General features: G+C 37.4%; 1 protein-coding gene and 2 pseudogenes across 3 annotated transcripts; 2 read left to right on the top strand and 1 right to left on the bottom strand.

Moving 5' to 3' along the window:
- Positions 1–17,101: 17,101 nt before the first annotated feature.
- On the top strand, positions 17,102–120,119 carry USP32 (ubiquitin specific peptidase 32). 3 transcript variants are annotated; one of them, XM_016203539.2, is made up of 34 exons: positions 17,102–17,163; positions 43,203–43,330; positions 54,449–54,554; positions 58,854–58,972; positions 61,839–61,998; positions 68,778–68,909; positions 70,601–70,708; positions 72,180–72,295; positions 72,938–73,000; positions 75,520–75,603; positions 76,783–76,844; positions 80,638–80,740; positions 82,273–82,468; positions 83,902–84,053; positions 84,582–84,722; positions 86,743–86,860; positions 89,989–90,143; positions 91,248–91,329; positions 92,146–92,220; positions 94,139–94,277; positions 94,540–94,645; positions 96,013–96,186; positions 96,789–96,963; positions 97,429–97,580; positions 98,568–98,679; positions 99,962–100,173; positions 102,887–103,071; positions 107,135–107,221; positions 108,137–108,257; positions 112,773–112,964; positions 114,941–115,229; positions 116,342–116,778; positions 117,256–117,348; positions 117,835–120,119. In XM_016203539.2, exons 1-34 carry the CDS (start codon positions 17,106–17,108, stop codon positions 118,006–118,008), a joined length of 4,806 nt encoding a protein of 1,601 aa, XP_016059025.1. In that variant the 5' UTR covers positions 17,102–17,105; the 3' UTR covers positions 118,009–120,119. The 3 variants fall into 3 exon arrangements, with proteins under 3 accessions (XP_016059025.1, XP_016059018.1, XP_016059033.1); XM_016203532.2 differs by having other exon boundaries at positions 83,878–84,053; XM_016203547.2 differs by lacking the exons at positions 114,941–115,229; positions 116,342–116,778; positions 117,256–117,348; positions 117,835–120,119 and adding an exon at positions 113,733–113,826 and having other exon boundaries at positions 83,878–84,053.
- LOC148091287 (ATP synthase F(0) complex subunit f, mitochondrial pseudogene) lies at positions 45,022–45,265 on the bottom strand (annotated as a pseudogene).
- On the top strand, positions 73,978–75,504 carry LOC107529962 (non-selective voltage-gated ion channel VDAC3 pseudogene; annotated as a pseudogene).
- Positions 120,120–122,423: the final 2,304 nt, after the last annotated feature.

Raw genomic sequence — 122,423 nt, 5'->3', positions numbered from 1 at the left:
GCGCCCCCACCCCCGACCGGGACCAGCACCGGGGAAGCGCGCGGACGCGCGGGGGACCGGGCCGGTCAGAGCGCGCAGCGGGCGGGGAGGCCGCGCCCCTTCCCGCGAGGCCGTCAGGTGCTGTGGACTGGGAAGTGCTTTTCCCGCGTGTGCCGTTCGCGCCTCCTCGGTCACACCGCGGGCTCCCCGAGGGCGGGGACGGGCTTGTAACATTCCGGGTTCGGAACGAAGGCTGGGGGCGCCGAGCGCATGGAACCCGAGCCCCGGGGCTGGCGCCGCTCCGCCCTCCCGCCGGGGGAAGCTGCGGAGCCCGTCGCGTCGGGCGTCGGGGGGCGAGGTGGTGCCTTCAGGGGTGTGTAGGAAGCCCTCGCCACCGCGTCTTATCTCAGTTAACCCTCACGACAGCCCGCCCCGGGCCGGGCGCCAGCGGATCCCGTTCCGTGGAGAAGGAGCCCCGACGGGACTCGCCTCGAGTCGCAGCCGCCAAGCGGGCGGCGGTTCCGTCGGATTCGGGTCGCCCCGGCTCTTACCCCGGCGCCGCCCTGGGGGACCCGGGCGAGCGTTCACCTGGCCGCTGGCCTCAGGTCCTCGGGGCGCCCCCTCGAGGACGCGGCAACGGCCCCCCGCGCGTCCGTGGGCCCGGCGCCCACGGCAGGACCGTTGCGGCCCGTTTCCCGCCTTCACCCGCCGCGTCTCCCCTGGGGCGCTGAGCCCATCTCCCGGCCCCGCCCCTGGTCCTCGCGGTCCAGGGTCCCGTCCCCTCGCCCAGTTTGCCCCCTTTCTCCCGGGCCTTGGCGGGCACCGGGTGGGGCTGCCGCCGGCCGAGGGGCGGAAGCCGGGGCTCGGGTCCCGCCGCCCAGCCCCCCAGCCCCCCTGCCCCCCTCGCCGTCGGACCGCGCACCCCGCGCCTTGTAGGGAGGCGGTGGCTCTTGACATACTTGCAGGACAAGGGGGAGTCGTTCTCTGAGCAGGAATTCAGAATGACCTGGCAGCTACTGAGGATGATTACACCGGCAAGGGCGAGGAAGGGGCCCGCGCGCCCGCCCGGGAGCGGCGCTCGGAAACCTGCGTGGCCATGCACAGTGTAAGCGGGCGCTCCCTTTGGCCCCCTTCTCCGGGCCGGTCCCAAGAGGAGATGCCTGCAGGAGGGCCGGTACAGCGGTGACAATTTAGACACAACTGAAGCGTCGTCGCCGAGCGCTGCAGGCCCCGAGTGAGCGCCGTCCGCAGGGTCCTGGCCCCGGCAGCCCGCTCGGCTCCTGCCTGTGGCTTCCTGCATGGAGTCCACCCGTCTCATTCGGTCTCCCTCGATCCCCGCTGCCTTCTGTTTTCCCAGCATTAGTCTTTCCCAAAGAACCCCGCCGTCTCATGATGTGCCCAAAGTAGGGCAGCCGCAGCTTTGTCATGTTTGCCTCCAGCGGTGTTTCAGGCTGAGTTCGCTCCAGGCCCACCTGTCCGTCTTTCCGCCGGTCCAGGGGCGCGCGGAGCTCTCCTCCACCGCCCTGTTTCAAGTGAACCGGTGCTGTTCCTGTCGGCCTTCTTCCCTGTCCGGCGTTCACGTCTGTGCCTAGTAACTGGGAACACGATGTGTGGACAGCCTTAACCTAGGTCTCCAGTGACATATCTTTGCTCTTGGTGACCTTTCCTAACTCTTCCATTAATGCCATTCCGAGTCTTAGCCTTCTCTTGATTTCTTGGCTGCGGAATCCATTTGAATGAATGACTGAACCAAGGTAAACAAAATCTTTAACAAGTTCAGTGTCTCCTTTGTCTATGTTAAAGTTGTGTCTTTCTTCTGCAGTCATGAGTTTTTATTGGTGGTCACATGCAGTCCTGGTTTGGCACTTTTTTCTATCACTTTCATCAGAAGTCATTTCAAACCACCACGGCTACTTTCCTACAGTATGTTGGTGTCGTTTGCATATCTTAAGTCACTGATATTTCTTCCAGCAATTTGTAGTTTTTCACACGATATGTTTTGTGTACAGATTAAACAAATAGGGAGATAAAATGCGCCCTCGCTGGACGCCTTTGTCTATAGGAAACCACTGTGTCCCCATGCTCTGTCCTGACGGTGGCTTCCTGTCCACAGTACAGGTTTCCCATGAGGACAATCCAGTGCTGAGGCACCTCCGTTTCTTTCAGAACAACCTATAGCTCATCATGATCCACACAGCCAAAGCTTTACTGGAGTCTATAAAACAGACTGACCTCCTTCGGAAATTCTTTGGAGCACTTCAGTATCCAACCAATGTTTGCGAATTTTTTCCATTTTTTATTTTTATTTTTCAATTATGAACTACTTTCAATATTATTTTGTATTGGTTTCAGGTGTACAGCACAATGATTAGATAATCACGTGCCTTACAAAGCGTTCCCCGATATCTCCAGCACCCACCTGGCCCTACACGTAGTTATTACATTACTGACTGTGCTCCCGGTGCTGCACTCTACATCCCTGTGCTTTTTAATCCCTTCGCCTCTTTCCACTCAGTCCCACCAACCCCCCGTCTAGCCCCACCAGTCCACTCTGTGTGTCCACGAGTCTGTTTCAGTTTTGCTCATTCGTTTGTTTTGTTCTTTAGATTCCACATATAAGCGAAGTCATGTGGTGTTTCTTTCTCTGACTTACTGCACTGAGCGTGTTTGCAATTTGATCTCGAGTGCCTCTTTTTCTAAATCCAGCTTGAACTTCCAGCATTTCTTACTCCATGAAAGGTGGAAGCCTTTGTTGCATCACCTTGAGCATCACTTTACTTGTGTGGGAAATTAGAGCAAATAGTTACTACACTCCTTGGCACCTCCTTTCTTGAAGACTGGGGAGTATGTAGAACATTTCTGGTCTGTAGGCCATTGTTTTGTTTTCCGTATTTGTTGACTCATTCTTGTTAGGGTTGTGACAGATTCAGTCTCTGTGGCTTGAAATAATTCTATCGTTTTCCATCTACCCCTGGTAATTTATTGCTCCCCAATGCTTTCAGGGCAGCTCTCCCTTAGTTTTCTAGAATTACAGGTTCTTCCTCCGAGGAATCTTCTTCAAAGATATCTGTCATCTTTTTGTCTTTTCTGTGTAAATTTCCAGTGCACTGCTTCCACCTTCCCTTTATTTTCTCCTGATCAGATAATGTGCTTTCTCTTTGGTCATCCGGCATTCCCAGCTAGGGAATTTCCTTTTTATTTCTTGAATCTTCGGGTGGAGATCTCTTGTTTTTCTCTCTTTATTGCTCTCTTCCATCTCCTTACACTGACTATTGTAATAGTTCTCTATCTCTACATGATAGTGCTTGAAAATCTGTGTTCAGGATTCTAACTCTGTATCAATAGGAAAGGGAAAATAGATGGTGGTACCCATACTTAAAAACTCTACTCTATTAAATGTTAAAGTTAAAATTAATTAAAAAAATACTTTACTATTAAAATACTACTAGATATTAAAATGCTACTCTCTATATCTATATGATACTAATTAAAATTTTAAAAGTTTTACATCACTACTCCATATTTAATGACATGGAAAACAGAACCTAAAACAATATGTATAATATGATCCCATTTTTAAAGTATGTGTTTATATATGCACAGATGAAAGATGCACTAAAAAATATCTAATGTGATTTTTCACTTCATTAAAAAAAATAATGAATATGCTTTATATAGTCAGATAAAAAAGGAGAGCCGTATCTGTTTTTTTAAATTCTCACTGAGGACACCTTTTTAAAACTGATTTGATAGAGAGAGGAAGGGGGAGAAAGAGAGAAACAGAAACATCAATGTGAGAGCGAAACATTGATGAGTTGCCTCTCACACTTGATCGAACCTGCAACCCAGGTATGTGCCCTTGACAGGTTGTGCAAAAGGCTGACTGACACTCTAACCACTGAACCGTACCAGCCAGGGCTTCAGATTTAATTTAGTTTCCCAGGTTTTCTGATGCTGGAAGGGGGAAATCCTTACTAGGGACCAAGATTATCATACATCCTGGAAGAAATTTCTCCTATATAAGGCAATAACCATCTATTTTTTCAGTTTAAAAATGCAACTTTGTTGAGATAAATTTTGTATAATGTATATAAAATGAACCCATTTTAAGTGTAGAGTTCAGTGAGTTTTAACAAACACACCCGTGTAACCCAAATAGCTGCAATGAAGATACAGAATATTCCCATCACATCCCACAGCTCCCTGTGTCCTTTCCCAGCCAGTCGTCAGGCCCCCCCCCACCTCCCCCCAGCCTCAGGAACCATTTAGGCTGCTTTTCATCATCCTCAGGTGTCTTTTCTACAGTTTCATGTGAATGAATCATACAGGATATACTTTCCCCTGCAGACTTTTCTCAGCAGAACTTTTTTGAGATTCACCCATGTTGTTGCATCAATAGTTCGTTCCTTTTTATTTGAGTTGTATTCTGGTGTATGAATATACCGGTTTTGTTGGAGTTTTTGTTTTTTACACATGGCTGTAGAGTTGTTCCAACACTGTGTGTTGAAGAGACTCTTGCATCAATTATTCACCGCTGGGAAACAAATTGTTTTAAATTTCAATGGCTTAAGTCAATAAATGCTTAGGGTCTCACACAATTTCTGTGGGTCAAGAATCCAGCAGTGGCTTAGCGTGGTAACTGATTTAATGCTTCTGATGAAGTCGCAGTCAAGATGTCAGCTGGGACTGTAGTCATCTGGAGATTTGCCTGGGGCTGGAGGATCCACTTCCGAGGTGGCTCGCTGGCACGCCTGGCAACCTAGTGCTGATTGTTGCCAGGAGGCTTCAGTTTCTCACTACCTGACTTCTCCATAAGGCTTCTTGAGTCTTCTCACAACATGACATGTCAGATGTCTAGCCTACAGAACTGTGAGATAAATTTGTGTTGTTTTAAGGCACTAACTGTGGCAATTTATTACTGCCATAGGAAGCAAATGCACTAGGTCATAAAGGTATATGCCCTTTTCCTTGCTCTTTTTTAAAAAATTTCCTCTGATCGCTTTCCCTGGGGGAAGCCAGCTAACATGTTGAATTTTTAATTTCAGATACTGTATTTTTCACCGCTACAAGTTTTCTTTGGTTCTTATAGCTTCCATTTCTTTCCTCATTATGTTAGTATTTCCCTTTAAATACCCAAATATAGTTGTAATAGCTGTTTTATCATTCTTATCTGCTAATTCCATTCTCTCTGTTGTTTCTGTTGACTAATTTTTCTCTTGGTTATTTTTTCTTCCTGCTTCTTAGAATATATGGTAATTTTTTTATTGGATACTAGGATGTTATATTGTTGAGTGCCTAAATTTTTTAGTCTTCCCTTAAAGAATCTAGGCCCTTGTTTTAGCAGACAGTTACTTTCAGATTAGTTTGATGTTTTTGAAGGTCGTTATTAAGCTTTGTTAAAGCAGTTCTGTAGTATATTTTACTCTAGGGCTAGGCTAGACCTATTAGCAATGTTGGACTCCTGTGAGGTCTGTTTGACACGTATAAGAGCTCAATTAGTGCTAGCAATTATTATTAAATTGTTTAAGAGGTTTTTCCTTGATTATCTCATAAGTGATCTCTTTATGCATCTTTGGTATGGCTAATACTTATTTTTTAGGCGATAAGGGTTTCAGAATAATCAGTTTTGAATGAATAATACTGTATACATGGTGGCCATGAATAAATTTATTAAATGGCCAGCATGTACCTTTTAGAGGTACTAACAGTTCCTAAACTGGGACTTTTGCTAATGACTATTTTTTGTTTGGGGACTGTGACACTATGGCTAAAAAGACCCACCTTCTATTTAAGTGTTCTTTTCAAATTGGAAACCTGAGAAGGTTGTTTCTTGGCAGCCACTATTTTTAGAGTTTGTGTTCCGGGAGCACAAAGGTGGTGCTTCAAGGAAGCTAATCCCAGTCTCTTTTGTTACAAGGAGGCTGATGTGCATCCTTTTCTTACAATTTCTTTACAAGCCAAGCCACACTTACAGATGCCTTTAGTATGGCAGGTAACACAAGACCATTGAAAAGCTGAGGTTCAGCACAGCCAAATCTCCCCTCTCAAAGAAGGATCTTTTTCAGGCTTGCTCTTTAGGGAAATGAGATGTAGAGAAATGTGGGCTAAAGTGTGGGAGGCGATGGTGTCTTTTTGTAGACATCTGGGCAAAGGGAGAACTAAAGGGTTTCCAGTAACCTCCAAAAGTTAAGAGAAAGGTGATTAGGACTTGTCCCTGGAATGAAAAATATCGCTCAGGACCTATTCCGTATGCATCACATTTTGAAAAACTTTTTATTTGAAAATAATTTCAAGCTTGCAAAAATAAGAGTAATACAAAGAATACTTGCATTCTCTTCACTCAGATTCATCTATTGTTAACATTTTACTCTATTTGCTTTATTATTTGCATTCCCTGCTTCTCTCTCTCTCTCTCTCTCTCTATGTATATATATATCACATATATGTACACAATACATATATATGGATATATGACATATATGTATATCTCCTAGCCTCAGATATAACACAGTGCCATTTCTGCTGCATTCTGTTCATTAAAGCTGTCACAAACTCTGCTCAGGTTCAACGAGAGGGGAGATAGTTTCCAGAAGGGAGAGAGAGAGTGTAAATACTTTGTTTTTTCCTGAACCACTTAAAAGTACGTTTTATACATCAAGGTCCCTTACCCCTGAATAGCTCCAGTGTGTATTTATTAAGAATAGGTGCTCAAGTCAAGAGATACTTCATTGGAGAAAACACACCCAAGAAACCTAATCACACCTACTACACCTGATCTGGATGATGAGATCCTAGACTCCAAGCTTGAACCTGATGTCAGTGGGGATTTTAGAGAAAGGGGTGAATGTACAAGTGTACCTCATTTTGTTGCATTTCACTTTATTGAGTTTCACAGATGTTGCATTTTTTTTTTACAAATTGAAAACAAAACCCTCTACCAGTGAAAAGATTACAACTTGCTTAATTGTGATCCTCATTTTACTGTGATGATCTGGAACGGAACCTGCAATGTCTCCAAGGTATGCCTGTATATTACCTATGGGAGGAATGTAAATTATTGTGGCACAGAGGGCAGATTGTGGCACAGCAATATTTCTAGAGATTATTTTCCCTTCCCTTGAACTGGGAAGAACCTTTTGACTGCTTCAAGGTTTAGAATGTAGCAGTGACATTGTGTTACATCTAAGGCTAGGTCATAAAAAGCGATATATCTTGATTGACCTCTCCTTCTCGCCCTCTCTCAATCTCTCTCTCTCTCTCTTCTCCTCACCTTTGGAACCTGGCCACATGTTATAAGGAAGAAGGAAGTACATTACATGTGCAGTTGTTCCAGCTGACAGTTCCAGCTGAGGTCTCAGCCAACAACCAGCATCAACTGTCAGATATGTGGATGAGCAGCCTTCAGAGGATTCCTAGCTCCCAAGTGGTTGCAGCTCATACTAAATGGGGTAGAGTTTAGCTATCCCCACTGAACCTTGCCCAAACTGCAGATTCATGTGAAAAATAAATGTGATTGTTTTATGCTACTAGTCTTTTGGGGTAATTTCTTGTGCAGTAATAATAACCAGAATCACATATGGTAGCACAGGTACACTCACTTGTTGAGAAAAATATATGTTCTAGAGTGTAATTCCAATTCCTGTTCTAGCACTTCAGAAGGATAATAAAGTAAATTTAAGATCAATGAGGGATGGAATTTAGAGGCTGGAGAAAACCCATATATTAGTGTTTGTGGAATGCAAGATTGGGTGCAGTTAGTAATTGCACACAGTGACCTATTAACTAGAATTTAACTCAGTTCACCTTTGTTTTTGTTCTATAACCACAGAAACAAGATTTGGGTTAATTCAGCACCCTTTTTTGTAAGGGTTGCCTATGAGTCTAGTACACGGTCTAAGCTACTAATTAAGAGTTTGAGTTGGGAGAATTTGAACTCTTTTCCTATGAATTTTCTGGTGACAATCTTTCTGTCTATCGGCTACTCCTTTAGATTTTTGCATGAATTAATTTGGATGTCATTATTACTTACTAATTTACACAAAAGTATAGGCCTCAACAATCTCTTCTGGTTGACATTCAGGCTGAAGTTCATGCATAGGGAGAGATCTACTTTCAACCATTAATTATCATGCTTTGACTTAATTTATTGCATTAGATCAAATTTTAAGGGTACATACTGTCCCCAGAACCTCCTGTCAAGTATTGCTCACTGATAGCTCAAAGAGATCATAGCAAAATAAAATCTGATAAAACCAACTAAATTCTTAAAATCTACCTGAAAGCATTTGTCGAATGCTTATAATTTTTATCAAGTATTAAAAATGAGAACTATAACTTGCTAGTTAATGGATTTTGATTTTTTTCAGTTGTTTAGTAGCTAGCTTTGATTTTGTTGGTACAAAAGGCATTTCTGATGAGGCAAAGCTTCTTATCTGTTGAGTTCTACTTCATATCTCTGTGCCTTTATTCACACTTTTCTTTTTTCTTGGCATGTCCTCTCCCCTTCTTCACTTTCCTACCTACTGGCTTTACCTTCTCAGTTTTCTTGCTAGTTCCCTGATTCTGAACTTTTAATGTTGGAAGCCCCAGTCACCTTGGGAGTGAGTGATGTCCTAGGAAAGTGATTTTCAACCTTTTTCATCTCATGGCACACATAAACTAATTACTAAAATCCTGTGGCACACCAAAAATATATTACTTTTTTTCCAATCTGACAAAAAAAAAAAAAAAAAGGTATAATTTTGATTCGTTCACACCAGATGGCTATTGTGTTCGCTGTTGTCATTTTTTAATTTGACAATCTCAGGTAAAAGAGGTCAGTGCCCTGACGAAATAGTCAGGTGTTGCATGTTTTAAAAATTGTTGTGGTGCCCTAGCTGGTTTGTCTCAGTGGTTAAAGCATTGGCCTGCAGACTGAAGGGTCCTGGGTTTGATTCCAGCCAAGGGCATGTACCTCAGTTGCAGGCTCGATCCTCGGCCCTGGTTGGGGTGCATGTGGAGGCAACCAATGTGTTTCTCTCACACTGATGTTTCTCTCTCTCTTTCTCTCTCCCTACCACTCTCTCTGAAAAGCAATGGGAAAAATATCCTCAGGATACAGGATACTTTAAATACGATAAATCTCTAATGACTCCTCAATTTATATATTCAGCATAGACCTTTCTTTTTTTTTTTTTTTTTTTTTTTTTTTAGGATCAAGCCATTTTATTGAGGGCCTTCAGGGGAGGGTCAACTCTCTAGGAGGACAACGAGATCCGATGTCCTCACCCCAGCCCGGATCTCCCCCAGCTTCACAGCTGCTGAAAGCAGACCTTTCTAATTTTAGACAAATGTTTAATTCTCTTCAGCATCTCCTCTTGAATTTCTAATAGGCATCTCAAACATGACAGGTCCAAAGCTGAGCTCCTGATCTTGCCCCACAGACATCTTCCTATTGTCTTCCTCATCTCAGGGAATAGCAATTCTGTCCTTCTAGTTACTTCAGCTACCAACTTTGGATTCACCCTTGAATATTCTCAGACACCTCAATCCAATCAATCAATAAATACTTTTTGGCTCTTCCTTCAAAATATTATCTTGGACCCAACCTCTCATCCCTTTACTCTTACTGCCTGGAACTGCAGTGGCCTCCCAACTGGTCTCCCTGTGCTTACCCTTTTATTTCTTCTCTCACCCCAGTGACACAGCAAAGAGATCCTCTTAAAATGCATGACAAGTCTCTTCTCCATTCAAAAGCTTGCAATAGAGCGCTGGCCGGGTAGCTCGGTTAGAGCAATGTCCAGACACACCATGGTTGAGGGATAGATCTCTGGTCAGGGCACATGCAAGAAGCAACCAATGGATGTAGAAATAAGAGGAACAAGGTGATGCCCCCCCCTTTTCCCCCTCTCTCTCTAAAATCAATAAAGACAAAACAAAACCTGCAATAGCATACCATTTGCAAAGACTAAGAGCCAAAGTCTTTAGGGAAGATTTGCCTCTATCTACTTCCCTCATTGTTGCAGTCACACTGTTTTTGGACCTTGAATGCCAGGTTCTTGAGTCTCAATGTCATAGAAATAAGCACTGAACTCAGTACAAGATCAAGTAGATAGAGTTTATTGAAAAGAGCTTGTGCACAAGGAGCTGACCTTGTTGCCTCAGTGCCTAGGGCAATTTTCCCTTGGATATCCACAAGTTTTGCTCTGTCATCTCCTTCAGATTTTGTCTTAAATATCCCTTTTGCTCTTCTCTGATCATCTTATTTTTTATTTTTTTAAAAAATATATCTTTATTGATTTCAGAGAGAGGAAGGGAGAGGGAGAGAGAGATAAACATCAATGATAAAGAGTCATTGACTGGCTTCCCCCCCCGCCGTGCTCCTCACTGGGGATTGAGCCCACAACCCGGTTGGAGTCCAACCGTGATCTCCTGGATCCTAGGTCGACGCTCAACCGTGGCGGGGGTGATCATCGTATTTTAAAGTGCAACTTTCATCTCAGCACTTCCTGTCTCCCTTCTCTGAAACTCTTCTGCATTAGCACTTATTACTGACTTACCATTATTGTATTTAGTTTACTCTTTCTTTTCCTACTAAAATGTAAATTTCATGAGAAGGAGAATTTTCCTTTGTTCAATTCTGCATCTTCACTGCCTAGGATGGTAGGCACGCTGGCTTTGTTGGAGTGAATGGGTGGCTGATTTCTTATTCATCTCTCAAGGTTTCCATCCCCCAGGGTTTCCCCTCTCCCCCACCCCTTCGGTTTGGACTAACTACCCACTACCCATGGTTCCCATAACCGGCTATATTTGTTTTGATTATAGTACTTTCCAGAGGCTTTAAAAAATTTTCATTGTTGTGTTCCCTGGGGTGTAGCACAGTCCCTTACACACAGATAATGCTTAACAAATGTTAACATGAACTATTTCAGCCTTTATACCAAATGTTGGGGCAGTGAGAGGATACTAAATGGGTCTGAGGGACTTCTCCACTTCCTCTTTTGTTTTGTTTTTATGAATTTCCTTCCTCTTTCAAAGAAACCCAGATTTGCTTCCACCCCACCCCCACGCCCCGGAGGATCAGTAATTGAATATAATTGCCAAATAACTTTTCACCAAATGCTATTTTATAGCTTTAAAATCTCTTTGAAAGAAAATATAGGGGTTTTAAAAGATGTGCTGGATCAGCACCACCAAGCAAAAAGTTTTACCTAAACCTAGAATCACAATCACATACTTTACATCAAGCTTCAACCCCCTAACTCCTTTTAAGATTCTAATGATTTACCCCATCCTCATACCCCCCTATATATCCTGATCACTTTTCACTATACCACAATTAAATACCTATATGTAGGCACGCACATCTCTGTATCAGGATTTTTGGATTCTCACACTTTATTTTTTTAGAGCAGTTTTAGGTTTACAGCAAAATTGAGCAGAAGGTACAGAGATTTCCCGTATACCCCTTGTCCTCACACATACATAGTCTCCCCATTAAAATAATAGTTATTGATCAAAAGAAAGTCCAGAGTCAAGAGAGGGAGCACAATTAGACAAACAGCAGACTGGTAGTTCAGTAAAAGGTGGGAAATAGAACCATTGCATTAATAGCCAGGTGAGAAAAAATGCAGTCTGAGCTAAAAATAAACACAGGTTTGATCTGGTAAGAGAAAGTACATTTCAAGAGATAATAATAGAATTTAAGAACTGGAAACAGCCTGATTGAATTTGAACCTGTCATCTACTAGATGAAAAAAATCAAAGTCAAAAGTACACAGCTAAAGTTAGTGAAAGGTTAAGGTGGGTGGTGTGTGGGCAGACTAAATAGCTATCTTAGATGGTGAATAAAAAACCCTTGAATTTATTTAAGGAAAAGGGGCTGGGGGCCGGGGACATCCAAAGGGAAGGGCTACACAGCACTGAGTCAAAGGGTATTGGGTCCACGATGGCAGCAAAAATATATTTAGGGCAGTGAAACAAGGAAGGTGCATAGAAGGAGGAACAGGAGAGCCCAGGCGGGGCTGCTTGGGCTCACTGAGGAGTCAGAGAGAAGGGGGCCTTGGAGACAGGTTCAGGGGGTTAGCCTGGGATGGGCTGCTGCTGCCCTTTGCTCTCTTAGTTGCAAGTCTCATGGGGTCCTCTCCGAGGGAAGAAGGGGGAAGGAGATGGCGCTGGGGAGCACGCACTGGGGTCCTTTGTCCTGAGCTTATTCACCTCTTTTTTGCAGGTGGAAATCTTAGGAGAGGCTTCAGGGGAGGGTCTCAATAGAATATTCATCAGCTTTCCAGGTGTGCTCTTTCAGGGTTGTGGTCTCCACTGACTGGTGGGTGCCAGGGCAGGGGGTCATTAGGCAATATAGCTGTTCCTAAGGCAACCAAGACACCACTTTTCTGGTTTTGCTGCTTTTCTGGGCCTGGAGCTGAAATACAACGGAGCCCAGATGTTATCTTTATGGAGGAAACACACAGGTGGGATCTAAACCTCATGACCACCGATATGCTGGGGGAGGATAGGTTCCCCTGGGGACAAGGTTCTTGTTTTCCCAGTTTTGCCCCTTGCTCGGCATCCGGGGCTTTCTGCCCTGGTGAGTTCCTGTACCTGTCCCATTGTCCTTGCTCTGCTCACATCTCTCTAACAGCATTTCTCAAATATCTAAGAAAGCATATTGGAATGATAAGCAGGCTTTAGATTACTTGACAAAGAGATTTAGAACCTAACAACTGAAGTAAACTGTAGCCTATGTGTTCAGAACTGGATTTTGTATTCTGTGTTTTAATTACCAATTAGAATTCAATTAATGTACTTATCCTCAAAATTGTAGTTTCTTTTTCTGGAAAAGACTGGCTTAAGAGCACAACACAGTTGCCACATTAGAAGGAGTGTGGAGATTAGAGAACTAACAAGACAAAGAAGCTGCTAGTGGTATAGTCCATAAAACCTATTCCCTAACCTCTGTGAACCCTTAATCTGAAAGGGACATAAATATAACTTCATTGCAGTTGGGGTTGGAGAAGGCAATATAGAAATATTATAGAGAAAATATTTACGGGTTCAGTGGGTAGTGTAAGTTTTGTTTACCAAGCATGGATTATGGAAAGAGAAAAAAAGAACTTTTAAGGTAGGTGTAAATTCAAGGCTCTCGCTCTGAATGTTTTACTTCTTTCCCATCATTAGTTTTAACTTAGGTATCTAGTAAGTTGGAAGCTTTTAGGGGATGGGCCCTGTAGAAATTTTGCCAGTTTTAGGCACCTTTTCAAGAATGATAAACAGGAGAAACATCTTTAATTGCAGATTAGAGAATGACATCTTTTTAGTCATTTTTTTCAAATATTTTGTTCAGATTTAAAATGAATTTTATGTCTAGAAAAGCAGGGATTCAATTCTTTATTGGTAGGATTTGTAATAGGGCAAGGGGTAATGACAAAAATCAACAATTGTTAGCAAAGGTGAGGAGAAACTGGCTTTTTGATTAGTGTAAATTGATCCAACTTTTTAGTCTGGCAAATTGGCAATATCTATTAAAAGGTATACACACTGCAATATTACTTCTGGAAATTCCACCTACAGATCCACTTACATATGTAAAAAAGGATATATATACTAGGATGTTTACTGCAACATCATAATATTGAAATGCTTGAAATAATCTAGTGTTCATCAATAAGTGATTGGTTAATGATACATTAAATACACAAAGTTTGCATACTATATATCTATTAAAAAGAATAAGGTAGATCTACATGTTGACATGAAAAGGAACCTGAAATATAATATTGAGGGGAAAAAGAAACTGCATCATTAGTACGTACACTATGAAAAATGTGTGTGGAAAGAAAGGGAATATAGATGCACATTTTATATGCATGGAAAATACGATTGGTGTCATCAAAGAAAACTGAAAGGATATATACCTGTAGGGAATTGGGACTGGGTAAAGCAGAAAGGGTCATCTTTTACTTTATATACATATTTGTACTGATGGAAAGTTTCTTTTTACAATGACTATATTATTTTAATTAAAAATAGCTTAAAGAGCTTTAGAGTAAATAAAAATATATTACAAGTGATCACATTCTCATATTATGTCACTGTAAGGTAACCAGTCCATAATGCTGGAAAATAAATTCTCTTATCCTATAGTCACACTTCATACACTATTGGCCTCACTTTGTGGCAATCAAGTTATACATAAATCAGGTGTTATTCCACCCCTTCTTTATTGTATTGACCTCTCTGTCTATGACCTAAGCTTCTTTGGCAAGTAGTAAAACGACTCTGTCCTATTCCTGTGTCATTTCTCTGGGAGTACAAACAGTCTTTTCGGTTGCCCAACTGGAAGTAGAAATTACATACCAACCTATCATGCTTTAAATCTTTGTATGGGCAACTCTTTCACAGGCATGTAATTATAGTTAAAGCAGTGGTTCCCCAAGTACAACCTAATGCTTAAAGTCAGGTGGCTGGCCAACTCTTAAGTGGATTAGGTGAAAATAATGAAACTAAACAAACTAAATGATTACTAGAAGTCATTTCAGCAGGACAAATTAGATTTAATATTTTGTACATCATCAAATTTAAGTACTGCATCAATTTTAAGTTACAGAGGGATGTTTAATATTTAACTTGCCAGATACTGTGTAATATAAACCAACAGGCAGGTTTTAATCCCGGTTTACCATTTAAAATTCCCATCAGAGATAACTATCTGCTTCACTGCCTTCAGTAATAGGCTTACTTTAACTCAAAGGAGAAATAGCATTTCTTAGTTTTCTGTCTCAGCCCACAATTTTGAAAAGTGTTTAATCCATGGTGAACTCTATGAAAATTTGTATGGCCCTAGGGGAAACCAGGCCTGAAACCAAGGAGGAAAATTTTAAAAGTTCCTGAGTGAGTGTTAATACTGCTCTAAATTTTCATTATAAAGTTTCTACTTTATTCTTTCCTATTTTGTAATAACTATTTCACGAGACAGATTAACTTCAACTCTAGTCCCACCTTTCACGTGGGGCAAGAACTACAAAGAGAGGAAACAATTTGCTCCCAAATCTGCTGTAAATCAAGGGGCAAGATCTATCCTTTGTACCCAGCTCTAGTCTTTGTACAGAAAGGCCACCTTTAGGCACTGCTTGTTTAGGACAGTAGTTATGCCTACGTACGCCTTGAACTCCTGAGAGTCCTTTTCCCACAGCGGAGCCCTTAAGATTCACTTCCCATTAATTACCATAATGTAACAGCAGGCTGAAGATGACTGAGTTGTTTTGTCTGGAGACTTCTGTCTACACCAAACTAACGACCTGGAAATTAAAGGCTTTGAAGTACATTCCCAACCCCCTTATTCATGGCCTTATAGTAACGCAATTAACCTGAGGTCTTAACACCAACTGCCTCCCAGTGAACTGGAAAGGGCAGCGCCCTGACTCATGCCAGGCTGCTGAGCTGGTCTGCCAGGAAAGGTAAGTCGAGAAACAGTGTTACCCCCTTTCTCCAGCAGGGCATACTCTATTCCCTCTGCTTTAGGAACTAAACAACTTTTTGCTGGCTTTGAATGACCTATCTGGTACCTTGAGCCTAATCGAATCCAAACGGTTCTTTTTCAGAGTTGGTTCCTTATCCAGAAGCTTTATACTGTGACTTTCAGGGTGACCGCAAACGAAAGCAAACTGAGTATTGAGTTCCAGAGCGAGGAACGGGACAGGGAACAGTATCCCATTGCATATGTATACCCCATTTTATTTACTGCTCTGTCTGCTGGCCTTTGGGTTGCTTCCACCTTTTGACTATTGTGAATAAACGGTCTATAAACATGGGTGTCTGTCTCCCTGCTTTCAATTCTTTTGGTTATACGCTCAAGTGGATTTTCTGGATCACATGGTAAATCTGGGAAATTCTGACACATGGTACAAACGTGGAGGAACCTTGAGGACATTAAGTGAAATAAGCTAGCCACAAAAGAAGAAATAAACTAGAGCCGCAAAAGAACAAACTATGATTCCCCTCATGAGGTACTTAAAAATGGTTAAAATGGGAATTCTGCTATGTCCAGGGTGGGGGAAAAGCAGGTTTGCAGTTGTTTGTATGGAAAATAATACAAGAATAAATTGTTTTTCTGTACTCACAAGTGTAAACCTACTTTGCCCCACCCTGTATATTTTACAAATAAAAACTCACTTTAAAAGGGGAACTCTGTTATCTGTGGTAACCCTCCCGTTTCTGGTGGGCAGCAACTCTTGAGGAGAAGCGAGCTGCGCCTTTGGCAGGTTCGGAGCGGGACGGGGGCGAAGGGCACAGGTCCACTGAGGTGGGGTCGGGGCTACGCGGCAAAGGCACGCACTGTAAACTCTGTCACAAGGTTCACTTTCTTCAGGGCTCTCCCCACTAGGAGAAAGGAGTCTTTCGTCACAGGAAACCTCTGAGTCTCCTTTCCGTTCACAACTCCCTCCCAGTGAAAATTTCTCTGACGTGAGTTCCTAGCCTGCCCGCTCCCCTCTCTCAGGAACCGCCCTCCTCAGGCCCCGGCTTCCTAAGACTCCACATCTTTTCCAAGATGGGTCTCGGACCAGGCGACACCAACCGCTGTTCCCTCAGGCCCCGCCCGGCACCCGGACCCGTGGGCTGGAGGGTCGGCTTCGAGCGCCCCGGAAGTCACCACCCCCGGGCAGGCGGAGGTCCCGGCCTCTCGGCTTCGGATTGGCCGGAAGGTGGGGATGTTGCGTTACGCACGGGGTCCGGCCCCGCCCCTGCGCCCCTGCGCCCCTGCGAGCGGTTAGCGTGGGGCGGGAAGGAGTGTCTGGCCCTTGGCGGCCATTACCCGGAACAATCCCCGGCCTCGGTGGGGCTGGCGGGAGGGGGTTGGGGGGGAGGGAAGTGGGCGTGAGGAGGGAAGGGAAGGGAGGGGAGGAGAGACGAGAAGGGCGGAGTAGGAGGGAGGGGAAGGGGCGGGGTGCGAGCGGGTCACGTGATCCGGCATGGAGGCGGTGGCGGCAGCCGGGAGGAGCCGCCGGGGCAGAAGCCGCACTTGTTAGTGTGGGGGGAGGAGGGGTCCGGGGGACGCTGACACCGTCACCCAGGGACGCCGAGGAGAAGGCGGGGAGGGGGGGTGGGGGCGAGATCAGGCTCCGACCCCCGGCCGAGGGGATGAGGGGAGCATGGGCGCCAAGGAGTCACGGATCGGATTCCTCAGCTACGAGGAGGCGCTGAGGAGAGGTGAGGGGGGGAGGGGTCTGGGCTTGCTGCCGGGAAGGCCAGCGACGGGCTGCCCAGAGGGTGGGTGACCGGGCCAGGGGAGGGGAGGTTGAGGGCGTGGGGCGCCTGAGGCGGAAGGGTAAGGAGGCCAGCGATGGGGAATATGGGGAGAAGGGTCGGGTGGGAGCAGTGTTGGGGAATTGGGACTGTATGGAAGGGGGCGAAGGTTTCCCGGAGGGAGAGGTATCTGGCGCTTGCAGGGCAGTGCCCATGCTTTCCGGTGTCGTCGTTATCCTGGATGGGTCCAGGGAAGTCCTCCTCTCCCCCTTTTCTTGAGTGGCACCAGCTCTTGCAACCCCCTCATCTCTTACTGCCATTTTTCTCATCACTCCTTCATAGAAATTTCCAACAACATCCTAATCTCGTACCTAACAGCCTTGCCTGGAAGGGAGAGAGGAGGCGGCTGCGAAGCCCTCTTCTCTTTGCCGGTAGAAGCTCCTTCCAATTGTGGAGTCTCTCCCTTTTCCGAGGGCCTTTGCCGGTCTCTTGGGGGCTATCACCATCCACACCCTTTGAGCGGCTGACTTTGCTAAGAACGACCTGAAATTAAGTTGTGTTTGAGGTGAGATGAGACTGGACAGCTGGTGTAGCCACAAGACCTTGTCTTAGGTTTCATCTCCTCAGATGTTGGCCAGAGCCTTTTATTGCACTTGATCCACGGTGCTCACCCCCTCTCCTTGTAAAATGGCATTCGGAAATCCAGCATTCTGATATTGTGTTATAGCTCCCTGTAGAGACTGGCCTTGCTGCCAGCTCCAGCCTGCTGCTTATTGGCTCTGATGCACAGTATGTTAACAGCCCCAACCCCCTACCACTTACTTTGATACCGCTGTCCATCCATGATCGCTAAAGCACACGCTAACTGGAAGTGTCTATTGCACACTTTATGGCAGGAAGGTGACTCAGTTTTTCATGACTGGGATTTGTGTGTGTGTTTGTGTGTGTGTATCAGTCTATGTGCTTCTAATTCTTTGTGACATTTAATGGATTTTCTTGGTAAGAAGTGACAAACATTAAGCAGGTTAGGTGTTAGGCATTATTTTTAACTGGTTTCCAACTCAACCATCCATGGTCCAGGTGAGGGTTTTAATAGTTAAGGACATAAAGTGGAAATTAGATTTAAAGTCATTCAAAACGAGAATTTAGTAGTGAACTCTTGTTAATATGTAGGAAGAAAAGGGGTAAGTTCAGTGGGTCATCACCTGAACATAGAGTTTAGAGGTATTGTGGACTGACCAGAATTACAAAAATACCCTTTTTATGTCTTTTCCTGTGAAACAGTATAATGATTGTTGTATGGACAATCTCACTTGAACTTTTTTCCTTGCCTCAATATGAGAAATATTCCAAATTCTTGATGTGGTTCCAGCTCTAATAGGCTAGTCATTTCTGGGATGCTGTTGAGCCTGACAGGTCTGGCCTCAATTAGGCAATGGCTTACATGGCATGAAAGACGACATCAATCAGACTGATTTATAGCTTCAGGTTTTCAGAAGTGTTTAGTTTCTTAAGTTTGAAGGTGATGTAGCTGGCATTTAGGAATTCTAAAATTAAACTTTTATCTACTCTAGCCTGATTACTCTCATATCAAACTAAGATTGTACCTTTGTATATGAATGAAATTAATAGTTGGTGCATTTTAAACTGATTTGACTTAAATTTGTTACGAAGTGTATGCCTGTTGAATTTTAAAACGTGTTTGAAATAATAAAATATTTGTTCAGACCTTATTTAACTATTTGAATTTATATTTTATCAGTTTTGCTGCAGAGGAAACTTAAAGCAAAAAGAGAGAAGCAAGTTGATAAAATAACATTTCTAAATGTAAACCAGGAGCTGTTTTTTAAGTGGGTGATTCTTTTGAATGTGATACTGTTTACTCTAGCAAATGTCAGGCTTTAATTGGAATTTCTTTTAGTAAGGTTATAGAAAAAATTTATGAAGCTGTTGATAGAGCTAAAAATGGTTTGTGAACTTTTGAGGGGCACTTGAGTAATCTAAATAGGTACTAAAACCTCCATCCATTAGTCTTATCTGCTTGTTTATATTGTACATGGTGAATGGAGGGAGATGAGAAAGGTGGATTGGACACACAATGTGTGTTATATGAATCATTGTATAAGTAAAAAGCAAGCTTGATAAACTACTGAAATACCTATCCCCTTCGCTTTACTTGAAATTATTGAGCACTAAAATAATGCTTAGCCATAATTAGGTAGTATTAAAATAATAGTCAAGTATATATTACCTCATGCAAATTGGACGTGCAGGCAGTTTATCTTGCAGAATGGGGCCCTGGAAATGGAGTGTTATGTTAATGACAGATAACACTTACTGGACCTGAGTGAAATGGCAGTCTAGTCACTTCTTATTTACATTTCAGAAGCTCTAGAAATTAGGAAGATGGTTTTTGCCTACTATTTTGGCTAGACTGTATGTCAGTTATATAAACATTAATAGTTTTCTGAAAGTATACCTCAACATTTTTTTTAAGGGAGATGTCTTAGTGGTGGCTTTTATTGTTGACTTGTATCTGGTTTTCTTGAATATCTTGGATAGAACAAAAAGCTTCCCTTGAAGGCTTGACTTGTTTTAGATTGCATGTATTTTCTAAACTATACCTACTGCAATTAATGGGTACTGAGAATTTAACAGCTGTATTCTTTATTTCTAAGTTTGTATCTAAGTGTGTGGTTTGTGTATTCCTAAAAATTATTCTAAATGCTTAGAATATAGCATTAAAAAACAATGGAAGATGAATTGCAGTTTCAAAGTATTTCGTAACTCCAGGAAACCTTAAAATCTTCTCCAATTCTTTAATTCTTTCCCCCCTTTCCTCTCTCCTTTTATCATTCTGGAAACAGAATTATAACACTTTTTTCTTCTTCCAAGAATTGTTGAATTAAAATTATTCTTAGCTTTTGCCTGGCCAGCATGGCCCAGTGGTTGAGGGTGGACCTATGACTCAGAGGGTCATGGTTTGATTCCCGGTCAGGGCACATGCCTGGGTTGTGGGCTTGACCCCCAGAGGTGTGCAGGAGGCAGCCAATCAATGACTACCTCTCATCATTGATGTTTCTCTCTCTCCCTCACTCTTGCTCTCTCTGAAATCACTAAAAACATTAAAAAAAAATTATTCTTAGCTTTTAAATTGTGATAATAAAATACAGTGGATAAAATTTCTTCTAACCTCTTTCCTTAAGTAGAATTTGGCACTTATATTGGATTAAGTCGCTGGGTGATGAACTATAACATGTCAGAAAGTTATGTTGTGGATACACGTTTTTGAGTGTCCCTTTGCTCATTAATTACTCAAATTTTTACTGAGCACTGCCTATGATTTAGGCACTGAAGGAACAAAGATTATTCAGACCCCCTCTCACTGAAGTGTATATACCTCAAGATGTATTCAAGAGATGGGAAAAAAATTTCCCATGGGGGGTCAGGAGATGGGAAAAAAATTTTAGAGCTTCTTTTTAAAGTTCTATTTTGTGTATGTTTGATAATGTACATAATTTTTTTTGAATGACAAAGCCAGTTTATTGCTCTGGGTTAAACCAGTGGACAAAGAAATTGGTGGGGGTGGGGTTAGGTGGGTACAGAAAATTGGTGAACATTTCCTCAGGGCCACTGCTGAGTTCTTGGCACTCTGGGAAGCTGACCCATGCACTACACGTGTTCGTCACCTGCTCACAGGCCAGCCCCCCAAAGTTTGAGCTGCAACCCAGGGATCTGGGGAGCAGGGCTCCTTCTATCCAGGGTGCTGCTCATGGAGTCAGTCATCTGTAGAGGTCTGAGCGTGAAGGCAGGGGCTTTGTCCTTAGGAAGGTGTCATGGTGGAGGAGGAGGAAGAGGCTGCCTACTTCTTCATGGCAGGGCTTTCAGCAGTGCCAGCTTCTTGGGTAGGCTGGTGCTGGCTTTCATTACCACAGCACGTTCAGCCTTCTTCCAGATCCTGACCTTCAGGTCCTTCTCGAGCTTTTGCTGTTGCACAATGCGTACCTTCTTGGGGGCGATAACAGGACCTCGGTTTCTCCAGCCTGGTTCTGCTCCTAGGGCACCGCCACCGTTACCACCACCGCCGTCTTGCTCTTAGCGGTCCGCTCCCTGTGCCTGGAACTTGCACTGCCTCTGCGCCATGCTCGGACCTGCCTACAGAATGCTTTTTAAAAGTGGAATATATGTGTATCATTTATAAATGATTAACATTTAGTATATTAAGTTCGACAGTACTGTGGAAGTAAATGCTAGTGGAATGCAGTGTGTGGGGGGGTGTATTTGGTGGCCTGCAACTGTCCTAACACTACACATTTCATAGTATGTGTTCAAAAATTGTGTTAAAGAATTTACTTTTCCTAGTCACTTAAAGTTTGTTGTGTTTGCTAGTGGAATAATTAAACATATAATAGTTGAAGATTCTGGTACTTTTCATTTTGTCTATCCACCAACCCTAATATGATCTAAAACATTGACTCTCAAACAAGATTTTATTCCCCAAGTTTCATAGAATTAATATTAAAATTCCACTAGTATTATATCACCTATGATGTGATATTAGCTGGTTTAGCATAATATATCATTGTATGAATCAAAGTTGAATTCACAGTTGGTACCTTCTGGGATCCACTATTCTCTCTTATTAGAGCACTTATTTGCCTTCATCTGAATTTATTAAATTTACCAGTGAACTTTCTATCTTTAGTATGGAATTGTAAGTTTTGGTTCAGCCTTTGTAAGTATACCTAGGCAGCGGTTATTAAATGTAAAGGAGAAAAACAGGTCAGAGGTGGATAGTTTTGAATTAGTCTGCTTATAAGTAGTCACTTAAGTAGTTACAAAGGTGCTGGTCTTCATAATGTCCAGTTTGACACTCCATAATGAGTGTCAGTGGTAAAGAGGAGATAAATATATCAATGAACCCTGGGTTTGGGGGATGAGCAGAATGAGGTGATATCACTTGATGGTTAATGGCCTCCCCATTTACCAAACTGGACAACTGTTGTTTTTTTTCTTGTTTCTTGTTTGTCTTTGTGCTTGGTTAGTAAGACTTCACAGTGAAAACATTCAGGGTTACCTTCCAGAAAGATATGTGAGTAACCTAGAGTTGGGAATGTGGTGACCGTCCAGTAGCCAGGTGTTTTCTCAGGAGAAAGGGAAGATTTTTGGCACTTGGTTATATGATAGGTCACCGGAAAAATCAGGGTAGTTGTTATTATTTTTGCTGTCACTATAGAAAATCTGGTTTTGGAGCATGAGAGATTAATGCTGAGAGTTTGGATTAGAAGCTTTAATGTTAAACAGCTGCAGGAATGGTAGGATTTTATTTATGAATTCAGAGTTGGTGGTTTGATAGTGGTACTGAGAAGACTGAGATGGAACTGACAGTGCTTTCATACTGTATCCTGTAAGCATGACTTTTCAGGGCTTGTTTATATTTCTGCTTCTACCTTTTGGGCTTCATGATATTTGTGTTTAAATTGAGACCCTCTACCTCATTCTGCATGCCAATAAGTTCTTTCATCTAATAATAAAGTGCTCTTGGAGGTCAGAGGTGGATAGTTAACTACTGACATAAAAACCTGAAAAATTAACTTTTTGGTATTTACTGTTATAGTCAGAGACACCTATTAGAAGACCTAACCAGAGATGAAGGCCTTCATTTTTACATCCTTCTTTATTAGAGTTTTAATATTAATTAACATAAAGCTCTCTTTATTTTAGGGAAGTCCTAAGTTTATCACTATCTTATGAACAAAGTCCAAGAAAATTGATATTATGAAACCTTGCTATAACATGGTTCTTGGAGTCCTTGATATTGGACTACATTAAAAGCAAAAGAAGCCCTGGTCGAGTAGCTCAGTTTGTTATATAGCATTGTCCTGATATGCCAAGGTTGTGGGTTGGATCCCCGGTCAGGGCACATACAAGAATCAATCAATGAATGCATCAGTAAGTGGAACAACAAATCGATGTTTCTCTGTCTCCCTCTTTCTCTAAAAAATAAATAAATAAAAATTTTCAAAAAGGAAAAGCTATGCTAAAATGAGGTTTTACAGAGGAAATTTTCCAGCTTCTCTTTTGTTTCTATAAAGAAGTTATATTGTCTCAGCATCTTACCCCTTACAAGGTTTGCTATGGTTTCTTGCCCTTTCCTAGTGACTTGTGAGAGTCTAGAGAGATTCCATTATGAAAGGACCCTTTTATCAAGGTAGGTCTCCCCTAGTCTGTCCCATGACAGTAAATGGCACCATTATTCCAACCCAATCGCTAAAGCCAAAAATATAGAGATATCCTCACTTCTTTCATTGTCTGACCTATCCTTTTATCTCCAGTTTGAGTCTGTTACCTAGTCCTGTTTGGTATCCATTTCAAACTGTTAACTTCTTCTCATCTTCACTGCCACTACTCTGGTTCCAGCTGCCATCATCTTTTGCTAAGATAGAGTGCAGTGATTTCCTATTTTCACATAGTAGCCAGTGCAGTCTTAAAATCCAAATCAGATCCTGTCATTCCTTTTCTCTCAGCATGTTTTTTTCTCAGCGAGGAGAAGCTATTTACAAATATTCACATGTCTGGCCCATTCTTTAGACTTGAAGTCTCAGTTCTGATGGCCTCAGTGAGGCCTTCTTTTATCACCTTATATGACGTTGTCTTCTGTCACTATTGCACTACTCTGTATAGTTTATTTATAGCCTTTATCACATGCAGTTGATATTTATTGTCAGGCATGATGCTGAATCCCCATTGCCAGGATAGGTGCAGAGCTTGGTTTATTTAGAGTGCTCAGTAAATATTGGGTGGCTGGGTGAATGTATGAATGTATAAATGTATAAATGGTGGAGAGAAGATTTAGAGAATTTGCATAATGTTTGTAAGATTGGGGGGTAAAGAATGGACCGCTGACAGGGATTAAATATACTAAGCAATGTATTCATCTCAAAATTTCTATTAAAGGTTTTGAATGGTAGTTAAAAATGTAAGAGCCTTAAATGTAATATGTGATTTTTGTCTGTTTAGTTCAATTTAAAGTTGATACCTAATAATATAAATTCCTGAGTAGTCATGAGAAACTAGTATGACAGTAAGTATTGTGCTTATGAACACTTGAGAATGCCTTTTGGTAATATATAACATTTAATTAACTTTGCACATGAAATGATTTATTTTTATACAATGATCTTTATGTACATTTCATCCATGATGATAAGTATCATTCTGCCATATGTGAGGTTAGAGTTGCAAATTTATATGCTTAAAGTGTTATATAGAGTTACTTTGGAAGCTAAGAATAAAATTCACACATTCAAAATGCTGTCTTATTGGTTCTAAATAACTCAGGTGAATTTAAACTAAATTTTATGAATATCTTTAGTTTTTTTTGTTCTAAAATTCTTTTTCTCTTACACTCCATGGCTAATGTTTCCCCTTCCCTTATCAGTCTTTTAGTTTTAATTTTTATTACAGTGATATGTGGACATAATTTATAATCAAATGGTTATATGGGACTTGTTCTGAAAATAATAGTACTACTGTTATTCATTCTCCCTCACCAGTATTTCTCTACTCATTGACCAACACTTTTAGCACTTCAAATTTATTAATTTGGTCTTTACCTTTATATCTCAAAATAATACGCTTATAATATGCTACTTTTTTCCCCATTTAAGGGTATTTATTGGCTTCTTACTATAAAAGATGAGGATTTAGCCCTGTCCAGTGTGGCTCACGGTTAGAGTGTTGGCCCCCACACCAAAGGGTATCGGGTTCGATTTCAGGCCAGGGGCATGTAGCTGGATTGCAGGTTTCATCCTGGCTGAGATCAGGACGCATTCCGGAGGCAACCAATTGATGTGTCTTTCTCACATTGGTGTTTCTCTCTCTCCCCTTCTTCCCCCCATCCCTCCCTCCTTTCCACTCTCTAAAAATATTCTTGGGTGAGGATTAACAATTAACAACAAAAATTCTTACATCTCTACTATCTACTCTTTAGTTTCCAAGAGGCTTTCTGTTTTTACCAGTTATTCTGAAATTACTTTTTAATAATCCATATACTTGATCGCTGGTCATAGGAGTCTTAATTTAAGCCTCAGGGCAGGCTCATTGCATTGATCAGTTAGAGACTGGGGTAGGAGGAAGACATTGCAGTTTTCATGATCATTTACCACTAGACTAGAAAATTCCATATGGGTGTGGACATGTCTTTCTGATTACTGCTATATCCCTAGCACTTGTACAGTACCGGCCATATATTAGCTACCCAATATATATTTGTTTAATGAGTGGATTATATATCAAAGTAATCTTTTCTAAAACCTAGATTGAACTTTTAGAGGAAACTTGGTTCAGGATGTGTGTGTGTGCTCATGTATGCATGCCCTGTGGCTTAAAACTCATATTTTTGTATTTCTAAATACATCTTTTGCTTTTAAAAAATGGTTAATTGTATTAAACATCATTATTTCATTTTGGGTTCTGCTTTATTTTTATTTATTTCCAATTTTTATTGACTCCAGAGAGAGGAAGGAGAAGGGAGAGATAGAAACATCAATGATGAGAGAGTCATTGATTGGCTGCCTCCTGCATGCCCTCTGCTGGGGATTGAGCCCCCAACACTGAGCATGTGCCCTGACTGGGAATCGAACCTCCATCTCCTGGATCATAGGTCGATGCTCAACTGCTGAGCCACGCCGGCCAGGTTGGGCTTTGCTTTAAAGTTGGTTTTGGAATCTGTTAGTGAGCAGCTGTGTTGGGAAGGTGTGGTAGGTTTGTAAGAGTTGTTAGATTAATACATTTGGTTTAGAGATTTAGTTTATGCAAACCTCCATAAATGAAATCTTTCAGTGTGTGGAGTTTTATAGATCAGAAGTTATTCTTTGTCAGAGATGCTAACTTGAGGCTACCTCTTTCCAGCTGATTATGGAAGGACAAAAATTGTTTATTTAAAAACCACTTTGTACTGTTTGAAGCACAGATAGGTGTTCAGCATATGCCTGATCAAGAGAACCAGATGGTTATAGTCATTACTGTCTTTTTATGATTGTTATATGTTGCTTTTTAAAACCAATAGTTTTATCTTATTTAGTTTTAAGATATACTTTTTAATTTTAATTTCCATATCTTCTTCTCAATGTTTAAATAATATGCAGCTTGTATCTCAAACTCCCAATTTGCAGGTTTATGTTTTGCAACCATCACCAATATTCATTCCAGAATTTGTTCATCTTCCCACAAAGAAAATCTGTATTCATTATTTAATAACTCCATTCACCTTTCCCCTCATACATAGAGAAAAAGTTGTAGTAGTTGTGATAACTGATGCTCAGTGACCAGTTACGGATGTTGAAAGAAGTGATAATGGTTGGTCACTGATCATGATGTGCATCTTTTATTTCCATAGGGATTTGTGGACTGAAGAGCTAGCAATGAAGTTTGCACTTTATGCAATTTTTTATAGTTAATATAATGTGGTGACTGAAATTCGAAGTGTTTTGGGGGGACTTGTTAACTAAACTGTAGTAACTTGAAATTCATGCATATAGTAACCATGCAAAGCAAGAACTACCTTTATCTTAAAAAGAATTAACCTTAGTTTCTCTAATTGTTTGTGAAATACACATTTTGGTGAGGATTCAGTTTCTCAGGAAGGAGAGAATGTGTGGGTGGTTTGTAGAGGAAAGGATGCGGGACTTACCTTCATAACTTCAGTTTTTTTCTTACACGCCTTTAATATAGACGGTATATGATGCTCTTATTTTCTATGGGAAGATTTTTAGGATTAGATGTTTTTAATTTCTTACTCACCTTGTGCAATTGATTAACGAAGATATTCTTTTTTCACCAGAAAGATTTAATTACTTGGCTATTTATTTTAGATTATTCATAGTTAAAAAAAATTGTGAACAGCCTGAGTGTCTTATCAGTAGGAGATTGGTAAAATAAATTGTTATATCCATACAATGAATATCATACCTATTAAAACTGATACTGTTCAAGAATATTTAGGCCGTAGCCAGTTTGTCTTAGTGGTTAGAGCACTGGCCCTGGGACCAAATGGTCCTGGGTTTGATTTCGGTCAAGGGCACGTACCTCGGTTGCAGGCTCGATCCCCGGCCCTGGTTGGGGCACGTGCAGGAGGCAACCAATCAATATTTCTTCTTCCCTCCCTAAAGCAATGGAAAAAATAATCTTGGGTGAGGATTTTTTTTAAAAAGTGAAATAATATAATTTGTGATCAGATTTTTGTAAAAGTGATATACATGTAAAGGAAAGCAAACTTGAAGACTATATTGCAAAACATTAACAGGTTATCTCTGTGTTTTGAAGTTGTAGGTTATTTTTATTATCTCCTTATGTCTGTCTCAGAAACATTTTTTAAATTGTATTTTTAAAACTATTTTTCTCATTACAGAAAAAAAAGCATCATCATCATCATCTTTTAGTCCTCTTTATGCATCACTAATGTTTCTTTCCCATTTCCATGTAATAAGTTTCATTTCTTTTGTTATTCCAATGGGATTAAAGTCCCATTGTAAAATGTGTGTGATTTAAAAAAATTTTTTTTAAATGTTTTTATTGATTTCACAGAGGAAGGGAGAAGGAGAGAGAGATAGAAACATCAGTGATGAGAGAGTCATTGATTGGCTGCCTCCTGCACGCCCCCAACTGAGGATTGAACCCGAAACCCAGGCATGTGCCCTGACCGGGAATCGAACCCCGATCACCTGGATCGTAGGTCGATGCTCAACCGCTGAGCCATGCCCGGCCAGGCTGAATGATTTTTTTTTTAATGTTTTAATTGATTTTAGTGAGAGAAGGAGGGAGTGGGGGGGAGAGAGAGAGGATCGGCTGCTTCCTGCAGGCCCCTGAAACCTGCGCCTGTGCCCTCACTGGGAATCCAACAGCGTTCTCCTGGATCCTAGGTTGATATTCAGCCCTGAGCCATGCCTGGCTGGGCAAGGAGATGGTATTTTAAAAGAGGATTAGGTGTTCAGTTGGTAATGCAAGAATTAGGGTGGTATACGTAGAGAAGGAGGGAACATTGTAAGCAAAGGCAAACAGGAACGTCAACTAAAATCCAATAGCACTTTTGCAAAATTTGTTTAAAATTATAAAAACACTATAACAACACTACTGAGAGGTTGGAAAGGGGAGAAAATTCCACTAATGATCCCATCATCTAAGAGACAATTATTTGCTTTTACTCTATTCTCAAATAAATGTTTTATATTGTTTTAATCATAACATACATGCGATTTTGTATCTTGTTTTTTCCCCTGAGATGTCTGCATGCATATAGTTTAAAGTGTTAGTTTGTATGCTATTTGTTGAATCAGAAAGTTAGCTAATCTTTCTTGACATTTTCTCTTTCCCCCAAAGAGACCACTTAATATTCTTTTAGTCGATTTTGGTATTTGGCAAAGCTTTTTCAGTTTTAGGCATTGTCTGTTGACTTCTCACTTCTGAGCGTGAGATTTTAGCCGCCTTCCCTCTCCTTTCCCCTTAGCCACTTCCCTTTCCCCTCCCTCTCCCTATTCATTCTACCACAGTAGTAGTGGTTATATGCTAATTATGCTTAGATAAATATTCATTGTTTACCTTATTATCATGTATATGTGATTCATAGCTGAAGTTATGTAGTAAGCTATGATTACTTTTCTACACAATTTTTTGTTTGGCCTAGAGCTAATAATTGTGGTTTTATTTGTGTTTGTTTAGTATTTGAAGTATTTAGCACTAATTCAGCGTTGTGCTGTCACTTGCCCAAGTCTCCTCTCGAGATGATCAGATGTCAGTTTCTTCCAATGTTTTCATGCAGCCTTTGGACCGGCTTCAAACTGGACTGGTTCCTCTTTGAACCTTGTCCATAATTATGAACCTGGGAATTTCCTCCACCCTTATCTCAGGGATTCTCCTGCACTAGATCTTTTGTAACCTCTATCCCATGCCTTCTGCTTTCTGAATTTTCTCTTGTTTTGGTGGATGATTTCCTCCAAGAATTTTCTGAGAAAAAGTTTATGTGAGGCAAATTATTTGAGATTTGTAAGTCTGAAAATATCTTAAATCTGTCTTTATACTTCATTGAAAGTTTTTTTGAGTTAGAATTCACCCAGTCCTCCAATCTTCCTCCCCTCTGGCAACCACCAGTCTGTTCTCTGTATCTGAGTCTGTTTCAATTTTGTTTGTTCGTTTATTTTATTCTTTAGATTCCACATATAAGTGAAATCATATGGTATTTGTCTTTCTATGGCTGACTTCACTGATTATAATACCTTCTAGGTCTATCCATGCTGTAGAAATGACACTCAATTTTGACTCATATCATTTTCTGAAAGTGATATATGAATGTTGATTTTAAAAAACATCAGAAATTGATATTAAAATTTGCAAAAAAATTCTTTGTTAATTGATAAAATGATAGCTTGTTTTAGTTTATTTTTTGGGTTAGTTTTCTTTCTCCACAATATTGGTAGTTGCATTTCCTCATTATTTGTCTTTTTTACCTTTGTTTCCGTTTATCAACAATTCTTATAATACATGCCTTGAATGTTAACTGTCTGACAGATTTGCTACAAATATTTTCTCCTATTGGCTTACCATGTTATTGCTATTTTTTGCTATTGTTTTTAATGTGCATAAGCTTAAAATTTGTATATAGTTAAATCTGTCATTTGTTGTGTTTTGTATTACTTCTGAAATTTCACATTTTTACTCTAAACATATATCTTAAAAATAATCGGTTTTAATCATCTATGACGGCATATTTTTAGTATTTAACTTTTTGTTATTCGCCTGAAATTTATTTTGGAGTACGGTAAAAGTTAATATCTAAATGTCATGGTTTTTTGTTATTGTTGTTATTCTTTTTGCTTTTAAGCAACTAATCTAATATGAGCCAGGGAATCATTTCTATTCCTATAAAAAATCTTTAAAAAATTGAGTATGTGTAATAACTCCTATTTTGCCTCATGCATTCTGTTCTAATTATTCTTCCATGTAGTCTTACATCAGAAACTTGTGCATTTCTCAGAGAAACTTGCTTTGTATTATGTGAAGTCTAGACTTCCTTATTTTAAATTATTTTGTTCTGCTTTGGTTGTTTGGGAAATGTTTGTACACTTTTGCTTTTATGTAATAAAACTTTAGAATGTTGCCATTTTGAGGTTGTTTATAAAACTATATATGGTTATCAGGAATTGCTGTGTTAATTATGTACAATAAGGAAAATGAACTCTTAGACTTCTCTTATGGTTTACCTTTTTGATGGCCAGATTCAGTTCTTGGTTTTAACTGTTTTGTTTTTGTTTTTTATTTAGGACCTCAGTTTAAAATATACTTTCCCTTCAGCTTTGTTTTTTAAATCTTAAAATGGCCCTATAGCTAGTAGCCTTATTTCTTTTGAACCACAGTCTTTTGGTGAAAAGATTTTTCTCTAGTAGAGAAGCTCCTTTAAATCTTCCTGTCAGGATTTCTTATTAACTATAAGCAATAGAACTCCCCTCCTTCTTGATTTCTGTAAAGTAAAAAAATTACACCTTCCAATAAAACATTTTAATCTTTATATTAACTATAGTTTTAAAAATCTACATTAAAATAAATAAGCAGCAAGTGGTACACTTCAGTACTGTAGTACAGCGTGAGTGCTTTATTATCTCTATGGTATTCCTCTTGCAGCAGGAAGGATGGAATTATGTTTTCTGAAACAGTAAATTTGGTTAAGTGGAATTTTTACTTAGTGTCAACCCTTGCAGTTTCTTTCTTTTTGTTTTTTTAATTCTCAACAAAGGGTATTTTTTTCCATTGCTTTTCAGAGAGAGAGGGAGAGAGAGAGAGAGAGAACATTGATGTGAGAAAGACACATTGATTGGTTGCCTCCTGCACACCCCCTGACCCAGCCCCCTGATCGAGCCTGCAACTGAGGTACGTGCCCTTGGCTGGAATTGAACCCAGGACCCTGCAGTCTCCCAGCCAGTGCTCTAACCACTGAGCCAAACCAGCTAGGGCTGCAGTTTCTTTTTATTTGTTTGTTTCTTGCCTGTTAGTTTATATGTTTTTTTGAGGTATATGGGTTTCCTTTAAAAAGTATGCTTAAGCTTGGCTGGTGTGGTGGCTCAGCCATTGAACATTGACCTATGATCCTGGAGATCGCAGTTGGATCCCTGGTCAGGGCACATGCCCGGGTTGCAGGCTTGATCCCCAGTGGGGGGGATGTGCAGGAGGCAGCCAATCAATGACTCTCATCCATATTTCTCTCTCTCCTTCTCCTTTCCTTTCTTTGAAATCAATAAAGATATATTAAAAAAAAAAAAAGTGGCCTTAAGATTTTTTTTATCCACTTTAATGATAGCAGTGTGTTTCTGTTTCTGGAGGAAAAGCAGCACCACAATTTTCAACCATAGATTTAAATTAAAATATTTTTTAAATTATAGAAATTAAGACTCAAAAGCAGACTCTTACCAAATCTAACTAAATATCTATTTTTTCTACAAGAGCAGTGGAATTCTTCAGTTTCAAATGTCAGAGTACTAGAACTATTACTATTAAAAACATGAATTAATTTTTCATGTCATTTTGAAATCTACCCTTTACATAAGTTTGAATTCAAGGCCAAACTATTTTTGATAGTTTTGTTCTAGTTTTTCTTATGTACTTATTTGTATTTTAATAAAATTACATATAAAATTATATTTATAAAAATGTCTTCTCTGAATGAATCCTTTTAGTGATTTGTTTCCTGATGACTTTATAACCATTACCATGAAGTCACAGTGTAGAATAATGAAAAAGTAATAAAATTTTTCTGTATAACTAGGACAAGAATTCCTTGGGGAAATATTGAGTGAATGATTACAGGAAGGTAATTCTTTAGTTACAGATTAGTTGTCTTAAAAGTTAAATTCAGCTTTAAAATGTGGTCATTTTAAAAGACAAACTCATGAAGAAACTAGAGTAACTGAATTAATTAGAGCTTGGTTGATAAGGTAAACTGGAAAAACAATGAACATTTTATTTAAACAAAATTACCGTTCACTTAGTCCTGGCCTGTGTTGCTCAGTGGTTAGAGCACCAGCCTGCACACTGATGGGTTGCAGGTTCGATTCCGGTCAAGGGCACATACCTGGATTTCGGTTCACTCCCAGCTTTTAGTCAGGGTGTGTGTGGGAGGCAACCAGTCAGTGTTTTTTTTCCTCCCCCCCCCCCCCCCCCGCCCCTTCTATTCTCTCTGAAAGGCAATGGAAAAAATATCCTCGGGGAGGATTTAAAAAAAAATTAACTTTCACATGTTGAAATAACTTTCTTTTTTCTTCAAACCATAAGCTGGTAATGCTGTTGTCTGTTTACCTGAGTGTTTAATAAACAGTAATGACTTTCCCCCCTATGCTTGTGGGTGAACTGTTGCCATTTATGCCATAGTTTACAGTTAGGTACCTATCTGAAAGTTGTGATTAAGAGTTTAGAATGAGAAGAATATATGTCATTGGTATTAGAAAATTTGAGCTCAGAGAGCTAATAAGGAACAATATCTAAAATACTCATGAAAATTAAGTATTTTTGGTACATAAATCTTCTCTACAAGAATTTGAAGCTCTTAAATTTTATTATAATTGTAATTTAAAAATTTCAGATTAAAACATTTATCGTTATCAGGTTGGTGTGCACCTTCTAATCATAAAGTATTGGTAAACACTCTTGAGAAAATATAAAACAAGAACTTGGTTTGGGGAGCATTTGAAATTTTGCTCCCAGCATATGTGGTCAATTTGGCTCAAATAAACTTATTAAAAACAAACAACTCAGTTGGTAAACGTGTGAATTTCTTTGAAGAAGTCAGAATTGTCCACACCTGACTCTTATATCCTGATTTTTTCAGAATTGCTTTTGGTATGAGAAGGAGTAATGTGCAGGTTTGTCAGATATTACATGTTGTTACCATTAATAGTGCTGAAAACGACATTTTTCCTGTCATCTGTTAGGTGTTTGTAGTGGTTGCCAGTACATCAGTTTGTTTCCAAAGTATTTCTTCCCAAATGACAGCAGTGTTGAAAATAGAGACACTATATGTGGTTTTCCCACCAGTTTTCTAAGAAGGATGTTTAAACATTTCAATTATTTCTCCCTGTATGGAGAACAGATCTATTCCAAATTTCATTAATATGTTTTCATTTGACTAATACCTTTTTTTGTTTCCAAATTTCATTAATTTGTTCTAAGGTGATTTTTTTGTAATGCCTTTCAGCAAGGATCTTAGTGACACATAAGAATAGGTGAATTCTCATACAACTATAGGAAAAATTTCATGATTTCTTAATTAAAAGACAAGAAAATAACTTTCAACTTGAATTATGGGTTTAGCTAGTACTAGTAGTAAAATGTAGGTGATCTGACTTTTAATTCTGTAATCATTTGATGAATATACAAATCTGTGTAGTTATTTGTGGCTTTCTTTACAAATTGAAGCCTAAAATACAAAATTTGACTTTTACATGGAAGCTGAATCTCATTGAAGGACTGGACTCATTTTATTTGCAAACATATTAGTGAATAATAAAGTTTCTGGAAAAGTGAGGTTTGGGATATATTGTGTTGTAAAAGACTGCTTTTAAAGCAAAATAGAGTGGAGGTAAGAAATGGTTTCAAACTTACGAAAAATTTTAAGTGTGATTGGCTTAGCATGTTTTGGGCAATGGTGGTAAAAGAGAAATTTCACTGTTTCCTTTAGGGAACCTGAAAGCTTAAGTACTTGTCTATGAGGCAGCCTTTCCCCCTGCCCCCCTTGCCTCCCAGCCTCCCTCCCTTCCCTGTCCCCTCATTCCTTTCCCTCCTTGCTTTTTCTCCCTTCCTCTGTCCCACCTCTCCCAAACCACAGATGTGTTATTCTCATCTCATAAGACTATTGTAAGAATCTTGTGAGATAGTGTCTGTGAAATTGCTTTTTAAAAAGTAAAATGCTAGGTTAGCTACAACATTTAATCTTTTTTGTTTAAGGTTAAAGGCAGTGATGATAACCTATCATTACATTTTGGTTAGATTTGCAAAGGTATTTGGGCTACTAAATGTCTTTGACTGACACCTCTCACCCCCCAGGAGAGTACTTGGAAGCATATAGTTAATGTAGTTGAACTGATGAGTGCCATGTTGCTGATAGCTCAGAAGTTTATGAACCAGGAGAATGACTAATTTGTGTGTTTGCTGGAAACAAGTGAATGAACCAGAAAATTTTTCACCAACATATGTTAAATAGTCATTTCGTTATATTATGGAGAATTAAAAAAAAAAAAGCTAATGAATACTTAAAGGCATTCTTTCCATGACATTTTTAAGACTCTCCTGTAGTGTTTAAGTATACTATACAACAGATTCCTATGGCCATAAACTAAGTGAAGTCTCCTTTTGATTTATGTTCTTATGGGCAGTTTTCAAAGACACATTCTTTCTAGAAAGTATTTGAAGTTATTAACTATATTTGGCATGCTTCAGAATGAGCTGTTACTCTTAGTAGAAGAAAACTCGTACAACTTCCATTTTACTCCATTTGTGCTCTTGAGTTTATAAGTTGTTACTGGTTTATTCATTAACAAAGTAGCTTTGTTGTCCAGCACACAGATTCCATTCATATTATTTTTTCTTCACATTTTTATGCTTGTTAATAAAAAACTAATAGGAAGGAGGAAGCAGAATTTTCTATTAGACTAATTTTTTACGCAGTGCAGCAAAGCTCAGGGATCCTGGGGAACCGAAGTAGTGGCAGATGGTCCAACCTGATGCTCTGCAAAGTTAGGAAGGTTCGTTTTGATTACAGACATTAGCAGTATGTGAAATGAAGATAGGGAGCCACAATCTATCCTGCAGCCTGCACTAACCATGTGTGTTGTGGTAAAGCCAAGAACAACTCTGTATGGACATAGTAGAAGGGATGACTAGATCTAGTACTGTTTCTAAGTTGTGAGGTTCTGACCTATAACTTTTTCTGATTGCCTTCTAAACATTTCTATATATTTCAAGTAGTCAAATTGCCTTTTTTATAGTACTCTCTATAGATATCCAGATCTCGTTCAGAGAGATATCGTCTATTAATGTATTTAGAACTTAACTTTGTATTCTACTCATGCCAACTATAATGTAATCATCACTTGTCTGTTTTTTGCCATTTTCCTGTCTGTGTCATATTTGTAGATTTTTCTTTGTTTCTGTCATGGGATTTCTTTTGTATTCTCTTTTTATGTTCAGTTAACTGTTTATATTTTACCCTTTTCTTTCTCTCTAATAGATATTTCAGAAACTTTGGAGGAATGATTATTTTTGGCATTATCTTCAAAAGTGATATTTCTATGTTTTAGTTTAGAGACAAAACAAAATATTGTGAATGTATAAAGATATGTGAAAATGTCATTTTGGTAGATTTGTTCACTGTCAAAGATCAGATTTGTACTATTGAGTGATTTAATGGGGTTAGAGAAACATTGGATCACGGTTTTGTAAATCTAAGAATAAGTCTAGTTTTAAAGTACTCTATAGATTTATTTCTCTGTAGAAACAATGTTGTAAATGATGACTAGATTTATAGGGAACTGGCTTACAGAAATTTAAGCCGTTGATTAGCTGAAATACTGTGCATTTACAATAAAAAAGTAGTAGGGACAATACTGTGGGAATACCAGATGAAGCACAATAACAATAAAATTGAAAAAGCCGTTTAAAAATGTATATAAACGCTAATGTTTATAGGTATGGAACACCCCTGCTAGGCCAGTCACCCTTTTCAGATGCAGCCTCACAGTGTTTATCAACTACTATTAGACACATAGAGGGATAAGAGTATCCTTAGGGAATTTTTGTCCATTTGTAATGAGCTGATGAGTTGTCAGTAAGTCAGATATTTGTACTATCTTGGACTGTTCCTATGTATCAGGCATCGATTTATTAGTTTTTCATGTCGTAGAATCTACTCTTAAATCAGCCTTCTTTTGCTCAGTATAATATTCAAGTTTCACCCATGTTGCTATGTGTATCAGTAGCTTTTTCCTCTTTATTGCTGAATAATGTTCCGTAATATTAATGTATCTTAATATTTTTGTTCACTTGTGCATGGACATTTGGGTCATTTCTAGTTTTTGGCTATTATCAATGAAGTTACTGTGAACATTTTGAAAAAGTGTTTTGGGATCATATATTTCATTTATCTTAGATAAATACCTTAAGAGTGAAATTGCTAGGTTATAGAATATATATTTGTTTAACTTAATAAGAAACTGCTAAACCTTTTCCCAAAGCACATATACTATTTTGCATTCCCACTTGCAATGAATAGAAGTTTCAGTTTCTCTATATCCTTGTCAACACTTGGTGTTCTCAGCCTTTTTAATTTTAGCCACTTTAATAGTTGTAGTAGTATCTCATCAAGGTTTTAATTTACATTTCCTTGATAACTAATGAAATTGAACACATTTTCTAATGTTTTCTCTTATAAAATCCTCATTTAAGTCTTTTTTCCATCTTACAATGGGCTCTGTGTTTCTAAAACATGCTTTAAAGGAAGATTAGAGATTCTAGTTTATAGAACAGATACTAGGCCAGCTTCAGAATTTCCAATTTTGTGCCACTTGATGAAAGATTACAAATATGTGTGAGAGTTTAACCCGTCCACTTTGCTTTGTCCCGTCTTAGAGAAAAAACTCTTATGATACCATTTAGCACTAAATGCATATATTCTGAAACTCTGATGGAGTTGTGTTCTCAAGGTCACTAATGGCAAAAAAAAACTTGGTGGTTGTAGGCTGCCTCTTGTCTGAGATGTTCCCATCTAGGATGTTCTTTATTACCTACCCGAAGTGGCTTTGCAGTAGTTTTTGCTATAGGTGCCCTGCCAGAGAGACTTTTTGTAGGTAAATTCACTTTAGATCATCTGTACCAAGCACATTTATAAATTAATACTGTTTGTGATGTCTTTGCTACATTTGGTGCTTTCCTTCTGTGTTTGGAAATTCTTGCCCTACTTTGGCAGTGAAAAGCATGTCTCCCAGTGTTTACCTCAGTGGTTATCCCCTGATTCAGATGTTGTTAAATTTTTATCCATGCCTTTGGAACCAAACTGTTTAAACAGCAACTCCTTTCTTTTAGCAAAAATCTGAATGTACGATACTGCCTTGGCTCTATGAGAAAGTGGATGACAAAGGGGCTCTGCAATAAATCTGACTGAAAGTACCCTCACAGGCTAATTTCATCATACATTCCTAGCTGGGCAGATGATGGTGGATAGTCATGCTCCATGTCTATAAAAAGGTCTACTTTTGTTCAACTTATACGTGCTGTATATGCAGTCACAATAAGATAGTTTTTGAGGGGGGACTCCATTCATTTAGCTTTTATTACAGTATATTTTAATAATTGTTCTTATTTTTTTATTGTTGTTAAGTCTCTTACTGTACTAATTTATAATTTGAATTTTATCCATAGGTATGTGTGTATGGGAAAAAGCAGTATATATGGGTTCTGTACTATCCATGGTTTTAGTCATTCACTGCGCGTCTTAGAGTTTATTTCCCAAAGATAGTGTACTTTTATTCTCCTTTCAAGGACTATAAGTTCTAATGTCTTCATAGGGCCCTGCAAAAGCCATTTATTTTTTATTTAAAAAAAAAAATCTTTATTGATTACAGAGAGAGGAAGTGATGGGGTGAGAGAGACATTGCTTGGCTGCCTCCTGTGCGCTCCCTATTGGGGATTGAGCCGAGGAGTAGAACCTCAATCTCCTAGAGTGTAGGTCAATATTCAACCATTGAGCCATGCCGGCCAGGCTGCAAAAGCCATTTAAATGAGCTTCTCTATCTACATTAGAAAGGAGTGGTTGGCCTGTTTATTATCTATACTATAGAAATTGTATTAATTTGCTCAGGCTGCTATAACAAAATACCAAAGATTAATTGCTTTAAAAACAAATTAATTTTCTCACAGTTCTGGAAGCTGAAAAGTCCAGGGTCAATGTTCTGGCAGGATTTGGTGATGGTTCTCTTCCTGGCTTGCAGGTGGCCACCTTAGCTCTGTGCCTTCAAGTGGCCTTTCCTCTGTGTGCCCAAAGGAGGAGCAAGAGAGTAAGCTTTTAAGCTCTCTGGTGTCTCTACTTAAAGGATGCTAATCTTATCCAATCATGACTTCACCCTTATGATCTCATTTAACCTTAATTACTTCCCAACTCTTAAGTACAGTCCCACTGGGGGTTAGGGTTTCAACATATGAATTTTGGGAGACAGGTACATTTAGTCTATAACATTCTACCTGTGGCCCCCTAAAATGTTCTCCTTGCATCAGAAATATATGCATTCTATCCTAACAGCCCCCAAAGTCTTAATTCATTCCAGTATCAACTCTTAAGTGTGAAGTCCATAGTCTATCATCTGAATCCAGATTTGGGTGAGACAGGAGATACATTCATTCATCCTGAGGCAAAATTCCTCTCTAGCTGTGAACCTGTGAAACCAAGTTTCAAATATAATGGTGAGGCAGAATAGAATAGTCATTCTCATTCCAAAAGGGATAAATTGGAAAGAAGAAAGAGGTGACAAGTCCCAAGCAAGCCCAAATCTTAGCAAATCAAATTCCCTTAGATGTTAGGTCTCAAGAATAATCCTCTTTGGTTCAGTGCACTGCCCTCCAGGCCCACTGGGGAGGCAGTGTATCTTCATGGCTCTTTGGGACAGCCATGCCCCCAGGCACTGGGATATGGCCTTGTTCTTGAGGCACTGGGTGGCATCCTGGTTCCCCATCCCTAAACCAAGGAGACTCTACCTTTTAAAACCAGCCCTGCCTTCTGGGCCAGTGGTGGGAGTGGCATTCCTGCCATCTCTTAATCACCTTTGCAGTCAAGCTTCCCTCTCCTTGAAGGATATCGCTTGTTTGTGCATAGGTAACCCTGTTGTCCCATCCTGTAGGATCCCAGAAGTCTTGATAGTCTTTTTTTCATTCTGCCCCCCCCCTCCCTTTTTTTCTGTTTCCTTTAGTTCCAGCCGGCAGTGTTTCTGCTGGTATAATACAGTCTTTATTCCTGGCTTCTGCTGAGGTGATTGATTAAATTGATGGTTCACACCCATACTAATCTTATCAAATAGTTTTTCAGCCACACCTTTAGTGTTCTCTTCAGAATAAACTGTCATTTTTTGCAGTATGAATACGCTGAGAAATTTCCAAATCTTCAAGTTCTAGGTCTTTTTCTCATTTTACTAAAAGTAATAAGGAGAAAACAATTCTTCGACACTTTGTTTAGAAATATCCGTAGCTAAATATTCAGTTTCATCACGCAAAGGTTCAGTCCAGTTCTTAGCCACTTTTTAACAAGGATCTCCTCTCTTCCAGTTTCCAATAACATGTTCCTCATTTCTGTGAGATCTCCCCAGAATGGCCTTTGATGTCCGTATTTCTACCAGTAGTCTCTTTACAGCAGTGTAGGCCTTTTCTGGCATGTACCTCAAAACTCCTCTAGTCTATACCCATTACCCAGTTCCAAAGCTGCATCCACATTTTTAGGTATTTGTTATAGCACCCATTTCTCAATACCAAACTTGGTATTAGCTTGAGCTGCCACACAAAATACCAAAGTCTGGGTGGCTTAAACAACAAGTTTTCTTGCAGTTCTGGAGGCTGGGAAGTCCAAGATCAAGATTCTATCAGGGTTTGGTTTCTGGTGAGAACTGTCGTCTTGGCTTGGAGATGGTTGCTTTTTCTCTGGATTTTTACATTGCCTTTCTTCTGTGTGCATGTGGGGAGGTGGAGGTGGGGTACAGTGCAAGCTCTCTGATGTTTCTTATATGGACACAAGACTATCAGCCCTGCCTGTGTAACCTCATTTTTCATAACTTCAAATGCAGCCACACTGGCCATTAGGGCTTCAACATATGAGTTTGGGGAATGACACATTTAGTCCATAACAGACACGTAAATGTAAAATATTCAAATTCTCCTACAGACTTTATCTTCATCAATGACACAGTTACACCTTAGAACTAAGCAGACATCTAGAAATCATCACAGATCCTTTTTTCTTTTTTGTTGTCTCACAGCTAATTATTCATCGAAACCTGTTCATTCAACTTTAATATCTCTTAAATCTGCCTTACTTGACCTCCCTTTTAGTTTAGGCCTTCATCTCTTGTCTGAACTAATGCAGTAGCCTCTCAAGCAGTCTTTCTGCCACCTGACTCTTTTCAACACATTAACACCAATGTAAGCATAAACCTGATTGTTACTTCTAAAAACTCAGTAATAGTGTAGTCTCTTTCCATATACTTTTACCTGATACTTCTATCAGTTAGGATTAAGTTTCAATGTATACTGAACAGAAAATAAATAAGATACAGGGTTTTACTTTCCTTACACACAAATCTAGAGATAGGAGATCCAGAGGTGATATGGCAATTCCATGGTCATCTAAGCTTTTCTGTCTTTTTAAATTTTTAAAATTGATTTTAGAGAGGAGAAGAAGAGAGGGGGTGGGAGGGAGAAAGAGAAACATGGATTTGTTCTACTTATTTATGCATCATTGGTTGATTCTTATATGTTCCCTGACTGGAGATTGAACTCATAACCTTGGAGTATTGGGACAACACTAACCAACTGAGCTATCCGGCCAAGGCTAATTTTTACCAGGCTTGATTCTATTCTATTTTTCATCTTGCCTAAATTTTTATTTTTTAAGGTTTTCAAAGTTTCACTTGTACAGTGAACACCTTTATGTACTCCTTGTCTACATATTCACCAAGTGTTAGTCTGTTTATTTTGAATAAATAAAAAATACTGTTTATTTTCAGTAAATATGGACTGTGGTAATATTTTAATGTCTGATTCTCTATTTTGAGCATATACAATAACTTATTAAATTTGTCCTCAGTTGATGGGCAGTGCATCTTATAAATGCTTTAAAAAGCTTATTGTACATTTTCTTGTTATAAATGAATAAATAGCTGTTTTTTAAACATATTACAAAGCAGTTTTTCAAATAATTTGTAACCAACAGTGTATGTGATTATTAGTTTATACCCCAGTGATTGATTTACTTGTCTCCTCCACTACACTGTGAGCATCCTAATTTGTTAGTAAAGCCATTAATGAAAATTAGGCATCTTGAAGAAATAGGTAACCCAGTAGCTGAAGTAGTTTCTTCTCTATTATCATAATTTATGAGATGAGTTTTATTGTTTTTCACTTTTGTGTTCCTAACAAGGAAAAAATATTAGTGTTGTAGGGAATGTTAATATGAGTCCACTTTTTAATGAATTAAGCATCTAGTTTCACACTTTGGCTACTTAGTAAAGCATTAACTCTTACTGTATTATCATTGCTCAACATGTTGTTGAACCCATGAACTTTCCCTTCCTACCACAGACACTTAATGAATGACAGATAATCTATGTGCCAGGCACTCTTTAGTCTTTATCTTGCTGGTCCTTTCTGCCGTACTTGACACTGTAGACTAGTGCCTTCTTCCTCTTCTTTGGAGACCACAGTCTTGTTTTTCCTGTTCTAACTATTCCTATCAACCTTCTTGAAGTATTTTTCCCCTCTCTGCACACACTATAGGAATTGATTTCTTCCAGTTTTGTCTCTGTCTCATTGTGTTTCTTAGTCATGGTGGTAATTGCCACCTATATGCTGATGACTCCCATTAAACCTTTCCTAATTTTCTAAGCTTTACACTTATAATTGTAAAAACCCAACGGAGCTCCCCAAGCTTCCTCATATTTGATGTGTCCTTACCAGAATTTTTCATCTTTATCATATACTCGTTTTCTTACATCCCCTTTCTACATGATAATGCCATCTTTCAAATTTCTCAAGAATAAATCCTGAGTATTATTCTAGATTGCTTTTACTTTCAATCAAGGTCCAAGTTCTACTGACTTTTCCTTGTAGATATTTCCCAGATTTAGCTTCTCCTTTTCTTCTTGAAGTAGCAGTCTACTTTTTGCTTCCAGGTTTGTTCAGTTTTCTACACTATTGGTTGAGTGAACTAATGAATTTTATCTGTGTCCTGTTTCCTGTCCTGGAGTTTGTATCTGAATTGTCTCTTACTGCATCCCTTCCTTATTATGACAGAACAGAATCTCTATCACTTGGTCAATGACTGCCTCTCTAGCCTTATCATTTATTACTCCCTGTCTTGTTTATTTTGTTACAGTAATATACAGTTCTTCCTAAGCTCTATACACCATTTTACTTGGAAACAAACTTATCTCTGCTTGGCATGCCCTTGTCCCGTTTGCTTGGATTAGCCTTTTATGTAATCATCTTCTCTGTCCAGAAGTCTTTCTTTTCTCCCAGCATGGGCTAAAGGTATCATTTCTGTGTCTCCATTGTGATCATTATACTGACTGAATAGCATTAAACTGTTCATTTTTTTTGTCTTTGTAGACAGAGATTGTTCTATTCAATGAAAAAAATCTGTGCCTAAACAGAAGCAATGGCTCAGTAATCATTTTTTGATAGTGAATATCTAAAAATTTTAGGTTGTTAGAATCACCTATTTATAGGTTACTGTCTCTGTAAGTGATGACAAAAATCTAAGCTAAACTTGGGGCTACTCTCCACATGGATAGGTGTGTGCTTAAGGAGTACAAATAATATAAATTTTATCTTAAAGGAAAGGAGTGCATTGCTGTTGAAAGCGTATTAATGCCAGAATCTAATGCCGTTTAACTTACCTGCTAATTTGAAATACTTGTTGCCTCTTCCCTGCCCCTGCTTGAAATTTGTATGTATGATGTTCTGTTGTTTGAAGATAGTGGGTTAAGAATTTTCATATTTATTTTCTAGATTAGATTTGAAAATATTAGAATTATAACTAAGTATCTTTGGGTTTGTTTTAGTTATCTGGGAAGAGAAGTAATATTTGCCAAATTTTATTAGCAACTGGGTTGGAAAAAAAATGAAGATTTTTTTTTTTTTTTTTTTTTAAATGAAGATTTTGAGAGATTTCTCTTCTGGTTTCTTATCCATCTTCTATTTCTGAATTGCAGTTACAGATATAGAGCTGAAACGACTGAAAGATGCCTTCAAGAGGACCTGTGGACTCTCATATTACATGGGCCAGCACTGCTTCATCAGGGAAGTGCTTGGGGATGGAGTGCCTCCAAAAGTTGCTGAGGTAATCTCTGTGTTTTAGGTTTTCCTTTGAGATAGTTATTCACCAGCCTGAATTTTTGAGGGGCCTCTTGGTCTTAACAAATTTAAACACCCTTCCCTCTTTATTTTTCTTGCTGAGTAAGTAAGTAGGTCTTATTTTAGATGTCAATATGCGTGTGTTTGTAGAGGCCAAATGAAAATACTGCAGAGCTGCAGTTCTGCTTCCTTTGTACTTCTGAGCTTTAATAGCCATGATTATAATCACGAAACCATTTGTATGACTGGCTTCTTATTCTTTTTTAAAATTTATTCTATTTTTTAGTTTATTGATTTTGAGAGAGAGTGGAAGGAAGAGGGAGAGGGAGGAAGGGAGGGAAGGAGAGAGAGAGAGAAACATCGATGTGATAGTTCAACATCTATTGGCTGCCTGCTGTACATGCGTCCTACCAGGGATCCAGCCTGCTACCTGGGCATGTGCCCTTGACTGGGAATCGAACCAGCAACCCCCTGGTGCACGATGCCTAACCAGCTAAGCCACACCGGCCAGGACTGGCTTCTTATAAACTTCATCACTCTGACATTTTTATGTTGGGATTATATTTTATAAATTTTGTATTAAAGAAAACCTTTCCATATAACAAAAGCTAATTAAATTCTATAAAATTAAATGTTATAAATGAAACACTAGCTTACTGGAACTTGTAAAGGCTTATTTAAATTTTACTAAAGTTTTTAGGTACAGCTAAAATGTGCTAAGTTGAGCCCAGCTGGGTGTGGCTCAGCAGTTGAGCATTGACCTGGGATCCAGGCAATTGGGGTTCGATCCCCAGTCAGGGCACATGCCTGGGTTGCGGGCTCGATCCCCAGTTGGGGGTGTGCAGGAGGCAGCTGATCAATGACTCTCTCATCATTGATGTTTCTATCTTTCTCTCTCCCTCTCCTTTCCTCTCTCTGAAATCAATAAACATATGTTTAAAATTTTTTTTAAAATGTGCTAAGTTGATATAAATACTCTCTTTCTAAAAATAATAAGTCTACTATTTTATAGGTATGTTCAGAGATATGCATTATGTCATTCTAAATGTGAAATGAGAATAAAATTAATAAAATGGAAAATTATAATAGGAATTTTAAGCTTGGTATATTACATAGAACCTTAATTCATCATTCCTAATTAGTGACAATTTCTATTCTAACCTGTGTTTTGTGTTTTTGAATCTTGTCACTTACATGCTATAGAGTTTACATTTTTGTGTGTGTATGTGTTTTAATCTTCTTTGGTGGGGATATATATTGCATTAATTCTTTTACATGTATTCTGGTATAAAATTATGTACTTTCTTGTTCTGTCATTATTTCAGTTTTATGACAGGGTTAACTCTTTTCCTGCTAAAACTCACTGGGTTCTCTGTTTCAGTATGAATTCATCTTTCTATTTTTATTTATTGATTTGAGAGAGAGAGAGAGAGAGGGAAACATTGATTTGTTTTTCCTCTTGTTTATGAATTCATTGATTGCTTCTTGTACCTGCCCTTACTGGGGATCAAACCGGAAGCCTTGGCGTATCAGGAAGATAGGACAGTGCTCTAACCAATTGAGCTACCCTTCCAGGGCTACCAGTCACCTTTTATAAGGTGTTAATTAGAATATGAAGGCAAAGGTCATGGTCAGGAATGTGGAGTCCACACTGGGTCCTCTGCAGTGGTGGTTGGATCACCGCTCATGTTTAAGTTCCTTATAAGTAAGGCAGTAGTTGAAAAGCAGGTAAGCTGCCAGCACCATAGAAACCCCAGTGACTTTCCATTTCTTCACATACTTGTTGTAATACCAGCAGTTACATCTGAAACACTGTAGCAGTACCTTTAGGGGTGAAATCCTGCATCAGTGTCCAGTTTGGCAGCTCTCCTATTTTGACATCCCTGAGTCTATTCTTCACTGGTGGTGTAACTGAAGCCATCTTGTAGTTTGGGGTGTCCATAATCTTTTTGTCTTAAATGCTTGTATAATATAAAAATTTGGAATTTAGAATTTTTCATTTTAGGATATAACTGGCAATTTAATGAGATAATGTAAGTTGCCAGTTACAGGAAGGAATTTAAACCAAGTCCATAGTAATTAATATAAGACGCTTCCAAATTCAACCTCCCCCCATCTGAAAGTAGAGTGTTCCTAGTAAGAAACCTTTTGTAAGCCAGAATGGCATAAAGTGAAGAAGCACTTGTCTTAGGATACGTCTTGTTAATAGATACACAAAGCAAATCAAGGTAAAGTACAAATGCTTACAGATACAGTTTGGAGCTATGGTGGCTCGATGCTGAGATGCTGAGTGTGGTTTCTGATGAAGGAGTTTGGCAGTGCCACTCTCACTACTTGGGGTGCTTGCTGCCTCTATAATGACTTACTGTAAAACAAACACTGGTTGCTATTTTTGCTTTTGCCTTTTTTAAAAATATAAAATTCTCTTCAGATTTCTTTCAGTTAGTGAAAATAGCTACTAATGTAGGTCTTCTGTAGAAGTGAAGTGTTATAAAGCAAACTTTCTAAGGGAGGTGCGAGTGGGATACCTGTATACACTGACTTCAGCCTTTTTAAGTTAAAACTGTCAGATTCAGTGTAATTCATGGTCCTGGAAAAAACTTACATGAGAATATCTAACTCATACCTATGGGTCATATCTGAAGGTTTACGTGTGTACATCTATACACCTATAAAATGATAACCATTCAGGTCTTGGTCCATTTTTTTAGTTGGGTTGTTTTGTTTATATATTCTAGATACAAGTTCCTTATAAGATACATAGTTTGCTAATATATTCTCCCATTCTGTGGGTTGTCTTTTTAGTTTCTTGGTGATGCCCTTTGAAACAAAACTTTAAAAGTTTGATGAAGTTCAATTTACCTGTTTTCCTTTTATCACTTGTGTGTTTGGTGTTGTATCTAAGAAACCATTGGGTAATCCAATTCATAAAGATTTACTTTTCTGTTTTCCTCTAAGAGTTTTAGCTCTTATACTTACATCTCATCCATCTTCTGTTAATTTTTGTGTATACTGTGAGGAGTCTAACTTCATTTTTTGCAAATAGATCTCTAGTGGTCTCCTAGGACCATTTGTTGAAAATACTAGTCTTGCCACTCTTGGATAATTTCAGCTGAACCCAAAACTGGCAATAACATAGTTATATATAATATAACATAGTTTGCAGATGTTATAAGAGGTACAAATAAAAGCAATTTGTTTATTTGAAACCAGACCTTTCCCTCAGAGTTGCTGTATCACTGTGAGAGACTTTGGTTGTTGTTTAATATTATATGCTAGTTACTTTATTAGCTACTTTGCAACTATGTCACTTAATACTTTGAACAACCACATGTAGCTGGTTTATCCTATTAATGGGGATGTTAACTTTGAACACTTAGTTAAGATTGTATTTACCTAGTGAATTCACAATTTTTTTAAAAAAATATATCTTTATTGATTTCAGAGAGAGGATGGGAGAGGGAGAGAGAGAGATAGAAACATCAATGATGAGAGAGTCATCAGTCAAGCCCACAACCTGGGCATGTGCCCTGACCGGGAATCGAACCCCGATCGCCTGGATCCTAGGTTGACGCTCAACCGCTGAGCCACGCCCTGCCGGGCACAATTTTTAAAAATTTTTTTATTTCAGAGAGAGGAAGGGAGAGGGATAGATAGAAACACTGATGAGAGACAAGCATCGATCGGCGGGTCCCTACATCCCTCCTACTGGGGATCGAGCCTGCAACCACTGAGCAACACCCGCCGGGCAAATTCACAAATTTTTATCTGACAACTCATTTAAGTAATATGACATTTGTCATGATGCAAGTACTGATGTGACTTCATTTTTGCCTTAGTTTGGTCTCTGTTAATGTGGTATAGCTTATGAGGACAATTGGGAAATGCATATCTTTTTCCTTTTTTATACTTTTTAACATGTTACATTCTCATGGTTCAAATTTTTAAAAAGTACAAAGGACAGTGAAAAGTTTCCTTTCTACCTCGTCCCCTAGCCACCTAGTTTCCCTTCCCTGAAGGAAGGATGTTACCAGTTTTTTATATATTCTATCAGTTACGATGTATCTTATAAGTATGAATTGTAATATTTACTCTTCTTTTTAAAAATTGCCATTGTAGCAGTTTCCTTAGGTTTCTAAAATACTTTTCTTACCTGGAGTTTATAGTATCTAACTTTTGGGGATTCTTTTCTTTTCTTTTCTCTTTTCTTTCCTTTTTTCTTTCCTTTTCTTCTGCAAGAACATCTAAGTTCTACTCTCTTAACAAATTTGAAATATATAGCACAGTGTTATCAACTGTAGTCACTATATTTTTACTTTAGATCCTCAGACCTTTTTCATCTTACAGCTGAAATTTTATACCCTTTTATGAACCTTTCCTGTTTCTCCCACCTGCCAGCCCCTGGCAGCCACTTTTCTACCCTTTGTTTCTAAGTTAGACTTGTTTTTTTGTGTGTGTATTTAAAAAAAAAGATTCCACATGTAAGTGATACCATGCAGTACTTGTCTTTCTCTGTCTGGCTAATTTTACATAGCATAATACCCTCAAGTTTTATCCATGCTGTCACAAATGGCAGGATTTCCTTTTTTCTTTTGTTTGAGTAATATTCCATTGTGTATATATATATATATATTACATCTTCTTTATCCTTTCATCTGTTGATGGACACTTAGGTTGTTTTCATATCTAGGTTATTGTGAACAATGCTGCAATGCATATGGGAGTGCAGGTATCTCTTTGATATCCTGTTTTCATTTCCTTTGGATATATGCCCAGGGGTGGGATTGCTGGATCATATGGTAGTGCCATTTTTAATTTCTTGAGGAATCTCCATACTGTTTCCCATAGTGGCTGCAGCAATTTACAGTCCCACTAACAGTGCATAAGAGTTCTCTTTTCTCCACATTCTCACCAACACTTCTCTCGTCTTTTTTTTTCAGCTCTATTAAAATATAATTGACATATAGCACTGTATAAATTTAAGCTGTGCAGCATAATGATTTGACTTAACATATTTCATGAAATGTTACCACAATGAGTTTAGTTAACATTCATCATCTCATATAGATACAAATATATATATATATATATATATATTTTTTTTTTCTCTCCTTGGGATGAGAACTCTTAGATTTTATCCTTTAAAAAAAAAATTCTTTGTCTTTATTATTTCAGAGAGAGGAAGGGAGGGGGAGAGATAGAAACATCAATGATGAGAGAGTCATTGATTGGCTGCCTCCTGCTCGCCCCCTACTGGGAATTGAGCCCACAACCCTGTCATGTGCCCTTACCGGGAATCAAACTGTGATCTCCTGGATCATAGGTTGATGCTCAACTGCTGAGCTATGCTGGCCAGGCAGATTTTACTCTTTTAACTTTCCTATATACCATACAGCATTGTCTCTTGTTTTTTGTTGTTAATCCTCACTGGAGGGTATTTTTTGCATTTATTTTTTAGAGAGGGGGAGAGAGAGAGAGAGAGGTGTGACGTGAGAGAGCCCCATCATTTGGTTGCCTTCTACACACACCACCGACCAGGGTGGGGAACTTGTAACCCAGGTACATGCCCTTCACTGGAATTGAACCCTCGACCCTTGGGTGTGCTCTAACCACTGACAACCTCTGGCAAGGGCTGTCTCTTTATTTTTTTTGTTTCTTTTTTAAAACAAATATGCTTTTATTGATTTCAGAGAGGAAGAGCGAGATAGAAGCATCAGTAATGAGAGTGAGTCACCATCTGCTGCCTCCTGCATGTCCCCCCACTGGGGATCGAGCCCAAAACCTGGGCACATGCCCTGACTGGGAATCAAACCCGTGACCTCCTGGGGCATGGGTCGATGCCCAACCACAGAGCCACACCGGCCAGGCTGTCTCTTGATTTTTTAATTATAGCCATTCTAACTTGTGTGAGGTGGTATCTTATTGTGGTTTTGGTTTGCACTTCCCTGATGATTAGTAATGTTGAGTACCTACTTTTTCATATACCTGTTGGTTATTTGTATGTCTTTGGGAAAATGTCTATTTGGTTCTCTACCTTTTTAAAATAAAAATTTTAATTAATTTATTATTTGACTTTGAGTTGTATGAGTTCTTTACATATTTTGGATATTAACTCCTTATTGTAGATATGATTTGCAAATATTTTCTCCCATTTTTATGGGTTTCTTTTTTATTCTATTGTTGGTTTCCTTTGTTGTGCAGAAGCTTTTTAGTTTGATGTAGTCCCACTTGTTTATTTTTTCTTTTGTTGCCTAGAATGAATGTGTGTTTGGGTTAGTGCAGTGTTTCTCAAATTTACCTAATTATAAGATATACCAGAGTGCTATTTATTTGTTAAATGTATATCTTTGGTTACTGACAGAACAAGTAAGAGAAGAATGCCTTGACACATAGTTATTATCATTCTTCAAAATACCATTTTAGAGCCTACATGTTTTTAAAGGTAGCCCTAACGCAGCACCTGCATTTGACCAGTACCTCATTGACATTCCCTTCAGGTTTATTGTTGCCAGTAGCCAATGTATATATATGCAGAAAGTGTGCTCTATGCTCAATTGCCTCATTGCTTCTTGACCTGAACTGGATTCTTGGAAAAGAAGGAAACAACAAAGGATAGCCAAACACATTTCTACCTTCTTGGTTGATTCATCCTTAGAGGAAGGTGATCCAAGTTCTGGGAATGTGATTTTAGGTAGATGCATTGTCAGGGACATTTCTGGGATGTAAGGACCTGATAATGTTCCCTGCCCCTACTCATGTTGTTCACTGTTGTTTCTTTAGCTTACTTTCATCTGCCTAATAATTTCAGCAGTGGGGAGAGGCAAAGACGAGGAAATGGAGGAGAGATAGGCAGGGACATATTCATGTTGTCTTTTTATTATCTTTTCATCAGATAGTACAGACGTTTCCCCTTGGAAACAATATTTGTAAATGATGTCTTTATTTTTATATTAGCCCTCAAGTTACTTAGTTCATAATAGAGATGAAATACATACATTTGCAGTAGGATGCTTTTAAAGTCCTTATAATTATTGTTTAGTTCCTCATTATTTTAACCACATTATGATTTAGGTAGAATTCTGGGGGCTAGCCAGGAAAATTTTATCATTATGAGGGAAAATGCATTCTGTATTCTGAACAGCCGTTTTTTTGTACATCTGAAACTGATATTAAATGTCAACTGTAATTGAAAAATGAAAAGTGTATAGAATTGTACACTTGAAACTGATATAATTTTATTAACCAATGTCACCTCAATAAATTCAATAAAAGTTTAAAAAGATATTTAAATAAAAAAAAAACACACTCATTTTTCACAAACTGTAAATGTATAGTTTGTAAATTGAGAATGATTTCCTTGTTACTTAATAACGAGAACTACTTGTGAGTTATTTTAAGAATTACCTTTGGGTTAGGTTTTGTTTGACTTTGTTAGTCAGCCCTTGAATTTTCTAGATAATTTCATGACACCACAGACTTGGACTGGATGAGTGAGATAGGTCAGGCCTCAAGCGAGTCTCTTCCTTTGATGTATCCTACTGACAGAGATTAGAGAGTGTTTGTGGTCAAATATATATAGCAAAATTTGATATTTTAACCATTTGAAGTGTACATTTCAGTGGCATTAGTTACATTCACAGTATTATGGAACCATCACCACACTCTTTTTCTAAAATGTTTTTATCACCCCAAATAGAAACTCCACCCATTAAGCAATAATAACACCACCATTTCCCCTCCCTAATCCATTTTCTGTCTCAGTGAATTTGCCTGTTCTGTATATTTCATGTAAGTGGAATCATACAATATTTGCCTTTTTTGTGTCTGGCTTATTTCACTTAGCATAATGTTTTCAGGATTCATCCATGTTGTAGCATGTGTTAGAACTTCATTTCTTTTTATGCTGAATAATACCCCATTATAACTAATAACTGTTAAAATCGGTCAGTTTTTCACTCAAATATCATTCTCTGTTAAACATTTCTCTTACATTGTTAGCGTTTTTGTTAAATGTTGGATATTGTAAATTGGATATTGTTCTTGCTAAGTTTTGGATATTGTAAATTGACATGGCAAATCAGTTCAAAGATGTAGGATATCATGAATTCAGTGAAATTTTTGTTTTTTTGTTCCACCCCATTTAAATTTGGAGCCATGGAAATAGTTCTGTATATTCACCTGACTTAGTCCCAGCCTCATTTTCTGGGTTTAGAGATGGGGGTGGAGCTAGAAGCTGACCATAGTTAGTATGCATACTGGTTAATCCCATGCTGTTCTTTAGATGGAATTAGATTAGCGAACAGTAGGAGAATACTTTATTCTTTAATCACTACCATGGAGCATAAAATTGTATTAACTTATGCAAAAAGGTTATAGCTTTGTTGCCTAAAATTTCCAAGCTTGATTCTGTTCTTCTATCCTTATATATACTAAATTTTTAAGAAACTCTAATTTAAATATATTACATTTAATATTTTTACCTTTAGCCAAGTGTCTATCCTGAGATGAGTTTGATCCTATATTCTGTTACCTCTTTTATTAGCCATTCCTCCCAGCTTTATCATTTACAAAATTTATACAATTGCCTTCTATATCATAATCCAGATCATTGATTAAAAAATGCTTAGGACGCGGTGCTATTTGTAAGTAGCAGTCTGTACCTTGGCCATTGGATTGTGCTGAGTGGGGGTATGGAACCCAGGGAAGAGCCAGGCAGTGTGGCAGCCTGAGGTGTATGAAGGAGAAGGGAGTCAAGAGGAAGTTAGGCGGACTCCTGGGTATTTTTTAAACAGAACCAAGATTGAAAGCACAAAATATACATGTATGTACTGTCACAGATTCTGGAGGATTGGGAAGATTAGGTTATCATGGGAAGGAAGTGGGTGATTCAACATCGAAGACGCGATTGAGGTTCTCCAGTGCTACAAGCCAGCCCTTGCATGCTGAATATCTGTAAAAACGAAAGCTGGGTGGTTCCCCAACCCAGCTTTGTTTGTTTATTTGTATAAACATTTAACTTTGTGGTTGAAAGATGGAAGTTTTGTATAGGACAGTAGAGATTGAGCTAAATAGTGTTCTTTTCTGGCTAGGTCTCTAGCATGAGTAGGTGAGTCAGTCTACTCTGTAGCTGAGGTGTATTTTGTGTCGCTAATAGTTACCCACAGTGCACTGTACACTTTGAATTCCAGTCTGTGGTTATCTTTTTAGGGATGGGTTGTCATTTGCCACAGAATTTTTCTAATGTCTGCTCTACCTTTAACTTTTGGTTTTCATTTCTCTGTTACTGTACCTCAGAGAGAGTCCCCTCCACACTCTAGCCTCTCCCCCGCGCAGTAGACAGCTGTTACTTTTTCCTCATGGTTTGCTAACACAATGGTTCAGATGGGTGAGGGTTGCTAAGGTAGGGGACATTCTCTGTTCTATTTCTGTCTCAGTTTTTAGGCAGACCTTGTGTCTCTGGATCTTGGAGAGACTTTCTCAGTGATTCTGCCCCTCCCCTAGGATTAGAGGGGTTTTTCCTGTTACCTTCCTCCAGTTTATGCAGGAACCCAACTAATAATATTTATTCCACAAAGTGTTTATATTCTTCTTATGGCTTTTATGTTCTTATCTGGAGCCATCTCCCTAGGCTAGTTTTTGCTAGGTTTTACTGTCAGTGGCACTAGAAATATACAATTTTTGGCATGGGGTGCCAGAGTATTATTAAATATATTTGTAAAATAAATAAATCTATATTGTTTTTCTAAATATATCTTTATTGATTTCAGAGAGAGGAAGGGAGAGGGAGGGAGAGAGAGAGAGAAAAACATCAATGATGAGAGAAAGTCATTGATCGGCCACCTCCTGCACACCCCTGATTGGGGATTGAGCCCGCAGCCCGGGCACGTGCCCTTATCGGGAATCGAACCGCAACCTCCTGGATCCTAGGTTGATGCTCAACCGCTGAGCCATGCCTGGCCAGGCTATAAAGATCATTTAATGAATGTATTTTTTCATTTTTTTATATTAATCGTCTAAATTTTATTTCTTGAATTATTTAATTATGCATTTTATTGACATACTACATCAGATTTAAAAAAAAATATGTTTCTATTGATTTTTTTTTAGAGAGAGGAAGGGAGAGGGAGAGAGAAATAGAAACATCATTGAGAGTGAAACATCGATCAGCTCCCTTTTGCACGCCTCCTACTGGGGATTGAGCCTACAGCCTGGGCACGTGCCCTGACCAGGAATTGAGTGGGCAGCCTTTGGTGCATGGGATGATGCCCAACCAACTGAGCCACACCAGCCAGGGCTTTTCTTACCTCTTTAATTGAATATATTGATATGTAACTAAATTTAAGGTGTAAAAACATGTTAATATGATACATTTATATTTTGCAATATGATTGCCATTGAGTTTCTGGACATTTGTTACCAGACTAAAGGGGTCTGTTTGCCTGTGCCCATCAATGCCCAGTAAGACACAAACAGGAGTTTGTAGCAAAGAAAGTAGGGATTTATTAGTTCAGGAGGTGGCCCACACCTAGGGTCCCAGATGAGCTAAAGGCTCAAAGACCTGGCTCCCTGATGGCTTCTAGGGGATGGGTTGGTTATATAGGCGGCAGGTGAGTCAGGGTGCTGACTGAAGCCAGTTTGAATCAAAATGAAAGAAAGGAGAAAAGATCATATTAAAGAAATGGAGTTTCTGTGTGGTTACACATTCAGTTAGAGAATATCAGTCTTTCAAATCAAAATGATGTGGATACTTTTTTACAGAAGTTTAAGGAAGTTCTATAATCGTACAGAATCCTTAACACATTATTGGGACTGTTGAAGGAAAGGACCTTTATCTTCCTGGACCTTGCTAAGAACTCCAAAGAGAAAGAATAAATATTCAGTGTGTGAGCCAGTGATATATGTACTTGAGAAAAGATACAATATATTCTTGGCTCAGTGCAATAACGAGATGTTAAAGAGGAAGAAGGGGGAGAACTTAACATCATTTCACTAAAGTTTACAAGGGCCTTGTTTGGAGATGGAGACAAGATTTGTTTAATGTGTTACCAGCCTCAAATTCCTCAACAACTGAAACATCTAAAATTGGCTTTATCATTTTCTCTAGGTGATTTACTGTTCTTTTGGTGGAACATCAAAGGGACTTCACTTCAATAATTTAATAGTTGGACTTGTTCTTCTTACAAGAGGCAGAGATGAAGAGAAAGCAAAATGTAAGTACTTTTATTATCTCAAAATGATAATATAGATGTGTGTACAGAATTATTTTATCTCAAATTTCTGATGACAGGCAAAGGATTTGAATGGACATTTCTCCAAAGAAGATAAACAAATGTCCAATGAGCACTTGAAAACATGCTCAACATAATTAGTTTTTAGGGAAATGTAAATTAAAATTACAATGAGATACCAATTCACCCCCACTAGGGTGACTAAAATAAAAAAGAAACGTAATAATTAGCATTGGTGAGGATGTGGGAAAGTTGCAATTCTCATACATTGCTGTTGGAAGTGTAAAATAGTACAGCCCCTTGAGAAAACTGTCAGTTCCTCAGACTTTTGTTAAAAATCAAGTTCTCGCCCTGACCAGTGGGGCTCGGTTGGGTGTCATCCTGTGCACCAAAAGGTTTCTGGTTGGATTCGCAGTCAGGCCACATGTCCAGGTTGCGGGCTTGATGGATATTTCACTCTCACATTGATGTTTCTCTCTCTCTCTTCCTCTCTCTTAAGTCACTAAAAAAGAAAGGAAAAAAAAATTGAGTTATCATATGATCCAGCAATTCCATTCCTAGTTATATACCCAAGAAAATTGAAAACAGATAGTTAACCCTGGAACAATGCAGGGATTAGGGGCACTAACCCCTGTATAGTTGAAAATTCATATACAACTTTTGACCCATTCAAAACTTAGCTGCCCTTGGTATCTGGGAGGGATTTGTTTTAGGACCCTCTGCAGATACCAAAACCTGCAGATGCTCAAGTCTGCCTGTATAATGTGGCATAGATCAGTGCATATAGTCAGTCCCCTGTATGCAGGGACTCCCAACTGTGGATTAAAAAACAGCACAGGTATTTATTGAGAAAAAAAATCTGTGTATAAGTGGACCCCCGTGGTTCAAATCTCTGTAGTTCAAGGGTCAACTGTAGTCATTAAAAAAAAAAAAGTACATGAATGTTCATAGCAGCAATGTTCATAGTAGTCACAAGTAGAAACAACCCTAATGTCTATCAACTACTGCATTCAACAAAAATGTGCTATTTCCAAGAAATAGAATATTACTAATCAATAAAAAGGAATAAAGTACTGATACATGCTACAACATGGATGAACCTGAAAATATACTAAGTGATACATGCCAGTCAAATTAGGCCACATATTATATGATTCCATTTATATAAAATGTCTACATTAGACAAATCCGAAGAGACAGAAGGTAGACTAGTGGTTGTAGAGGCTGCAGGAGAAGGAAATGGAGAGTGACTGCTAATGAGCATGGGGCTTCTTTTTGTGATAAAAATGTTCTGGAATGAAATAGTGATGAAGATTACACTGAATTGTATACTTTCAAAGGGTGAATTTTAAGGAATGTACATTATATCTCAGAAGGTTATTTTAAAAATTTTGATGGCATAGATTCTTGCTTTACTTCACAAATAGAAACAGATATTCATTTACTTGATAATGTTTTATACAGATTCTTGGTAAAAGATTTAATTCTTTTTAATAGTTTTACTTTAATTTCAGAAATTAATTTTATTAAGTGAATTATCTAAGCCTGGAAAGAGATGTGATTTCATCCATGACCTTTAAATTCTACTCAGCAGGCAGATATAGTGAGAAGGCATCATTTATCCCCTAAACATGAAAGAGAAGATAACCTTAGTTGATCATTGTCAATCTGTATTTCCTAGGATATGCATTTATTTCCTTTTTTACAGTTTCATTGAGGTTTAATTGGCATGGAATAAAATGTACATGTATAAAGTGTACATTTTGATATATGTTGAGACATATATTTATACCCACATTATCATAATCAAGGTAAAGGACATATCCATAAACCCAATTTTATATATTGGAATTTAACTATGATCCTAGTTTTTTCAGTAGCATCGCTCTACCAACAAACATATACTCTGGCTTCAGGCAGCCAATAATTAAAAATAACAATTTTTTGAGTAATAAACACAAATATTTTACTTGAAAAATTTTTTTCCTTTTTAATATACAGTTTCATTAGTTTTATGAACTAGGTGGCTTTAAACAACAAAAATTTATTATCTCACACTTCTGGAGTCTAGAAGTCCAAAATTAAGATGTTAGCCCGGCTGGCGTGGCTTAATGGTTGAGCGTTGACCTATGAACCAGGAGGTCATGGTTTGATTGCTGGTCAGGGTGCATGCCCGGGTTGTGGGCCCGATCCCCAGTAGGGGGTGTGCAGGAGGCAGCTGATCAGTGACTCATCATTGATGTTTCTCTCTCTCCCTCTCTGAAATCAATAAAAATATATTAAAAAAAAAAAAGGTGTTAGCAGGGCCTTGCTCCCTCTAAAAACTATAGGGAAGAATCCTTTCTTCTTCCCAACTTCTGGGGGCAGCCATCAATCCTTGGCATTCCTTGGCTTACAGCTGCATTACTGGAGTCTGCCTATCTCATCACATGGCTTTCTTCCAACAATGTCTGTCTTCTCATTTTATAATCTGTCATGTTGCATTAGAGCCTATTTTAATGACCTCATCTTGAGTTGATTACCTCCACAAAGACCCTGTTCCAAATAAGGTCACATTCACAGGTATTGGAGTTAGGACTTCATCATCTCTGGGGGGCCACAATTCAACCCATAACAGATGGTTAGAGCCCTCCAGTAATAATATATTCCCTCTAAGGAGTGATTTTCAACTGGTGTGCTGCAAGAATTTTTAAAACATGCACTATCTGACAATTTAGTCAAGGTCACTGCCCTCTTTTCCCTTAGATTGTCAAATAAAAAAATGACAGCAGCCAACACAATAGCCATCCAGTGTGAATGAATCAAAATTATACCTATTTTTTTTGTCAGATTGGCAAAATATATAATATATTTTTTGGTGTGCCACAGAATTTTAGTAATTAGTTTATGTGTTGCATGAGATGAAAAGGGTTGAAAATCACTGCCCTAAGGGAATCAGCCATGGGGTGTGGGAGGGAAGACTGTGGAACCCACTGGGCCTGGGCCTTCAGAAGGATGGAATGTCTCTTCTGTCTTTCTATGATCCCTCTTTCCAAATACGGTCACATTCATAGGTACCCAGAGGTTAGGATATCAACATACCTTATTTGGGGATGTAGTTCAATCCATAACAGCAGTATTTCAAGCATATATATATAAATACACATACACACACACACACACACACACACACACACATATTATATACCTCCACCCAGCTTTATTATTTCTTAATATTATATTTATCCCAGATCTAGTTTTTAAAGAAATAAAATATTATATCCAAGGTGAGGTTCTCTGTATCACTCCATGGTCACATTCCCATTCTTCCCTTTACAGAGGTTATCATTCTTATGACGTGGTGATGTTTCATTTCTCATACAGGTTTTTATATGCTTATGCCTTTCTTATATATCCTTAAACATGTCTTAAACTGTTTTTGCAGATTTTAAACTTTTTAAATAAATGGTACACTACACAGATTATTTTGCAGTTTGCTTTTTCCCTTAATATTTTTTTAAAATATGTTTTATTGATTTGAGAGAGAGGGGAGAGAGAGAGAAACATTGCTGCGAGAGAGATACATTAACCCATTGCCTCCTGTTGAACCCACAACCTGCGCATGTGCCCTGACTGGGAATTGAACTGGTGACCTTTTGATGCATGGGATGACACTCAAACAACTGAGCCACATTGGCCAGGGCTTCCCTGAATATTTTTTATATTTATCCATCTTGAAGCACTTAGTTCCTTTATTTTGTTATATAGTATTTCATTGTATGTGAGTTCATTTGTATCTCACTTTACCTATTTGCTTGTTGATAGACATTTATCTTTTTTCCCTAAATTTTGCTATTACAGTCGATACTCCAGTTAATGTTGTTTATGGACATGCATATGTATGAGAATTTCTCAAGGGTAGAAGTGGAGTTGCCTAGACTATTAATGTCTAGCATACACCTTCATCTTTACTAGATTTTGACAAGTCGTTCTATAAAGTGGTTGCAGGAATTCATACTCTAATTTCCAGTGTATAAGAGTCTCTGTTTCTTCCATATTATTGTTAAACTCTTTGTATTGTCACACCTAAGCATTTTTGCAAATTTGGTATGTTTGAAAAGATAACACATTGCTGGTTTAATTTGCATTGCTGGGGTTTTTTTGAGGAAAAATAAACTTAAGTGTTTACAAGTGCTTGGCACTAGTAATCACTCAGTTATTATTACCTTTCTCTTTCCTCCCTACTTCTACCAGAGTATATTTGATCTGTAATAAGATTAATTTATTTTTCCTTTCTCCTAGACATTTTTAGTCTTTTTGCAAGTGAATCCGGAAGCTATGTTACACGGGAAGAAATGGAAAGAATGCTCCATGTGGTGGATGGTAAAGTCCCAGATACACTCAGGAAGTGTTTCTCAGAGGTATATTTAAAGATTTACATTTTATCCCTACCTGCTGACAAAGTATTAACTCTTAGTTGTATGAGTTTAGCTATGATGAATAATTGTTTATTCTTTTCATTTTTGTATTTAATAGTTGATTTTTCAACCATGTTTTATGCTCAAGGGTCCATGGCACTTACTACTGCTGTATTTGTGAATCTGAAACCCAGTTCTACTGTAAAGGCAGCTGTCTGTGTTTACGGTATAATAAAACATACTCTCATACTCTCACACCAACACACACATGCTCACACATGTGATCCTGCAGGAACCTGAGTGTTGCTCACATTGTAATGCCATTGCTTTTTATCATGGACGTATAGGTCTATCACTCATTTGCCTTGAGCCATTCTGGTACCTGTATGACCCATTAAGACCTATTTTATTATTTATTTTATTACTTAGTTGATGTGCATTGTGAAATATTCGGGTTTAAAAATTTTGTCATTTTTTTCTCTTTTCAAAATTTTTCTATTTTCATTTTATCTGATTCAACTATTTGTTGTATTTACCTGCTGTAATTTCTGAGTAATGTGTCTGATGATTGTATCCAAGACCCTGGCTTTTCAAATTGCCATGTTTTAATATCAGTTTACTTAGAATAGGCTTATTTGGACCTTCTATAACAATGTTATTATGTTTTTGCACTCTTAAAAAAAACCCAAAACTATAAAAAGAAGCACTTTAGTTAAAGGATAGGGATCTAGCACCTAAATTTCAGTGATATGGAATGGGTCTTTGCATTTTCTGTCTTGGCTTTATTAGCCTTGACTGATGATGTTATAAAGGAAATTCACATAGGAGTTGTATTCTTTTTTTCTTACTGAATTTGTTTTTTGGTAGTTGGTTTTTAAAGTGGAAATTCATGTTTTATATTGCTCTTTAAAGATGTCTCAGTTCAGGTTCCATTTATTTTTAATTGCCTTTTACAGTATTGGAAATTTTTTCTAGACTACTATTACAACAGTTTATAAAAGGAGACTTTCCTTTTGCTTCCTTTTTAGAACAGATCTATGACTCAAAAACATAATAAGTCAGGTTTGACAGATAGGATTTTAGAGTGATCAGTTGAAATGGTGGATTTCAGAGATTACTTTATATTTCCTAAGTTGGACGGGCAGTATGGTATATAGCTTAGGCACAGAAACTTTGGAGCCTGGACTACCTGGGTTCAATCCTATGTGTGCCACTGTATAACCTTGCTCAGATTTCTTAACTTTTTGATGTCTCTGTTTTCTCATGTGTAAAATGGGGATGATAATAGTATTTCCTATAGAGTTGCTTTAAAGATTAAGTTAATATCAAAATGTTTAGAATGGTGCTCCGGGTATTGTAAATACTCAGTAAATATTAACTATATGTAAAGGCGGTAGAAGTAGCTATTATAATTGGCAGCTTCTTTCTTAGGGTACATAAGGTGGATCTTATAACAGTATCTTAGCTGCCAGTTATAATTGAAAGATACTATTGATGGTAAGACTTATTCTAATTTAGTGATGTTAACATGTGTAAAAATGAGCATCAGCTTATGGAGTTTATTCTGCTAACACTCTTTCTAGACTAAATGTGGAGTAGAGAAAAGATATGGTTATAATCCCCAATTTCTAAGCATTTTGGCAATGTCCTCATGTGTAGCAAGTGTGAATATCATATTCTTCCCTTCAGAAAAACAAGACTGTCATTGTTGTTGTAAATGTTTGGATTGCATTGTTAAATGTTTGGAAACGACTAGACTAACCATATTGCTGTACTTAGTAGGATATCATTAAACAATGTAGAAATTTTTTCCACCATATCTCTTTTAGGTTATAAATGATCTGTATCCCTTAATATCTCTATCAAGATTAGACCTACTAGGCTCCTGTCATTTCTGATTGTATTTCTGTGTGAGTTACGTCTCCCTTTTTTTCATAGCAACATCTGGCCCTTACTCAGCCTAGGTCTTGTTGTCTTCCAAAGAGAATGATTTGCATAGCCATGTGATGTTCTTTCTCAACCTGGTACTATTTTTCTCCAGAGATTTAGCAAGGCAAAGAAAGATTTAGCAAGGAAAGAAACCAAAGAAATAGAAATCTACTTGTTTCTTTTTGTATTCTAGTTGACTTGTGAATACATGTTTTCATTGATACTTTCGGTTGAGGACTCTGGGATAGTTGTTTTTAATTTGCCAATGAAATTTAAAAGAGTACTAAAAGCCCGGCTGGGTGTGGCTCAGCGGTTGAGCATCGACCTATTATCCAGGAGATTGAGGATCAATTCCCAGTCAGGGCACATGCCCGGATTGTGGGCTCGATCCCCAGTGCGGGGTGTGCAGGAGGCAGCCGGTCAGTGACTCTCTCATCATTGATGTTTCTATCTCTTTCTCTCTCTCTCCCTTCCTCTCTCTGAAATCAATAAAGAAATATTTTAAAAACAAACAAAATCTTAAAGAGCACTTAAATTTCATACATATTTAATTAAAATATGCTAATTCTGACAGATTGAGGTGCTAAAGAAGAGGAATAAGGCAAGTGAAAATTAGATTTATTAAATATTAAAAGAAATGCAATTTACCGATTTCAGGATATACCTTAGCAAATAAAATGTGGCTTAGTAGTAGCAGTACACTGCTTTAATGAATTGGTGAAATAAGTTGCAATTTGCATCTAGATTTTGAGCAAATGGAACGTCTAAAGTACAATTATTTTTTAAAACAGCTTGATTTCCAAGATTACAGCCTATGGTATTATTTAGATAATTCTCCTTTGTAGGCAAATGTCAACTAATTGCACATTTCAAGTTGTGCTTGTTCCAAGTAAGATACCTTAAATATTGACTAAACTATGCTTTCTTGTTTTAATTATAGGGTGAAAAGGTAAACTATGAAAAGTTTAGAAATTGGCTTCTTCTAAACAAAGATGCTTTTACCTTCTCTCGTTGGCTACTGTCTGGAGGTGTATATGTGACCCTCACTGATGATAGTGATACTCCCACTTTCTACCAAACTCTGGCTGGAGTCACACATTGTAAGTAATGGCATTTCATTGTTTTCTGTTCACTTTTTAATACAATTGCCTGGTAATATGAGAATATGCTTATAAAGAAGAAGTTTGTCAGTAGTTTTTTCTTCTAAAGTGTAATAAAATGAAATATTTGGCTGAAAAGGAAAACACTCTTTTGTCTACTCACTAAGTACTTTGTACTCCAAGTGTGTGGTATTTTCCCCCACACCAAGCAATTCTCCAGTGCTCTGCAGGCACCAACTGGGTGTCCTACAATTCATTTCAATTCTGATACTATCTACCTAGGGTTAGCATAGATGCCACAGGTTTAGGGCTCAGTCCCACAAGACTGCCCCTCTGTCCCCCACTTCAGATACCAATCAAAAGTCCAGGTTGTCACCGTGCTTCTGACCAACCAGCTGTAAATTAGAGGTTCCTATTGAGTCCCTCCTTGGGTTTGCTCATTTGCTAGAACAGCTCAAAGAACTCAGGGAAATAGTTATGTTTACTGATTTGTTATATAATACAGGATGTTAAAGGATACAGATGAACAACCAGATGAAGAGATACATAGGGCAAGATTTGGAAGGGAGTTTTTGTCCCTGTGTATCTGGGATGCACAGTCCTGCTGGCACGTGGATATGTTTGTCAGTCTTGAAGCTCTCTGGACCCCATTCTTACGGATTTTTATGGAGGCTTCATCATGTAGGCATGATGAATTATTTACTCAATTTCTAGCTCCTTTCTCCAGAGTTTGGGGAGTGGGGCTGAAAGTTTTAGTCTCTAATTATGGCTTGGTCTTTCTGGTAATCAACCCTTATGCAGGAGCCCACTAAGAGTCACCTCATGCATTAGAACAAAACACTCCTATTACTCAAGAAATTGCAAGGAATTTAAGAGCTTTGTGTCAGAAACTCTTATCACTCGGGAAATTACAGGGCCAAATATTGCTCTCTTGGCATGGCTCAGCAGTTGAACATCAACCTATGATCTAGGAGATTTTAGTTCGATTCCTGGTCAGAGCACATGCCCAGGTTTCAGGCTCCATCCCCAGTGAGAGGGGTGGGTGCAGGAGGCAGCCAATCAATGACTCTCATTATTGATGTTTTTTCTCTCTCCCCCTCTTCCTTCTTCTCTCTGAAATTAATAAAGACATATTTAAAAAACAAAAAGTTTATTTTTAAAAAAAATCACTCTTTATTTCCTTTCTCAGAAACCTTTGAAGATTCTTCATTTTCTGCAGAACAAAGTTTAAACTCCTTAGCTTTGTTGGCTCTAAATCTCTTAGTTTCCTATTCTTAAGTTTCCATACCCATTTCTCTTCACATATGTTCTCTGCTTCAGTTGCAGAGCACTGGTCAATGTTTCATGACTATACCATGAACTTTTATAGCTACCCCATTGCTTCTAATATTCCTTCATTTAAGAATGCATTCTAACTCTGGCCAGTGTGGCTCAGTTGGTTGGAGTGTTGTCCTGTACACTTATTGTTCATGTAGCTGCTGGAAATTTATTTAATCTCTCTGAACTTCTTTCCTTCTCTGAAGAACAGGGCTAATGATACAACTTACCTCATAGGTGTGTTATAAGGAGTGTAGAGGAGGAAAATCTTTTTCCTCTATCCATCTGGGATTCATGGACCGGGGCCCTTTAAATTAGACTGATAAAAGACAGATATGAAGAAAATGGAAGTTTAGTGTCCTGCGTAGGAGCATTCATTGATGCATAACTCAAAGGAGTGGTTAGAACTTGAGCTTATATATCATCCTAGCAAACACCCAGTAATTGTGTAGAGAGGTGGTGAGACAAAGAGGAAGGGCCTTGAACTTCTATGGATGGCAAATTGTGGGGAGGCAAATATATGGAAAAACTAATGTCAGATAGGACTGGTAATAAGTTTGTTATGTGGATTAATTCCTCTGATGATTAGGATCTAGAGTTATCTCTGGTGATTAACTTATTTTCTTCCTGGTAGAGGGATGGGGGAGACACCTTTACAAGTTAGGCAAATGGAGGGCGGAGAGCTTTTCTTGTATTTGCTGCTTCTCCCTTGCCCTCAACTCAGAATAATTCTTATGCCAAAGTGGCATATTTGGGATTGCACATTGTGCTACCCTTTAGGAGTACATGAGGTGATACTTTTTGCTTTTAAAGGACTCAGCTCTGTGCCTGGTATAGAATAGGTGCTTTACAATGAGTATGCATCCTCTTGTATTAGTGAAAACGGACTTGGCTTGTGAATGTTAGCGAGCTTCATCCACTGTTGCCAGAGAGTAATTGTTTTGGGAGCAGACAATTTTCTAACAAAGGGCTGTAGACCAGCACAAAAATGAACTCTTCCACATCTGTGGAAAGAGTTTTGTTTTTGTTTTTTTACCAGTTTGTTTTCTTTTATAATTTATAAAAATAAAGAACCTCCTGGCCGGGCGTGGCTCAGCGGTTGAGTGTCGACCTGGGATCCAGGTGATCGGGGTTCAATTCCCGGTCAGGGCACATGCCCGGGTTGCGGGCTCGATCAATGACTCTCTCATCATTGATGTCTCTATCTGTCTCTCCCTCTCCTTTCCTCTCTCTGAAATCAATAAAGATGTATAAAAAAAATAAAAATAAAGAACCAAAATAAACCAGTACAATAAAAACTCAGTTTGCTACTGGCTTCAGCAAATGGCTACTTTCTTAGTGGGTCTTACTATGAGAGCATTATCACAAAATCAGAATCACTGCTAATTGTCTTATAGCAATTCTGACATAGGCAGGTTTACATTCTGATGACTGATTTATCATTTATAAGTTCTCAGCTTCTGTCTAAGCAATTCACTACTGGCATCTTTGTAGGCTCTTCTACTCAAAGCATATTTGCTGCATTATACTTTTCAAATAATATGTCAGGAAAGTAAAATCTTGTGATAAAAATAGAGAATGTTATTAACTGATTTATAAGTAGACAGAAAATGTTTATTTTAAAGCATCAGTGACTCTTTATATAATGAGCCGAGGAATCAAGGAAACATAAAGGAATTATAATTTTTTCACTTTAATTGCTTTTTCACATACAATTATAAAATGAAATTTGAAGTCACAGTAAGTTGAACATTTTGCCATATTTAATCAAATTTTATTTCTTTTATGTAAATCACAAATAAGACTGGGGAGCTATTTGTATTCAGTACAGTTAGAATAATTAACTGATTTGACTTACACAAGATCTTAGATTTTGTCATGGCAAGTACATTTTCAGAACTGCAAATTTCAAACTATTGTTATCTTACCTTTTATTTAAATTTAAGAAATTGAATTAGAGCTTCAGCCCAAAGTTCAAGTTTTTATGCTTAACCAAATTTTTATCAAGATTTTTTATTTGTCTATCATAATTTGCTATTTGAATACCTAAGATTAGGTTTCTGAAAAATTTTTTGATCAAGTATAAACAATGTTCTTAATGACAAGTTAATTTTTAAAGCCATTTGTAGTGGAGAGAGACAGACAGTGTTTGCAATGATGCTGAACATCTTGACAGTGATGTTCAGAGTCAGAGAACACAGAGAGCATAAACATGTTTTGTATAATTAAATGTTTGAAATAGGTTAGTGCAGGTGTTATTACACTTTCTTTTTTTGATATCTGAGAGAATAGTCTTAAGACCAAACCCTAATCTTTTGGATTTTTCTTGAAATACCCTTTCCCCATCCATTTTTTTCAAGGTTATTTAGCTCCACATAGTGTTGGAGTTAGGAGACACAGACTATAAACTCAAAATGTAATTGTTTTACATACTTAGATCAGTGTATCCATCCCCTACTATTGAACGTGCATAGTCCTAGCCAAATATAGTTTGGCAGCTCTCTACTTGAGTTTCATAACCTTTGAAATGTCTCAGCTGCCTACTAGCTCTAGATTGAACTGCCCATCATCTTTAACGCTCTTGTCCTTTCTTGTTTTTGTCTCTTCTTTTGGGTCCATAGTACAGGTCCTTGTATAAGTTATTCTTGTTTTTGAATTATAACAGAGCCCAGCAATTGTTTTTTGGTTTTCTTTTTCTGTCCTATTACTACTTGTCTAGGCTTTTTATATATGCTCTTTCGCCTCTGTAAGACCTCCAAGGACCTAGCTGCTTATGTGCTCCCTGAAAACCCTGTGTCTGTTCCCTAATATTTTCCATGTTAGGTTAAAATGACCAGTTTTCACTTTTACTAGAATCTAAACATAGTTGTTTTGTTCACAATCATATCTATAGTTTTTTTCAGGCACATAATATTAATATGCTTTTATTACATATTTGCAGAATATTAAATGATCTTTGATTATAGCTCCTATACTCCCCCCCAAGAAAAAAATACTTTGCTCTGTGGAAGGTTCCAATTTACCACATGCAGATTGAATACTTTCTAGAGGGGGCACTATACTCTGTGTACATTATCTCATTTAATTCTTGTACCATCTCTGAGGTTCATTTCATCTCCATTCTAAAAATGGGGCAACCAAGACTATGAGAAGTTTAAAAGAAACTTTCTCAAGATCAAATGACTTTCTCAAGATCAAGTGCCAAAGTTGGCATGTTTGAACCCCAGAGTGCATGCTTATTATAATTTTAGGACTTAAAGACAGTTTATTGACACACAGTCATTTTATTCCTTAATCTTTTATGAGTAGTTTGTAATTGCAGATAAAAGGAGTTGGTCATGTGGCAGTTGTGGTGGTGGTAAGCTGCCATCTTCAGACTGCAGAGAATCATACAGATTCACTTTTCCAATTTAATTCTTTTTCCCTTGGGATACTCACAGGTGATTATTTTTTAATTTCTCTTCAATAATTAATTTTATTTGATCCAGGCAAGATCATTGATGATTACCAATTTACCTACAATGAAACAGATAATAGAATAACTATGATTTTTAAGAACTATATTTTAAGAACTGAGAGTTAATTTTCCTTAATTTTGACCTTATTTTTCATAGAATTTAGCTATATACTAAGAAAGAGTTTTTGGAGTTTTCCTAAAATGTATCATCAGAGTGAATAAGCCTGCTACCTCAGTGATTCCTTTTAGTACTAGAATCTGGATTCTGAGGTAATTAGTGTAGTATTTTTAGGGCCATAGAACTCATTTTAATTATTTTCCTTTCCATATGTAATTCAAATTTATATTGTCTCTATTTTAGCACTTCTTATCTCAACTAAAAATATGTATATTATTGTATTCCCTTGCCACATTTTAGTTTGCAATGTTAAAACCTTTGAATAAAAAAAAAAGTGCTTTAGTGATTCCTAGATCATAAGCCTCTAGTAGATCAGCATGTCCCTTCTTCCTTATCCTCTGTCTAGTGGTAAATTATGTAAGGCTTACAGCCATTTTAAGTGTATCTCAGAAGGTCATAGCTTTTGAGAAGGCTTCATCCTCAAAAATGTTGAAGAACTGTGTGACTGTTTGAAAACACTTGGATATTTTGTCTGGCTTTTTTAAAAATGAGAATCAAATTCTGGCACTAAAGAGCGCTTTCTGCAGCTGGAGCCTCTGGTAAGGTGGGTCTTGATTAGAATGGCCCAAAGTGCAGGCCAAGAACTATTTAGAATGTTAGGAATATTATATGCTGCTATCGTGAACCAGAAAAAATTATACCTATAGGTGGGTAATAAATTCATTCCTATTTAGCTTATGAAGCATAAGTTTTAGGTATTGGTTTATGAATTGCAAATAGAGCAACTACTGTAATTATTACCTCTTTCGTCTTTAAGTGAAAATAAGGTTAGCTGCCTTCCCTCTTAGAAGTTCAGCTGTCAATTCATTCAAAATGTTGGAGTAATAATATAATGCATATAACTTACCGTAGCCTGTTTTTGGCAAATATTTGATTAATGAATTGCAGTCTGTAACCCCAAAATGAACAGTTCACATGACCTCTAAAGCATGGTTTTAATTGGTAACAATGACCAATCTGATCATTTTCCCCTCTTCTACTTGTCTTCCCACATTTCTACTTCAGTAAAGAAATTGTTTTTTAAGGAAATTACTTAATAAACTTAATCTTCAAAGGTAAAAAATTTTGGACGCAGTTGTATGATTTTTCTGTGTTCTAATTTAATGTATTATGTAAACATCAGTTAATCAGAAATGCTTTAATACCTTGAAGGGGAGAAAGCACATAAAATATAAGCATGATTAGAACTTGTCAGTGATTTTTAAAAATTATACCTTCTGATGAATGAGGAAAGAAAGATGTTCACGTTTTCATGATGCCCCTATTACCTGTCACATCGTAAATCCTACTCTAACTCCTTTATCATTTATTGAGTTTGCTACTTACAATATATTTTATTGTATTCTTTTTCATTTACTTAAGTATTGAATTGGTAAGTAGTAACCATATTGACAGGATGAATCGGACATGGATTCTGCCCTTAGATGCTTACAGTGCAGCCAGGAGAGAATATGTATGTGGAATCTTTAAACCCCAGATAGAAATTGAAAATTATAAAAAATAACTACAGATAAAAGTGGTATGAGAAGCCAAAAAGAAATGTCTCAGTGTTTATTCTACATGTTGGATTTAAGCAGTCTACTTATTGGAAATTGCAAAAATAATTTTTTATTTTAAAGCCTCTTTTATGTTAATTTGAATTTACTTTTCATGCCATTTTAGATATAATGTATTTGTGTTTCAGAATTTTGTTTTAGATAATGTTTATTTTTAGCAATTAAATTGGGAAGTTAAAATATTTCTTTGGAAGTTATATTATTAGGTTAAACTAACTGCCCAGAGGAGAAGGCTGAGAGGTTTTATAATCTTGTTTGATATGACTCTCAGTGGAGGAATCAGACATCATTGATCTGGAGAAACGTTATTGGTCGCTGAAGGCTCAATCCCGGACTGGACGATTTGATTTAGAGACATTTGGCCCATTGATTTCACCACCTATTCGTCCATCTCTAAGTGAAGGTAGGAATCATTCTATTTTCTACAAGTGTTTTTTGGTAAACAGACCTGAGCCCATCTCTTGTTTCTAACCAATACATCTTAACTCTAAAAGGCCATAATATTACAGGTTTGCAAGTTCAGTGGAAAAAAACTTAAATGAGAATTTAAATTATAGTTTTGAACATCCTGTTCAACCTACGTGACCTTGCATAAATTAGTTTAGCTTTCTTCACCTAAATATCTTCATATATAAAATAAGTTTGACCAAGTCAGTGGTTGTGAAGCTGTACTCCAATGAGGTTCCTCAGCAGCTGGTGCAGGGATTACGGTGGTAGTTGCTGAGTGGGCAGAGCTCCAGGTATTTACACCTAACCCCGTCTCTTCCTCAGTTTGAGTGCCTCTACTCTTTTTCTTTCACATAAGAAGTTTCTACTGCTGTATCCTCCCCTCCCCACCCCCAAAATTAAGAAATCACTGGATTGGGCCATCTCTGAGCTCCCCACTAACTCTAAACTTTTTGTTGCTATGACTTTTAAAAAATTAGGAATACAAAGTAATTGTGGGTGATATCACAAAAAAATCATATTTGGAATCTTAATATTTGGGTTCTGCTTCTTGTTCTCACCTTTTTAAACTTTTCTTCCTTTTGGCAACCCCCTTCTGAGTTTTCGTTTTCTAATCTTTAAACTGAGGGCATGGAATTAGATTCTTCAGAGTCCTAGGGTACTTCAGAAGTACTTGTTAGGGGAGCCAGAACAGATAACGTCCTGGGCTTTCATCTATTTCAACAGTGCAGCTGGGTTTTTACCTTTTTCAAATTGGAAATTGGTAAATCATTTTATTTTTAAAACAAAATTATTTCTTTTTAAAAAAAATTTTTTTATCCTCATTTGAGGATATAGTTTCCATTGCTTTTTAGAGAGAGTGGAAGGGAGAGACAGACAGAAAGAAACATCAATGTGAGAGAGATACATCGATTGGTTGCCTCCCACACACACTGGGACTGGAGCAGGTAATCAATCTGCAACCAAGATATGTGCCCTTGGCCAGAATCAAACCCAGGATCCTTCAGTCCTTGGGCCAGTGCTCCAACCACTGAGCCAAATGGGTCAGGGCTTTATTTCTGTTTTTTAAAGAATGTTTGAAAACCACAGGATTGGGTTATAAATCCCCTTTCTTTCTGAAATTTATAATATACATTTATAAAAGATTAAGTAGTACAAAGAAGACTGTAGTACAGAATTTCTTTCTCTTATAATATAGCGTGTTATTTTTCTTTGCTTCATAGAAGAGCTTTATAGGAGCTTATTAATAACAGCATGTTATATCTTGGAGCATACAGTTAAACTTTTTTCCTTTTTTTCTTTTTCTTCTTAATCTTTTAAAATAATTTCTGATTTGGGTGGATTTTTAATTTTTTAATTGATTTTTTTGCATACTATAGTCATTTTTAGCTGTTAAAATTGATATAAGGTAGAGATGGGCAAAGGCAATCATAACCAAACGCTAAGTGATAGTAATGTATTTTCTGCTAGGATCTTAAGTTTTAGTTATAATTACACCACAAGAAAAAAAATACTTTCTGAGAAAATGGGAACTATTGATTGGCCAATGGCCAGTTTATGGGAGTCAGGCCTCCTTTTATAAACATGTTATTATAACATTAGGAAGTTTGGTCACTGTGGTTTATGGTGTCTTTTCCTATTTTACAGGCTTGTTTAATGCTTTTGATGAAAATCGTGACAATCACATAGATTTTAAAGAGATATCCTGTGGATTGTCAGCCTGTTGCAGGGGACCCCTGGCTGAAAGACAAAAATGTAAGTTTGTTAAACATTGTCACAAAATTTGCAAAGTATACAGTGAAAAAATTAGGATTCATCCATGTAAAATCATCTATGGATTAAGTCTTGAATTTTCATCACTTTGTCAGGTTGGCCTATAGCAGTCTCATGTTGAGGTTTTACTGAAGCCAGTCTAAGGATTCAATCATCTATTCTTTTTCACCATGGAGTAGTTTGGTGTCTTTGTTATTAATAATAGGGCTGATTTTCCTGATGATTTTACCAATTATGATAAACTATTTTAGCCATAATATATTTGAAAATGTTAAGCATTTAGAAAATATTTTCTGGTAGCCTATATAGAGAATTCTGTGCCTTGCGTAATTGGAGGTACAACTCATTTTCTGTGACTTGTATATATTAATACTTTATTAGCAAAGTGAAATTTATGATCAAAACACACTTTTATTAAATACTAAAATGGTCTTATAAATCTAGCTGAAATGTTACAGCATAATTTATAAGCATAAGTATATATTACATTATTAAATCTTAACCATATTTCAGAAAATGCAGCAGTTTACATTTACTTGGTACCTAATTCTAATATGTGTCCTTCTAAAATGCAGCTCATAAATGTTGTCTGTTGTGAGTGTGCTATTTGAATATTTTGACCTTGAGTAATATTATGCTATGATACACTCACTTTAACAGCATAGTCATTTTAGGGGTGTATGAAATAGATTATTATTTAATCTCAAAAATTCAGATTTCTTTTTCCCCCTATGATGATATACCATTAGCTCAGCCTGGATTTATGATAGGTTATTTGTTCCCATTAAAGTTCCAATATAAAATAAGGAGGCTGAAATTTTTGTTTCTCACTTGATCTTAATTATGGACTTAAAAATTTTTTTTTAATTCTTTTTTGCTGGTGGGCTAATGAAAGTTATCAAACTAGAGTGATTCATTTGTAGTTAATTAGTAAAGTGCTTATATTTCTAATTCTTAGCATGTTGTATATAAACTTCATCAAAGAGTTGAAATTGTTCTTTGGTAAAACATTGAGTGTGCATTTGTTTGGAGAGGCAAAATGGAAGTAGACTGTCTTAATAGCAGCTTGTTGTTATTGATTCTTAATGGAGATGGAATATTTTCAGTATTAGAAGAATCAACTCTTCAGTGATCAGTTTTAAATATTAGAAATTAATTTAAGGGCTTGAATTACCTCAAAACCTGTGAGGTATTGTAATATTTATTGGCCTCCTTTTTTGTTTTGTTTTTGTTTTCAAGTTTGAGAGAGACAGATTTATAAAGTGTGCAGTTAGTCTTACATGTTCAGAGGACTTTAATGATATACTTCTATGTCTCTCCAGATGAGAACTTAATCTAGAATATGCTTGCTTGAGAAATTGAGTAATTTTATTAGGGCAGCTTCTAGTAAAATGTATTGTACTTCAGAATATAAAACTGATTCCTCTCCGTAAGAGTTTCTTTTTTTTTTTAGTTTGCTTCAAGGTATTTGATGTTGACCGTGATGGAGTTCTCTCTAGGGTTGAACTGAGAAACATGGTGGTTGCACTTTTAGAGGTTTGGAAGGACAACCGCACTGATGATATTCCAGTAAGTTCTGATTTTAAACATCTTGTTGCATGTAAACTTCCAATAGGAAAATAGAGTGGAGAATTTTTTAACAGTGAAAAGGATTTCTTACTACTGCTAGTTGCTATATTATGCTACTCAGAATATTCATTGCTGAAAATGCAAAATTGGGTAGAGAATTTGCCTTAAAAAATTTAATAAACTAGACTTATTGTATAAAGTAAGAATGAAACTATAGGGTAATTGTCTTATTTTTTTTAAAGCAAATATAAGTATTTATGGTAATTAAAAAATACTAGATCCAAATATAATATACCTTGGCCCTAGCTGGTTTGACTCAGTAGTTAGAGTGTTGTCCCGCGGACTGAAAGTTCCTGGGTTCAGTTCCAGCCAAGGGCACATATGTCAGTTGCAGCCTCCATCCCAGGCCCTGGTCGGGACGTGTGCAGGAGGCAGCCAATTGATGGGTCTCTCTCACACTGATGTTCCTCTCTCTCTCTCTCTCCCTTCCACTCCCTCTGAAAAGCAATGAAGAAATATCCTTGAGTGAGGATTAAAATAAATATATATATATTATATATATATAATTATACTTTGGCAACTGAATAATAAAAATAATATCAACTGTTTTTTAATTACTCCTTTGAATTTCTGTTTTTAAAGGAATTACATACGGATCTGTCTGACATTGTAGAAGGCATATTGAGTGCACATGACACTACAAAGGTAGGTCTAGCCAGGACTAATTTATCCTTTTCTTACAATACCACGTGCTCTCAAAGAATAAAAAAAAGCCCTGGCCAGTTTCCTCAGTGGTTAGAGCGTTGGCCCACGAACTGAAGGGTCCCGGATTTGATTCTGGCTGAGGGCACATACCTTAGTTGCAGGCTCCATCCCAGGCCCTGGTTGGGCGTTGCAGGAGGCAGCTAGTCTATGGATCTCTCTCACATTGATGTCCCTCCCTCTTATTCCCCCCTCTCTCTGAAAAGCAATGGAAAAAATATCCTAGGGTGAGGATTAAAAACAAACAAACAAACATAATACTAATAATAAAAGCTAAAAACATTATTCATCTAGGATTATTATTAGGTAATTGTTATATACATGAAGTAAGAAGTATTTGGTTATATTTTTGCCTGACAAGAAAAAGTATATATTGTCTTCTCTATGGTATATGTAATTTTTGGAGCTCTTTGGCAACACAAAAATGTTGCTTTATTCAACTTATAAAAACTTAATGTTAAAAACTGTATTTTGGAGAAATGTAACGTAGATATTAAATCCCTAAGAAGTCTGATAATATTGCTACATGTTTCTAAGGAGGTCTTAGAATATTGTTAGGATGAAAGGGCATAATCTGGAGGGTCTGTTTTTGCTTTCAAAATTAGTGAGTAGGCCTCATGTCCAACAACCTCTGCTCTGGCCCTCTGTGCGCTGTACCCTGCCGGCCACACAGAGCCAGACAGTTGCTTTGCCCCTTCATGAGCAGCTCCGTGGTGCATGGCCCCTGACGCAGTGCCCCATATGGGAGTGGGGGGAGTAGGTTGTTCAGGTGACGCCAGGGGGAGTGAGGCCACACAGGTATGGATGGTGTTGGTTGAAGAAGAACTTCAGCGTTGCCCTCGCAGAGCAGAGACCTGCCCTCTGGGTGGAGATATGTATAACACACCAATTCATGTGACCTAGGAAAGGCTGCCAAGGGTGTTTTCAACAAAGGACATGGGTTTGGCATGGTCAAAATAGATCTGAAAACCAAGTTATATAGTGGAGTGGAATTTTCTACTTCTGGTCATGCTTATACTGATGAAGGGAAAGCGTCAGGCAAACTAAAGACCAAATAAAATGTCTGTAACTGAATTTACTTTCACCCAAAAATGGAAGACAGTACTCTTACAGAAATCTCTTTGGAGAATAAGTAGGCTGAAGGGTTGAAACTGACTCTTGATACCACGTTTCTACCTAACACAGGAAAGAAGAGTGGGAAATTGAAGGCCTCCTCTAAACGGGATTGTTTCAGCCTTGGTAGTAATGTTGATAAAGAGTTTTTGGCCCGACCATCTATGGCTGGGCTGTGTTAGCCTTTGAAGGTTGGCTTGCTGGCTGTCAGATGAGTCAGATGAGTTCTGACATAGCCAAATCCAAACTGTCACGGAATAATTTTGCCTGGGTTACAAGGCCGCAGACTTCTTGCTGCACAGTCATGTGAATAATGGCACTGAATTTGGAGGGTCTGTCTACCAGGTTAGCAAGAAGACTAAAACGTCAATAAACCTTGCTTGGACAGCTGGCAGTAACAACACCTGTTTTGGCATCGCTGCTAAATAAAAGTTGGATTGTAGAACTTATCTGCTAAAGTAAATAATGCCAGCCTGATTGGACTGGGTTATACACAGACTCTTTGACCAGGAGTCAATCTGACCCTGTCAGCTTTAATTCATGGAAAGAACTTCAGTGCTGGAAGTCACAAGGTTGGATTGGGATTTGAACTAGAAGCTTAATGTGGATTTGAATAAAGCATCAGATTTCTCCCTGGAGGTGAAGAGAAATGAGCCCACTGTGTTTTGGCGAGTGTGAACTTTTTATTCTTTCAAAGAATTGTAATCCTCCCCACACTGAAGTCTAGAGATTGCAGGTCCTAAGGGAGGTGCTTGAAGTCATGCCTGGAAGTTGTCATGTTTATGCCACATTTCAGTTCAGTTCTGCAGTATTATTTTAAATGTGTTCCTCAACAACAATGTACTGTCATGTTATAAAGGAAATAACCTGATCCTCCATTTTGTACGTCACATCCTGCATTTCCCACACTACTTTTTCATGACCTTTTAATATATTGGTCTCTGTGCTGTAGTGGAATCTTGGGTTTTGTATCAGAGTAGAATAAAATAAACCCATCACATTAAAAAAAAATAGTGAATATTCCATTTTTCCCTTTCTAGGGCTTTTTGTGGTTTTCCACAGGTAACCCTTGAAGCAGAAAATACTTTTATTTTCCAGGTCTTATTGAAGGAAAAAGATTGTTGACGATAAATTGTCCTCATTACCATTGACTGCTTCAACAGAGTTTTATTACTTTTAAACTTATCGTAGCTGGCCTACTTGTCAGATGAACACATTAGAATCTACTTTAAATTATTGGTTTGTTTTCAGACAAATGACCAATATAAGTTTAATAAACCTGATTTTATTCAAATGCTATAAAAAATGATTAGCATGAGATCTTTTTTTTAATATTGTTTCTCTTTCAGATGGGCCATCTTACTCTAGAAGACTATCAGATCTGGAGTGTGAAAAATGTTCTTGCCAATGAATTTTTGAATCTCCTTTTCCAGGTATGTTTAACGTAAATGACAGGTTCAGAGAGTAGTAGTAGCAGTAATTCTATATCTTTTCCATTATGTAGTAGTGCTACTGGGCTGCAAAACCATAAATGATAAATAGAACTGCACTATCCTGTACACTACCTGAAAGATGGTAAGATAGAGCATGAGTGCTTATTGAACCTTCACAAACTCATGATGTGGGAGATAGGAAAGCAGAATATAGGTGATTATGTTTGTTTATTTATCTTATCATAACTCATGATAGAAAAGCATGTAGACTTGTAGAGAATCATAAAAGCCATCATAATTTGCTTTTTCTGCACTGTTGTCTTTTTTTGAAGGCCCTAACAAGTGAGGCAGTGTGAACAGAGAGATGGATCATAAGTAGGCAGTTATAAATTTTTCAAAGTATACAGTCTCTAGTTAATGGGTGGGGAATCTTTTTTCTGTCAAGGGCCATTTGTATATTTATAACATCGTTCATGGGCCATACAGAATTATCAACCTAAAAATTAGCCTGCTATATTTGGTCAAACATTTAATTAACTCACCCCTAATGTGATGGTTGGAACTGCTGCTTTTTGAGGCAGACCAAATGATCTCATGGGCCATATACGGCCCCGCGTGCCAGGTGTTCCACACCCCTGGAACTGATTATCTTAGCTTCAAAGCTATCTCTTAATTTTTTTAAAATTTATATTTTTATTCTTTATAAGGTCCAAGAAACACTGAGGGAGAAGGAGGGAAGAAAAGCTGCCAGGAGAAAAAGTCATAGAGCTTGCTAGATTTTAACTATTTTCCTAAACTAGTTCTCTTGCTCCAATTTTTACAAATTTATGGTGCCCTGGCCAATGTGGCTCAGTTGATTTGGCATTGTGACGTGCATGTAAGGGTTGTGGGTTTGATTTTGAGTCAGGGAACATGTCCGGGTTGCAGGCCTTTGATCCCTGGTAGAGGGGTGTGTAGGAAGCAGCTGATCACTTTCACATTGATGTTTCTCTCTCTCCCTCTCCCTTCCTCTTTCTTTAATCAATTTTTTAAAAAAAGAATAGCTAAAATGTAAAGTTCACATTTGCTCAAGTTACTCATTGATAATTCATTAGTTGAAAGTTCTGCAGTGAATGTGAAAAATGCAATCTAGTCATTAGCACCAGTCAGTGAAGTTTAATTTACCACTTTTTTCTTTAGGTATGTCACATAGTTCTGGGGTTAAGACCAGCTACTCCAGAAGAGGAAGGACAAATTATTAGGTAAGTTTGTAGTTTCAGTCTGTATATTTTTCATTATATAATTGAAATTGCTAACACCTGAAATATATTGTTACTAAGTAACAGCAGGTTCCATTTTAATGTAATCATTATAATAACACCTTGTTTCTCCAAAACAGTTACATATTGAAATACTTTTAAGTAACTTTCTAACCAAGGGATTGGATTAATTTAGAAGTGAAATTCTATTTCACATTAAAATTGTACTGAGTACTAAATTTAATTGTTCTAAATAAAGAAGATATTTTATAAAATAAAAGGCAGCAATTTTTTCTTACTTTAAATAGTTCACATTTATTGTAGAAAGAGTAGAAAGTGGACCTAAGTAGAAAGAAGCAAAAATGCCCATCATCTCTGTATTTAGATAATTGCTGTTGACATTTTTTACTTACTGAGATATAATTGACAACTAAAACTATAAGATATTCAAAGTGTACAGTGTGGTGATTTCATAAATGTATGCATTATGAAAGGATTCCCCCTCCATTACTGTCTTCACCCTTTTTTTTTTTTTTTTTTTTGAAGTGAGGGCATTTAAGTTATACTCTCTTAGCAAATTTCACTTATACATGTGTTATCTACTATAGTTACCATATTATGCATTAGATCTACAGACCTTTTTCATCTTACATTGAAAGTTTATACCCTTTTATCAACCTCTTTTTATTTCCCCCAGCCCCAGCAACCACTTTTCTACTCTGATTCTGAGTTCGACTTTTTTTTTTTAAAGATTCCACACATAAGGTGATACTGTGCACTATTTATCCTTTTCTGTGTGGCTTATTTCACTTAGCATAATGCCTTCCAGCTTCATCCATGTTGTTGTAAGTGACAGGATTTCCTTTTTTAACGCTGAATAATATTCCAGTGGGGGGTGTGTGTGGGGTGTGTGTGTGTGTGTGTGTGTGTGTGTGTGTGTGTGTGTGTGTGTGACATTTTCTTTATCCATTAACTTGTTGTTGGACACTTAGGTTGTTTCCATACCTTGGCTATTATAAATAATGCTGCAATGAACATGGGAATACAGCTATCTTTTCAACAACACGATTTTGTTTTATTTGGATATATATCCAGAAGTGGGACTGCTGGATCATATAGTAGTTCAATTTTTAATTTCTTGAGAAATCTCAATACTGTTTTCATTGTGGCTGGACTAGCTTATATTCCCATCAAGAGTATACAAGGGTTCCCTTTTCTCCACGCCGTTGCCAGAATGTGTTATCCCTCTCCTAACTGGTGGCAGGTGATAAGTCATTGTTTTATTTTGCATTTCCCTGATGATTAGTGATGTTGAGCATCTTTGCACGTTCCTGTTCGCCATTTGTATGTCTTTTTTGTAAAAATTTCCTTTGCTTATTTTTTAATTTGGTTGTTTTTTGTTTGTTTTGCTATTGAGTTACATGAGTTCCTTATATATTTTGAATATTAAACCCGTATCAGATATGTGGTTCGCAGTATTTTCTCCCATTCAATAGTTTGCCTTTTCATTTTGTTGATGGTTGCATTATTGAAACTTTTTACATTCACGTTCCCACATATGTGTATGCCTCTGATGGAATTTGTAAATCTTTATACAAAAAAACCGAGAATATTTTGAAATACTGTTTTATTTTCTGCTTCCATTTTCAAAGCAGATTATATAACTGATACTTTTATATATTAATAAAAGTGTCTTATAATTTAAATGATTAGCTAATAGACCCTGTTCATTGCCTGTTTGTTTCTCTATATTTCTTTAATATAAGGGCGAGTTTAGTATTAAAGTCTGTATGCCTTTGGTTAGGGATTTACTTAGGCAAAATTCTTTGAGGCAAAATACCTGAATTGATAGGTCTGCACATTTTTTATATTTATAACTCAATTTTTAATACCTTGAATATCTTTCATTACTTGAGGGCTACCATTATATAATTTTAATGTGTAGAAATTTTCAGAAACAGGACTGAATCTCAACTAAACTTTGCTTTTAGAATATAGTTAACATATAGCCTATCACTCTTTTTTTTTTTCTTCTTCTTCTTTTTTTAAAAATATATCTTTATTGATTTCAGAGAGAGGAAAGGAGAGGGAGAAAGAGAGATAGAAACATCAATGATGAGAGAATCATTGATCGAGCCCACAACCCAGGCATGTGCCCTGGCCGGGAATCGAACCCTGATCGCCTGGATCCTAGGTCGACGCTCAACCACTGAGCCACGCCCAGCCGGGCATCATTTTTTTTTTTCCTTGAAAGCAGTATGTACACAAATTTTTCAGTAGTTTCTTCTGGCTTTGGACTACTTGCTAAAAGAGTTTACTTAAATAGAGTTGTTTGGAGTACCTGAGAATAGGATGGTGTAGTCAGCATTTAAACAGGCAGTGCCAACTGAGACTCAGATTAGGTGAAGCAGCAAGTATTTTTTCTAACTTTTTAAAATGGGTTTTTAAAACTGGTTATTTCTTTTTAAAAAAATTGATTTTAGAGAAAGGAAGGGATAGAGAGAGAAACGTCAGTGTGAGAGAGAAATATTGATCGGTTGCTTGCCATACACACCCCAACCAGGGACTGAACCCACAACCTGAGTATGTGCCCTGACTGGGAATACTGCCACCTTTTGGTGTGCAGGAAGGTGCTGCAACCAACCGAGTCACACCGGCCAGGGCAAAAATGGTTATTTCTTAAAGAAGGTTAAGCAAAATCCATTTAAAAAAATGTTTTTATATAATCTCTAGTCTCATGTAGTCTTTTTAATTTTCATACTCAAAGGACTCATTCTTGTTTATAGTTTTTAGGGATTGACAATGTTGTCTTAATTTTATCTAATTTTTAGCTATCAAAATTTAAAAATACATTGAAATGTACAAATGAGATAATAAAGAAATATTTAAGCCTTTTCTATAGCTGCAGTAGCTTTTTTTTCTTACATTATTGCAATCTAATTTTATGTTATACTAATTTTCTGAAGTTAATATGACAGCATAGATATTAAGAATGCTCTGTAAACTATATATATTTTTGGCTTAATTATTTTGCAAATGCTCATAGCATCTCTATTTAAAAATATAATATTGATATGACCATGTTTTTGTAGAACTTTGTTCATTGCAAAATATTTCCACTTGTATTATTTCATCTAGTTCTCAGAATAACTGCATGACATTAGTGTCATCATCTCATTTTGTAAAAGAAAAAGCAGAAGTTTGCAAATGTTGAGGAATTTACCTATAATTACACTGAAGTGTCAGAGTCAAGTTTAGGACTTTTTTCATTAAAAACAAATAATCTACTGCTTTCTGTATTCCTTTTCAATACATTTTCATTTCAAATCTGAGATTCCAAATTGTTTCATCCCATTTGAGTTCTTTGAATTTTTTGTTTCATTTTTACTTCTAAAATTCATTTGACTTTGATGATTTTTAAAGAATGTGTCAGGTTGGTACATATGCAATGAGGTGAAAGGAATAGTTGTCTCTAACTTAAAGAATCAGTACTTTGTTTAAAAATCAGTATAATGATTTTTGCAGTGGCTGAGTAAAGTTCTCAGCAAATCCTCTCCCCTAAAAGCAACTTGACAAACGTAAAACTGGACAAAATTGTCAACCAACCATTCAGAACTCTGGAAACTGATGAAAGCTGTTCAACAAATTGAGAAACATTTATTCAAGGAAAACAACTAAGCCTTGGTCAGAATAATGGTAATCTGTAGTAATTTCACCTTGGCCTGTTCCCGTTCCCTCCTTTCCAACACGTCTAAATAATATAATTTGATGTATGGAATTTTTTTTGTATGTACAGAGGATGGTTAGAACGGGAGAGCAGGTATGGTCTGCAACCAGGACACAATTGGTTTATCATCTCCATGCAGTGGTGGCAGCAATGGAAGGACTATGTAAAATATGTGAGTAGGATGTCTGTTTATCTACATTTTTCATAAGATTTTCAGTTCTACAGACTTCGAGTGACTACAGGCTAGTAATAAAGTGCTCCAACTTAAAGTTTTGAAGGGGAAAGAAAGAATTACCCATATGACAATTGCTATGTACCAGGCTGCTTACAAGTTTCCTCCTGCAACAACTCTGTGAGGAAGGTAATATTGGGCATGCGAGTGCATGTATATGCACCTTACATATCACATTTAATCCTCACAATCTGAGAGGAAGGTGGTGGTGTATCCATTTTACCTGTGAGGAACCTGAGGCTGGGACTAAAGGTAACCCGAATTTCTTGCTCAGAGTGGAAGTCCTGGGGTCAACTGTAAAGACTGACTTTAAATCCATTGGCATCTCAACCACATTGTTTATATTATCCTTCATTATGTCACCTTTCTCTCCATGTCCTCATTTCTGAACCTAACTCTGTGGTTTAGTACCTCATCATCTCTTGCCTGAATTATTATAGGAGTCTTCTAACTGTGCATCAATTTTCAGTTTCTGCCTCCAGTCCTTTCTACACACGAGTAATTTTTAAATCAAAAATTGGATGATGCTATTGTGCTGTTTAAAATCCTTTCATGGAAAAATCTTGTCAATGTAATGTTAAGTGAGAGAAAAAGAAACAACATGCTGTGTTTAAAATGTGGTATCTACTTAACAGCAACCAGAAGGATAGTTCACATTTCCTAAATGCCAGGCACTTTACATGCATCACTCATGTAATCTTCACAGTAGGTCTGAGGTAGATACTAATATTATCCTAATTTTACCCATGAAGAAATAAGCTTAGACGTTTACCAATTGTTGAAGGTCTCATAGCTGGTAAGTCAGAGCCCTGCCCTTAATTCTAACCATATCTTCCATGCTACTTATTTTTTATACTTATGTAAATATTTTCAGTCACAAGACATAAACAAACATCAAAATGCCAAGTATAGTTAATGCTAAATGCTGGAATCTGAGTACTTGTGATATAGTCTTCATATTTATCTATGTTTTGTACAATGACAATGTAATATTTCATAATAAAAAGAATAAATATTACTTATTTTTTTAATATCACAAAAAGCCTTCCATGATTTCCAATATTTAATGGAATTAAGTCTGGAATCAGGAAAGGAGGAAATATGAGATGGATTGACTCCATAAAAGAAGCCATAGTCATGAGTCTGTAGGAGCTGAGCAGTACTGATGTTCACAGATTGTGAATATCACTTATTCATAGGGTTGTCTTAGTCAGAGCCCACTCAACAGCACGTAACAACAAAGTCTAAATTACTTTATACAGCACATAGTCTTTGCAGTCTGTTCCCAGTCTACATACTCTTCCCCTTTGAAGAATTTTAAACTTAGTTATACATTAAAATGTTTTTAAGTGACTGCAGCCAACCACAGAAGGATTACAAACAATAAATAATTTTGGAATTCATTTTTGAAGGCTGCATACTCATCAGATTATTAAGTTTTACCTCTTAATGTATGACTTCATGATTTTTAGGATGCCAACCCTGTTGTGATTGAGCCATCATCTGTTCTGAATGGAGGAAAGTACTCTTTTGGAACAGCAGTGCATTCTATAGAGCAGAGTGAAGACCGAATCGGAGGAGGCAGCCTCAGTTCTGTGAACACCACAGAAGAGAAATTTTCAGACAATATTTCTACTGCATCTGAAGCCTCAGAGACTATTGGCAGTGGTAAGTATGACTTGTTTCCTGTGAGGTTTAGTCAGGGTCAGTTCTTAAAGGAGTCAGAGTGTGCTTGGTAGGATATTGAGCATCAGGCTTCCATTCACAGAAATAAGTTTTGAATGAAATGGTTATTTATAAGATTCTTGAAAATATTTTCACTGTTTTCATTGATTAGGCCACACTTCTCCATATTGCTAGTAAATTATTTTATCAACAAGTTTAAATTTTGGAATTAAAAATCTAAATTCCTATCTTAAGGATTCTCTAACTATAAGCATACCTTCATTGGATTAAATGCACCTTCATGTCAAATTCTGCAGACATGTCAGGCCAGCCCTCGGGGATTGTTTTGTTTGAATGTTGAAAAACAATTAATAATGGTTCCCATAATTTCCTTCAGTCCTTGATGCCTGAAACTTAGTGCTCCCACTCTGGGTTGGGGAGATGAGAGTGCTTTGGCGGTTTTATGGCCCCACTGAATCCAGTTGATCCCCATTATTCTGCTGCTATGAGGGCGGGACTCTCAGTCTCACTCTGTTTTGATTGCATCCTTGAGATCTTTTTCCTTTTCTGTGGAGGGAGTAGGCAAATTGGACAGGCTAGCATTTTCTCTAGGAAACTAGAATTTACTGCTTCTCTTTCCCCATCTGGCATTACAAAGATCCCTTAGCAGTGCTAGGAGTGCTCTCTCTGATTGGCTTTCACACCAAGATTATTTCTTAACCTTCCTTTACATATTTGCTGACTCTATACCCTGTGTTATCTATAGGCTGAACGGTCCTACACTTAGAAGGTTCAAAGTGACTGATGGCTAGAATGTTTACCAGAGATTAACTTGCAGTTGAGAGTTGAAATTTCTTAAAATATATTGAAGTTCACAAATCTTAACTTGTCATTAATTGTGTATATTTCTATTGTAATGTTAATGCCTTCCTTCAGTGAACAGTTTCTTTCCCCCAGCATCCTTCTGTTGAAGTTATTATTTTAGCTCCTTCCCTTTGGTTTAGACTTCTTTTTACCATCATCTACCAGAAATATTTGGGATGTGCTTATAGGTAAAACAGAAGGATTATGGGAGACTGTATGAGATCCCAGCTACGTGGCTGTACTTCCTCCTTTCCTTTCAGAAGACATATAATTCTTGTTGTGAATTATCAGATATTCTAGGAGGTTGGCCAAATGTTCATTTGGTAACAATTTTTTAAGTTTTTATTCTACCTAGTGTTGTGCTGGGTATTGTCCAGAAAGGAATACATCTGTATTTCCTATCTTCTGTAGATTTATCAGAATCTACTGTACTTATGCCAACAGGATAATAGCATTAACCTAATACATGGATATTGAATTCATATTTTCAAGCATATTTGTGTATAATAACTAAAAATACAGAGATTCCATCCTCTATTTCCTTACAGGCTTTTTGTATTCTGCCACACCAGGGCCAGATATGTGCTTTGCTCGACAACATAACACTTCTGACAATAACAACCAGTGTTTGCTAGGAGCCAATGGGAATATTTTGTTGCATCTCAATCCTCAGAAACCAGGGGCTATTGATAACCAGCCACTAGTAACTCAAGAACCAGTAAAGGTAAATAATTTGATATCTATTTAAAATTATTCTCTTTCAGGTGGCTAATAAGTTTTATTATAGAGGTTTTAGCACATAGCAAAACGTTAGTGGTTCATATAACCTGTTGTGGATGGAAATCTCTTTGCTTGGTATATTTCTGTGAGAATATTTTATGATTTAGTACTTGCATAGAAGCAGTGTGGTGATCCTAGGAAATGTTCTTATTCTTATTCAGAGCAGCTACTATGAAAATGTAGTTTCACATGTATATGGAATTTCCCCCCTCAAAATAACATTTTATATTGTCTGAGAGGAATCTGTGAAAACCAGTCTTACTATTTCCAAATGCTCGGATGATTTTTTTCAAATGATTTGCTTTTAGAGTTCCCTTTCTTAAATAGTTTGTTTTGAAAGTTAAAAATAAAAATCTCTTTTAGAACATGAAACTGAGTAGTGACATGTGTGTTTATTCTTCTGTGTATATATTTTGTTTAAGCACAAGAGACTGTAATATTAAAAATCAACATTTACATTTTATTCTTCAAGGCTACATCATTAACACTAGAAGGCGGTCGATTAAAACGAACTCCACAGCTGATCCATGGAAGAGATTATGAAATGGTCCCAGAACCTGTATGGAGAGCACTTTATCATTGGTATGGAGCAAACCTGGCCCTTCCTAGACCTGTAAGTATAGCAAATAGTACCTTATATAAGGAGCAATCATAGGTGGGGTCTTCTGTTTCTATTTTTTTAAAAATATATGGTTTTTTTTATTTCAGAGGGAGGAAAGGAGAGGTAGAGAAAGAGAAACATCAGTGATGAGAGAGTCATTGACTGGCTGCCTCCTGTATGCTCCCCACTGGGGACCAAGCCCAAAACCTGGGCATGTGTCCTGACCTCGAATCCAACTGCGATCTCCTAGATCATAGGTTTATGTTCAACTGCTGAGCCATGCCGGCCGGACATATTACATTTATATATGAACCTCACTATCCACAAATTAGTTCTTTCTTATGGTAATAGAGTACTCAATACCTGTTCAAATCAGTTAAACAAACTTTAGGTTTCTTCTCATTCAGTAATTCACTTTTTTGTACATTTATTGAGTGATGTATTAGGTACCAACCATACAATGGTGTACCTATGGGAGTGGATGACTTTTATGGAGTGAGGGAATAATCACTGGACTAAATAAAGTCAGGATGTCATTAGCTATGCTATTAAATAAGTCATCCACATAAATGCAGACATTAACATAATGTATGACTTAGGCTGAAGCAGAAGTCTGAGAGCCAGTGCCAAAAAGTTTAGTGAATGTAGGGGAAGTGGTGTATAGTTTACTTCTGAAGCTTTTTTCCATTAACCACACAGGCATCCAGTGAGGGATCAGGCTCATCTTCTAGCTGTTGGTGGATTTTTGTGGTTAGTCTTTTTGAAGGAGAGACATAAGAAATATCATAATACATGATAATAGGAATTCAAAGCTAGTAAATGAATTCTGATTTTTGCCATTACTAGAATGAGTCATTTAGAGCATAAGTAAATTCCTCTGAAGTAATTAAAGGACTTAAAGACTATAATACCAAATTTTAGTGAGTTAACTATGCAGTGTCATTTGTTGCACTTACACAGTAAACAGCAGGACTGATTGCCCTGAATACTCATTACATTGTCGATGCTATAGAATACTTTATAAGAAGATTCTTTGGTCTATCAAAGAAACACTGTCCCTTATATAATGTCCAACCTAGAACTTTCTTATACCAGGCTGCTTTTGCATAGGTAAGATATAATAAGTTAGATCACTTCCAAAAAGAGTAAAACTCTGCTGTAAAGCCTTAGTCTGTAATTTTGATGATGACTTTGAGTTATTAATAATTATGTTTATTAAAAATTATGTTTAAGTGGAGTCAGGAATTAAAGATTTGTGTTTGTTTACTCCAAAAGGTTCCTAATGACAGAATAGATTCAATGACATGGAAGCATAGATCAGACTGACAAATGTCAGAAGGATAGAGGAGGGCGGGTGGGTGTAGGGGAAGAGAGTAACCAAAGAATTTATATGCATATATGCACAACTCAAGGACACAATTTGCCCTTTAGAAGACCATCATTTGTATACATGAAATATGTAAAAGTGAAAAGAGTTACAGTGTGAGGATAGTAAAATTATAGATAATATTTACATTTTAAAAAATTTAATTTTGATATTACTGCTTTTATTTTTTATTTTTAAAAATATATATCTTTATTGATTTCAGAGAGAGGAAGGAAGAGGGAGAGGGAGACAGAAACATCAATGATGAGAGAGAGTCATTGATCGGCTGCCTCCTGCACACCCCCCACTGGGGACTGAGCCCACAACCCAGGCATGTGCCCTGACTGGGAATTGAACCTCGATCTCCTGGATGCTAGATGGATGCTCAACTGCTGAGCCACTCCCGGTGCGGCAGTATTACTGCTTTTAAATGAAAGGGGAAAAATATCTACCAGGAATTCTAATCTTAGAAGATGGATTTAGGAGCAGAAACTTGGGGTGTATTTAAACGCATGTAATTTAAATCTGTGAATTTCTGTAATCTGAAATATAAATAGTGAGCCTATTAAACATTTTAGTTTAAAACTAAATCTCGGAAGTTAGATAAAAATTGCAAGTTTTGCTTGTTCTTTTACAGTGATCACTTTGTATCTTTTAAAACAACAGGTGATCAAGAATAGCAAGACAGAAATCCCGGAGCTGGAATTATTTCCTCGATATCTTCTATTCCTGAGACAGCAGCCTGCTACACGGACACAGCAGTCTAACATCTGGGTGAATATGGGTATGATGAGCCTGAGAATGTTTCCTCAGCATTTACCAAGAGGTAACTTAAGAATGCAGCAAGAATATCGTGCATTTTCTTAAAAAAATAAAAGCAAGTTGCTCAAAGTCTGGTGCCACTGTACCAGTAAATCCCTTGTGGGGCTTAGATCTATGGTCATGCGCAAGACTAGACAGGGGTATAGGGAAAATCTCAGCAGGAAACTGGGAAGGGTCGTTTCCTTTCCTGATTTGTAAAAATACAACCATAATAAATAGAAACAGATTTTACATACTTTGTTTCTTTGAGAACAAGCCATTGTAAATTATTTGCTTGACCTAAGTTAGAGTCAACCAATCAATGACTTTTCTACTCCACTCAAATTTTTAGAAGTGATTTCTTTGGCAGCATCATGGTTTTTTTGTGGTTTTTTGTTTGTTTTTTGACAAAACATGATACATTTTTCATGCTCAGTCCGAGGAGCCTGTCTCTTATGAGACACAGATAATACAAAGTAAAGGATATATTTTTGAAAATAAATGAAGCTTATCAAAATGACAAAAAAGTTCCCATTTTAATGTATTATATGTAAATAGTTCCCCCTTGATTTCTCTATGAACTTAAGTTTTATTGATGGGCAGGACTTGCTCTATGTTTCTGCTTTGCAAATATTTGAAATTGTTCTTCAGCAGAAATAATGAATTCATCCATTTACAGAGTCTCAGACGTGTTAACAATTCCACAATATTATTATAATTAATATAACTCAGTATGCAAGAACTGCCTATGAACCCAAACCAACCCTAACTTACCATCCCTCCTTTGAAATCAAATAGGGTTAGATTAATGTCTTCCTTAAAGGTTATATTCAGATAATATATGGAGATTCTTACACATACTGTTTGGCAAGAATTAAAGCAAAGCAGTGGCCTCTGCCTAACCAAACTTGGTCTTTGGGGAAAACATCAAAACCAAGGAACAGTGAAGTAGAATCTCTATGAAACTTTCTTGATTTAATTTTCTATTGAATAAAGTATTTGCCTTGCTTCCATGGCATCCATAGCACATATCTTTTTCGATTCTCCTTGAAAGATATCATGAGAGGTGAGATGTGTTATTGCGCTTTTAGTAAGTATTCTTTGCAACTCTTGTGCTGATCCTAGATTTTTGCTGCTCTGTAAATTCCACCAGATTTGTTCATGCTATTCAAAAGCACATTTTGTATAATAAGTGGCTGCCTGCTTAATGAGCTTTGCTATAAAAACTGTCTAGAATTCAAATAAATTTCTTATGTGGCTTAGGACAATAGAAGTTGACTTGGACACTACATTTGCAAATGCTTCTGAATCCTAGAACTGGGTAGTTAATGCTCCAAATTTGTTCTTAATTTGAAATTTTATTCTTTACTAATTAGTTGTGAAATCAATCATTAATCATTTTGAAGTTTATAAAAATACGCTTTCTTGCTGTAATCTTATAACTAATCCTCTGATGTATAATTACAGAAATTTGCTCTTTTGTTTTCTTTTAGTGATTCTCCTTTGCTTGCTGATAGTAAGAGATTTGCTTTGCTGTGTGTTTAAAATTGACCGCGGTTGGGTTTTGTTCTGCCACAGTGTAGTGTTCATCCTTCTTGTTACTCAGTTTGTTACAGCTGTTTACTAGGCTCTTTCATTCCTTTTGTAGTGACAAGTACACAAACCTTGCCACAGTTATAATGACTTAAATGTAGCCTTTTTGACAGACAAAGCTACAGAAGTCATTGTTTCTTAGATGATTTTTCAGCCTATTTTTAGGTGAGTGAATTCTTTTTGGAAGCTCTAAAAAAGCGGATGGTGCCTATACTTTTGTCTGCTTTATTTAGTAGGTAAAGACTCAAAGTGCATTTAATAAGAAGAATGAAACTAAGCCACCACTGAATGTGTGGAAAACTACCTGGAATGTATAATTGTACCCTAGATGGATTATATCCATGTGCTAAGTTTATTTTAGTTTTGGGTTTCTCAGTAAACTATAACCTCCCATAGACAAGAGATGACCTTTTTCTTTTTTTAAAAAAATACGTCTTTATTGATTTCAGAGCGAGGAAGGGAGGGAGAGAGAGAAACATCAGCGATGAGAGAGTCATTGATCGGCTGCCTCCTGCACGCCCCCCACTGGGGATCGAGCCCTTAACCCGGGCATGTGCCCTGACTGGGAATCGAACCCTGATTGCTTGGATCCTAGGTTGACGCTCAACCGCTGAGCCACGCCCAGCAGGGCAAGATGACCATTTTAAGTTATAACTTTATCTCGATTTCTGTGTGAATAGTTGAAGCAGGGGTTAGCACGTTGTTTAGCAGCCTGTCTTTGATTTCCATAACCTCTTGTCATTTTATCCCCCTTCTCCTGAAAGTACGTGGTTAGACTTGCAACATTCTTCCTTTACTCTTCATTCTTTCCCCTTATTGCCACTCTTTTTGTTTACACCTTAAATCTTTCAGGAGTTCAAGTTCATATCTGCTGCTATCTTATTGGGCAGGCAGGCCATATGATTTTTACCCCCTTCTACCTTTCAGTGGGGCTTTTTTTTTGGTCCTAGGAAGCTTCTTCGCTTCACTTTAATGCTGTGTTTGGCCATATAAAGTCAATGCCTCCTTAGAATTTTAAGTATAATTGTGTAATTGTACCAGTGTGCCAGGTACTTGGGCCACTTAATGACTGAGAGTAATGAGATTAATAATTCAAAGACAGTTTATTTGAAGAAAGTGGATCAGGTGGATCCAGTTATGTATCTGTGAAAATCAAGCCCAGTCCCATTTTCTTTATTTGTATGCTGAATTTTGAGTGTGACCGAACTGAGGGCAGCCACGATACTAATGCCTGTTGTTTGTTTATATTTGCCACTCTTGGGATCTGAGTACTGCTAATTATTTGGGTTTCTATGATTTTGTTGCTTCCTTTCAAAGTTCAGGCTTTGGACTCATTCTAAGATACTTGGGTTTCCTATCTTCATTTTAAAGCTTCTTAATTTATAAAATTATTTAACCTCTAAATCTCATTTTTTATCATTATTTCCTAAAATAGTGTGGTCCCCATTGCTAAGGGGTGCGCTTTTTTTTTTTTTTTTAACATCTGTCTTTTCGTCATTGTGATTACTACGACTATAGGAAATGTACCTTCTCCAAATGCACCATTAAAGCGGGTCTTAGCCTACACAGGCTGTTTTAGTAGAATGCAGACCATCAAGGAAATTCATGAATATCTATCTCAGAGGCTGCGCATCAAAGAGGAAGATATGCGCTTGTGGCTATACAATAGTGAGGTAAGAGGCATCTTAGAGTCATGAAGGCATCTCCACACAGAGATCAGGTTTTAAATCCATATTTCATGAGTATGGGATTGTTGTCTACAGTAGTTATGCTGCAAACCATTCCAAGGATCTCAGCGAAAACTTGATCTTTTAAATTACTATATGTATACATGTAGATATTTGTCACCTGAAATCCATAATACTACTTGATCATCATTGGACAGTACCATCTTAATAAGGATTATTGTTATAAAGTAACAGAAAATATCTCTTTTCAACTAAATAGAGTTTATTTTCTATTTGTTTTGAAGTAACATGCCTATGTTAAAAAATTCAAACAATACAAAAGTATATAGTTGGCATTCTCCCTGACCATTTTCTGACCCTTATCTTTCATTCTCCTCCGAGGCAGTACTGTTAATTGCATAATATGCATTGTGTTTTCAGATTATAATCTGAAATTGGATTATAAGTAGTTTTAACCAATTCTCTATTCCCTAGTTCCTCCTTTTTCACAGCCTCCTTTGGTCACCATTGAGAGGCAGTATGGTATAGTAGTTTAAGAGCATGGCTCCTGGAGCCAAACTGCCAGGGATTAAATCCTGGCTCTGCCACTTGCTAGTTATATAACCAAGGGAAAGTCACTTAACTGTATCTCAGTTTTCTTACGAGTAAATGGGGAAAATAATAGTATCTCCCTTAGGGAAGTTGTAAGAATTAAATGAATTAATTGTGTGAGCATTTGAGACAGGGTGAGCATAAACAAAAATGTATAATTCTATTACCTGAAATTGGTTTCACATTTTTAGTTCCTAGTAAGTGATCAAGTTCCATCTTGATCACAGGCACATTTACTGAATTTCATACTAGGTCTCCCTAAAATTCTGTATAACTTTGTTTTAGAGATATAAAGTACATATTATGAAGTATATGTTAGTTTTCCCTCATTTTACCACCTACATTACAAGTATTTCTGACAAACTATAGTATGCTTAATATCTGTCACATGGGCTAAGTAACTACAGGGGCATTTTGAATTGTTACTCATTTTTATTTTTATATTTGTTTCAAGTTTATTAATCAAATTAACAGAAACATTTTCTCCTCCATACACAGAATTACCTTACTCTTCTGGATGATGAAGATCATAGATTGGAATATTTGAAAATTCAAGATGAGCAGCACCTGGTAATTGAAGGTATAAGAAGGAAGCATGCATCTATATTAGATTTTTAGGGGAATAATTTAAAGATTTCCTCACTAGTAATTCATTTTATAATTTTCCCAACTTTTATTTGATCATTCTTTATGGTAAAGAAAACCCATTAAACCCTTATGTAATCCTACATACTATTAGATTATTTTAAAAGAAAAATATGTTTATGTTCATTATCTGGTGAGGATTGGAAATGGTGGGTAGAAACAAGTGAATTCAGTTACAAGTTTACAAAGTTTCTTAAAATTTTCAAGGTGCCTCTTTGAGTTTGAATAAGGAGACTAATTTTCTTGCATAGTTAGTGGCACAGGCTTTCATTAGTCATCAACACTGGTCACTCATCAACAGAACTTCTTTGTATGTTCACACATAGATTTATACACATCATTGAAAACTTAAAAGTGAGTCTTTTCCCATCAAGATAATGGAAACATTGCTAGCTGCCTTTGTATTAAAATGAATAGGTTACTCCCACATTTGTTACAATTTAAGAAAGAATTGTAATGGTTCAAATGTATTAACTTTAAGAGCTTTAATCACTCCTATAGATGGGTGAGTATAATTTTACCTCAGGTAGGTAATTGAGAAAATAGCTTACTAATTAATTCTAATCAAGTGACTATAAAATCCTCAATGTAAAGAGTCAGAATGGTTTCAGAGACAATTACTAAAAATAACTTGATTTTTTTCTTTATAGTTTCCGATTTAGAAATAACTTGTTGTTTTTAAGAGAAGTAATTGAGTGGGTGTGATTTCAATGGATAAGAAATTAACACATTCCTATCTCTGTCTTTTTAGTTCGAAACAAAGATATGAGTTGGCCTGAGGAAATGTCCTTTATAGCAAATAGTAGTAAAATAGACAGACACAAGGGTAAGTCTCCGGTATGTTATTTTTAAATAGATTATCTTAAAATTATTCTTTTTTCTCCCTCTCTCAACTATTCAGGTGTTAACTTTTAGCTTTCTAGTTCAAAGTAACTAGGGTGCCCTCTTATTATTCTTTTTCCTGATGCATCAAATTTCTTTCTAACTTTGCAGTTACTTAATTTATATATATAATTTACATAAAATTATATGTATAAAATTTTCAATACAAATGAACATTTATTGAACTCATATTAAGCAAGAAATGGTTAAGAAATGCCCCTCTCCCAAATTGTGTCAAATTTTCTCCACTCAGCCCAGGATCAATGCCTTGTTGTTTCTAGTAGGCTGAGGTCATGCTATCTTTCACTAGTTTTGAAAGTACTGGGTAGCGTGGTAGTGGGCGCTGCTAGTCAAACATTTGTTTCCTTTATTTATTTATTTATTTTATTTTTTATGTTTTTAAATCCTCACCTGAGGATATTTTTGCCACTGCTTTTTCATTGAAGGGAGAGAGAGAGGGAGGGAGGGGGAGAGGGAGAGAGAGAAAGAGAGAGAGAAAAACATTGGTGTAAGAGACATACCTATTGGTTGCCTCTGGGGATCGAGCCTGAGTTAGATTCTGGGACCCTTTAGTCCGAGGTTCCAATGCTCTAACACTGAGCAAAACCAGCTAGGGCCATTTGTTTCCTTTTAAACAAGCACTGAAATGAACTCATTGCTTTCCAGTCTAGGTCAGAAGTTGAGTCCAGGGAAGTGGTTGACTCTTGGTCAGTGTTAATGTCTAGGTCTTTGATGTTGTTTGGGAATAATGCAGGGAAAGTCACAGCCAGGACGAACTGGGTAAAGAAGATGAGGGCCTTCATCATGGTGCAGGTGGGCATTAAGAGTTTCCAAATTCTGGAGGGATCATGCAGGGAGAAAAATATAAATGTCTTAATACTGCTTGCAAAAGTATAATTTACCAAATTGCTCTAAGACAAGTTTCCTTTTGTATTTAAGTAACTTTTAAAAATTTCCACCTTGTTGGGAACTCTAACTTTTCCTTCTGCCTTTCCATCTTATTAAGGGTATCTTAATGGCTAGTTATTATGCCAATATGAGAACTCTCCAAAATTTTCCAACCCAAAAGTTTTTTCAATTCAAGACATCTACTGTCTTGCCAGTAATGGTAGGATTTGTAGCAACTCAAACAATAAGCCTTATATGGCCTAACTAAGGAAGCAAAATGCTTCCATAAAAAGTGTAAAGCAAAGGATACAGCCCTCATAGATCCAACAGTTCATTCTCACAGATAGCCTAAGAAAGTCCTAATTTATATGTATTTTAAAGATATAATACTAGGAGGTGAAGGGGACTAGTGGGGGGGAGGAGACATCTGTAGTACTTTCAACAATAAAGATAAATTTTAAAAAATAAAGATATAATATTAGGAGAGAATTGTTTGAATTTAAAAAAAAACAAAAAACTATCATAGCATCCAGCAGGTATGGCTCAGTGGTTGAGCATTGGCCCATGAACCAAGAGGTCACTGGTTCAATTCCCAGGTTGCAACTTGATCCCCGGTAGGGGCCATGTGGGAGGCAGCCAATCATTGTCTCTCTCTCATCGATGTTTCCTATCTCTACATCCCTTTCCCTTCCCCCCTCTCTAAAACCAGTAAAAATCAAACAAACAAACAAAACTATCATAGCAATTAAAGAGAATCATTGCTGCTTCTGGATTACAAATGAGCATGGTTTATCATGATTGCCATTGACACTCCATGAAAACTCTCCTTTAGCATTGCAAGACCAAATAGAGAAATATTAGCTCCATTTAGCTGATTAGAAAAGTTACAAAAATGTTGCATTGAGTATAAGTAACTGTTTGGTCTATGACATTTTACTACAGCTAGACTTCGGTTCTCATGTTGTTTGTTCCAGTTCCCACAGAAAAGGGAGCCACAGGTCTGAGTAACCTGGGAAACACATGCTTCATGAACTCAAGCATCCAATGTGTTAGTAACACACAGCCACTGACACAGTATTTTATCTCAGGGAGACATCTTTATGAACTGAACAGGTAATGTTTCTTGTCATTGGCCGCTTAACTTTTTATAACTTCGAGATGAACTCACTATCACCTAAGTTTCCTCTTTCTTTACCATGGGAAAGAAGAGTCTTACCCTATTTTCTCTATTTAGTATTAAATAAGGACCAGGGATACTCCCCTTGTTTTAAAAAGATGTTTTGATGTGAGAAAACGGATGCTAGGCATTTTTATGACCACATGATTGTTATTTATGAGAATCTTTGGTAACACATTTTCCTCTGAAAACTTCTAGGACAAATCCCATTGGTATGAAGGGGCATATGGCTAAATGCTATGGGGATTTAGTACAGGAACTTTGGAGTGGAACTCAGAAGAATGTTGCCCCATTAAAGCTTCGGGTAAGCAGTTAAAATAATGTTTTTAACTCCTAAGAAGTTGTTTAAGGAATTCTTTTTCTGTACATATCTTGTATGTTTAGCTTTTTAGTTTTAGTTTAACTTGTGTTTTGGATGCTTCACTAGGCATAAACTGATGTCAGATACTTTTACTTGTTTAAATATGTGCAAAATACAGCTATAGATGTAGTGAGTGGGTAGGGAAAGATCAAAGGCACAATCTAAATTTGTTATGTCATTTATTGACTAATTTGTCAAATACCATCTGGCTGGGCGTGGCTCAGCGGTTGAGCATCGACCTAGGATCCAGGCAATTGGGATTCAATTCCCAGTCAAGGCACATGCCCAAGTTGTGGGCTCGATCCCCATTCGGGGGCCTGCGGGAGGCAGCTGATCAATGACTCTCTGATCATTGATGTTTCTATCTCTCTCTCTCCCTCTCCTTTCCTCTCTCTGAAATCAATAAAGATATATTTTAGGAAAAATTTGTCAAATATCTTACTTCTATATATAGTAAACCTTTCTTTGTTAGTCCATCACTATTAGTAATATTCTAACTGCAAGATAGACCCCTCGGTCTAATTAATAATACTCAATACATTTTTAATGTTATTATGATATAAGTTCTATCTGTAGAATTTTTTAAAGTAGCAGAAAGTAAGAATATAATTAGTGGATAAAATTTTATATTGGTGTCACTTGTAGTGAAATTAGGATTATTTTTATCTTTATTTTAAAACAAGGCAAAATCTTTTTAGGTTAAAAATTAATAATTATAACAGCTAAAAATTTGACTACCACTTACCAGGCACTATTCTCATTACTTTGGGTGTTAACTCATTTAATCTTCTATATGGCCCTACAATATAGAGCAATGTTATTATCCCCATTCTATGGCTGAGGAACTAAGGCTCAGAGCAGCTAAATAGCTTGCCCAAGCTTGCAAGCTAGTTAGTCCTTACACAGTTAAACATGTGGCTCTTCTGCCTCTAATAATAAGAGATAGGGTGCAGTAAGACCAGAAAAGTTAACTGCAAAAACCCACATTATAATAGGAACTCTTTTAATATGAGCAAATGCTATTTTAATATTCCTGTCTTAAATAGCATCTGAATACCCAAAGAACTGTCTGCTTTTATGATACTGAACTGGGATATAGTATTGGCCAAAATCCTTTTTTTTTTTGTCACTTGAGATTAAGGTTAGAAAGCTTTCATGATTATCTAAAATATATTTCCTGAAACAGAGACAGACTAAATACCATACTGGTTACCTTCTTATAATGCCTTTGGTTGAATTATGAGGCATGTTCATTCTAAATATTTTGGGGTAGCAAATAATGAGTTTGTTTCCAACTCTTTTATTTATAGTGGACCATAGCAAAATATGCTCCCAGGTTTAATGGATTCCAGCAACAAGACTCCCAAGAACTTCTGGCTTTTCTCTTGGATGGTCTTCATGAAGATCTCAACCGAGTCCATGAGAAGCCATATGTGGAACTGAAGGACAGTAATGGCCGACCAGACTGGGAAGTGGCTGCAGAGGTTTGTCAGTTTTGAGTTTCTAATATAAGCAATAGATAAAACGTTCTGGCTGCAAATGTGTGTTGCACAACTTAAATTCTGTGATCAGAATTTTACTTTGAAAGTGAAGAAATTTGCATTTCTCTGCTTAATTTTTTGGGCTGTAATGCCAAAACAAAGCATCCTTAAATGAAAATAGAAAATTGTTACCTTTATATATTGTATATTTTGGGAGAGGTAGGAATAATTAATTATTCAGTAACCTCAAGAATCCGCATAATTGCTAAAGTAATGTGTATAGTGACCAATAGGCACATTTTATTTGCTTTTTAATAGACAACTCTAATCATCATCATTGTTACCATGGTAAGAGCAAAGAAAAAAATAGGATTTTCCATCTGAATTTAATATTTTATAGGTTGAGCAGAAAGAATCACATTTTCAGTTTTATATCTGAATTGTAAAATTGGCAGAAAGCTTTTATATTTTTAATGACTGTTAAAGATTGTATTCTTGACATTTAAATCTCATTTATTTAACCAGTTTCTTTGAATTTGTATAAAAATACTTTTCTTTTGACTTTTCAAAAAAAGAATGTTTTCTCTAATCTTTTTCCTCGATAGGCCTGGGACAACCACCTGAGAAGGAACAAATCAATTGTTGTAGATTTGTTTCATGGGCAGTTACGGTCCCAAGTCAAATGCAAGACATGTGGTCATATAAGTGTCCGATTTGACCCATTCAATTTTTTGTCTTTGCCGCTACCAATGGACAGTTACATGCATTTAGAAATAACAGGTAGGTCTCAAAGTTCTGAAAACTAACTCCATTGTATTCTACCTTATTCAGGCAGCCTGAATTTGTAAGTAGTGTCATTTGTTTATAATGCATCATCCTAAAAATTGATAGTCACCCTGTTATAATCTAGCATTCTAATTTCAGGCATGATTTGACGTTTGAAAGACTTGGAACGTGGGTCCATTTTTGTTCCTATTGATTCCTCTGTTAGTTTCAGACCTCCCGGAAACTCTCTTTAAAATCTTGCAAAGCCACTCACACTTCTGTATCAGATGAACATTTAGAAAAAAATTATTTTACTCAATATGACACCTAAGTACCATCTGTTGTAGCATTTGCATATAAAATAAAAATTCGAGGTTGAAATGTTTGCCATTTCCAAGTCACAGACACACACATACATAGAGTGGAAAGCTTTCAGGGAAGTCTGCATATTACTGATACTAGATCTTTTCTGATTACTAGTTATTAAGTTGGATGGTACTACCCCTGTACGTTACGGACTAAGACTGAATATGGATGAAAAGTACACTGGTTTAAAAAAACAGCTGAGTGATCTCTGTGGACTTAAATCAGAACAGATCCTTCTTGCAGAAGTACATGGTTCCAATATAAAGGTAATAGTAACTATTCTTTCTAGGAAACTCTTGATTCCATCCTTCAAAAAGCAGTTTTCTCAATTAATTATAATGTTAAATGACAGAGGGAGATACTAAAACGCAACAACTGAACAAAAAAAATGTCAAGTCTTCCATCCCATTCTCTGGAGCATTTGAGATCTTGCTCCTTGGCATATTTTGTCAGTTTGTCTTGAATAAACTCATAAAAATTCCACACACAAAAAATTTCCCTTCCCAGAAATGTAAAAGGGTTGTCTGCCAGAATAAAGGAGAAATAACGATGGTGGTATTTCTAAAAGAAGGGAATTATGTAAGCCCATGGCCCCCTATATGGAGTGACCTAGCTGTGTCTACACTATAGATTTCCTCCAGTGGCTGCTGCTGCTATGTTTTGCAGCTGTATTACCGCTGTCACTAGACATCTTCCTAGGTTAAAATACCTTATGTATTTATGAACTTGTATTTTTAGTATTTATTTATGAATATATATACCTGGTCTTTAACACACTAGGAATTTAGAGAGTAAAGACAAATTGACACAAATCACTTTTTCCTGCATGCCAGCTGGAGCTAGAAGCAATTTAATAAATATATTGCCAGTCCTAAATTGAGCTCCTACCATTGGTATTATTTATAGTCACCTTTGGGGTTTCTGAACATACTTTCCTACCTTATTGATATTTTGTTTATATGTAATGCAAAGGTGAGATCTCTTGGAGGGTGTTGGGTTTAGATGCCTGAAGCGAAGGACAAAACTGAAGAAATTAGTTATACGCAACATACTACCCTTCTATGGAAAGAGACAATGGTTTTGTCAGTGAGGTTAGTTTAAGCTTCCGTCTTTTAGTTATTTGAGAAATACTATTCATAGATCTTGTTTGTTTAGTGGTAAAAGCATCTAAGACATTGGCTTCAAATATATCACAGAGTTCATTTTTCATTTTATCAAGCATCTCCCCCTTTTCATCTTGCCTTTTTCTGTAGAATTTCCCTCAGGACAACCAAAAAGTACGACTCTCAGTGAGTGGATTTTTATGTGCATTTGAAATTCCCATCCCTGGATCTCCAGTTTCAGCTTCTAGTCCAGTACAGACAGGTATGCTAGAACTAGAGGTTCTTTTCATGAGTTCAGCTCTAAATACAGGGCTAAGGGTTATCATCCTTTTTGTATTTGTTTGTGCTGAGGATACTAGAGCAAAAGAAATTTGGAGGCTGAAGGAAACCTTTATGATGATTTGGCTCAAATTCATTTTATAGATGGAGAACCTAAAATTCAGAGAACGTAAGTAACGAAGTTAAATAGATAGTTATGAGGTAATCTACCACTGGAATTCAGGTCTCTTTACTCTTTTATCTAATACTAACAATGCAACAGACGGTGTGAGAAGAATATACCATCAGAAAACATGACAGTAAATATGACTAAAAGGAATTTATCTGATATCACATATGATTTGATATATCATCTAATGAGTCTTTTGGCCATTGATGTGGTTCGTTTACTCTTTTTTATACTCGCTGATAATTAGGTTCATTCCCCAACGATAAAGCGCTTCAGAGATAATGAGGCTTCTCTGATTGGCACTTAATAGAAGGACTGATGGGGTTGGTGGATGATTTAATATTCCTTTTTTGTTTAGATCTTCACTGACCAATAGAACTCTCTCCAGGGAAATCTTCTCTAATCTTGACCCTCCGATTTAGTATCCACTAGTCACATGGACTGTTGAGCACTTGAAATGTAGCTAATGAGACTGAGGAAATGTATTTCATTTTAATTTTAAAAGCAACATCTTTCGTTAGTTGTAACAAATGTACCACTCTGGTGGGAGCTGTTGTTAATGGGGGAGGCTATGCATGTGTGGGGGGCAAAGGGTATATTCAGTATGTGGGAAATTTCTGTACCTTCTTTATTTTGCTGTGAATCTAAAACTGCTCTAAAAAAGGAAGTCTATTTTTTTTAATGAAATAGTCAAAAAGGAAAAGCAGCATCTGGCTAGAGACTGCTGTAATGGACAGAACATTTTTAGAGGAATAGAGAAATGAATTTTTAGAGGAGAGGAAAAAAGAAAATGAGTGGGAGAACTGTTCGCCTTCCACAACATGGTGCTGATAAAGGTTTCTGCAAAAATTCTACTTACACTTTCCAGCAGTTATTCTTGCGTTGTCATTTAGTCTTAAGTGTGAGTTATAGAAGTAAAACCTGAAACTAAAACCTTCTGATCAATCTAGAATTATTATTTGAACTATAATTTCTCCTTGTCCTTTGTTGAAAGAGACGATACTGTCAGTGGTTTGGATCCTCACAATATTTGAGAAAAAAGCAAAGATGGAACTACCACAAACTTATGATGCTGTATGTATCTTTCAATTTGTAGATCTCTCCTCTTCCCCACCTACAAATGGAATGTTAACCCTAACCACCAATGGCGACCTGCCCCGACCAATATTCATCCCCAATGGAATGCCAAACACTGTTGTGCCATGTGGAACTGAGAAGAGCTTCACAAATGGAATGGTGAATGGTCATATGCCATCTCTTCCTGACAATCCCTTTACAGGTTACATCATTGCAGTCCACAGAAAAATGGTTAGTTTAATGTTAGGCAAGTTACTGTGGTCTTGCCAGTGTCATTTGTGAAACAGCCATTTTCTGTCTTTGTAACATTTCCATTGTGTGCACTTTCAATGTGTTATGTATGCTGTTATAAGTGATCATAACCTGTGTATGAAATGACATTTCTCACTCATTTTTAAGCAGCACAGGATCGCGATACGAACACTATTTTCTTTAAAAAGTTTGTGTCTCTTATATGTTCATATAGGCATATACATCTTCTCTGCTATATAAGTATGGATGCCTTTGGAGAAAGTTTTGATTATTTGTTGTGGGGTGGGAGGGCGATGGACATAAAAAACATTCTTGGGCAAGACAAGTTTTTTATTACAGCAAACGTCGTAGCTTAAAACAAGAGATTTATTCTTGCACAGTTCTGGAGGCCGGAAGTCCATAAGCCTTCAACAAAGCTATGCTCCTTTAAATGCTTTAGGAGGTAATCCTTCCTTGCCTTTTCCAACTTCCTTGAGGAGCAAGGAAGAATTCGTGATGGGGAGGAAGCAAGAGGGAAGCTTTTGGAGTGCTACCTGTATTCTGTTTATTGACCTGACTGCTGATTACATGGCTATTTGCTTCATGTTAATTCTTTGAAATGTACTCCCCTACCCCTTTGAATAAGTAACTCTTGACTAAAGTGAGTTTCTCACCATGTGGATGATGTTTTGTGGACCATGTTTTAGATTGTATGAGTGGACAGCCTAGAGAATTACAGGATACATTTGTAACTTGGATTTGTCTTTAAGCACAGCTCCTACTAATCCCATCAGCTAAAATAATCAGGTGATTCATGCATTTCCCCACATCTTTTTTTTTACCAAGTATTATCAGATCATATATTAAGATCTCTGATGTACTTTTAAAAATATTTTTTAGAAAACAACTCTCAGTTATCATGTATATGTTATATAAAGTGCATGGTGATTCCTAAAGCATTATGTACAGGTCTTTATAATTATTGGACCATAAAGCCATATTGTCAGCTTTAAGTTTTCATCTTTTAACCAGTCCCCTATTTCCAGTTTCCTTTATGATCTAGTCAACTGATTTTGGGACTACTTGAAGTTGATTTTACCATCTGTCTGTCCCAAGTCAGCTCCTTTTCCCCATTACTTTTGTGAAAGGCAACACCGTTCTTTCATGCTAAAGGCTAAAGGCTGGAAGTGTTCTTAGATTTTCCCCTCTTCTAAAACGCTATATCCAGTATATCATTATGCCCTTTAATTCCTTCTTTCAAAACACTGCTTAAATTTACCATTTTTTCATTTTCCTTGTCACCTTTTTTCTCTCTCGTTTTTCTTTTTTTAAATATTTTTTTAAATTTTTCATTTGCAGTTGACAATACAGTATTACATTAGTTTCAGGTTTACAACATAGTGATTAGATATTTATATAACTTATAAAGTGATCACCTAGTAAGTCTATTACTCATCTGGCATCATACAGAATTATTATAATATGCCATCTTCTTCTTTTAGACACTTTTGATCTCATGGTTGAACTACCTTGAAAGTAGTTTATTTTTCTTCTCCTCCCTTCTGCAAGGTAGAAAAAGGAGGAATTAGGCAAGGCACAACATAGGCAAGAATATTCAGAGAATAAAGGGAGAAATAGAAAAACAGTGTATTGACACAAATAAAGGACAAATCAGTTTCAAAAAAGAGGAAGGGAGGAAATAGGTACACTGGGAAGAGTAAAGGAAAGAGATTTTTGTTTAAATTTAGTAGAAAATTTTAATAACCTTGGCTGGTTTGGCTCAGTGGTTAGAGCATCAGCCCAAGGACTGAAGGGTCCCAGGTTCGCTTTCGGCCAAGGGCACGAACCTCGGTTGCAGGCTCAATCCCCAGCCCTGGCCGGGGCTCATGCAGAACGCAACTAGTCGATGTGTCTCTCTCACATCGATGTTTCTCTTTCTTTCTTCTCTTCCACTTTCTCTGAAAAGCAATGGAAAAAATATTCTCAGGTGAGGATTTAAAAAAAATTAAATGTCTTACGTGGTTAGCAGCTTTTTTGAATAATCCTAAACTCCCAGCAACCTATTATACTAAATTTTTGTTTTATTAAGCAACCGTTTCCAAACTAATTCTGTGCAGTATATTTATTAAGGAATTTCATACTTAACATACTCAAAGCAAATATTTTAAAAATTTTCCTTACCTTTATCATATATTTAAAATATAAAAAAGACTAAAATTACTCAGTTATTTTTAGAAAGGTGGATAAGTTGTTACAAAATTAAATGACTAGTTTTCATAGGTCTCCAAAAGTTTGGGAATTGCTGTAACAGCAGTTGTCAACAGCTTATTTTTTGAAAATTATATTTTGAGGGAGTTTTGGTTTATTGCCATACTTTCTAGAGAAATAGTTTTAATTGCTTAAAAGCCTTGAACTACAAACTTACTAGTTTTTACATGTGATTCAGTGTTTGTGTGTGAAATGTTTATCAGAGAAAACTAGTTTGAAAATATTAAATGCTGAAAATCCAAGTTTGATAGACAGCCACTCTGTAATTGGTAGTACCTCAACCTTCCAGTGATTCCACTGTAATAATTTAGCTTCATATTAGTAGAGTGGTAGTGACTAATTTGAAAATGGTAGTGATGAGTGTTATCGGCAGTTGTAGAAGAACAAAAGGGAGAAATCAGAGGCCTCTCTTCTCAGTTCTCTCTTCTCTTGTTTATACATATAGATGAGGACAGAACTGTATTTTCTGTCATCTCAGAAGAATCGCCCCAGCCTCTTTGGAATGCCACTGATTGTTCCATGTACTGTGCATACCCGGAAGAAAGACCTGTATGATGCGGTTTGGATTCAAGTATCTCGATTAGCCAGCCCACTCCCACCCCAGGAAGCTAGTAACCATGCTCAGGATTGGTGAGTTCAGGGGATCAGCCTAGACCTGTGGTTTCCAAACTCCAGAAGAATTTATATGAATTCTTTGTGATTTATAGGACCCATTTTATGTAAGTTTAATTACCCTTTGAAGAACTATCCAGGGAGCATATAATTGAACCATTTGGTTTGATCTTTTGAGTAGGAGAGACTATACAGCTTCCTTTTATCACCTAGACATTCTAGTATACAATAATCCTTTTACTGGCTAATCCTTCCTGCTGCTTTAAATGCTTCAGGTAGTATTCTTGACTTTGGTTACGGCAAAAGTAGAGTATGAATTCACAAGCAAATTTGTATCATCTCAACCCTCTGAAATTCAGAGTGGGAGCAGTAGTGTGCATATCTATACGTGAACTCTGAAAAGTCTCATGCGATAACAGATAATTCAATTGGATTGTTTCCATACCATCTCATTTTAATAAGGGGTAATTTCATAAGTCTAGTTAAAGAATAAACATCTTCTGTTTTTTTCCCATTCCTCCTCCTACTGTTCTGTTGGTTTACTAAATGTATTTACTTCTAATAATCATTGAGATTGTGATGCCTTATTTATCTCAGCTGAATTGCAGATCATTTTCTTGCTATCATGGTACAAGTGAGAGTTCAGCTTCTGTGGGAACTAAATAAAGAAGTTATATTGTCTAATAAGATATTTGTTATGGCATTGGGTCTTTTAATGATTAGATGAGGCTCAAGGTAAATAAATCTTAAAGCAAAACTTTAAATAATAGATAAGCAATTTAGTTGATGACTGTTGTGTTTAGTAAAAACGACAATAGGGCAAGATTAAATTTGCAGTGGAACTCTGATTTTTCAGAGCTTTCTAATGAATTGGATATGGAATATGAGGAAAAAAGGAGTCCAAGTTAGGTTTTCATCCGGAGCAATTGTTTGTGAATGGCGGTACCATTTAATGAAATGAGGAAGACTGGAGAAGGAGCAGGTTTTAGCAAGAGATAACAGGGCTCAAATTGAATTCAAGATGTGTATGATATTTTCAAGTGCGAAATAGCCTTAAGTGCCCTTTGCTGGAAATATAAATGTAGGTGTTATCAACAAAGAGTTGGTATTTAAAACCCTGAGGGCCCTAGTGGGTATTTCTCAGTGGTTAGAGCATCTGCCTGAGGACTGAAGGGTCCCAGGTTCGATTCTGGTCAAGGGCATATACCTTGGTTGCAGACTCTATCCCCTCCCCAGTCAGGGTGCATTCAGGAGACAACCAATTGATGTGTTTCTCTCTCACATCAATGTTTCTCTCTCTCCCCTTCCACTCTCTCTGAAAAGCAATGGAAAAAATATCCTTGGGTGAGGATTTAAAATAAAAAAATAAAGCACTGAGACCAGATGATACTATTTAGACAGTAAAAGTTAAATAGAGTAGATGCCCAAGATCTAGTTGCCGATGCATTCTAACATAGAGGTTGAAGAGAGGAGGAAGAGGCAACAAAGGAGATTGAGAAGGACCAGCGAGTGGTATAAGAAGAAAATCAGGAGTGAGTAGTGTCCTAGAAGTTAAGTGAAGGAAGAGTTTGAGGGAAGGACTGATCAGTTTCAAATGCTACAGAGAGATTGAGTAAGAGGAGGCCTGGGAATTCACCACTGGACTTGATAAAATGGCAGTCTTTGGTTACCTTTGCAAAAGCTTCTTTTAATGGAGTGTGATGTAGATGAAGGCATGGAGGTGGGAGGAGGTTAAAAAGAAAATGGTTGTACAGATATTAAAAAGATAATAAGAGCTTATCTTTTAGAGCTAACACTGAAATATTTATGGATAAAAATGATAAAATGCCTCTGGTTTCCTCCAAAAAAACTAGTGGGTCATAACAGTCAAGAAGTGGAAGCAATCCACATGTCCATCAATAGACGAATAGATAAACAAAATGTAAGATATACATACAATGGAGTATTATTTAGCCATAAAATGTAATGAACTTCTGATACATACTTAACATGGATAAACCTTCAAAACGTTATGCTAAGTGAAATATGCCAGACACAAAAGGACAAATATTGTATGATTCCACTTTTATGAGATATTTTGAATAGGCAAAGTCATAGATGGAAAGTTGATTGCAGGTAATTAGGATCTGAGTAGGACAGGGGTATTATTGCTTAATGGGTAAGAGTTGCTATTTGGGAAGGTGAAAAAGTTCTGGAGATAGACGGTGGTAATGGTTATACAACTTAATGCCACTGAACTGTACACGTAAAATGGTTACATGGTAAATTTTATGTATATTTTACCACAAAAATGGAATAAAAGAATCTAGTGTGACAAGGTAAAGGTATAGATGAAATAAGAGTGGCCAAAAGTTGACAATTATTATAATTGGGTGATGAATATATGGAGGTTCATTGTACAATTCTCTTCATTTGTGTTTGTATCAGTAAATTTGAAAATTAGATTAAATAGACAAATTCCTGGAATTGAGGATCCATACCAAAGATGATTATTCTGAGGACAGTGAGTAAGGAAAAAAATGAGATTTTGAGGGCAGTGATCAAAGGTTTCTATTGCTTCAAAGAATTGTTAGAGTTGTGATATTTGAATAAGTAATTCATCTAAAAAGATAGGAAATGGTTGGGCAAAGTGTAGGGTATTTGAAATTGAGATTTTTGGAGGTGGTTAAAGTCTTTATCATGGTTTTATTACCTTTTTATTATCTTCAGCAGCCATGTAATAGCCTCTACCCAATAACAAGGTCTAAAATGTGATTATTGGAGGAGTAGATCCATATATGATGGAGGAAATTATTGTTGACAGAGAGAAGGCCTAAGTGGTGTTGGATAAATTACATTGATATTGAAGTAATAATTATCCCCAAGAATAATAACAGAAGTAATAAAGAGGAAAAACAGTAAACTGGGTGCTAAAATCCTTAGTAAATTATGAAGCGATGCACCTACCAAAGAGGAATATCAGTAGGTATAATTTAATAGTACGTGATACAGAGAAACCAGAATTTTTTTAGGAAGAGAAGGAAGAAGAAATAATTTAGAAATGGTAAAGAGGAGTCAGGAGGAGACTCACATCACAGGTTCTGGGATGCATGAGAAGAAACAGCACTTAATAGGCTGCAGAGTCCTCAGGAAAGCCAGGCTTCAGGTAGAGCAAAAAGGTAAAGAAGATGTTCAGAAGACAGGTGCTGCACAGTTCTCTGCCAGAGTGCTACCTGGTCATTTTGTCCCTTTATCTTTCTTTTGATTCCTCATTGACCACTGACCTAATTTGGACATAATACTGGACGGCATGGGTTGTCAGTAATCATTCACTTGATGAGTTATGCAGAAAGATGGGAACTCTTGTGACAGACATGATACTTTTGCCTTTACAGTGAATGAGTCCTCACCATGGCTTCATTAACTTCAGCAGCCATGTAGTGCCACTGCCAATTGCCAACTGAGCATAAAGTATACTGCTCTTATGTTATAGTCTTTGCATTGCTGCTTATTGGCGCCAGGATGAATAATTTTTTTTTAAGTTGGAGAGCTCACAAGGCTATCTTGCAGTTAAAAGACATTACTCTAAAATCAATGTTATGTAGCTTATAGCTTTGAGTAGTTAAGGCAAGGGATACCTAGCATGTACCACATCAGGGGTTCTAATTAAAGAAAGCTTCTAACTATACTGTTAGCCGACTTCTCTAAAAACCATTATGACTTTTCAGCCTTCTGTGGTGTGTCAATATTCTTGTCATGGAAAGGTCTAATTATTTTAGTTTAATGTGAATTAAATCCTCTGATAGGATTAGGGCTGAAGGATAATTGGTGTTTGATTAGCTTATCCTTCTACCTGGACTCTCTCTGACACATCTGACAGTTTAGTATGTCTATATTTCTGTAAGCAGGAATAGAGCATGGGAGTCCTGAGTTGGTACAGGGTGTAGCTAATACGTTAGGATAAGCAGCATAGAGCTGTAAGTATGAGCATACTGCTATGACAGGTGCCCCTTCCTAGGATTACTTGATGGGAAGATAAAAAAGAGTTGAGAACTCAAATTAGAAATGTTCTTATACTCTTTTGGTTTATGTTCTGTTTCAGTGATGACAGTATGGGCTATCAATATCCATTCACTCTACGAGTTGTGCAGAAAGATGGGAATTCCTGTGCTTGGTGCCCATGGTATAGGTAAAGTGATCTTCTGCAAAAGAAAAATTTTAATAGAATTATAGTTCCAGATATACCTTTTTCATAAGATTTCCAGGTTTTAGATATAATAATGAATAATGAGAAGTTGAAATAAACTTGGGAATTGTTCATCTCTTCCCTGTGAGGTCTGTATAAGTTGTATTCTTAAGATGTATCTGGTTATATAAATTCTACAATCTCATCAAAATCATAGTTTATGATCAACATTTATTATTCTATTCCTTCTGCTCCTAAGTTAATTTAGTAATTCTGAGTCCAGTAGAACATGGTCTACATACTAGACCTTGCTGGAAGTCTGTTTTGGTTTTTAGAAGAGTTATGAAGACTGATTGGTCAGTATTAGTCCAGGTTGGAAAATGCTTAAGTACTGAAGTCAGCCTTCAGAAGGCTGTAATAGACTTAGAAAACCAAGTTTAAAATAGGCATTGGAACCATGGCTTTGTCATGGTCCCTCCCCAACCCCCTAAATTTTTATGTATACTTACTTATTTAATGTCCCATTTTACAAACAAGAAAATGGGCGTTTTATACCAGATAAATTATTCTCAGAGCATTAAGTAACTGAATTTAGAATGTCTTTAGAGGCATGTTATCTTAAGTATACAATTCCCATATTATTTCTTTGACACAAAGTTCATATATTTATATGAATTAACAAATGGTGATCAAGTGCTTTGAAAAACCAAAGACTTGAGAAGTGATAAGCATGATTCCCTGGAATAGTAATTATTAATACATATTTGTTCGTTTATTAGTCTGAAGTAAGAAGCCCATGACAAATTGTGAAGCCCAAGAAGGAATGTAGAGAAGTAGAAAGGGAGATATTCCTGATAAAGAAAAATTTGATTCTTTCATAATTATTTCTTCCTCAGTGTATCTTTTTTCTCCTTTTAGATTTTGTAGAGGCTGTAAAATTGATTGTGGGGAAGACAGAGCTTTCATTGGAAATGCCTATATTGCTGTAGATTGGGATCCCACGGCCCTTCACCTCCGCTATCAGACATCACAGGAAAGGGTAAGTACCCAGGGCCTCCATAAGATGGTGGCTTTTATATGTAAAATTTTTCCCAGTTTAACTATATATGCCATCTCTGTTGTAGGCAATTTACAACCAGAAAAAAACGTTCATTGACATTCTCTGTGGCACTTAATATATTGACTTGATTACGTGGATGTTTCTGTTTTCCCACTTCTACATATAATTGTATTGGGGCTTTATTAAAAAAATTTTTCTTTTCTTTATTGATTTCAGAGAGGAAGGGAGAAAGAGAGAGAGAGAAAGAAAGAGACAGAAACATTGATGTGAGAGAAACATGGATCCGTTGCCTCCCGCAGGCGCCCCAACCAGGAATCAAACTTGCAACCTGGGTATGTGCCCTGACTGGGAATCGAACCCACCACCTTTTGGTGTACAAGATGATGCTCCAACCAACTGAGCCACACTGGCCAGGGCTATATTGGGTCATTAAAGTTCAAAAATACTACTAATACATAAATCTTATAATAAAACTCTAGGCGTAATTAAGTTATATTCTCTGGCTATGACATAACAATCAGTAAATATCTCACTGCCTGTTTATTAATTATTATTGAAACTGCAGCATTTGGTAACCACAGTTACTTAGCTCACATGCATTCCAGGGCTATAGCTGCTACCTTTAATGTGTATAGTGAATAGAAAAATTAGAGAAAGGATTGAAAGTTTCAGGACTGAACAATTAAGAGTACATCTCAATGGCTGTTCACACTTGGCATTCCTCTACTGCCAGTCTGGCCAGGGCAAATTTTAAATTTTGAAAATGTTACTTCAAAAAAGAATACTAAAATAAATAAATAAATAAATAAATAAAATATTTTAAAGAATAAAGAATACTAACAACTCCTTTACTGTTAGAGGGAATGTTCCTTTTAGATAGGTTAGTAATGATAATTGACTTCTCCATCTTTTTGTGCTGTTGAAGAGTGGGGAAATTACCAGTCCCAGACCTCTTGCCCTATTTGGATCCCTCAATATGTCCCCACTAGCAGCAACTAGCGGCTCTCACTAGCCGGGGAGGAATGTAATTTGCTGATACTTCCCAAATGAAAGATCATTTACTAAAGGAAGTTGAAGAGAGAAGTTGATCTAGTAGATTATGCTCACTGTAGCAAGGTAATTCAATAACCTCAGCCATGCTTCATTTGAAGATGGAAAATTTTAGCAGCTGATAAAGATTCCTGAATCTTTGTCAGCACAAAATCTCACAGGACATTATTGTGACAAGACACTCCTGTCAAAGATGAAAAATTATTTGGCTCTATAAATCTCTTTCCTTTTTTAACAAGCTGAGTGTCAATCTGGAAAGCTCTGGAGGGCATCCTGCTTATAGGGAGAAAGGCCTACATGACCTGTTCAACCTGATGTCATTTCCACTTTCAGTGATGCTCTTAGGACACCATGGAAACCAAGTTACAACTGAGATATTTTGCATTGCTGGGAGTGGGGCCCCATGACTCATTTTTTTCCTACGTAATCTATCTTCCTACATGTGGTTTCTGCATGTGCTTAGAGAGTCACGTAGACAAAGGAAGATACCTTGGTTTAAAATTGAGATTATTGCCCATATGTTTTATACTTTTAAAAAAAGTTTTTAATTTATTGATTGATTTGAGAGAGAGAGAAAAACATTGATTTGTTGTTCCATTTATTTATGCATTCATTTTATGTGTCTTGACAGGGGATTGAACCCACAACCTTGGCCTATCAAGACGATGCTCTAACCAACTGAGCTACCTGGCCAGGGTCTCATACATTTTATACTTTTTATTCCAATGATTTCCCTTCTAGGAATTTATCCTAGGAAAATACTCTGTAATGTTCTGACAAATCTTCATCATAGCATGTTATAGTAATTGGATAAAATATTATACAGTTATTGAAAATTATGATTACCAGTAGTTTTTGCTGACATATATGGGAAGATACTTATGATATCATATATTTTTTAAAAAAAGCAAAGTAGAAAGTTGCATATAATGAAAAATCTCTTCAATATAAAAAAATACTATTTAGGAAAAGGACAAAAGAAAATCTCCCAATATTTTGACAGTGTTTGCCTTTGTATTAAAAATATAAAAGGTTCCTTGCCTTTTTACATTTTTTTTCTGCTTTCCAAAATTTCTACATGAATGTTTCATTTGTTAAGCAGAAAAAAAAAAAGAAGCAATTGCTCTTATTTTTTTTCCCCCCCGTTTGGACCTCACATTACTCAATAGAAAATTAAACTACGTAACTTCCTAGAACTCCCTCTTTTTCTAATAGCCTTAGAATGTATGAAAGTGTTACTTTATTCCTTAGGTTTTGTTTTAAGGATGAGCTTTCAAGCAACTTAGAAAAAAAGGAAGAGGGTGCCAGTAGAAATTTAGACCATTTGAATAATAGTAGAGAATATAGCAATGGATCCCAAGAAGTAAAGGGAATCTTTTGATTTAGGGAAATTTTGTTGATAAATAAAAATTATTGTCAGTCCACAAATATGTTTTTTTTAATCAGCCTTGCTCCCTTTCTCCATCTAGCTCTATAGCCTGTGTGTTCCATAGAAAATAGTCGATAAAATTCAACATTTTTTACTAACTTACTGTAATTTGTGGTTGGTCATAAAGCATCCTTGATAGAGCTCATCGAGATAATGTTTAACTGGTTATGAGAAAAAAGACTACTGTATTTGATACACCTCTTTTCCTACTCTGATTCCCACAGCCATGATACATTATGGGAGGGGGGTTGTTTGTTTTGGGTTTTTGTGGGTGTGGGTGTGTGTGTATTTGTTTTTTGAAGACTGTTAGTTTTTCCCTTGGATGAGCAGCTCTAAAGATGATGAGAGTTACTAGTATCATAAAAGAAATCAGTGATCCAAGGTCAAGCCATATTCCTGTTTCTGAAAGAAAGGATTTTCTTGAAGTTCCCCTTTTTAAATGATTTATTTCTAAATGGATGCTGATACAATGCTAAACCCCTTAATTGCATTATCATCCTCAATCTTGATAGTTCTTAGAAGCATTTGGCAGCCTGTAATACAGCCATCCTCTCATGTAGGGAAAAAGTCACCCCTGAAAACCTGTTCTAAACTGCATGTGCTGAGGTGTGCTAGTGTGAATTTAGGGAGCCCATTGTGAGTTCTGGAAGAGAAATATGATGGAAATTGCCTCAGGCAGAGAACCAATTCACCTTTGGAAGGGAGGTGTAATGACTGGAGTGATAGATTTGTGTGACCTTTGCCAGAAGAGAGGCATTCATTGTTGGACTTGTATTCCAGACTCCACCTTGGGTTTAAAAGATTCCCTGTGTGAAGTCCCACGGTAGTATTCGTAGTCTTCAAACTATGCCTCACCCACCATCGTTCCTGATTGCTTATTTAGTGACGGCCAAGTATTGGAGAGGGAAAAAGTCTTCCTTTTTTGTTGCATTCTAGGCCCCTACTTCTCTCCCAACGGATCCCACACCACCTCCAACACACATCCTTACACACCTATACCCCTTTGCTGTCTCTCCATCCTTATACTTACCGTCTTCTTGCTGTAAAGCCTAGTGTGTTGGTTAAGTGGACCACAGAGGTTTGGCAGGTATTAGGGGCTTTCTCAACAAAATTTGGCTCTTTTGAGCCTACTGTCCTTTCATTGCAGTCTCCGGTAAAGAGGCCGGCCCTGTGAGGCAGGAAATAGATAATGACATATGTGGTATTCTGATAACTGTTATGTGGTGTCGATATGCAAATAAGTTGTATCCTGTGGAGTTTAACACTTTGATGTGTTGTATTCTCATGGTGAGCTTTTCTGTACCTTTCTTATTTAATTCAGATCTAGCATCTGTGTTCAGTGGTATTATTTCTTCTAGCCTCTGTAAAGCCTGCAACACACTAATAATATTCTGTCTTTCTAGTTAAAAAATAAGATCTAATCCGAACACCCTGAGCTTGAGGGTCAGCTCACATGTAAGCTATTTTAGGATTTCAAAATTGTAAAATAAATAGGCAGTTCTTTGTTTGTTTTTGTTTTTGTCATTTTGAACCATTCTGAAATTTTTCAAGAGCTGTGGTCACCCTGCTGGGCATGGCTCTGTGGTTAAGCATCAACATAGGATCCAGGAGATTGCAGTTCGATTCCCGGTCAGGGCACATGCCCGGGTTGCGGGCTTGCAGCCGATCAATGTCGACTCTCTCATCATTGATGTTTCAACTCTCTCCCTCCCTCTTTCTTCATCTCTCTGAAATCAATAAAGATATATTTTAAAAGAAAATCTTAAAAAAAAAAAGACCTATGGTCATATAAATAGAAATTTGATCCAGGATGTAATTAATGTGATGTTTGTGAATAAATATACAGATGCTGTATTTGCTCAAAGACTTTTAGTTTGGGCTGTATTTTCTCTTTCTTTGTGTAGAATAAAATGAGGGTGAATCACCTAGAGGACCATGCATAGCCAGGTGACCATTTTAAACTCCCCCCCTCCCCCACCCTCTCCTGCCATTCTTCCTATTCCTTCCACTTACAGGTTATGGATGAGCATGAGAGTGTGGAACAGAGTCGGCGAGCACAAGCTGAGCCCATCAACTTGGACAGCTGTCTCCGTGCCTTCACCAGTGAGGAGGAGCTAGGGGAAAACGAGATGTACTACTGCTCCAAGTGTAAGACCCACTGCTTGGCAACCAAGAAGCTGGATCTCTGGAGGCTTCCCCCAGTCCTAGTAAGTTACAGTCCTACCTCTGAGAGAGCAGGAATCTGGCAAAAAGGAAAGAAGCCATGAACAAATAGTTCTTGTTGTTTTTGAGAATAAAATCCCCCCCGCGGCAGTGCTTCAAACACTTTTGCTGTGCAAGGTTTCTATATCGCACACAGAGATTAATTATTCTACAGGTGTTTGCTAGTTCTTGCTCCTAAAGAGCAGGCCGCCTAAAAGGAGGGAAAAGTCATATAGGCCAGTAACTGCCATTCAATACCATGTATAAGAATGATCACAAGTGGTACATCCTGGTGAATTTGAGCTTCAGGAGAAAGTGAAAGAAAGCACTCTGGCTCTAGGGAGAGAGGAAGCTTCAGGCTCATCCTTAGTGAATTATACAAGAGCAATGGAGCCTGGAGCCTGCAATTCTGTTGTGCTTGGTCACATGGCCGCAGCACACTGCTGAGTTAAGTATATATGCACAAGCACACAGGTGTAATGGGGCTTATGTGTTCTTTTGAATTTTATTTACTTCTACCTTCTACCTTCGTGGATTAGGAGACTCTCCTGTTGTTTGTGAGGCGAGTGTGAAGTGACAGATCTTTCTATTCATTTAAGAAAAAGCTTTTTTCGTTAAGGGTAGAAGTATCATAACAAGTGTAACTGTAAGGCAGTGGTATATTTTAACCAGATCATACATATATGCATTTTTTTATTCATGTCGTCTTCCTACTGCTATGTAGGACTGTGAATGTAGGTTGTTTTTTGCTTTTGTTTTTTTCTTAAATCTAGACAACTTCCCAGGGAAGAATGCACAAGTGATTAATAACATTGGCTAGCTAGCTCCAGGGATGGAAGCTGAGGGAAGGGAGAAGAGGGACAAGGCAGGCTTGGGGACAGGTAGGTGGGAAGGGGGGTAGTTGTTTTTTTTGTGTGTGTTTTTTTTAAACTTGAGTTATAATTAACACAGAATTAACTGCATAGGTTTTAAATATCTAGTTTGATGAGTTTTGACAATTATATATATTCATATAGCCATCACATAAAACATATCTTGGACATATCTTGGAGTAAAGACATTTATAAAAACTATGTTTCTGAGGTCTTTCAAAAATAATGATGAGTGCCCTGGCCAGGTGGCTCAGTTGGTTGAGCGTTGTCCCGTATACGAAAAGGTTGCAGGTTTGGTGCGTTCAGAAGGCAACCAATCGATGTTTCTCTTCCTCCCACCCCCTCTAAAACTCAATAAAAACATATCCTCAGGTGAGGACTAAAGAAACCAAAAAAAAAAAAGATGATTAGTCAATGTTTTGTTGAGAGCTTGGGGGGCTTCTGTTAGATCCACACACCAGCGTGCCCCATTAGGTAGGGCTTGTCTTATATTAACAGTAAACTGTTAAGCATCTAGGGTAGAGATAGCCATCAAAAATCTGTGTCCGCATCAGAGAGCTTAATAACACTGTATGAAACTGGGGGAATTCATTGCTCTTGAAAAGGAGACCAGACCAAAGAGTAGGGAGATTCTTATGCTCTTCGGGGTCCTTGATAGTTATCAAAGGATATGATAAGAAAGGAGAGATATCTAATCAGAGATTGGGTAAGTTGCATCTATATTAAAAACTCCATTTTTCTTCAAAACATTTACTAGAGTCTCCTATGAGTGTATTTGTGAATGAATCTTCTATGATATTGGAGAGAGGTAGAGGTCAGTGTGAGTCATGAACCCAGAAAGCAGAGGAATACAAGCAAATATAGGCTCCAAGAATGTTGAAGAAATTTGTAAAGAAAGTTTTGGGTATGTACAGGGTATGAAATTAGGGAGATTACCATGTTAGCCATAGATCTCAAGGGCACTGGCCCTCCTGATAACTGTGATACATAATAAAATATGTTCTTTTTGGAAAAATGTTATATATTCTTGAGTATTCACATGTTTTTTATGTCAACTTTGTATCTCCAGAACCCTTTAACCCAAGGGTTTTCTACCTTTTCTTCTCCAGATTATTCACCTTAAACGTTTTCAGTTTGTAAATGGCCGATGGATAAAATCACAGAAAATTGTTAAATTTCCTCGTGAAAGTTTTGACCCTAGTGCTTTTTTGGTACCAAGAGACCCGGCTCTCTGCCAGCGGAAACCACTCACACCCCAGGGGGATGACCTCTGTGAGACCAGGGTTCCAGCAGGAGAGGCGAAGAAAGCGGATGCCCAGGGCTCAGCTGGCGAAGAGGATGTTCTCCTGAGCAAGAGCCCGTCCTCACTCAGCGCGAACGTTGTCAATAGCCCCAAAGGTGAAGAAACCTAGGGGGCCTCCTGAAGCCCTGACATCACCCTGAGGGGACCCTGTAGACTGCATGTTTGCCTCCCTCCTCCACTCTAGAGCAACAGCCTCATGAGGTGGAACCAACTTATCTAGAATCAGACCTATCTAGATTTGAACGATGTGATTCTCAGCAAGAGATACAGCCTCCCTGAATCTATTTTTTTATGTGTAAAATAGAGATAATACTGAGTTCACAGTGTGAGGATTTCATATGTCAGGAGTGAAGCACTTTACATGATGCCTGACATATGGTGAACATGAATGGTAGTTGTCATCGTTGTTCTCTTATGTCAAAGGTTCTCAAAGTATGGTCCAGGAACCTCTATAGAGTCCCTGAGAACCTTTCTGAGGGCCTGGAGGATTAGAACTATTTTCATAGAAATACTAAGACAGTATGCACCTTTTTACTGTCAATCTCTCACAAGTGTGTAGTGAAGTCAGAGCCAGCATGATGTGATGGTATCATTAGTGAAATATGTGCTTGTATATTGTATTTTTTAGGTTCCTCAGTTTTAATTTCTAATATGGTAAATGTTGATAGATAAAACCCATAAAACAAAAGTTCTAGAGGTCATCAACAGCTTTTAAGGGTATATATGGAAGTGGATGGGGCTGTGACCAAAAAGTTTAAGACCCACTGCCTTATAGGATTGTTGTGAGAGGTAAAGATAATAGAGTTTACAATACCATGCCTAGCAACAGTAAGTGCTTAATAATTAGTTATCTAATGTTTAATTTTACAAAGGAGAAGAAAATATATTTGTAAAACTTCTTAGGGCCTTAGTCTAATAATAATGTTTTAAACTGAATCTAACCTAAATTACCTTTCTACTATTTTCTAAGTTCCTACATGGTAATTTACATTTTCAGGGCATTGCTATATTTTCAGGGCTTGGCATTGAGGAAGACAAGACTGTAACTTATTGGCTACATAACAGAAACTAAAAAATAACCAGTCAGGACTCCCTTCTCTTTACCTTTATGTGTACACTTGTGAAGGTGACTTCAAGGTTAACATCTGGTGGCTGGTTTAACTTGTGGCATTTGGGTTTTATGAATCTTTTCTTCTCCCTTTGACAGGTTCACCTTCTTCATCAAGAAAAAGTGGAGCCAGCTGTCCCTCCAGCAAAAACAGCAGCCCTAACAGCAGCCCACGGACTTTAGGGAGGAGCAAAGGGAGGCTCCGGCTACCCCAGATAGGCAGCAAAAATAAACTGTCAAGTAGTAAGGAGAACTTGGATGCCAGCAAGGAGAATGGAGCTGGGCAAATTTGTGAGCTGGCTGATGCCTTGAGCCGAGGGCACATGCTGGGGGGCAGCCAATCAGAGCTGGTCACCCCTCAGGACCACGAAGTAGCTTTGGCCAATGGATTTCTTTATGAACACGAGGCATGTAGCAATGGCTGTGGCAATGGCTACAGCAGTGGTCAGCTTGAAAACCACAGTGAAGAAGACAACACCGATGACCAAAGAGAAGATACTCATGTTAAGCCTATTTATAATCTATATGCAATTTCGGTAAGTGGTTTGTGGTAAGGTTTTCAGAATGATCTGCATTTTTCAGTGGTTTATTCATTCATCTTCATTAATTCATCCTTTTTTCAGGGCTTATTTCCTAGGCATTGAGCTTGGTGATAAAGTCAGCAGTAGGTATCTTGGCCTTCTGGATAAAATCCAAGGTGCTCACAGAGTAATGTGGGGGGTAGTCATGTAATCATTATAACTGCAGTCACAAGTTCAAGTTATTCACAACTGTGTGTTCGTAAGGAATTTTTGCTTTCTAAAAAATAACTACAACTACAAAATATTTAGATTTGGAGATTTTGAATTTTGAATTTTGCGTTTTGTTTTGTTTTTGGGAAAGGTTAGATGATTCCAAAACTTTCCTTCTTAACCACCTAAGTGATTAGTGTTTTCCTGATCAGATCCTAGTAGTGCCCCCTGGCTAGAGTACTGTTAAGTACTAACACACCTCCACTTTCTTCTCTCTTACAGTGCCATTCAGGAATTCTGGGCGGGGGCCATTACGTCACTTATGCCAAAAACCCGAACAGCAAGTGGTACTGTTACAATGACAGCAGCTGTAAGGTAGATATCCCCAATCTTTGGAAAAAAGAAACAGAAATGTCAACAATTCTGGGGATTATTTGTTGAAATAATGGACTTTCTCCTAATAGGAATAGATATTTCTGATAGAAGCAGTATATAGATGCTCTTAGTATTAAAGGAACAAAAGTGATATGCAGAGGAGAGAATGGAAACATGAGTACTAAGGGGAAACGTCTTGGTTAATGAGAAAAAGCTCTTGTCTTTTGAGCTATTAGAATTTGGTGGGTGTTTTTTGGTCATTATTTTTAACTTGTCTGTAGTCAGAATATTTTCCCTAAAACAAACACTGAAAATAATGGGCCTTATTTTGGGAGCGAGTATGAGAGAGCCAAAATATTAAGCTCATTGGAAGCAAACAGGTTTAGTAATTGAAGAGAGTCCGTCCCTCCCCCCCACTTTCCTGGCATGGATTAAGAGCCAGCAGAATGATGGCTTTCTTATTAAAGGCTTTTCTTGTCCCTTCAGGAACTTCACCCTGATGAAATTGACACCGACTCTGCCTACATTCTTTTCTATGAGCAGCAGGGGATAGACTATGCACAATTTCTGCCAAAGATTGATGGCAAAAAGATGGCAGACACAAGCAGCATGGATGAAGACTTTGAGTCTGATTACAAAAAGTACTGTGTGTTACAGTAAGCTACCACTCTGGCTGCCAGACAGGTTGGTGGTAAGGGAGACGACTCCCTGTAGCTAACATTTGGCAAAAGCGTCGCTGAAAGGCAAGCTAAATGTAGTTATTTTATTCTGTGACCCTGAAGCACAAAATAAAAATCCTAATTAAAATAGCAGTTAGCATAACAGTAGTAATAATTTTGTTTGGAAGTGTCTCACACAAGTTCTCTGGTAGAGAACTTTCAGGCAGAGTCCACCATTAGCCTGTAAACAAAAGGGTTTGGCACCAGCCACCTGGGACCAAATAAGAACTAAATTGTGCTTGTCCAGATGTGAACAAATATGTAGTGAGTAGAGAGTTTACCATTAATCATAACAAAATACTAAGACTTTCCTTGGAGTTAAAATAAAACAAAAAATTATAGTGTTGTCTGGGGACAACATGATATGCTACCTCCTTTTTCCTGAAGTTTTATTCCATTATATCGACAAGATGGAGAAAGCAAGATCATGAAGATGTGCAAAGGATTCTTATGGCATGGACACAGATTTTTCAGTTTATTTTTAGAAGGATTTTCCCACTCTTTATGTCTTTCTTGCTTTTTGTTTTTGTTGTGTTTGTGTTTAAGACACAACCAGTCATGGTGGCAGAGCCATATAGAGTAGTCAGTCAATCTGGAAGGGACAGTCTCTTAAGGGCTGTGTGATTCTACCCAGGGCCTTGGTTGGGAGACCCTATACAGAAAAAAAAAGCATCCTGGAAAATCCAGTTGAAAAGGCCCTCCAGATGGAGGGGTCTTACCTCAGAGGATGCTTTAAGTGTCCTCAAAAATGTGTTCCACCCTCACTGCTGAGCTCGGGAGGGTAGCTGCCAACATCCGCTCCATCTTCACTCACACGTGTTGCACAGAGAGCTTCTGAGAAGGAAAATGGCATCAGCCCTAAAGGGCGTTTCACAATTAGTGGTTATTTTTCTTCGTTTCTTTGTTTTGCACTTTAAAAAAGGAGAGAGTACATACAAATGAACTTTCCAAAACTTGTTCTTATTTGATGGCTATAAGGGCTATAAATTAACTTGAATGGGGTATTTCCCCCCATCATATTCAGTTTAAAAACAAAACACATCCCAAACATTGATGGTGTGTATTTTTAATGAAATTGGTGGTTTTAAATGTAAACTTCTGTTTTGTTTTGTTTGCATGTCCAGTTTTTTGTGCGGTTTTTTGGTTGTTTTTTTTTGTTTGTTTTTCTTTTCTTTTTTTTGGTGTTTTAATTTCACAGTAGTAGTCATCAAAAGTTATGTGTTTTTGCTCACTTTATTTTTTCCTCTGATAATTCAAGACTGGAACAAAAATGTAAATGTTATTTATTTCAGGCAGCATTTTTTTTCTTGTGTTATAAAATATATATTCAAAGTAAGTATTTCACTTTTTTTTCTTCAATCTTTTTGTATTCCTCTGGACCCTGGAAGTTGGTTCTCATTAATTGTCAGATTCCATTTCCCTTCCTTCTGCATAGATAGTAGGTACCAAGGTAGTTCAGCATTTGTGTTCTGATATCTGAGGCCAGTTGCTATCCACTTCTTCTCATAGCATTTGGAAAGGTTGCCTTAAATGGCTTCCTAAGTTGAAACAGAATTCAGAAGACTATAATGGCAAGTAAGAAGGAGTGGCCTAAATGGTATAATGTGATGAAGTCAGACAAAAATGCAGACTTTATAGTTTCATGATTTTCAGTATATAAAATCTGTCCTTTCCTACCTGAACAAGTCCCATGAAAAAATGGAAGATTTTAAATAATTTCCTTACAGATGTTTTATTTAAACAGGTAGCACAATCTACTAATATTGTTTGATCTATGTTTGTTATATTGGTTGTAATTAATTTTTTTAATTCATGACTACCAGAAAATTTATTAAATTAACTATTAACTACATTCACCTTGTAAATTACTGTATAAAACTTGTTGACAATGCACTGACTTTAGAAATATGTTAATGTACATAGAGTGTAAATAAAATAGTGTTGATGTACTGAAATATGAACTGTATAAAAAAGTATTGGTAATTGTATATGGAGTGTACCTGTTTATCTGTAACTATTATCCAAACAAATTAAATACTGTGGATGCATCTATGTGCTGTTTTTCCTTTATACAAGTAAACACCAAGAAAGTCCAGTTTTTCAGCCTTTCTGTAACCCTGTTTTAATTTCCCTACTTAAATAATACTTACTTGACTTAGAGAGCAGATACTCCATCTCTAAAAGAATGGAAACGGTGTTGGAGATAGAACAACATATCTGCACTGACTGACCAGGTAAATTGATTTAAACTTGGCTCACATCCCTGTTAGGAGATTATTTGGAAGGCATTGAAGGGGGTGGGGGGAAAAGGTAGAGAGCAGGCAGTGAACTGAGAGTTTATGAAGGAGGTCTTACAGTAGCATTCATGAAGATTAGGAGATTAGGTGAAGAGTAAGACCTCTCATTTGTATAATGCCTTGAAATGATCCTGGATTTCTAAGGGGTCTGAGAAACCAGAGATGTCGCTGGTTGTGTCTCTGGGAGGTCTCCAAAGAGGTATTTGACAGCGTTGAGAAGGGTCTAAGATTTAGAGCTGTGGGTCCTTCACCCTTGGCCCCTGTTTGTTTATCTTTAAAATTAGAATACCTACCTCTCAGGCTTATATTAAGTAAATGGAGTATATAAATGCCTGGCACAGTTTCTTGGTAAGTGTTCAATGAATGTGAAATCCTATCCCCATGATATTCAATGCCGTTTTGCAAAGAGGTTTTTTTTACTCCCTAGCTATACTGATGCTAAAAGAATTTAATAACTCTCTGCTCACAGTCTCCAAAAACAGGAATACACATTAAAAATGTATGGAATGAAACAAGTTGAATCAGCAGCAGCAGTAGCTTGTTTAAGGAAACAAGCAAACAGAAAAAGAATCCAAAAAGTCATCAAAAAGTACGGCTTCAAAAGTGCCAGCCTGTGGCCCTGTCTTTTTTAAGGCAACCTTGAAAAGGACCAGCTTATGGGGATGGGTAAGCATTGTTTCTTGTTTCTGAATGGCCCTCTAAATTGAGAGGGGTCTTCCGTCTCCTAGCATCCCTGGCTGAGGGTGGCAGTTCTATGTGGAATCTCTACCACTTGGTGGCATTGCTCACTGTGGGTTCCTTAATGGGCAGATCTCATTGAATTGGAGTAAGGAGATGAATTGCTACATTTTCCCCAGCTATTTTAACGATGAGATACAGAATTTTACTAGGTCAGAGCCAGAATGTGTAGCTTAAGGAACAAAGATCCCAGTTTTCCTTGATGACGTACCAGCAGGTTCCTTACTATTGAAATCACGAAGTCCAAAATACACACACCTCTGTGATCAGATACCCATACAAGACAGAACGATAAAAGAAGGCTGTAGGTTTACCAACTTCCTGAACAATGGAAAGAAAGCAAGATAGTAAATAAAATAAGAGTGCAGGCGCTACAAACTCAGAGGCCTATAGGGCCAGGGTTGGGAACAGAGGGTAAGAGAAACAGGTCCATGGCTGAGAATGGGGAATAGAGGGGACTATGGTGAGTTCTAGCCCACATCCATCTAAAGGCTCCACTCAGTTGTTGCCATAGAGGAATGTGGATCCCAGTGTTACCAAATCTTTTTTTGTCCCCTTAAAAGAAGACAGAAATCCAGATATTAATACAAAATACCCAATTTTAGAAATGTTGACAATTACTTTTTTTTAAAAGGGTTAAACATTGTTCTGTCCAAATAAAACCTACCTGCAAGTCAGATATAAGCCACCAGTTTATACCCTCTGGTAAGTAGAAAGGTCATGAACTTTGAGTCCATTAAGTCAGAGGTCAGATTCTAGCTCTGCTGGTACCTAAAACAAGTTCCTTAGACTCAGACTTCTCATGCCCTTGAGAATGCCAATTTACTTCAAAAGGTTATACGGAAAAGATATGTAAATAGCCACAGAGCCTGACACCTATTAGGTACTCAATACTATTTCTTCGGCACTTAGGGAAACAACACAGGTAAAATACAACAATACTGTTGTTATCAAGTTCATTATCAGCCCAGAAGCATACAGCTAACATGAGCATGTTATAGACACTGAGCATTGTGCTAGATTCTCTGGGAGCAGTAGTTCCCAACCTGGCAATTCATCAGTATCATAAAATGTGCTGATGCCAGGATCCCACCCATCATTATGTTACATCTGCATTCTGTGGCTATCTACACCCAAATTTATGAGCTCACGTTCCCATGTAGTCCAAGAATCAGCATTTTAATAAGTTCCTCAGGGGAGATCTTTGGCAACCAGTTTGGATTTATGGAAACAACTGCTCCAGAGAATGAATCATTACTTCCATTCTAATTAGGGACAGATTATAAGCATATGCACATATGTAAGGAGCAGTTGTAGTAAT

This window comes from Miniopterus natalensis, chromosome 17, assembly GCF_054644295.1.
Source record: "Miniopterus natalensis isolate mMinNat1 chromosome 17, mMinNat1.hap1, whole genome shotgun sequence".
In the NCBI taxonomy this organism is placed as follows: domain Eukaryota; kingdom Metazoa; phylum Chordata; class Mammalia; order Chiroptera; family Miniopteridae; genus Miniopterus; species Miniopterus natalensis.
This window is presented reverse-complemented; position numbering and strand designations above follow the sequence as displayed.

What these genes read in the sequence shown, in the direction of transcription:
- USP32 (XM_016203532.2), top strand. Translation starts at nt 17,106, where the DNA reads ATGGGCGCCAAGGAGTCACGGATCGGATTCCTCAGCTACGAGGAGGCG. An exon ending in TCAGGAAGTGTTTCTCAGAG is followed by an intron (nt 58,973 to 61,838) that starts GTATATTTAAAG and finishes TTTTAATTATAG; the next exon opens with GGTGAAAAGGTAAACTATGA. An exon ending in GGAAGGACTATGTAAAATAT is followed by an intron (nt 80,741 to 82,272) that starts GTGAGTAGGATG and finishes CATGATTTTTAG; the next exon opens with GATGCCAACCCTGTTGTGAT.